Source organism: Phodopus roborovskii, unplaced genomic scaffold (genome assembly GCF_943737965.1).
Source record: "Phodopus roborovskii unplaced genomic scaffold, PHOROB, whole genome shotgun sequence".
NCBI classification, from domain to species: Eukaryota; Metazoa; Chordata; class Mammalia; order Rodentia; family Cricetidae; genus Phodopus; species Phodopus roborovskii.
This window is the reverse complement of record NW_026126540.1, coordinates 30,109,017-30,253,195: the sequence shown is the minus strand read 5'-3', so window position 1 is coordinate 30,253,195 and position 144,179 is coordinate 30,109,017. Positions and strand designations below refer to the sequence as shown.

At 41.2% G+C, this 144,179-nt stretch overlaps 1 protein-coding gene across 2 annotated transcripts; it reads right to left on the bottom strand.

Moving 5' to 3' along the window:
- Positions 1–38,504: 38,504 nt before the first annotated feature.
- On the bottom strand, positions 38,505–137,152 carry Tbx15 (T-box transcription factor 15). Of its 2 annotated transcripts, none has more exons than XM_051199019.1 (8): positions 136,703–137,152; positions 78,686–78,899; positions 74,892–74,993; positions 73,195–73,366; positions 72,041–72,208; positions 63,022–63,086; positions 50,982–51,079; positions 38,505–39,335 (listed from the first exon to the last, which is right to left on the bottom strand). In XM_051199019.1, the coding sequence occupies exons 1-8, from the start codon at positions 136,905–136,907 to the stop codon at positions 38,551–38,553; spliced, it is 1,809 nt and encodes a 602-aa protein (XP_051054976.1). In that variant the 5' UTR covers positions 136,908–137,152; the 3' UTR covers positions 38,505–38,550. The 2 variants fall into 2 exon arrangements, with proteins under 2 accessions (XP_051054976.1, XP_051054978.1); XM_051199021.1 differs by lacking the exon at positions 136,703–137,152 and adding an exon at positions 93,445–93,543.
- Positions 137,153–144,179: the final 7,027 nt, after the last annotated feature.

Here is a 144,179-nt window from a genome sequence, read left to right as displayed (position 1 = left end):
ACAGTGGGGCTGCTTCATCTTCTGGTGGGTTTTGGTTCAAGGTTCTATCCTCTCCCCTCTCTCTATTAGCGGGTAGAGGGGCAAGACTAGAATGGTGGATGTTTTGTTCTGCCTCCAGGTCCCTTTGCGAGTTTGGTGCCAAGAAGCGTCTGGCCACCACAGGTTAGGGGACTCAAAGAGGGCAAGGTGGGCTCAAGGAGCCCCATTACTCACCTCTCTACTGGAGGGTGGAGGGGCAAGACAAGGATGGTCGCAGATGGCAGATGCTTTATGTCATATCCATTATTGTATCCTCCCCATTACATGCCTCAGGTAAACCTTCAAATCCATATATATATATATATATATATATATATATATATATATTCCCTCACTGAGCTCTTATATTCATAGGTGTGTGACCATAGATCGGATTGTGGTTGAGCTGCTAGAGGCCACAAACTTTAAAGAAAACTGACTCCTTCTCCCAGAAATTGTCAACTGTCCATAGTGCCTCAGTTTGGTGTAGAGGGTCATGAATCCCTTTCCACTCCATTCTAAAATATAAACTGGCCAAGTTTGTGACAAGTTTGTGTTCTAGTGTCTTTGGTACAGGAAGGTACTCTGAATGCTATTAACAGAAAAATATAAACACCAAGCTAGCCACAAACTCTTTGATCAACAATGGTGTCTTACCTGCAAGATATGCTGGTAGAACAAAGATTGTAGGAATAACCAACCAATATCTGATAAGGCCCACTCCATGAGATGGAACCAAAATCAAATAGTTGATAGCCCAGGGACCTAGTTTATAACCAAACGCTACTGTTCTAAATGAAAAGAAGTAGCAATAAAATGACTCCTATTGAAAATCAATCAATCAATAATAAAATGTTGGCTGGCTTGATTTTGTGCAGGCCTTATGAGGACAATCATATCTACTGTGAGTTCATGCTTGCAGTTGTCCTGACATACCTACAAGATGCTGTTTCACTCTAGTCCTCTCCAATCTCTGACTTTTGAGTAAATCTTTCTACCCTGCCTTCTACAATGGTTCCTAAGTCTTGTAGGAAGGGAATATGGATGTTCCATTTGTGACTGAGCATTCCACAGTCAGTCATTCCCTGAACTTTGACCAGTTGTGAGTTTCTACATTAACTACCATCTCTTTGATGAAGACTAAGAACTAAACTAATCTATCAGTATAGAGATATTAATTTAGAAGGCAGCTTCATTCTGTGAATATGGGGGGGGGGGAATGAGCAGTACATTTACATCTGGAGCCTATGAGCTCCACTCTTGGCCAGATTTAGAAGTGTTAACCATGTTTTCTCCAAAGTGAATCTTAAATCCAATCAGAAAGTATTTGTTTACCCCTTTATCATTTTTGACACTATTACACCTATGGACATATCCCAGTAGTTTATGTAGCTCACAAAATTCACAGCTGTATGATACTATTGATGACCTGGGCTCCTATTTCTACTTTTACAAGAGAAGGCAAGGCAATGGCCTGCACCAAATCCTTTGATTAGACAGGTCTTTAAGCTTTTCTTACATGTAGCCAGTAGTCAATACTGAATAATACATGTCTAGTCAATAGAATTAGAGGTCATTCACTAAGTTACATACCTTTAAGCTATAATAATTTCTAGCAATTGGAAAAAGTGAATAATATATATATTTAAATATTTTAGTAAAAATCTAATCAGAATAATAGTTAAAAGGCCATAATGAAACTCATAACTTTGCATTCTAATTTTAAAAATTACTAATTTAAAACTCCAGAAGTGTATGCCGGGCACATGCCTTTAATCCCAACACTTGGGAGGCAGAAGCAGGTGGATCTCTGTGAGTTTGAGGCCAACCTGGTCTACAAAGATACACAGAGAAACCCTGTCTCAACCACCTCCCCTCAAAAAATAAGAAAATGTCCGTATTTTCATATTTACTATATAAATAATTATAATAAGTAATTCCAGAAAGATGGATCTCAGAATGAGCTACATCAAAGGAAATCTTTGGGTGGTTTTGTTTTAGAAAGAAGCTTTATAGATTCATAGGAGGGAACTTGGCTGGAGGGCATGAGCATTAAGACTCCTGTATAGCAGGAAGGATCTCATAAAACAGGGTGGCATCAAGCTCTCAGTCTGTGAGCTTTCTAAAGGTCACATAGCAGGAACTAGAAGAAGCATGTGAGGGATGAGAAAGAAGGTTGGTCCAGTTGGCCCCATCATGTATCCAGGTACCTCCTCTCAGTTATTGCCATATAGAGTTTCTGGACAGATGCTCATTTAGGAGAGTAACAAAACAGGATACAGAACTCTCCTCTGGCATCCATGGTCTCCAGCAAGAACCTTCTCAGAACGGCCCATTGAGCTCTCTGCCTTACCCAGAAGGATTATTTATATAGCTATTACTATATGAACTATAATCCTAGCCTTCAAAAGTTAGTGCGTGATAAAGTACCAGGTAAATAAGCAATGTGGGGGTTGGTGGGTCCTCTGGTAAAAAGCTTGCCATCAAGCCTGCTAATCTGAGTTTGATCTCTAGGGCCACACATGGTAATAAAAGGAGAAATGACTCCCTCAGGTTGTTCTCTGACCTCCACATGTATGCCATGATACCTGTATGCCCACACACACAGGCAAACACATGAAAATAAAATAAACATAATAAAGATGTAGATTATTAGGAAGGAAAAGTGACTTTAGCCTAACTGCAAATCATTCTTCATGAATCATCTATGTAAGAGATACTCGCTGGGCCAAAACTTTGAGAAAGGCATTCCTCCGGGGTTCATGTGTCATAGGCCTCCAGATTTATTACAAATGCTTTTATATTCCTTATCTGAAATGATTCTGAGAATTATCCTATGACTTAGATGAAGGACTCATTAATATTTTTATTCTCACGAGAATCCTAAATATCCAGGGCCAAGGGTCCAAAATATCCTTCTCCATTTTGCATACCTGGGGAGCAGTAGCTCCCATGCAGGGGTTAAGGTCACAGGGGCTGGTATACAGTGTGGTTCAAGCTCAGGCTCTGATGTGTGACCTTAGGTAAGTGACACCACTCTGCTTTCCTCACTGGCAATGGGGAAAATTATAATCCTTACCTCATGGGATTTTGTAGAGGTTAAACAAACCAGTGTAGACACAGAGAACAGTGTCTGGCAGCCAGTGTTCAATAAACCTTCACCATTCTTGTCTTCTGGGGCCAAAGCCCCTGCCTGCTACATTTGCCAGTAACTTCTATCTGATTGTATTTAGCTCAGGGCTTTCCCTTTCTCCCATCAGAAGTATTTATATCTCAAAATCTCAAATTCTGACCAACCTAATCAGAACTACAATGATAAAGCCTTAAGACTGGTGGCTGTGAACCAATACAAACAGGTTGGCACTTTGCACAGGAAAAGCAGTTATGTTTTCCAAGCCCGTCCACCACCCCACCTCATCAAAATTAAACCACCTGAGACTCTGGCAAGCATGCTACACTTAGCTTGAAGCACTAAGTTTTTCTCTGGGTGTAATAGAAGTAAATGTGTCTCAAGTAACTGAGATGTGCTTTATTATATATTCAGACAGGGATCTCTTGAGAATGTTACCAAAAAAAATCTAATTCATTCTAGTTAAAGAAAAATCCTGTGGCTCTTGTTTTCCACCCTGGCCCCTAAGCCAGCAGGGAGTCAATACCCATTTGTTGAGCACTCACCCTGTACAGCAAACACTGTAGATTGGGGTAAATGAGAGAACGTTCCTGACACCACAGCCAGAAAGAAACCAGAGAAGCAGCTGCCCTCCAAATGGGGATGTCCTTGTCCCTGGGGTTACTTATTTGGAGAAAACTGATTTGGAGGGTGTGTTTAAAAACTGTCCTGGACTCACATCATCTGGTGCTTTTAGCAAGTCCAATCCAAGCCAATCCAATCAACTCCTGGGATTCAAGGACCATACCAACTCTAGAGATGCAAGAACCACAACAACTCCAGAGATGCAAGGATCACACCAACTCCAGGGATGCAAGGACCACACCAACTCCAGAGATGCAAGGACCACACCAACTCCAGAGATGCAAGGACCACACCAACTCCAGGGATGCAAGGACCACACCAACACCAGAGATTCAAGGACCACACCAACACCAGAGATTCAAGGACCACACCAACTCCAGAGATTCAAGGACCACACCAACTCCAGAGATTCAAGGATCATACCAACTCCAGAGATTCAAGGATCATACCAACTCCAGAGATACAAGGACCACACCAACTCCAGAGATACAAGGACCACACCAACTCCAGAGATGCAAGGACCACTGAGGGAAACACAAAAAACCTGCATCTATATCTATTTGATCCATAAAGTCACAGAACTTGGGAGAATCCTGGCAATGTTTAGTCCAGAATATAGATGCTTTTCTAAGTGTGGAGCCTGTGATGCTGGCAGGATGCCTGACAAGAGAGCTCATGGCACAGCTCAGAAACCTTGCTGGCAAAATAGTCAACCTCCTGCTTTAGAGTAAATAGGCTTAGAAGTCTTATGTGAATGGTCCTAAAGACTGGTTGGCTACCCCAATATTTATAAAAGGTTATAATAAGTGTGAAAGACTCAGAAACAATTGGCTTAAATTGCCCACACAGTATTCAGTTTAGTAGTTACTTAAATTACACACACACACACACACACACACACACACACACACACACACACACACGAGATTAAAAACCTAAAAGGGAAACCAAATTTGGCCATTGTCCAAGGCAGAACTCAGAAGGGTTCACACTGTTCTGCCAAGTACTCAGCTCTGCCAGGTCCTTTACTTTCTAAAGCTATGTATCCTTAAGTAAAGTTAGATTGTGTACTCCCATATGAATCTTAAAGAACACAATGGGTACCCTTACCACGTGAAACACGAAGAACACACTGGTACCCTTACCATGCATGCTGCTTCCCCTGCATATGTCCTAGGCACCACTGCCAAGAGATGCAAGATGCACCACTTCTTCCAAAGCTGCAGGTGCCTATGAGCTTACTCTCACAAGCCTCTGCCAAGGAAGCTTCATGCTACTGAAATAAACCTATCAACACCCTCAAGGCCCACTTCCAATGTCAACTCCTATGAAAATATGTTCCTTGACCCCTCTTCAATCACATCCACACCACATCTAACAACTGCACTTTTAGTTCCATGGTTCGACAGCTAACACCAAAGGAAATCAAAACTTTCCACCAACCGAGGAACGGGCAAAGTGTAAGGAGCTCCTCTGAGAACTAAGTCTGCACTCCCTTACCACACAAGTGCAGGGGACATCCTGTAGTCTGTGGGAATGACACCCTTCCCAGCAAAGCACAGTGCACATGACCATGCTTCCTGGGGTCCTGCTTCACTGGTTCAGGGTTCTGTCTCCCCACAGGTACAAACACTGAAACAGAAAGGAAATTGGATCCTGTGACTACCAGGGGAGAAACCTTTGTCATAGATTTGACACAGGCCAAGAAGTATATCTTGTGGCAAGTGTGGGGTAGACATATGACTCTCAGCTTAAATTGATTCAGGACTTCTCTATTCTGTAATTTCTTAACAAATGTAATATGCTTGTCTGCATTATAATCTCTAAAGGGCAGGTAACAAGAAAATAATCAGTTGCCATAGACCTGAGTTCATCTCTCCCCATAGCTACCTTCAAAAAGCATCACAGTGACATTCTGAGAAACAGTTAAGACAAGAAAAAAGATATTTTCCTGGATTTATCCAACCAAATGGAAGTGTTCACTTCTACCTGACTGCCTCATTTCTAGCCCATGGTGTTTCTTTCTACCAGTTGATCCTTGTGTGGGTTCAGGAAGTTTGTGAATATCTTTATAGTGATGCAAAATCCAAGCCTCTGTTTATTTTCAAAGAGAAGCTTTCAGGTATGGGACAAACTCAAGACTTCAAACAAAGGCAAATTCTCAATCAGATGCCTTTAAAACCTTAGTGTAACATCGAGGAAGGAAAAGGGATGTCTTCTTGTACCAGGTAAGTGAGAATACAGAAGCAAATTCAAAAACACAATGTTTGCCTTAATACTACCTTCCACTAGTTCTTGCCAAGGCATTTGAAGTTAATTTAGACTCCAGCCTTTTCTAAGCAGGGTGTAGAATTCTCATTTTGAAAGGTCTGATTTAGCATTGAGCTTCATGATGACAATTCTGATTTCCAAGGCCCTTGCCCTCCACCATCCACTGACAGGCTGGCTGGCAAGGGTATAAGTAGCAAATCCAACGGAGGGGCTCAGATGCCTTCAGGCACCACAGAAATGGGTCTTGTGGTACAGGAAAGAGATCCGAGATAAAACAAGGGAGTTCAAAAGATCAGGATGCCTTTTCATTGATCTTGGACTTATAAGAGCTACACCATCAATCACAGCCGTTCAAAAATTCCCATTAATGGCCCCAAGTGCTGGGGTTCCCATATGGTTTGTCTTTGTAACATTTGGTCTTGGCATCTCTTTGGAAGCAACATGAGAATCTGTCAGTGTCAGTTCCAGACCTTTATTGACTGCCTCACTCCCTGTAAGAGAAAGAGGAATGTGTGCCTAAGCACATGGTTCAGTAGATGGACATCCAAAGTCACCTAATAAGCCCTACAAGAAAGCTAAAGAAAGTTGGTCACGGAAATCTGAAAGATAATTCTTTCCCATTCTTATCTATCTCATGTGGTGGTGATGGTGGGGTCCTTGGTAGAGAAGTAATGAGAATATATAAGGTATTGTGCTTACCACAAGTCAATAGGCATGTAGAGAGAACAACAGAGTATAGCTATAGATGTTGGAAGGGTCTTGCTCTCTCTTCTGAAATCACTGAAGCCATGAAGGTATGTCAATAACACATAGCAACAAGGAACTCCAGTGTGATATTATGGAAGCCACTAGTCATGTGTGACAGATATTTAAGAATATGAAATGATGAAGCGATTCAGGAGGTATTGTGCGTATAAGTACACGTTAGAGAGTGAGATCAACAACTAACTTATCCATGGAGCCTTCAACTAATGCCTGATGGAAACAGGAGCAAACACCCATACATAAACACTGAGTCGAAGTACACATTGGATTTAAAAACTAGCCACAAAAATTTATTATGGAGTGTAGTATTATTGTGTTTACATGAGTTCCATGTTAAAATGATGATATTTCATGATGGGTAAAATTAAGTATATTGTTGATATCTTGTGTAATAGAGCTACTAAAATATTCAAAAGCACATTGTATTTCTGTTGGAGAGTGCTGTTGCAAAGTATGACTGTGTCAACTGGGGTGGGGTTGCTGTACTAAAAATTAGTGTTAGCTTAAATCAATAGGGATTTATTTGTTTTCTCAAGTTTCATAAACCCAATGTCCAAATCAAGGTGTCAGGAAGGTCAGTTGCTTCCAAAACCTCTGGAGAAGAGTGTGTTCTGTGCAGTGTTCACAGATGTTGCTGCTTGTTGTCAGACCATGGAGTTTCATGTCTTGTAGATATGTCACTTCAGTTTCTGTTGCTAATCATACAGCATTTTCCGTGTGTGCCTCTTTAAGGGAAGAAACCCAGATTTATTCTCTCTCTCTCTCTCTCTCTCTCTCTCTCTCTCTCTCTCTCTCTCTCTGTCTGTCTGTGTGTGTGTGTGCATGTGCGCATGCACACGTGCATGTGAGTGTGCATGTGAGTGTGTGCAAGTGGCCAGAGAAGGCAGAGGCATTGGATCCCCTAGATCTTGAGTTACAGGTAATTGTGAACTGCCAGATGCGCAGGTCTTTGGAACCAAACTTGAGCAGCAAACACTCTTAGCTCTTGTGCCATATTTCTAGCACCATCTCTTCTCTTTTCCTGAGGGAGCAGTCCTGTTGGTTTAGAGCCTGATGCTCTAGGTGTCATCATCTTAGCTAACTTAGTGAAGACCTTATGTCCAAAGTCACACTTTTGAGGTTCCAGAAAGGGCATGACTTTGGAGACACTATTATGCCCAATATAATGGCCCATTTTGTCCTTTTAAGGAAAAAGGAGAGAGACTTCCATTCATGGAGACAACACACTGTCTCAGCTTTAAGTGGTAAGGGATGTCCACCATGCTTCCTCCCAGATGTGCTGCCTATGCCTTGAACCTCCAAAATGCTGCTGCCTGCTGAGGAGCTTGTTAAGAAACATGCAGACTGGAATGAAAATGAGAAGAGTTGTGTTCAAGCTATGACTCTATCAATAACATCTCAGAAGCTATCAGAAGAAATGACAGAGTACTCTGAACCTGGGAACTTCCATGCTTTTGCAGTAGAAATAAAAGTCTTGGATTTTCAAACTCAGAAAATCGCTTTGGGTAATAATGTAAGTGATTTTAAGAATACAAATGTGCTGGGCATTGGTGGCTCACTCCTTTAATCCCAGCACTCAAGAGGCAGAGACAGGCCGATCTCTGTGAGTTCGAGGCCAGCCAGTTCCAGGACAGGCTCCAAAGCAATAGAGAAACCCTGTCTCAAAAAACCAAGTGTGTGTGTGTGTGTGTGTGTGTGTGTGTGTGTGTGTGTGTGTGTGTGTGTGTGTAAGTCACCATGAAGGGATGCTGCAGCCTGGTCCTCCATCTGTGATAGGAGTTACTGTCCCAGAATTCTGCAGTCTGGCCCTTCCTCTATCATTTTGAGAGAAATACAATAGCTGGTTGCTGGAGGATCTAGGATCACTCTTGCATAGACACACAGAGATTTGTGGGAAATGCCCCCTGTAGAATCCAGTGGCCTCTGTGGTTGTTTACAGTCTAACCTCCTCATTTACCCAAAGCACTATTTGTAAGTGTAGAAAACTTCTATTCGTGTTAGTCAACCTCTACTTAAAAGCTTTCACAAAACACAGTTATATCTAAATAATGAATTAACGAATGGCACAGAGTTTGGTTGCAATGATCTTCAGCCTGGCTTCTTCTATTAAAATCCTGGGTTGAGAGTCAGGGAAAGCAGATTATACTTCAGAAATTTGTGTAACTGAGTGATGCCACACTTGGGATGATTTTAAATGTCCCTGTCATGATTAAATATATCAGAAACTTGACTTTCAGTATGGCAGTGATGAGTGGAAGCTGTAAGAGGTAGAAACTAAAGTGAAGTTCTTATTTTTTCTTTTTCTTCGTTTAATGCTTTCTTTATTATTATTTTTTGCATTGATGTTTTGCCTGTGTATATGTCTGCATGAGGGTGTCAAATTCCCTGGAACTAGAATTATAGACAGTTATGGGCCACCATGTAGGTGCTCAGAATTGAGCCTGGGTCCTCTGGAGGAGAAGCCAGGGCTCATCACTCCAACCCCTTAGGTAAAGTACTTAAGGTAATTGCAGTAACTCAAAAGTTACTGTGGACCCCAGTATCTGTGGCTTCCTGTTTCAGAGCTTGCTCTATCCCATGAGGTCTCTGAGTCCTGCCCACCAACACCAGCATTTACCAAAACTGGTATTATTGGGATGTTCAGACTTCTTAACTGTGCTTTAAATGACCCTCTTTTCTTTATAAAGTCAGCCACCCTGTGATATTTACATGCAGTACTAAATACAGAGGAAATATACCAAATATGTATGTGCTATGCTGAGGAGGAAATGGACAAAGTACCATATAGACTGCAAGCAGCCATTCAGATAAAGCCCAAAACATCTAAATTAACTGTAATACAGATGCAATTGGCTTGGCACAAGACAGCAACTTCATCAAAACTAAGCTGAATGATCTATTAGAGAAATGATACTCATAGTAGTCTGGATTTAAAACACTTGTTCTTCTCATTAGACTCAAGAAAGATCCCCCACCCATGGCCATACAGGATGTTTTATTTGGAAACTGTAAAGGGAAATATTATCCTCTTTCTTCAGCTGGTTTGTTTTTGAGCTGGGCCATTTCACAAGTAAGTACTGACCCTCACACTGAGCCCTCATGCCCTAGTGAACATCCTCACACCCAGTCCTCATGCCTTGGTAAATACCCTCAAACTGAGCCCGCATGGTGAACACCAAACCCTTTTGTCCTGGTGAACAATTTTCTCACTGACTTAGAGAGCTCCAGTGAGGTTCTCTGAGTGACACAAAAGCCCAGCCTGAGGCTGATAGTGCTAACAGTGGCTGTCTATCGATCTGCCAGTGAGCTCCCAGAGTTCTCCTCACTCTCTGGACACAGATTTGCCATCAATTGCAAACTTGATAGTGGTGCCTTCTGTGTCACAGAAAATATGATCAGTGTCTCTCTGTCTTCCTCAAGGCCCTGGAACTTCAAAAGTCTCCTGCCCAGCCTGTCCCTGAAGAAACGAGGCTGTGTCCTCTGAGCAGAATGAGCAGGTGCCTCGTTTCATCTGAAGCAATCATTCTTTACCTTATATAGGATGATACACCATTTCCACTACACTACTTTCCTAGTGAGTCCTTTCAATGATGGGACCCAAAGACACCAGAAGCAGGATGCCTCCTTGGGTATTATCTTTGAAAATATCACATTTTTGTTTTAGAAAATCAAAACAAAATTTTGGCAAATAAAGGACCCTGAGAAGTCCTTTATGAAGGTGTCTGCTTAGTTTCACTTAACACTGCATCATCCCAAGATAAGCCGTAGTCTTTTGTTGTTGTTTTGCTTTGCTTTGCTTTAATTTTTAAGATTATAATTTTGTTTTCTGTTTTGTTGTGTTAGACAGGGTCTCACTATGCAGCTATGGCTTTCCTAGAACTTGCTCTGTAGATCAGACTGACCTCAAACTCACAGAAATCCACCTGCCTCTGCCTCCTAAATACTGAGAATAATTGCATGTGCCACCATACCCAGCTTAGATTATAATTTGACTATAACATTTCTCCCTTTCTTTTACTCCTTCCAAACCCTCCCAAATACATCTTCCTGCTCTCCTACAAATTCATTGCCTCTTTTTTTTAAACTGTTATTGAATCCAAAAATGTATATATGTATGAATACATATAATGCTAAACATATCCTGTTCATTCCACATAATGCTACCTGTATGTGTGTCTTCAGGGTTGACCATCTTTTAACATATATATATATGTGTGTGTGTGTGTGTGTGTGTGTGTGTGTGTGTGTGTGTGTGTGTGTTCATGGGTTCTCAGAAATAGCTCACAAATGCTTCCCTGTGGTGTAAGACCCAGAGTACCACTTTCTCAGATCCCAGGTTTCAGAGCCTCACTCAATAAGGTGTGAATGATCATTCCTTGGCCGAGAACCCATCTTGAATTAATTGTGTTGGTCACAACTAGGTTTTTCTTTAAAAAAAAATGGAAAATGGGTCAGTGAGATGGCTCAGCAGGTAAAGGCATTTGCTACCAAACCTGACAAGGCGAGTTCAAACCCCAAGATCTACATGATCGAAGGAGAGAACCTAGTCCTGTAAGTTGTCCTCCAACCTCCATGGAGTGCAATGAGGCATTTCCATAGACATACACATATACACACACAATTAGATATATATGATTTTAAATGTTAAAAATGAGCATTTTTAAAGCAAATGATGTGGTTATATATATTGTCTGACATGGTCTAAAGCTGAGATGGGGTGTTTTAAGTCAGGGTGGACATAAGGAAACTCCAGTCCCCTCTATACTTTCCTGTTTCCATTCTCTCTAGTGACTGACCTAACAACAGATTTTCAGTCCCTCAACAGAGACTTGGAGGCTTGAGCAAGTCAGCTAACTACTGATGTTTCTTAGAAGCATTTTAAAGAAAGTTCATTGGCTCAGCATATAATATATACATGTCCAGAAGCTTAAAAATAAAAGAAGCAGAAGCCATTTAGATAGCAAGTTCATCACAGGCACAAGCTAGACAAGGACCCTCAGGGATGGTTAAATGATTGCCACAAAACTAATAAGTGTAAAACATTACAGCACCACTTAGAACTGAGAACAAATGAGGAAGTGGCAAGAGACAGGAATGGTGCTAGAATGCCTGAAGGCATATGAGTAGACAACCGAGGCCTTACTACTTAATAACTTCAAGATTCATGACCATTTTCCTCCAGGTTGTCACTAGCTTTCATGCCATGAAATGATAGAGCGTCTCTTAGTCCCCATGTCAAAAGCTCAAAGTGGAGGGTCAAACCCGAGCAGGCATGAGGACAATGCTGATGAATTTCCCTGCCCCATCTAAGAGGATCCGTATGCTCCCTGGAAAGTAGCTGCACCCGGGGGCAAGAGAGTATGTATGTACCTCACACAGCCTTGCTTGAGACTCACAAAGACAAACGGATATTTGATCCAACTCGCAGTAGCCCCACCCCTAAGAGGAACCATACTGGTCACTAGCTCAGTTTAATGTGTGTTGACCATGCCGCATCCAAACAGCCTTTATGAGTCTAACATGGATTAGAAGCCTGCAAAGAATCACGGCGTCACCTGATTAAACAAAATGGGTGTCAGTTTGTGGCTTTCTGCTGGGCCAAAATAAGTGTGTCTCCAAGCTAAAAGACAGAAGGCTGAGAGCAAGCTGCCTGAAAACTAACAACTAATGCTTGAAGGCAGCAGGGAGGCGTGCCGCCAACAGCTAACACGCTGAGCTGAAACCCCAGATGTTGTCATAAACATAGGAACTGGTGAGAAACTGGTGTAGGCACATCCTAGTCCTAGCTGCACGCATGTGCAAAGCTTCTGTGGCACCAAGTCTCTCAGATACAGGAATTTCTTTCCTGTATTATTACCTGAATAATCTTTTTGTATTGTTTACTCTTCCAGAAAAGCTCTTCCATGTTCAATTTGATTGCCCTTGTACCAGTAATTCTGCTGTTACCAAGACTGGCTTCATGAGTCATATACTTAGGTGACCTTATATTTGGTTTGATCCTCGGCTGCTATCGTCTTGAAATTTTTAAAAATTTGGGCAAGGGTCCCTTCATTTTCTTTGTTCACTGGTCTTGATGATACATCCTGGCCCTTTCTTCAACTACCATAATCTCTGGCTTTGGAGGAGCATTCTTACATTCTCAATGGGACTTCACATTTATTTTCTCACTTGATATTCATGATGAAGCATTCAGAAATGGAGAGAGGTACAAGAGAAAACACAAAACACAAAACCTTGAAGTTAGGAGGGACCTGCTTCCAAACCAGGCTCTGCAGAAGTTATGTAACCTTGAACTAATTATATAATTTCATTAATTTCTCACACCAAGGCAGGTATGAATACACCTCTGTACCCACCTTTCTGTCTTCTGGTTTATTAAGTATAAAATTTAAAGCCAAAAGGTTCAGAAAGTCTTTGCAGTGTTCTATTTTGGGTCCGGTGAAAATCAAAGTCAAGCTTGGATTAGATATGCAATGGTTTATTAGAGGAAAAGCCTATACAAGCTAAAGGAGTATGTGTCATCAACCCAGGAAGTTTGAGGGAGAAACAGAAAGTTGAGCAGAAGTGTCCTGAGTACTGTTCCATCTAAGGAAGATCTGGAAGGGCCACTGGGGCTTCCTGAACCAGCCAGGCATCTCCAGAATGTTCTTGCCTTAGTCCCTCAGCAGCATAATTATTAGCAGCTCACTGGAGGTATGAATTTTGTACAAAGTTGCGTTTTCAAAAGTTGGTACCTAACTACTTGCTCTATTCTGCCTGAGTTTTCTGGTCTGTGGTATACATATCCACATCTAACTTCAGGTTGAGTTGGTGATAAAAAGAAAAAGAAAGAAAAAAAAAAAAAAAAAACAGATCCACCCCATCCACTCTTACTTTCAAGGATTTCATTTAATCCAACATCATCCTATAATGTAAAGAAAATCTCTGCTGAGTGATTGCTTTGTTCAACAGCAGAGGGGTATTTGTTAAAAGTGGCAATTCTACCTGGCCTGGTATATAGATAGTCTGTCTGCTGAACAGCCATTTGCTCTGTCTCTCTGATGAAGTAATAAAAAAAGTTGAAAACCATACTCTTTACAGAAACTGTTGCTGTCCTTGCTCAGCTCCAGGAGCCAGGACAACATCCCACATCCCTTTAAAAACTAAACTGTGAAAAAAAAGTAAAGATGGTCCAAATGAAACTATGAAAAAAGTTAAGTCTCCATTGCTTATCATGGTCCATGAAATATTTCAAAGGAAACAATAGGAAATGAGATTATAACGGAGGAGAGACTGAGGAAGAAAGGCACTTTTTGCCAGCAAAGAACTTCCCCATATAGTACAATGCTGATAATGTGGAGATGAGGTAGCTGATGCTATTGCTCCCTTTCCTTAGAAGGTGGAAACTGAAACAGAAAGCTTGACCCACTTGACCACACTTTCTCAGTTGCAAGAAGCGCACAACTGAAACTGCAGCCTTCGCCCCAACAAACCTGGGTTCCCAGAGCATCAACAAATTCCTCGATCAAGTCACTGAAAATGTTAGGGAACTATTCTGTCATGTGGAGGCCCTTTACCTGCTCCCAACACTTCTTCCTAAGCGTTTTCAGGGTCTCTAGAGCCCAGGTTACATCAGCTCTGCCAGCATTCATGGGATGGAGGAAGAGGTCACAAGAAACCACAAAGTTTATTAATCAAGAGTAAGCAGATATGTGCAAAAAAGGAGGGAATAAGATAACTGACCCTATGTAGAATGACTCCAAATAAAAGAATTTTTAAATAAATTCATTTCGTTGTTAACATCCAAATTATAGTGTACATTTTGGGAACAGAAATTACTTGTAATATTCATTTCTCAGTAACCCAAATTTCCCTATTTCTTATTAGGAGCCCTAAAACTTGACTTTCATTTTTAACATTTAACTAAGGAAGATGGATTAGACCAATTAGTAGAATAATAATAATAATAAATGTGGGGGAATTTATACTATCCCATTTGAATGAAAAACAAAAGCCATTTACACAAATTACAAGCATAGATCTATTTGCAGAAAAAAAAAAAAAAGAAATGCACTATACACAGTAGGTCAGGCTTACACATTAAAAAAATAGACCTGAAAAGAAAGTAAGCTTAATCTGGTTGAAAACAGTAAAAATAAAATCAAATTTCTTTATTTAACACATTGCTATATTCATTTTTAAGAGCTAGTCCAGGCCAGATTACTTTTTACTCTCTTTTTATTTATTTAAGAATATATTTTTCATTTTACACTCCAACACTAGTTCCCCCTTCCTCCCCTTCTCCTGCCCACCTAACTCCCCCCCCCCATATGCATTGCTCAGAACTGGTAAGCAGGCCAGATATTTTATATTCTACTTCCTCTCTACCACCACCTCCACAAATTCACACTTACACACCCTGCCCTGTTTAGACATTTTATTGTGTTTGCATGGTAAATTTGTCAAAGCCTATTTCCATGCATGATGCCAAGTGAAAAACTGAATGCCAATGACAAAAAGTTTTAAAGGCACAATACCTTTTTTTTATCTCCCATCAGAGAACCAAAGCTTCTATCCAGATTGCATCCCCTCAGCAATTAAAAAAAAAAAAAAAAAAAAAAGTTAGTCAAAGAGCTCTCTGCAGTAGCTCCAACTTTCAGAAAAGTCAAACTTTTCAACAAGGTCAAAGGGTAGCATGTATCCATCATATACTTAAGAGTTCATACACAATTCTATTGAAGACTCTATAAAGGTTCCATTTCATATACAAAGCCACATGGCATTTATAAAGAACCCCTCTTTTTGAAACATATAACTTGCTATTATTGTTTTTAAGTGTAACACACAAATTTGGACTGTGCCTACATGAAACTGTTTTCCATTTCGACAGGGATGAGTTGTATTTTCTACCATGTAGACATGCATGAGACATTAAAAGAAATAATTGGGATTGTGAGTTCTTCCAACATATTTGCTTCATCCATCCTCTTGAACATGCAACTGGAGTGGATATAGATTCTTGTCCTTTGGAAATGTGATCTGAGCAAGTATGACACATGCCATTCTAGGATTTATTCTCCTTTTCCCAAAAGCTTCTTAGGTGGGACCCACCCTCTCTTTCTCCATCAGCCTGCTCAACAGAAACATCTCCAAGGACCCAGAGGGAAGAATCACAAAATAAAAAACTTGTGTTTTTGTATGGCTGCCTCTTTCACCTCCACCAGTCCCTGATCTATAGTGTGTGTAAGACAGGCAATGGTAATAGATTTGGATGCTGCCATAGATGTGTGTTTTTGGTTGATATAAAAAACACAGTGTCAAGCATAAAGGTGTCTATCAGCGATCAAAGCCACTAACAGTGACCCACCTCTGCTGCCATGCTGGATTCCATCCAGCAAACTAATCTGAACTGATCTAGTTATTTCCAGATAGAACCAAACCCACTGTTTCAGGACACACAAGTAACTGGATTATTTCATTTTTGACATTAAATTGCTTGAGTTCTTTACATATTCTTAATATCAAACCCTAGTCCAGTGAATAGTCTGAAAATAATTTCCTTTGTTCTGAAAGTTATCTCTTCACTCTGTTGGTTGTTGCCTAGCATTAGAACTCATCTGTAGAAAACCATGCCAAGGGCAGTGTTCGCAGAATTTCTTCCATGTTCTTTTCCTAGCAGTTTCACACTTATATGAAAGTGGTTGGTCCATCCCAATTGATATTTGTAACTTGGAAAAGACAGAGATCTAGATGCATTTTGCTGTGAGTAGGTGAGTTTTCCCAGCATCATTCATTACAGAAATGGTCCTTGCCACACTATGTGTTCAGGGTGTCCTTTTAAAAAATAATCTTTTGGCTATGGATATCTGTTGCTTCTAGGCTCTCTGTTCTGATTCACTGGTCTATGGATCTGTTTTTATGACAGTACCATGCTGTCTTGATTGCTATAACTTTATGTGCATTTTGAAATCAATATACATGATATGGCTACCTCTGTTCTTTTCATTCAAGGTCACATTGGCTACTTGAAATCATTTATGATTCCAAGTGAACTTAAATATTATTTTTCCTGTGTCTGAAAGGTATGGTGCCTTTAGCAAAAGGATCTTAACTTCAAGCTTTGGGAGACAACCAAGGGAAATAGACCATTTGCTTTAGGAAACTTTTATATTCCCCTGGCCAATAATTAAAGGAGAACTTTCTCATGTCTGTCACTGGATTTTGTCAAATAGTGTGACTGCCCACATACATTCAAACACATTTTTAAATAATGTCAATAAGGGGAATATTTTTCTGTGAACTTTTCAAACATCCTTGGTGTTATTATCTCTCTTTACTCTTTTTCTTCCTCCTTCCTACTCTTCCACATCCCTCCACAGTTAAAGTCCCCTCCCCATTTTTATTATCCCCTTCATAGCACCTACCTCCACTATCACCTTATCTAAAGCCTCTTCTCCTCCAGCTCCCTACCCCTTCTCTTTGCTGGCTTCTCCTGTTCCTTCAGGTTTCATATTTAAGTCTAAGTATCTGGAACTAGAATATGCAAATAGGAGAGAACATGTGGCAGTTGTCTTTCTTGGTCTTGGTTACCTCACTCACTATAATATTTTGGGGTTCTTCCCATTTACCTGATTTCATAATTTCAATTTTCTTTATAGCTGAATAGAGTTCTAGTGTACATTCCCACAGCTGAAACTGACCTGGAAGCCTCCTCTCTGGAGACTGGCTTCATAGTATGGGAAGTTGCTAACATTAAAAGGCAGAAGCAATTGGTAGTCCTACCCAGATACAAAGCCTACAATCCACAGCAATGACTTGACTGGCCAGACATCAGTAATGATGCAACAGTGGTATTTTCATCTGAGTACTAACCAATAGCTGTCTAATTGGATTTGAGGCCCACTCAATAGGAAGAAATTTGTGCCTAGCACTGTAAACTTAACTACCTGTGGCTAGAGAGGTCATAGACTCTAAAGTAGAACCTACTACTTTCATTTTCATAACCTAATGTAATTTCTAATTGTATTCCAAATATTAATTGGTAATATTACCAGGGCATCACGCAACAAGACTGCAATACCAATGGGTCAGTAAACGGTGAAGAGTTAAACATCTCTGATAAACAGCTCTAGCAGCTGTTTCTGGAAGCAGTGTCTGCTTTATTGCACATAAACAAATACTTATAGTATGGACTGTGGTTAGTACCTGAGTACTCATACCACCAGGATCTCTGTGTGGGAGAAGCACATAAGAGGAGATGTAGAGAGTGCAGGCTCATCATCAGACCAACTACTAGTTGCTCACACTACCTCAGAATTCAATGTTCTGATTTCTGGGATACTCAAGAGTGTGGTATGCCATGCTTCCTATTTAGGAGCACAGTGTGCCAGGTGGGCTGTCCTCCAGGTAATACCCACATTTTCCCTTACAATTCAACCTTATACTCAGAAGAAAGTGTAGCTCTGCCCCCTCGTTGAATACGTTTCTTTTTGTAATAGTTGGAGACTATTGTAAAGACCCACAACTGAACAAAAGGCAGAGACTAAGGGATTGTTGATTGTTCAACTTCATTTGATACATCTACAAAGCAACTTGTACACTTAAGACTTAGGAATAATCACAGAAGAAGGAGCAGAGAATTTGTAAGCCATAGAAACAAGTAACCTACTGCTTAATAACATGTCCAAGACTTGGAAGAAAAATGCATCCTTGAAATTTAAACACTACATTGCCTAAATGAAGGAGACCATAACAAGAACACTGTTAACATATCAGAGTGGATGGAGTAAATTCCACAAAGTTTCACCTCTAGAGCTACAATTGATCAATGGCTGATGAGAAAGGAAGAGCCAGTCTCTTCTCTTAGATGGACTCAATGGGGGAGTGAGGGAGGATGGACACAGAGTAGTTAAAGAAAAGGGTAAGAGTAATGTAAATGCTGTGCTCACAAATGAAGTTTTCAAAATATTTTTCACAGATTATTCTTCTAATTTGGTGAAGAACAATGTGAATTTTTGATGGCTCAGGACTTCTTTTAATGTCTATAAATAATGAATCTTACTACCCATGGAAATAGGCTGCCTTTCCATTTATTTGTATCATCTCTAATTTATTTCATCCAAGAATTCTAGTATTTGTTGCAAAGATATTGTACTTCCCTTGTTGATATTGTTCTTATGATTTTTAATTTTATAACGATTGTATATGAGATGGTTCTATTGATTTTTCCATAGTTCACTCGTTATTTACATGGAGAAAATTTGCTGAGTTTTCTATTCTTCTACTTTACTAAGTTTTGTTATTTGTTACAATGGATTTTGTGGGTCATCTATGGTTTTCTGTTTATAAGTCATTACATTTGCAAACAAACACAGTTTTACATTTTTCCTTCTAATTTGGGAGTTCTTTCTATTTTATTCTTTGCCTAATTTCTGTGACTAGGACTACCAGGGCTAAAATCAATAAAAGTGGTGAAAGGGAACATCCTTCTCTTTTTCTGGATTTTAGAGAAAAACTTTCAATACTTTACCATTCAGTATATTGGCTGTAGGTACGTCATAGATGGCCTTTAGTGTAGTGTCCCTTGGTGATTTAGGTTGTGTTATGGAGCCTGTATTTGGATCTTGAAAGCTTTAATTGTATCGTCATTCAACCATGTGTGTTATGTGACTTTTCCTGCAGAGATAAGAACAAATCTCTCATTACCATAGATAAAAGTGCCAATGAAAGACCAAAAAAAAAAAATATCCCTACTAAGTCTAAGTTAGAAAAACTGTGAGTTTATTGAAGTTATTTTTAGCAGCGTTGGTGAGGGATTTTTGTAGGATCATGGGAGACCCAAAGTCCTGCTTCATCAAAAATTCTACCTAAGCACAGCTGATGTTTTACAAAGTCTGCTTCTTTGGAGTTCACTGTAGAAATTTCAGGTATATTTTGGCTGATCAGAAAGCTTCATTCCTCAGTAATGTATACTGTTTTACTAATTTTAGCGAGAGAACTTATGAATCCTGTAACTTTCTGAAGTTCCTGATCCTTGTATTGGCTTATAAGTTTCCCTGAGCCCTGAAGGTGGAGGAATGTTTTGGTTTGCAGGAGATTACTATAGAACAGCATGTCTCACTAACTTGTCCACAAAATTATTTGAGGTGCTGTGTTGTGTAATTAGTCAAGTCACAGAATTCTTCTATTCAATTATAATTTAGTAATACTTTAAGAGAGATCTTTAATACATTGCCCAGAATGTTTTCAACCTTGCTGTGTAGCCAAGGCTGGTCTCTAACTTTCAGTTACTTTGCTTTCAGCTCCCAAATGCTAGGATTACAGACATGTGGTACCACATCTGTACATCTATGATAGTTTTTGACCAAAAAAAGGTAGTTTCCTGAAGTAAGTTTTCCTGAACAATTCTTGATTAACTCCTTGATAATTATCTCTGTATTCTTAAAAATACTCTCAACTACTGTTCATTAGTGTATTCCAGAACATTCCTGGGATTTGATAAGTCTGCATTCTTTCTCTCAATTTCTATTTTGAAACAATGACATCTATCTACCCTGATTTTTCTAGGACCTCTCCACAGCTATTGTTTCCCACTACTAACAGTTAAATAACAGATGTATTTAAATAACGAATAATATTTCTTAAATTTAAAGTCTAGGGAGATGACTCAGAGGTTAGGAGCACATACTTCTCTTATAAAGGGTCTAAGATTGGCTCCCAGCATCCACACTGGGTGGTTCATGACCTGTAAATCCAATTTCAGAGTGTTTGGACATGTATTCTGGTCTCTATGAATATCTGCATCCACACACACAAACTCCCACACAAACACACACATTAGACACATATATGGAAAAACAAAAGACCCAGGATAGCCAAAACAACCCTATACAATAAAGGAATTTCAGGAGGCATCACCATCCCCAACTTCAAGCTCTATTATAGACCTGAAAACAGCTTTGTATTGGCACAAAAATAGAAAGGTAGACCAAGAGAATCAAATCGAAAATTCTGATATTAACACACACACCTAAAAATACCTGACTCTTTACAAAACAGCTGAAAGTATACAATCAAAGGAGGACAGCATCTTCAACAAATGGTGCTGGCACAACTGGATGAGGGTGTGCAGAAAACTGCAGATAGACCCATGTCTATTGTCATGCACAAAACTTAAGTCCAACTGGATCAAAGGCCTCAACATATATCCAGCCACACTGAACCTCTTAAAAGAGAAAGTGGGAGGTACCTTTGAACAATTGGTACAGGAGACCGATTCCTGAACATAAAACCAGTAGCACAGAGACTGAGATCGACAATTAATAAATAGGACCTCCTGGAACTTAGAAGCTTCTGTAAGGCAAAGGACAGCGTCTATAAGACCAAATGGCAGCCCACAGAATGGGCAAAGATATTCACCAACCCCACATCTGACAGAGGGCTGATCTCCAAAATATACAAAGAACTCAATAAACCATCAAAACACCAAATAAGCCTACTAAAAAGTAGGGTACAAAACTGAATAGAAAATTCTCAATAGAGGAATCCAAAATGGCTGAAAGACACTTAAGAAAGTGCTCAACATCCTTAGCCATCAGAGAAATGCAAATCAAAGCAACTCTGAGATACCATCTTACTCCTGTCAGAATGGCTAAAATTAGAAACCAATGGCGGTTTACATTGGAGAGGATGTGGAGAAAAAGGAACACTCCTTCATTGCTTGCACAGTCATTTTGGAGATCAGTATGGCAGTTCCTCAGGAAAACGGGAATCAGTCTAACACAGGACCCAGCAATCCCACTCTTAGGCATATACCCAAATGATCCACATCCATACAACAAAGACATCTGTTCAACTATGTTCATAGCAGCATTATTTGTAATAGCAAGAACCTGGAAGCAACCTAGATGCTCCTAAACTGAAGAATGGATAAAGAAGATGTGGCACATTTATACAATGGAGTACTACTAAGCAAAAAAAAAAAATGGAATTGTTCACAGGCAAGTAGATGGAACTTGAAGAAACCATCCTAAGTGAGGTAACCCAGTAAAAAAAAAAAAAAAAAAAAAAAAAAAAGAGGAACATGATGTATACTCACTCATATATGGATTTTAGACATAGAACACAGGATCGCCAACCTATAATTCACACTAGGATACAAGAAGGAACCTAAGAGTTTCATACAAGAAGGGGAAGGGAACAAGATCTCCTGAGCATAATGGGAGTGGGGTGTCATAAGTGGAGAGGGAACTAGGAGATAGAGAATGGGAAGAGAGGAAAGCATATAGGACTAGGAAGATTTGAGTTGGGGGACAAATAGACCAAAGCAAGGAGAGAGAGAGAGAGAGAGAGAGAGAGACAGAGAGAGAGAGAGAATAATAGAGGGAGCCATTATATGTTTGAAGAGAAAACTGACTCTAGAGAAATGTTCAGAGACCTAAAAGGATGACCCAAATTAACAATCTGAGCAACAGTGGAAAGGCTACCTTAAATGTCTTTCCCTGATAATGAGATTGATAACTAACTTATATGCCATCATAGAACCCTCATCTAGTAGCTGATGGAAATAGAAGCAGACACCACAGCTAAACACTGAGCCAAACTCCAGAAATCCAGTTGCAGAGAGGGGGGAATGATAAGAAAATAAAGTCAAGACCAGGCTACAGAAATCCACAGATACAGCTAACCTGAACAAGGAGGAGTTCATGAACCCCCCAGACTAATAGCTGGAAAACCAGCATTGGACCAACTCAGACTCCCTAAATGTGGGTGTCAGAAGGCCTGGGAAGTCTAAGGGACCTCTGACAATGAAACCAGGATGTATCCCTGGTGCACAAAAGGACTTTGGGAGCACATTCCCCATGGAGGGATACTCCCTTAGCCTAGAGGCAGGAGGGAGGGCCTAGTCCCTACTCCAAATGACTTTGACTAGACAGATTTTGATGATTCCTCCTGGAAGACATCACCCTCCCTGTGGAATGGGGGGAAGGAGAGGGGATGGGATAGAAAAGAGGGAGAGGGAACTAGGATTGATATGTAAAATAAGAATAAATAATAAATATATATATGAAAAATCAAAATAAAAATATTTGAATTGAATTAAATCCGAAACACCTTCTATTTAACACATGCACCACTTGCAGCTACCAACAACTATAACCATGAATACCAATAATTTTAATAACAGATTATGAAAGTTTATTATGAAACACACAAGCCAACCTAGCTATGAACTAAAAGCCTGCTATGTCCAAATACTTAATAATAGATATAAACCATTTAATTCTAATCAAATTCCTGCCAAAAAAATAAGATGCAGAAAACAAAACTGATCAGACCTACACAGATAATCAGGAGGAAGCAAATGTCAATTAGGTCTTCCTAACCCTAAAATGTAGATTCTTCTGTCTGAGTTGCACCTACCACACAAAGTCACCCCTCCTGGATCTTGATTTTGTTTTAAATTATGTCTGTGCTAAGATTTTTTCAGTATTAAGATACTCCTTGGAATGAGTCAAACACTGAGGTGCTTTCTACACCTCCATACCTGTCTGACTTTGTGAATATTCCTTCAGGTAGCCAGTTTGTTCCAGCAAAAGATTTCTCATTTCTCACTAGCTGCAAGATCTCATATGTCTTCACTGAAACTTCACCCCATCCACACTCTTTAGCCCACTGGTCATGCTGAGGGCATCAGTTCTATTGGATGCTCAGGGCCACACCCTGTACTTCATCTGAAGGGCATCTTTCTTCTGTCCACATTATTCTTTTAATTTATTTTAATATATAATACTTTCACATTTTGAAATTATACTTTAATGACAACACTTCACCTTCCCTTTCCTCCCTCCAACTGTATGTCGCGAGATATAGTGAAAAGAGCACCTACAGCCAAATACTGACTTTACCACTAAAGTCCTTAGCAAACTAGAGTGGTTTGCTAAGCTTTCCTCTCTGGGCCTGAGTGTATTAATAATCTGTATGGTGGCAATTCCAATCCTCTAGGAAAAATGTTGGAATTAGAATTTTTGTTGTTTGTTAAGTGAAGAAGATGCTGAAGGTTGCCACAAAATGCACACTCTGTGGTTGCCTCTTCTGTTCAGCAGCAAGTAGAGACAGGGTTTCTGAGTTGTCAGTAATATCACATCTAAACCGGGGGTTATAAACTCACACATCAGTGACACAGACCAGATGAAGCCTGTCCAACTGGAAAGCTCTCAGGAGAGAAGACCCACTTGGCTTCTTATAAAGTTTTGACTGTGTCGAATTTGATTTGATATAAGAGACACTAGAAATTCAAACTCTTTGGGAAAAAGAAACTCTCTATTTCTGACCAGTTATTTCCAAGTGTGTCATGTTGTATGTGTTTGTTAACATTGTACCATTAGTCTGTCCCTTCTGTCTGGAAACCTGAAGGCTGAAGCTCTGCTCTCTAGTCATAGGACAGACTTGTGCCCTAAGCATGCAGTGACCATGGCTACAGATAATCTGAGATAGGTCAGGAAATGTTATCTTATTTATGGAGCAACTCTAGGCTCGGAAAACTGTGTGTCTACTCAGCTATGTGCTATGGTCACCACTTTCTGCCACAGATGTTGATTTACCACAAGACTACTCTCGTCAGATCCCGCAGAATCTACAGGTCAAATTCCTGGCCCATCCCAAGATTCCAGCCACTCACCGGTGTTCTTAGCTATGGTGTCAATTACTAATGGTTCTGAGATTAAGAACTGGATGGAACAGATGGCAGGAAAGCTGCTGCTAAAATTGTCTATGTATGGTAAGAGAAGGAAAGAAGCTTTCCCCTGCCCTGTGTGTCTGTAGAAGATAAAGGGGGGGTTATTGGTGGCAGCATTTACCCAATCTGTTCATGGCCAAGTTTGCTAAAGTTTACATGACTACCTCTTTGTGGAAGGTGGAGCTGGTAGCAGCTGTTGGGTAAGACTCAGTCATTTTAAGATTATGAGAAGGCTGGAGAAGCCTTGATAAGTTGCTAAGAACCGTGTCTATCTATAGAACCCAAATGAAGTTCTAGCAGCTTTCATCTATAAAGAGCCAGAGCTAAGGCAAAGTATGTTTACAGAATAGTTAAATATATATTTAAAAGTTTTAGCTTGAGAAATATGGCACATGCCTATAATCCCAGCACTTCGAAGGTAGAGGTAGGGTGATCATGAGTTCAAGGCTATCTTGTGCTATATACTGAGTTCTAAGAAAGCCTGATTTATATAGCAAGATACTCCAAAATAATCATTTTTATGGGGCTGGAGAAATTTCTCAGAGGTTAGGAGCACTTGCTGCTCTTACATGGGTCTCAGGTTTGATTCCCAGCAGCCAGATGCTGGTCGAACACCTTATTCTTGTCTCTGAGGGTACCAGGTACACATGTGTGGTGCAAATGATGCATGCATACAAGCAAAATGCTCACACGCAGAAAAGAAAAATTTTTTAAAAAATAATTTTATATTGGAAAGTTTGAATTAAATAAACAAAAATAAATTAAGTACTTTTCTTCAGAGAAATACATAAAATTGTGATATATCTGCTAAAGCATGGCGGCTCACACCTGAAGGAGAATCACTGTGATTTTTGAGGTTGGCCTAGGCTGTAGAATAAGACTCTGTCTCAAAAGATTCCCCCAAAATTATGGTGTAGACAATGTGCAATTATCTGTGAAATAAATAAAGTTAATTTTAAAGGCTACTCATAGAATAACATGCATCCCTGTGGTAGTAGTGCTCACCTTTAATCCCAGCACTCAAGAGGCAGAGGCTGGTAGGTCTCTGAATTAGAAACCAGTATAGTCTACAGAGTTTCAGAACAGCCAGGGACACAGAGAAACTCTATCTCAAGAAACAAGCAAACAAATAAACAAATAAATAAATAACCAGAACCATATGCATTCTAAATTTCCTTTTAAACAAAGAATGGGTGGAAAGAAATGAAACCCTTATAAATGCATGATATCAGGTCTCCATGCTTGTATGGCAATCACTTCACCTGCTGATCCCTCTTCTAACCTCCATACCTCTTTTGAATCAATGCCTGCTGTTGCTGTCATGCTGTTATCTGCAACATAAAAATGAACAAAGGATGGAAGAATGATGGACAGACACAAGTAGAGGTTTCTCTTGTGTCACCTCGCGGAGTTGAGGACTTTTGTTGCATGTGAACGTTATCCTTAACAATTTGAGGGACAGATTATAATCCCTTCTTTGTTGTTGATAAATGATTAAACCAAACACTCAAAGTCAGACCTTTCAAAAATTGTTGCAGGGATTTTTTTGCTTTGTATTGCATTCCCTGATGTGTAAGAAAAAGCACTGGATTTTGTCCAAAGACTGTAGCTTTTTTTTGAAAGAAAACATGCTAATAAAACCCTGGCTTCCAGGGAGAAGTTGATAGAAATCAAGGAAGAGTGCATTTCATTCTGTCATCTCCTGATCTGTAAAACTGAGACGACTAAACGCCTTGAGAGCCACTGCCCCAGGCCTTACAGCAATCTATTCATTCCTCATTGTTCCATGTCTCTAAATCTGGTTGTTGGGCTTGATTCCTTGACTCTAGTCACAGCAGCACTCCACCCCACGTTTGGACAGCCTGTGGAAACAGCACACCTCTTTTGGGGCAAATGGAAAACCTCAGACTTAAAAATTCCGCAAGCTTTATGTTTTGGATTTCTGGCAGAGGGTATTTAGGAGTGCTGAAGCAAATAATAGATGTCCATTTCTGGCTGGAGAAATGGCTGAGTGATTAACAAAATGCACTATTCCTTGGGACCCAAGTTCAATTCCCAGCATCCACATGGGATAGCTCACAACCCCTTGTAAATCTATCTCCAGAGGATGCGATACCTCTTGCCTCTGAAGACATTTGTACTGATATGTATAGACACATACATACACATAATTTTAAAAATAATGAATAAACTGTTGTTAAAAATAGATGCTCATTTAAGCCTAGGGGTTGTTCTGCTAACTTCCTCTATTAATTTTTAATTAACTTCTTTTAATTTTTAAATTTTGGGTTAGTTGGGATTAACTCAGTCTTGAGCATGCTACACTAGTCCACTACAACCATGGTACCTTACAGACCTCTTCCGAGGGATAGAGGAAGATATGATCTGTTAAGTTGCCCAAGCTGACTTTGTCCTCCCTCTGTAATTCAGATAAGTCTTTGAACTTGTGGATCTGCTGCCTCAGCTTCTGTAGTAGCTGGGATGATGGGAATTTCATCACCAGACCTAGCCCCCATCTCCTTCTTAATATCACCTACTTCAGAACAGGGTCTTGGTGTGGTGAAAGAAGAGACACAGTTGAAAAAGAGGTCCTTTTCAAACTGCACACCTGTTGTATGACTTGTCTCATAGCAAGATTGTCCAAGAGATAACAGCTTTGATGCATCCATCCCCTAATACTTCTTTAGTTATTACTCCAAACAGAAAAGATTATGTCATTGGAAGCATAAAATTCACCTTAAAAATATTCTACAACTTAGCTAATATAATCAAGGTGTGACATCCCAAAGAACAGCCAAGTCACAAAAGAGCTAGTCATACTGAAAGCCAAGTTAAATAACTCATAACTTTGGATCGTTGAGTCCCTCTAACAGCCTCAAGAGCAGGCCTGTGAAATGCCTAATATCCCCTATAGAATCTTGCTTGACTTGGCCCTCACAGGGGTACCTAGCTCTTCTGTGATTTGCCTTTCCCTGTGGATCTCACACCTTTGCACAAGTGACCTTTGCACTCTGCTTGGATTGTTATATCAAAGGTTAAGTGTCTGTACACATTCACATTACCAGTCTCCCTATGTAAAGATGACCTGTTCATACATGAAATTTGTCTTAAGATAAAAAAGTGAGATCCAATTTCTCCTCAGGAGCCTGATAAAATTATGGCTCTGAGAATATGGCCAGAAGCTGATGGTACTTCTTACAGCCTCTCGAGTTGCACAGCATTGTTTGTTGAGCTAAACCTATACCTATCTTACAGGGCCTAGTTGCTCAGACTACTAACTTTAGACCATTGTTGTCATTCCCTAAACTTTAGGAGCTGTTTTGTTGGATGTCAAACTCCTCAGTTCTGAAATACATACATCATAGGGCAACAGTGGCCTGCAACAAGTTTTTGGAGCATGACCACAGATTACCCTATGTGTAGCCATTGGCTACCAGTTTATTCTATGTCAATATGAAGCAGTCTGGTTTCAACTACTCAGTGTCATTTCCAGGTAGGCTTACCTGACCTCTGAATTGACCCACGTGTATCTTTATTGCCCACATTTGTTTTTATGGTATCATTCCTCACCACAATAATATGAAGTTTCCTGTGGCTACACTATGTGATCTTCAGACTTTTATGAACTAGCTCCCACTTATATCTATATTACCATCGTTCAGTAATTAGGTCCTGTGTAAAAAATAGATGTTTGGTCCATGTCGATGAACTATTGTTGAAGGTTTGGTTGAATGGGTTAAAGTAAAAATTATTTCCAGGCCTGTGAATTGATTCTATCGAAGAAACTCTCAGTTGTATTTCTTGACATGAAATAGTAAGTATATCTAGTGTTGACACTTAGATAGGACATACTCCCACACAGAATTGTAGCTGTAGGAAGTTTGATTAATTTGTTCCTCCTAAGACAGTTTTATATAATATTTCATGGGGAAAGAGAAACTGACACCTGATGGGAGATGTCCTTCTGTATATATGTTTCTCTTATTGGTTGATGAATAAAACACTGTTTGACCAATAGAGGCAAGAAGATAGGTGGAACTTTAAGACCTGGAGAATTATGGAAAAGGTAGGCAGGGAGGGACTGAGAAGAGACAGACACCATGTAGCCTTCAAAGGAGAAACAGGTCCAGAATTCTCTGGTAAGCCAAGACCATGTGGAAATACACAGAATTATAGAAATGGGTTAATAATTAAGACAGAGCTAGCCAATAAGAATTACTAGCCATCAGCCACCAGTTTAGTAATTAATATAGCATCTCTGTATGATCCTTTGGGACTGAAGAGGTGAGAGAGACCAGGCAAGACAAGAAAACTTCTATCAATAGACACTAACGCACATGTGTTTACCTTGTTGTAAGTAAGAATTCAGCATCTACTAGGTTGACCTTCAGTTTGGTCTATAGCTCTGTATGTTCTAGAACATCTTCCTTAGACCCACACAGATGACTGTGCTGGTCTTCATGGACATTATAAAAAAAACAACTTCCTGGTATGAGAGATGGACCACTCAACACTACACCCCAAATTTCTAGTCACACTTCCTGTGGTTGTTTGAATAAGATTGGCTATCATAGGTCAGACATTTGAGTGTTTGGATTCCAGTTCGTGGAACTGTTTGGGAAGGACTTGGAGGTGTGGGCTTGTTGGAGAAGGTGTGTTGCCAGGGATGTGCTTTGAGTTTCCAAAAGTGTACACCATTCTCTGTTATCTCTCTCTCCAACTTTTGCTTTTGGAATAGATGGGCACTCATGATGTACTCCAGCAACATGCCAGTCTGCCTGCCACCATGCTCCTTGCTATGATGGTCATAAACTCTTTAGAAATAACTGGGAGCCTCATATGAAACACTTTCTTTTGTAAGTTTCCTTGGTCATGGTGTATCATTGTGGCAATAGAAAAGTAACAAAGAGACTGAATCTCTGTCCTCCAAGCATTAGCCTGTCATAGATGTAGACAGAGCTCCAGAGATCATCTTTGACAGTCTAGAATTGGCATGTCATATGTGACAGCTCTGTTCAGTCACACAACCCAGGATGTCCCTGAGAAGGGTCCCAGGAGAATACTGAATCCTTGTGGTTTCAGAAACTAGACCCTCTGCCCTTTCCCATGATTGTTTTACCAGAGCCTTAGTCTTCAGCAGTACCAAATGGTGAAGGAAGCCATTCTTACATCATGAATAAGGAGAATTAGCCATCCACTGGTAAGGTTGGGGGAACTTCTTTCATGAGAAGATATATATAAGGCAATGTCACCAAGATACAGAACCAGCATTTAAGAAAGGGAACAGCTGATGAGAAATGAAACTATCCCATTTCAAGAAAGAGAGAGAGAGGGAGAGAGAGAAATGAAACTCTCCTCATTGGTATGGGTATGGAAAATGGACTGTGGTTTAGTTTATCTACCTGCTTCTGGGATCCATTCTGAGGGAAAAGATGACACGTTTCCCCTGGAAGTCTAATTAACTAATTGGTGAGATGATGTGAAACTATAGTTTATAGTTAGGTTTCTGACTCTTTGTGTTCCTGAGAGACACCTAAGGTCAAAGGCTAGAACAATATCACAGGATTTGAGAAAACCCAATTCCAGCAACTCATTTCAGAAGTCATTTAGGAATGTGACTGCCAAATAGATTGGATTTTGGGGCAATGGAGAGTACCCTATATGTCCATCTTTCCACACTTACTGCTTTGGGATATCAAATATCATCTAAAACCAGCTGAAATGACACACTGTAGAGAGGGTAATCCTGACACTCCAGAGTTGACATGCACATGAATTTCATGATTAGGCTGTTTCTGGGAAAAATCGAATGAGAGGTGATTCCAGTTACACTCAAACTCATGTAAGATTGACTGAGGGTCTCCTAAAGCCTCCCCAGTGTCTAACAGATATGGTTCTCTTTGGCTAGACATTCACCTAAGCTATTTTTCTTCTTACCCTTTCAGTTGAGAGTGGTCATTAGGGTCCCAAACATTGGAAGAGAAAACAGGTCATCTACCCAGTTCTAGATCTGGCTTATAAATATAGCCCAGGCATGAGCTTCCATTCATTCTCCATCTGTTAGGTGAAATGGAGAATTACCATTGTGTGGAAGATAGTGAAGCTATAAAGTGCAAGGTGCCTGGTTTCCAGAATCAATCTTCTATCCAGGAACCATGATGGAGTGTCAGAATGAGAAATCAGCACGCACAAGGTAAAATTTGAAGGTTTATCCTTTCAGCCAGTTTAAGACAGTGGAAGAGGGTTAACTCCATTCATTTTTTGTCATGGAGTACCACACTACCCCTAGAATGAGAACCACTCAAGGTTGCCATGGCAATCCTTTTCCAGCCCCATATCCACTCTGATTTCACAGGGCAAAAATAATACAGAAAAGCATTCAGCCTCCTTTGGTTTTCTGTGCCTAGGCGGGGCTTGCAGGGAAGTCTAATAAAAGCGAATGTGTGAGAAGGAACCATCTGAAGTGGGAAATGCTGCTAGGCTCCCCCATAAAAGATGAGTGCTGTGGGTAGTAAAGTGAGCTCAGAAGGAAAACATGATGAATATTTTCTTGGCTTGACGAAGCAAAGTCCCCTTTCACCATCCCACGTGGCTGGAGAGAGCAAGAGGCCCTATGGAGAGCCTGACTCAGGGAATGTGGAGGCTGACCTCTCCCTGGAGCCCTGGCAAGGGGCATGGGTGGAGGTGTTAGAGACATAGCTTGACTCCTCCATCACCTCCCAGATACCACAAGTCTTTCTGAGGTTGAGGTTTCCACTCAGACATGGAATGAAATCCTGCACTTCCCAAGTTTCACAGCTGATACCTCCCACAGGAAAAGGGAATTCACAGTCACACAGCAGCATTGAGGGCTTAATGAAATTTGACCTGTGAAGGTGGACATTTTCTCCCTCATCCAGGGCTCATCCATCTCAGAAGTATGTGTCTTCTCTGTGTTGTCCACCACCAGAAATATCGCTTTTATCTGCAAGTTTGACATTCCCATAAAATTTTGCAAAGTAAAATTAAAGATATCTTTCTCATAAACATCTCTCTCTTTATTTTATTATTTAAATTTGAAATAAGCTTGTTTTACATGTCAATACAAGTTCCCACACCCTCCAGTTCTCCTCTGTTCCCATCCCCCGCCCACCAACCCCCATCGCATCCCTTTCCTGCTCCCCAGGGAGGGTGGGGCTTCCACGGGGAGTCTTCAAAGTCTGTCGTATCATTTGGAGCAGGACCCAGGCCCTCCCCCATGTGCCTAGGCTGAAGCAGTACCCTTCTATGTGGAATGGGTTCCCAAAGTCCATTCATATACTAGGGATAAATACTGATCCACTACCAGAGGCCCCATAGACTGCCCAGTCCTCCCAACTAACACTCATGTTCAGGGAATCTGGGTTGGTCCTATTTTATTTTCTATAACTTTTAGTTTGGGCCAGGGTTGGAATTCTGTCTTTGTTATTTGCCAGTTCTGTCATTTTGATTGAGTTTCAATCCCCCCCCCACCCCTTCTATAAAATAGAGACTGCAATACAAATCCTACAGGGTGGTTACAAGGGTTATAGGATATTGCCTCGCATAAGGTATAACATGTAATAAACACTCAATAAAAATTAGTTTCCTCCTGAAAGCATGTATGCTCTTTACCATCAGTTTAACACGTGTCTTGTTCACCCTTCCATATGTTGTCTTAACTTCTCTGACAAACTGAACTCAGCTAAGGTAGAAGTTTTCTGTGTCTGAAGATTACATAGAATAGTTCTGAGCATTATTGAATATCAAACCATCTTCCTATAACTGTTTGTACTAATCTGAACAAAGAGAAAAGATGATTCATTCTCTACCACTGAAGTCATGAAAATATAGCTTAATAGAGGCCTTGAAGGTTATAGATACAGATTTGAAAAGTCTTGAAGGCTTTTTCAAGTAAGAAGGCTAGAAAGGAAGTACAGGAACAAAAATGTCTGGCCTCCACTGAACACATCTTCTAGTGAAGATGTCATTGCCCCCAGCAGGAATACAAGAAAACATATGCATGATACCTGCATTTGTGCCACTGTCACCTGCTTAGAGAGTCCTTCTGCCAAGTTCCATGTCCATGAGCAGCATCCTTTTTCTTTAGTCACTCCCTAATGTTCTGCAACATTTATCTCCCTCAGAGCCATTATCTGAATCTAACATTATACTATTCAACAAGGCACTGATGCAGTCAATGCCCATCTCACTTCAGGTCCTGGTTTCCTTAAAGACAGGAAGGTATCTGGTGGTTCACTACCACATTGTCCTGCCTAAAGCAGCATTTGAAAGAATAGTCATGGAATAAACCCTTCCTGGGTTGATTGAGATGAATGAGTTGAGCTGGGCATGGGTGTGGAAACAAGTTCTCCAATAAGTAACGATCATAGGCAAGAGAAGTTTGGGGGAAAGTACCTGTGGCTGGGCTTCCTTGAAGAGATCATCACCTGAAGCTTAGTGAAGGCAACTCGGTACAATGGAGCATCTCTGGAGTCATCAGAACTAGAACTAATAAACCACTCAAACACTGGCATCAGTTTAGATGTGCTCTCGTTTGTCAGCCCTCTACACTCCCACTAATGAGAAAACTGTTCATGGAGGAAGATGTTGATCTCTAATATCCAGGACCCTGCGGAGCTGAGGCTGTACCTCAGTGGCAGATTGTTTGCCTGGAATGAATGAGTCTTTGCATTTGATGCTCTATAAAAAGAAAAGGGATGAGAGGAAGGGAAGAGAGGAGAGGGGAAAGTAGGGAAGGAAAAGTAAAAAAGAAGTTTCTTACTATCTCTGCCTCGATTAAATAGCTCATATCTAGTTGAAACAATACATTTGTGATTCAAGGGATATTTTCTTGCCTATTAAGATTAATATTTCATTCTTAAAGTCACTATTTCTTTACATGTGCAAAAACTCTTACCATTCTCCTAAGTTCACCTAAGTTAAGTCCAATTTCTTTAATGAAAGAATACTGGCCTAACCCTCTTATCCTAGGCATTTTCAGTATTTTCTTTTTTTTTTTTATGGCATCTGACACACATAAATGATTGACTAAAATGGGAGCCTTTTCAAGAGAGAAATCATGGGGTTTAGAGAAGTGACTCAGTGGATAAAATCTACAGCTATATCATATTCGAGCACTCACACAGCAAGCCAGTTATGGTCCCTTGCTGACTTCAGCCCAGTCAAAAAACAAGAGGTCTAAATACAGGGAGGTATTCTGGCTCAAAAGAATAAGACATATGATTCCACCCTCTGGTCTCCATAGATACATATTGTGTCTACACCTATAAACAGATGTGCACATACATACTAAATAAATAAGTCATGGCACATGTTTGGCTTTTATGCTTCATTATATACAATGTTGCTAGTTATCTACAACAAAATACTCTGAGAACAGCATCTCTTTACTAGTTTAACTCCCCTTATTGTGAATTCAGCCAATGCAATCATTCTGCACTATCCCTGAAGAAACACCTTTAGTTGACAAATATGGCACTGAAAATGTTTATGTACTGAGCATCTATGATAGCCCAGGATCTGTCCTACAGATTGAGAATTTACAAAAAAAAAAAAAAACAAAAACAAAATGGGCTTTCCTTATGGAAAAATAACTGAGAGTAAATCATTTCAGCCTATAAAAGAATAATCCTTTTAAGAAACACCCTTTTGTATATAACCAGAGTATAAAATATAATAATGCTTTATGATTTTATTAAAAACTATAAGAATATATTTTTTTATTTTCAAGATGATTTTGTTGTAACATTTATCCCTTTCCTCCCTTCAAATCCTCCCATATGCCCCACCCTTTTCTCCTTCAAATTCATTGCCTCCTTGGTCACTGTTATTGCATGTATATGTAGACATACATACATATAGAGTCCTAAGTATAGCCTGTTCAAGTTGGCTAACGTTATTTGTATGTTTTCAGGGATGACCATTTGTCACTGGACAACAAATCCGTGTGCTCTTCCCTGGAGAAGACCACCTCTCCAGTTCCCAAGTTTCTTCATTTGCCGACAGTTCTTTGTGTAGGGTTGAGGTCTCATGGGCTTTTCTCTAACTAGTTTGGCATTAGAAAATAATCTTGACAAATTCTTTTTAATTATATTTTTATCCCTTTTATGTTTGTTTTGCCAAGGTTTAAGTATGTGTGTCACATTTATGTATGGTGCAGACAGATGTCAGAAGAGGGTATAAGATCCCCTATTGACTAGAGATTCCAGATGGTTGTGGTCTAACATGTGGGTGCTTTGAATCAAACCTGGACCTGTAGTTGCTTCTTGTTCCACCAATAGACTTGAAGAAATGGCCTTAGGTTATGGCTTCAGTGCTCAGACATGACCCTTTTTTAAAGAAGAGGAGGGCCTCACTTGGGCTCTCTCTTGGGTTGTGGTCTCAGTATCCTAGATTGCTGACCCTGTGCCTACAGGGGCAGAAGACCGCAGCAGTTATTTACCATCGTGTGAGTGCTCCCTAAATAAATATCTGTCATTCTTTATTCGGGTGTTTGTGGACTTCCTTTAACCTGCCTTCACTTTCTGCCCAACATAGGCCATGAACCCAGGACCCTGAGATTAAGTGTCTCATGCTCTACAGACTGAGCTAGCCAGGCCATGATGGTGAAAGCACCAAATCCTAGCCAGTAGCCACTAAGGATACACACAAGCTCTGACTCAAAAACATAAGAATTCTGCTCTTAGTTGTATCCCTCAGAAAATTCTGAGGGAAAGAATATGCCATGAGATATGCAAAGCAGAATTTCGTGAACTATCTTCATGAAAAAGATCTGCCATTATAAAATAAATGGTGAACTCTGAACTTCACCGCATACAATATATCTCAGAAAGGTAACATGTAGGGACTCTCTGCAAGAGCAACAAGTGCTCATACCTGCTCTCCAGCCCCATCTTTAAAATTCTACCAAGTGTGTGTTGTCTTTCTGTTACATCCTCTTGTGTAGAGAAAACCCATGCCATAGTGTGGACATAAGTGGTTTAGGTTATTTTAATAGAGCCAAAATTATAAAAAATATTTCTTATTTAGTGCTCTAAAATTTAGAGTAGGAAAGATTGCTCAGTTTATTCTTTCCAAATAAAAGCATGTGCCAAGCTTGTTGCATGCTATATTGTGTTTATTACCCATGATTTCAGAGGGCACTAAACCAGTGAACAGTGCTTAGTCTACTAATAACTCAGAAAGAAATAACCAAGTGTTTCACATGTAGCTAGTTTTGTTCCACCATTCTGCAAAGAAGTACCCAATAAGAGAGTCTTTCATGTTTTGAGACAGATCATGCACAAACAGCCCAAAATTGTGGAGATCTTGAGTTGGCCATTGTCTCATCTAATTTGGCAACAATGAGACAACTAATGGGACTAACTGACTTGCCACTTACTGAGTTATTTGTATGATCAAAGCAATTATTAACATTTTGTTTCCTTGAACCCAGCTCCAATTCCAGCAAATGAGTGCAAGGACCAGCACCCCAAGCTGCCCACATTTAAGACCAGTAATATGCTCCCATGGGTAACCAGGCTATCCAATAGAACAGAGTGCAGTGTGGAGATGAGAGCAGATTTTTATGCTCCTGCTCTGCTGTTTTCTAATCACATCAGTAAAGCAGGTCACGGGATTCACAATCTCATTTCTCATTTACAAAATTGACTTTCTCCCCTATTCACCCTTTATGGATATTGTGACACCTGCCTGATATAGTATGTGAAAGTGCTTGGAAATGGCATGGCCCTCAACCCTTCATTGGTGTTTATAAGTTGCATTTATGCATGGCAGATCAAAACCACTACTCCCATGCTTCAGGGATGCACTCAAAAGGGAATATAAATTTATTATCAAACACATGAAGCAAAATGCAGCCTCAGAAGCATTCTTGTCTCGGTCTTGTTTCTGATCTCCAAATGGCACAGTGCTCTGGCATAATGACATAGTGCTAATCACACAGACAGTAGATTAGCCTAGCAGTTCTATCCTTGCTAGCTAAGACCTTAGCCACATATTTGACTATATGTGGCTATAAAACTGATTTCAAATCTACAAATATTTGAATAAAATCACATCTATCTCACAGAACTGTTGGAGGATGAGTCATTATAAAAGAAATAATAGGATACCTGGCACACAGTTGTTGTGAAACCATATTTATGCAGCTAATATGCAAGTGAACATGCTGTTAAATAAACATGAAAATCCAGCTCAAGGTCTTAGTTCCTTCTCTGATGGCTTGTGTGATCCTGAATAATTCACCTAGCTTTTGTGTAGCTCAGCTACTAACCACAAAATAAGGATAATATTGACTTATGATGTCTACATAAAACTCACAGATAGCATGTGGAAGTGTAAGACAGAACACAAATTCACATGGCTCTTATTTAATTTTTCTATATAAACAAGCACACAGAAAACAATTGCAAAGATTTTATTTAGCGGCTTTCTGTGCTTGGCACTCAGAAACAGTTCCGTGCTTAAGGGCAAACTTTTATACACCTTTTCTTCATACATATTTTACATACCCTTTTATTGCCCCTTTTTTAATATTCATAACATTGAATACCCCACTAGGCATATAAATACATTTATCTACAACACCTCAAAACCAAAAAAAAATCTTAATAATATCTGTATTATCTTACTTGTTATCATTTGCGTTTCCACATCATTTAAAAATTTTAGCTTGCAGCAAGCTTCACTTGTTTTCTTATCATTAAAGGATTTGAAAGAAAAAGGAAAGGAAAAAACAATCCCCAAACTTCAGAATGCAATGAACCAGTTGATAAAAGTGGAGAGCTACAGGCAGGTAGAAAGGGAGTAAGAAGACCCATCTGCAGTTCTCTCCGGTGTCTCAGGTTTCTCTCACATAGGACCAGGGGCACATTGTCCAGGTCAGTGCTTCGGGTTTGAGGCCAAACCTGTCTTCCACGATTGTTTTTGATTTCACGTGGGAGATAAAAAAAACCATTCTTCATTCTCCAGATCCGTTTCTCTCACCCTGCCAGGCTGCATGCCATGAGCAGCACTACTCTGTCCTGGGCCCTTACATCAGAGCTGTGGAATCAAGCACTTCTTGTCCTAGCCCTTTTCATTGGTACCCTTGACTTTAGGCTGGGTCCCAAAGAGGCTCACTCTCCAATAACACCATCATTCTTTCTGTAACTTTAGGGGCTCCTCATTTGTTCACATCTTCTCGGTCTTGCTGTCCACTCTCTCCTGCTCTCGATTCTCTTTCTCTCTCCCAGCTTTTCTCACCCTGTCCTTCCATAGGCACTAATAGAACATCAATGATGACATGCTGAATGAAGAGAGGCGAAAGTTTAAAAGCAATCTTTCTCAGGAAGCCAAGTCCAGTTGTACCACTGATGTCTTTCCTCCTCAGTGATGCAGAGAAGTTGTAAGGTACAATAGAATGGTTCATTCCAGAAACATGGTAAGCTGCAAGGGAGAAAGGCTAATGGCTAATGATGACCCAATCCATCTAGGGTTGTATACAGACAGATATTTGGTGAAAGCACCCACTCTGGGCCTCCCTTCATAGAGTTCACCCAGTTCAGAGTCAATGTATCGAATGTTTGTGTTTGTATTACTTTGTGTATGCATATGTGATGTGTGTGCATGAATAGGTGTGTGTCTGTGTCTGTGTGTCTGTCTGTATGTATGTATGTGTAATTATTCTTGGCTGCTAAATGCTAACATCTCCTTCAACATTATTATAAAATGATTGTTCAGTCTCTTCAAGGCCACTCTGTCATATACAATGTTTTTATAAAACTACGAGTTTGGAAGGCAGAAGAATGACCACTGAGTTATGGATGATGCACTCCAAAAGGATCCTTCAGTGGTATTTATTGCTGTTCTCTGTTTTCCTTATTCAGAATAAACAAAAACAAAAACAAAAACAAACGCACAATTCCTATTTTCCCAAGGCACGGGGTTCCCAGAGAGGAAGGCCCCCCCCAAAGAGATTCTGGAGTCTTGACTACCATCACCTCCATGGAGTTTGGATTGATCTTTAAACCATGTGTACTGACATCTGGGAGGAGGAGCCTGGGACCGCCCCATACTGCCGGCCATCACAGGTGTTGGTAGCCTGCTGATTATTAGCTGAAGGACTGATCATATGCATACCGTGCTCCATCCCTGTGGGCAGGTACTGCCTCTCTCCAAAGGCCCCATTGGAGGGAGAAGAACAGAGTAAAGTGCTTTGAGATGCGCTCAGTTTTTCTGGGCTTGCAGCTAGCCTGGGGGAGGTGGGGAAATTGTATCCATACAGATTGTAGGGATTGTGAAGGGAGAAGGCATTGTAGGAGCTCTGCTGCATGTGGCTGCCACCAAACATGTGTGGTGATGAGGAGCTGGAGGCCGCATTGCCTGCCTGCATAACATACTGAAACTGAGAAGTGGGGAAGGACCCCAGCTGGCCGCCATAGGCTTCCATCTTGCTGTTGCTAGGCAACGAGGGAGGCGTTGGTATTCCTGAGATCAGAGATGGAGTCCTCTGAGGCATGAAGGTTTCAGAGGGCTGAGTGGCTGAAGCCGTGCCACTCTGGAGCCTGTTGTAGCCACTGTCACTCAGCCCTGGATAGCTCTGTAAGGCAGCCATGTTGCTTCGGGCACATGGTGGATAATCAGAGAGGTTTAGATTACACAGCTGGCTTTCTCGACAGCCCACGTTGAAAGTATTGGGGGCCAAATGAAAAGTTGGAGGAGAACAGGATGGAGATAAGAGATGAGAAGAAGCCGAAGGGGACGGTGTCCCGGTGCTGGAGGTGGTTGGGGAAGTACCTGTACTGCCCCCTGAAAAACAAAACATAAATTCCATTAATTAAGATGTCTAGGCCAAAAATCCTACATTCTTACAGATCAATTGCTTCCTTTTACATCAGAAGATGATGTCACATGTTTGAGAACACATTACAAAGGAGAGGACAAAGGATGACACAAGACCACTAGTCTTTGCATTTCTTCCTATAATGGTCTTAGTCATGCTTTAAAATTTTAGAACAAACCTCCAGTGTTCATTTTTTTTTTTTTATTTTCTGACCATTGAAATCACTTTCTAATAAGACTTTCAGTGATCAGCAATAGAAACCACTAGTTCATCTCTTCCCATGCTCAGGACAATTGTGTAAGGTGTGTATTTTATCCTGCAACTCTTTCCTATCTTGCAATCTTCAGTAGGATGGAGGATGGAGCAGGATGCCAAATGGGACTTAAACCTGAGAAACCATGGCAAAGGGGCTTAGGTGGTAGAACCTGAGACATTGAATTGGAGGTCTGGCATATTATATCAAAGACACATACACATAAGATATAGGCTAAAGTGAGTCAGGACTAACTTGAAACAAAATCACAGTCCTGAGGATCTACTGATCTTCGTTGACAGAAGCCTGCCAATTCTGAGAGACTGGACGAAGAGTTGTATGTGGAATACCTGAGTGTGGATGTGTTTTAAGCTAAACCAGCCATAAACTAATCCAAATGTCAGACGAATGGATTCTACTCTTGGCTCTGCACACTAACCCAACTGCCTCATTACCACCATAGCTTTCAGTTTCTTCATCATAGATAAGGAATCAGTAAGATCAGTGGTCCTGAAAAGTCCTGCCATTTGAAAATGCTGCTATGCCAGGATTCAAACTCAAACCAACTAATGGAGAGTTTCTAAGCATGAGAATTCCATGTTAGCATATTTCAAAGCTCCTCTAATGTGCAACCAGTGTTGAAAGGTGACAATATAATATGAGTTCCTACTTTACAGTATGCAGATCAGTGATTCTAAAACTTCAGTGTGCAAATGAGTCAGCTGGAGGGCCGATGAAAACAAGTTGCTGACTCCATCTGGCTTCTGAATCTGGGTATATGGGGAGGTACGTTTCAGATCCAGATGTTGCACTTTGCTATGGAAGACCTTCAAAATCCTATTTTCAAATAATCTTGAATCTGTCTTGCAAAAAGCTGATCATCAGCCATGTAGATGACAGGCTGTATGAATGGTTGAGGTTCCAACGGATGAAGAAACAGTTCAAGTCAACCCTCGTCGAAGATGTTCTCCAAATAAGAAAGCCAAAGGAGACCTGTGCAAGGCTTATCTTGCTCAGGGGTAGGAAGCATCCACTCTCTACCTCTTTCAGTGGACCTCAAGGGCAGTAATTGCTTGGGGTAGCTGAACCTTCACTGAATCCTAGAATATTCAGCTCTTTTGTCCTCTCTAGAATCCTTTTTGATGAATTTCCTTTCATGCACTAATATGGTGCTTCTCCTAATTGTTGAGAACCATGGTTCTTCAAAGGACAACATGTCTTAAGTTACTGATAATTCTTATTGAGGCTCCAAGAAACTAACCATCACGAGGAGGTAAGGAATGAGTTTTGTTTCATTTTGATCGATGAAGAAAACCAGGAACATTCCAGACGTAATGGAAAAATATCTATAGTATTCTAGGAAGGGGAGAAGCTGGTAAAGGGAACAAATAGCCTCAGCCCAGATCCTGAGGCAAAGTGGAAGTACTGGTGGTAGAAGGAAAAATTTGGCTTTGCTAGTATTTTGTTCAGAGTTAAATTTTTATAGATCAGTTAACATCATCACAGTCAAAGGAATTTCCCTCAGTGAACTTTCAGATCCAATTGAAATTTGAAGACAACCCAATCAGTTCTAATTTTAGAGTCATATCAGAAAAATCTCCTTTCATAACAAATTCCCATAAAAAAAAGAACTAAAATGATTTTTGTTTGGCAGTCTATTATAAGGCTGGCATTGTCAAAAACTACAAGCAGCTGGTCATGGTGAGAGGAGCTTCTCTTCAGTTTATAGTCACACACTATGACATATACCTCCTGAGTTCACCACAGCTGTGCAACAAAGGGCTTGAGCCAGTGAGCCCCACTTTCCCTCCTTGTCATGCTGTAGCTGCATCTAAGGATTAAAGGAAGTATAGATAGTCAACTCCAAGTGCTTTCCAAGAAACCACTTTAGTATAATGAGGGTGTCCTGGAAGGGGAAGATTCTGGAAGCAGAAGCTGACCATGCTTCCTGCTGCTGAGTAGCTGGATGGCCTCCTCTCCCTCAATATCCTACAGAAAGCTCATAGGGTTATGTATTCCTCCTTGAGGCATCCTATACACATTTTCTGCTTCTCTACCCTAAATGCCATGAACTTTACTGCAGTAAATGCTGTGGCACAAATGGAGAAACTTGACTCCAGCTGTAAAGAGATTTGTGTTTTATGAGATAGGAATACAGTCTCCTGTCTTTGAAAACTACTCCTGCTTTCCCTGGTATGGTGTTTATGTGGCCCCCAAGGAGGCCACCTGCTCAGCACACTGTCCTATCCTGTTGTAGGTGAGCTCTATCAGGCCCCAGCCTCAGCCCTGCAGCCGGAAGTACACGATGGAGCAGATGACGTTCTACAACTCTAAATGGCTTTCTCAGATGGCCCAAGATGGAACGAATGGTACTGATTTAAGGCCTCAATTGGTTTCACTACAAAAAAAAGAAGGAGAAGAAGAAGAAGGGAACTATTAACAAGTTACAGGGGTTTCTGCTGAGCAGATGAGAGGCACATGTTAAAAAGTTTGTAGTCAGCTTGCTTTGGCTTTTAAATGACATTCGCTGGAAATGAGACTTGGTGGCCTGCTGAGCTTCAGGGGGTTGGCAGCCTCCACATGAGCTAGGGTTTGAAGGAGAGAGTAAGCCTGTCCAAAAGAGGGTCACATTGCTTTCATCCGCTTTGAAGAAACATTGTTATGCACTTAAAGTACTCAATACAGATAATAACTAGTTCTCAAAGTCCACATAGAGAGAGGACTGTGGTACTCATTTTGTAGAAAAGCGAACTGAGATACTGAGTCTTTATTCTCTTATGATGTAATGGCTTGTCAAATGTTAAACAAGATTGGGAGTGCCAGCCAAGTGCTAAATAAGCTTAAGGAGGCAGCCCCCCCCCAATGCATTTCAACACTTAGCTAAGCAGAGACCTCTCATCACAAAAAAAAAGCCAGGGCAATGTGGGAAGCCAGGTTGGGCTGATCAGGGCTGACTTTCAGAGTAACGCTTGTCTCCCTGACCACTGTAGTGCCCCTTTGTTCACCCCATCTCCTCTGTCCCTGCAAGGTCGTGGGTTCTCTGAGCATCTTGATATAAATTTGCTTAAAAGACAAATGTGGACTGTAGATGTGAATGAACCTGATTCTGATCCCTGCTATCTTACAATGGAGTCTTGGTTAATCAGCCTCTGGGAACTTTGAGTTATATAAGTGGGTTATCTAATAATTACCTTTCTGGAGATATTTTGAGCATATTTTGACATATAAACATTAAACATGCTCTTTCACGGGAGAAGGAGTAAAGAATGTTCACTCTGATGGAGATGGCCTCTGTTCAGGGAGAGCTGGGCATCTTGGTCTCTATACCCACTAATGAGCATGATGTCACAAGATGTATGCGTCATATTATTTCAGGCTAAAAGAACCTCTATGGTGTGGATGATGGAAGGCATCACTAATTGACAGCTCTGGGCCCACCTGAGCCATGTTCCCAAAGGTACTCTAGTTCCTATTTGAACCGTCTGTCCTTCCTCCTTACTCCATGAGCCCATGAAGGAAATGAGCTGTTCCCTGGCTCCATTTCTTCTCAGATCAAGCAAAGCAGAACTGATTGGATATAAGGAAGTACACTGGTGGCTTTCCCTATTGTCCTCAGAGATCCTTGCCCACTTCTGAAAGGGGATTAAAACATAATGCTTTTAATAACTTCATATTCTTAGGTAATCCAGAATTAATCTCCACCATTCCAGCCCCTTACCCCCTATTTTACTCAGGGACCAAAGTGAGGAGGCACACATTAAATTGCATATCCAACATTAGCTCGTGCCAATATTCAAGGCTAAGAGCCAAAGCAACCAAGAATGCATATTTAGTGGTGAGCCCATATGAGGACAATAACCTAGAATACACTTGTGTACCATGAAGACAAGTTAAATGTGTCCGTGAAAATCCTGAATACCAAACCTGCTGACTTTTGCATCTTTAAATTGATAGCTTCCAGATTGTAACATGGGGGTTTTCACATGCAGCTTCCTTTTGAGTTTATTTTGTTATGCTACACACACACACACACACACACACACACACACACACACACACACAGAGAGACACCAACAAGATAAAACCCCATCTGGATGAATAAAGAATAAATTTCCATGTAACTACTTGTTCTACTGGCTAGGCTCTTCCCTCCTTATAACTTGATGGTGTCTGTCCCTTCAGAGCGCTGGTCCCTGATGTATTCAGACATGTAAGAGCTAAAACATCAGCAGCCCATGACCTGATCCCAGTGAAGAAGCCCATAGGCCACAAAGTTTAATGAGCATGGCAACTGAGAAATTATCCTCAGCTGAAATGAGAAGTTTATTCATGATGCAAATATGAGCACTGTGGTCCTAATGGGAATCTTCTGGTTTCGTAGAAAGATAGAAACCTCCTTCATCCCTTTCCATCAAATGTAAAGCCCTGCATAGCTCCAAATTTATTCTCCTTCAAATATCCTCTCCCAATCACCCTGCTCTGTACCTTGCCCTATTTTGCTGCATTCCCTGGGTATGCCAACCCCAGTTTCTTAGCCTCCCTCACTTGCTTTCCATGCTCAGCCTTCCTTTTTGTCACATGCAACTGTTTCATTCAATCAGCTTCGATTGGGGAACGATGCTTCCCTCCCTCCCTTCTCTCTCTCTCTCTCTCTCTCTCTCTCTCTCTCTCTCTCTCTCTCTCTCTCTCTCTCTCTCTCTCTTCCTCGGAGCCCAGTTTTCTTTCACCATCACACTTAACCTCCAATAAAGGCATATGGACCGTACCTGGAAAGCAAAGCATGATATTTCTCACACCACTACAGTAATTGATTCTGAGGGGACCCAATTAGAATCGGTGAGATTTTGCTAAAAGCCCTTTGATCAGAGGCACATGTCCTTTCCTCTTAGAGATAAAGCAAAAATACCTGGGTGGAGGATACTTTCTAAGCTCTCTCAGGGGACAACTGAGAATGAAGTCACCATGGAGGAAAGCAGAATGCAAAGAAACAGGGAACATTCTGGCCAAGGTGATCTTGCTTAGGCACCTAACTTAGATTTTCCCCAAAGAAGTGTTTTAACTTTTCCTGTTTTACAAGCCAGAGAGTTGCTTTTTTTAATTTTCTATTTTTTTCTGTTTACATAAAAGTTCTAGTTGATATATGTCTCTGATTCTGAGTTTTTGTTTTGGTGTTTTTTTTGTTTGTTTTGTATTGTTTTGTTTTGTTTTGACTGTGAATCTGAAGGTCTGAGAATATTAGGATAAATATGGATAAGAAGGACACGGACATGAGAGTGGAGGAATGGTCTATAGACCCTTTGTCAGGTAGAAGCTGTGAATGGAGCCCTTGAACAGCAGTAACAAGGGATTTGAACTGTTTGAGTGCCTGGCAGATGCCTGGCTCTGCTAAAAAAGCAAAAAAGAAGAAAGGATAAGCTATCTGCCTTAGTTTCAAAATACACAATCTCTTAAATGGTGACACAAATTAGAGGAGTCTCTGCTCTTACCTGGTTCTCCTTAATAAAATCAAATTAAACAACTGGGAAACAGGTGGTTTTCAAAAGGATGACTTTTCATATATGTACACGTATACCAAATAAGGAAAGCAATGTAGAGAATAGAAAAACAGCCACTGTTCACTGTTTAAATAAAAATGTCTGAGAGTTGGCAAGCTGGTTCAGCAGGTGAAGGGACTTGACACCAAGCCCTGATGACCTTGACCTGATTTGGTTTACCAGGGCTCAAATGATGGAGAGAGAGGACAATTACAAAAGTTGTCTTCTGACCCTTATGTGCATAATGTGGCATTTGCACACACTCACAAGGTAAAATTAACAAATGAATTTTAAAAATGTTTCTAATCCCATGGGAAAGATACATGTATATGCATCAATGATTACAACAGGAAAGTGATTCTGAAAACCAAATGCAAACTCACAAAATGATATGAAAGTAAAAGAAGAGAAAATTACAATATCAAGATGCTATATTCTGTTGGGTTTCTGAACTATGGCCAAACAGCTGAAAGATGCAAAGAAATATTTCAAAAGAAATAAACAATGGCAGAGCCTTGACAGGATGGCATTGGAAAGCCCAGGATAAAGTGAAGTTTGCAGATTCCCAAGATGGTGGTGGCCATCTTTTCCTTCTGGACCAATCTCCTGTAGACAAATATGATAAGCTCACTTTCCCATTCTTTATGTTCACCAATATGAACATTATGTCATGACACATGTATGTATTATTTAATTTTTAAATCATACTTAAGACATATTTCCTCAAACATTCATTTTGTTTTCGGGAGGGTGTCTTGTTGGTTTTTGTTTGCTTGTTTTGATTTTCTTTGTCTTTTGAGGCTTTGTGGGAGGTTGGGGTTGTTTCTTTTTTTTAGAGAGAGAGAGAAAGAACATGAACTTGGGTAGGAAATGAGATAGGAAGAATCTGGGAGGATTTGGAGAGGGGAAAAGATATGATTAAAATATATAAACTTTTAAAATAAGAGCTAATTTTTTAAAAATTAATAATCCTTCTGCTTAGTATTTAGTTATAATAGTACAGTAACATCATCTGTAGTCTCCCCACACCAACTAATTGTTACTTGTTATTATTTCTGTTTTTCACTGATCTCCCTTGCCCTTAAATCTGAGCATAAAGTTGTTGAATCCTTGGCAAGCACATTAACAATCTCCCTCTACAATGGCACCTAAGAGAGTTTGTGAACTCATTCTAGCCCTATGTGAGTTTCAAATGTGAATTGGATATCATGCCTGGACCCAGGAATTTAATCATTAGGGAGAAAGTACTGAGAAAAACATCAGTGAAAGATATTAAATGAAGAATGAAACAAGTAGGGGGTGACCCTGCAAGACTTTCACTTACTGCAAACAGCAGAGAAAATTCCCCATGGAAATGCTACTTGAGCTAAGATTTCAAACAGGGATAGCACTAAGGAATCAAGTGAGTAAAAATGACCCTTCTAGGCAGGGAAACAGCATGTGACAGGAAGGAGCACAGCATGTCTGAAAAATGAAAACAGAAACAATGACTCAGGAGTAGAGGGGAGGTGGGACAGGCTAAAGGATATAAGGAACATCCTTGAGTGTTTAGTAAAGCCTGGGTGCTTGTGAAAATAGTTTATCTTAAGGTACCAATTTATCTAATACTCATTGTTACCATCTCTACTTTAGAGGTCTAGTAATCAATGTTAAGGAAACAAAAATAAATTGTGGCTGCTGAAGAATTTTAAGCAAATTAGGGTATAGAGTTGCTATGAGCAGATGTCTTGTTCTGAAACACTGACCAGATCATGATGTGCAGAATGTCCTGGAGCAGATTATAGATGACCATAATCAGCCAGATAAGAGATGATGACACATCAAAAGCAGGTAGTGGCAAGGGAGATTAGAGATGTGAACAGATGCAAGAACATTAACAATAGGCTACGAGAATGGGGCAAGGAGAAATACCCTTGATGACAAGTCAGTGTGGGATTCTTCTCTCAAGAGAGGGTCTTAGGTCAGTTTTGAACCCATTAAACTAAAGTTTAGGACAGTGGTTCTCAACCTGTGAATTGCCACCCCTTTGGGGGCCAAATGACCCATTCACAGGGGCTGCATATCAGATACTTACATTATGATTCATAATAGGGGTAGAATTACAGTTATGAAGTAACAATGAAAATAACTTGTTGGGGTTCACCACTACATGAGGAACTGTGTTAAAGGGTTTCATTCAGCATTAGGAAGGCTGAGAACCACTGCTTTAGGGAGTAAAAGTACAATGTGTTATCAATTACAGGTTAAGTATCTTTGATCTGAAATTCTTTAGGCCAGAAGTCTTCTGAATTTGAAGATTTTCAATTTTTCAGAATATTTATGTATAGACTTCTGAGACATTCCAGGAATAAAACCTAACCTCAAAAGACAAAATTCATGTTTTGTTCCACATATATCAATACACATAACCTAAAGGTAAATGTATATAGCATTTTTAAATGATTTAGTGCAAAAGGGTCTGCATTATATTCTTCTGTATAAATTAGCCATCTTTGCACCATAGCATGACTTCACAATTCAAAAATTAATGTCCATTAAACTATTTTCTCAATTTTTAAAAATATTTTATCTTTAACTATGTGTCTATGTTGGGTACGGTATACTCATTTGAGGGCAAGTGCTCTTGAAATCAGAGACAGATCTCATGGAGCTGGAGTTATAGACAGTTGTGGGTCCTATAACATGATGTTGGGAACCAAGCTCGGGTCCTCTGCAAGAGCAGTATGTGTTCTTAGCTGATGAACCTTCTCTTCAGCCCCTCAATATTTAACTAATATAATTTGTCTTCCACTAGCCAGCTTCTAACTATTTCCAAACCAATCACCAACAGTAACCCTCCATAATTCTAGTGCTTTAATTATCCAATCAATACCAAACATCCAGTGGTGTTGAAATCTACAGTGATGCCTGCTAGCCCTTGAGCAGAAGGGGGGCTTCTGAAGTGCTAGGTCTCCATGTTTCCATAGAGAGAGATAAAGTACTAACTGTGTTACAACCATAATCATTCCTTTCAGCACAACAACTGTCAAATCATTTGGACCACCACTCATAAAAGTTCAGTTTTAATCATATGGATATCTCTGCTGCATATATGGAGAAACCAAGGCATAAATTATATTTAAACTATCCATCAGAGACCAATAGGATCACATTATATTTGGCTATAAAAAAAAAAAAACCCTAAAAAAACCTAAAAAAAAAAAAACCTGGATTCTTAGTTTTCTGTCTATATTGCCTCTGTCAACTTCTCCAAGTGTGATAGTCAATCCTGGCTGTCAAATTGACTAAACTGAAACACACCCAATGGTACACATTTCCAGTGTCTGTGAATTTGTTTTCAGGAACAATTACGTCATGCAGTTCGAGACCAAGTCAGTTATTTAATCAGTGGATGGATTCAAAATCTGAATGGACAATTAGGACATGGTAGAGCCATGGAAGAATGAAAAGGAAATGCTGGTTTGCTTGCTCTAACAGAGCCCCGTCAAGTTATTGCCTAATCATATTTCAAATCATCAGAAAAAGAAGTTTCCATTCGCCTTCATGTCAGACACCCTTGTATAAAGGCGGTGAGAAATAAGGATAACAATGATGCATCATGGCATCTATTTATGTGTACTGTGAGTTTACTAGGATTTTAAATACTTTGTCTCATTTGATATTTACAAAAATATATTATGTTCTTCAATAACATTCAGAAAGAAAAACCAAGGAGCAAAAATGCTGAGAAACCCAAAGAAGTTCCAAACATTAGGAAGAAGTAATTATATGAACTTGCTTCAAATTGTCTAATTTGAGTCATGTTTGTTGTTAGGCAGGATTAGGAATTGAAACTGAGTCCTCAAGCACCCTATACAAATGCCCCCCAACTTAATTAAGTCCCCAGACCCCTTTTTACTTATGTGTGTGAGGTGAGGGTGCTGATTAATTTTTGCCATCTTGACACAAACTCAAGTCACCTGGGAAGAGAGAACCTCAACTGAGATTGGCCTGTGAACATCTTGTGGGGCATTTTCTTGTTTAATGACTGATGTGGGCAATGTCAGCCCTGGCCAGGTGGTCCTGAGTTATATGTATAAGAAGGAAAACTAAGCATGATCATCTTTGTGAGCCAGTAAGTCATGTTGATGGTCTCTACCTCAGTTTCTGCTTCCATGTTCATGCCTTGAGTTGCCTTCTGCCATGGCTTTTCTCCATGGTGGGCTATAACCTGTCAGCAAATATGCCCTTTCCTCCCCGTGGTCTTTTTAGTTGGTGTTTTATCACAGCAACAACAGCAAAATGGGACAGACAGGGTCTCACTGAGTTGTACAAGCTGGCCTTGAACTTGTTCTATAACACAGCTTTATGTTTGTAATCCTCCTGCCCCAGCCATGCAAGCAGCTGCATCAGGAGGCTATGTGAGTCTATACTTTAATTATATCCATCTTTAAAACTCAAAATATTTCAGCAATGTTGGTCACAAACCAATACCAGTGTGCAAAGTATTAGCTGCTTTCCTGAGAAGGCCATGTGGTATCAGATATTATAGAGTTCTGAAGTGGCCTCCCAATAAATTATAAATTAAAAAATTAGGCTACTGTCAATGATAAGAGTTTCTTGTAACATTATGCCCAGTGGAAGGGGAAGACAAGAGAATAAAACATAAACCATCCTATACTCTGGGAGATTTTGACTTAAGAACCCTGGTGGATGGGCCTCAGAATACGGATGGACTGACAGAAAGAGCCAAAATCCTCTGAGCCTCCTGGACACCTCACCAAAGGTTTCCAACCTCAGCTACAAGAGAAGGGATATTATGGATTTTATTAAAACATCACAAACAAGTGGGGCAAAGTCCACATAACCCACCAATGTGATAGGGCTGTTGTTTCAAACAAAAAAGATAGCTTAAGTGTAGCAAAGTTCTGATGAGCTCTGAAGCAGCCCCATCCCATGTGAGACCTCATTTCATTCACTAAAAAGTTAGATTAAGGAAACTGATAAGGTTTCCATGTGGAGTAAATGAAGATACTATGATGGGTTTCTTCAGATAGCAAGGCCTATGTGAATGCTTAGCAGTAGTCACAATGATTCATTTACAATCATTATCATAAATAACCATTGGGCAACGGATGTATTTATAGCAGAGCACTTGCTTAGCATGCACAAGACCCTAGGTTAGATTCCTAGTACCACAGAGAAGGGAGGAAGAGAGGGGAAAAGGGAGGGAGGGAGGGAGGAAAGAAGAATTGTGGTGTTTTAAATGAGAAATATTTCCCGTAGCCTCATGTGTTTGCACAGATGGTTGCCAGTTTGTGACATACTTTGGAGAGGTTGTGGAACCTTCAGGAGGTACAGCCTTGGTAGAAGACATACATCACTGGAATCAGGCTTTGAGGTTTAGAGCCTTGTCCCTCAGTCTGACCTGTACCTCTGCTTCCTGTGTGTGGTTGAGACCTGATCTCTCATTCCTTGATCTCACCCACAGGCCAGGCCTTCTCTGCTATTATGGACTCCAGCCCCTGAAACCATAAGCCAAAACAAACTCTATTCTTCCTGAAGTTACATTACATTTGATCATGGTATGTTATCAACAGCAAAGAAAAGGAAATATCACAGAAATCTATGGTTTTAGGGGGAAAATCTGAATGCAAATGATATGCTGACTCTGTCTCTTTTGTAGGTCCGGTGGTGCTTTTGTTATTTGTGGAGCTGTAAGTTTTCTTTATTTCCAGAGAGTCTGTGTAACCCCTGTATTGGTTTAGGACCAGCTGTGCCATGATCATTTCAGCTCTCCCCATACCCTGTCATCTGCGGAGCAGAGACCTCACCCAAAGCTTTACCTTGCTGCTTTTGCATGGTGGTGAAGTCTTCAAAAGTCAGTGTGCGTACAGGAGGTCTCCAGAATGCGTATGTCTCCATGATGGCTTCAAGTCCAGTTCTGGAATGAGAATAGCCAGGAAATCAACTTGTAAGTAATCCCAAACATGCATTGAAAATGCAAGGTGAGTTGTCTGGAAAGTGGCATACTACAGCCACTGAGAGACACACTACTGGGCTAAATCAGTCTGGGAAAGGTCCCCATGCTGCTACATTGCTGGAGGAAGAACAAAGGAAACTAATTCAGGTCATTCACAAAAAGTCCTTAAACACGATGAAATTTAGCTCCAATTTTCCTTGCAAAGAGGCTCAATGGGCACAATAACAAAGTGCATTTGAGGTCAATGCTATCATTACAGTTGAGCAAAGAGTAGCACTGACTGCTTCTCATGCCGCCACCATTACCTCATCATGGCTGACACATCCTGCCCCAGAGCCAACTGCACCTCCAGAGTGTGTGAAGGCTCAATGAAGCTGTCAAGCTGATGTGACTTCAAAAGGTTTCCTAAGTCAACAGAGGAGAGTGGGGCAACAGAAATAGGAGGAGAGTAAACAAGTGCACTCAAGTTTTTATTGTAGTGAGAAATATCCACCCAAAGGAAAAGAGAAAATATACAACAGGCAAAAGAAACAGTCCATGTCTCCAAATGTCTGTCTTTGTTTGTAACCTAATAATTAAATGGCCATTGAGAACCATATACTGTCAGATTTTAGACAATAACTAGTATTTTTAAATTACATTTATTTACAGCTTCTGGTTTGCTCCTCCCATACAATCTGTAAGTTGGACTGTATGTACACTATCTCTTTACCATTCAACTCTGTCCCTATATAAAGTACTGAAATAGCCACCCAGGGGACTTCCATCATATTGCTGATGACATGCAGCATCCTCAAAACAGAATTTTCTTTGGAGCTCTGCTAAAAGCTTTGAGTGGAGGAGCTTCTGAGTAGGTACTACTTTAAAACTATTTTCTTTGTATCAGAAAGCAGAAGCTCAGGGACTATGGGGAGAAAGTAGGAGAATGGGGAAAGGCAATGGCAAATGTCACTCCATTGTGATGGCATCACAAAGCGCACATGGTGTGCCTCAGCAAACAGCTCCTCCCTATTGGAAAAAAAAAAAAAGCATGCTCTCTGACCTTCTACCTAAGCAATCCGCTTGTTTGGCTGAGTAGTAGGCTAAGAATAAAGTCAGAGGTTTTATTTTAAGTGAGAACAAATACCTTCTCACTTTAACTGATGCTAATCCCCCTAGCATTCTTCTCAGATGAGCCACTGGTACACTGACTGTCTCTTTGTGTTGGAAAATTTGCTTTCTGAATAGGCTTTACTTCTATATTTCTCTTTCTAAAGGCTTCCCTGGATCTTGGAGGCTTTAAATACACTAATGTTGGCAAACCAAACTCTGTATTTTAAGAAGAGGTTCACGGGAGAGAGCAGTACATGGTGTTTATTAGCTGTTAATCTGTGAGAAGCAGGAATAGACGAAATCTCTACCATCAGTCTACATTGGTCCGGAATACAGTTCATGGAACTATTTGTGGATAGAAAGAGCTCAGGCAATTAAGAGAATTCAGAATAATAAGGGGATAGGCAGATAAAGCCATGCTGAGCCTGGGTGGATAGAAGAAATAGATAGGCCCAGCTTAGATCTGACTGCTTTGTCCTGGAATGTTGGCAGCCCACCAGAACAGCCTAGGATTCCCTTTAATGGCACAGGAGACTCACTGCAGATGGCAAGGGTTTATTATTCCACCTTCCAGTCCATCTTTTCCAGGGACAAGTGTACAGCATGAGGACAGAAGCTAGTACAAGGACAAAGAACAATCCCTTCTCGTTTCATAATAAAGTGCTAGGAAACTGAAGTTTCAATAATACCACAGTATAATGCCAGCATTGTATCTTTTCATACATAGAAATGGATTTGGTTTCTTTTTCATAATACTGTTTCAAAACACTATGGCATGAATTAATTTTTTATGCTATACTATGATGACTATGTGTCAGCAATCAAATTTAACTTAAAAATAGTAATGGAATCATATATTTAAAACATAGGGTGATTCATAGATGATGTGTATTCTGTCTCTTCTGGCATTTTCTTTGATAATTATCCAGCCTCTGTTGATGTATTTCCTTGGGAAGATATTTTGAGTTTTTGTTAGATCTGTTATTAAGCTGCTTCTGACATATCTGATGTAAATTTTGTCCTCTGGGGAAGTGTTAAGAGTCTCCTACATCGCTGACAAGTTCCTGTACGTCACGGACAAGTTTCTGTCTTCCACATCCTACTCAAGGAAACCTTCCTTGGCCTAAGAATACAGCATGTCATGTACACCCTTGGCCATACTTAGATATATTAAACCTGAATATTAAATGATACTCTCAGCAATCTTCTACTCAGAAGAGGAGGTAGCTTTTGCAGCAGAGTCAACAATATGTAAAAAAAAACTTAGCAGTGAGGAAGGGAAGGTATGTTCTGGGCACTTAACAAACATCCATAGGGTTACTGAAGCTCTGTGTCTACAATGGGTGTGTATACAGTGGACATCCAGTCCAGATCTAATTACCTTATCTCAATCTCCTTAATCTATCCTTGCTCCCTTGAGGAAAGGCCAAACCTTCCACACTGCCCCCTCTTTTCACTACTTTGTGGATCAGCTCCAACCTCCAGTTACTTAATACATTTTCTGTTTGGATGCTCTAAAGAACCTCAAATCAGAAGCCTATAATTTGTTTAAGGACAAACCCATCATGTGAAATTTAGGTTCTTAGGGTATAACAATTCTATGTACACAGTGAAGAAGCTGTCATCAATAAGCCTTCATTCACAGGTTTTAGAAGAATGAGTAATCAATGGAAATGTGTCTGGATTTGAATTAAAACTGCTCATCACCTGGTGGTCCCCAAATGTTCCTCCCCCACTATCCTTCTTAGAATTTGCATAAGTTGTAATTGCAATTACTGGGAATTTTCAGTGTCTCAAGAGTAATAAAATTTTGTAACAATACTAAACAGGCTTATTAAAACATTAAGTTCCTTTGCATTTGACTGGGATAGTCTAGCTCTGATATTATGAATGTCACATAAGGGACAGTTGAACATTCTAGTCAATAGCATAGACTCTAAATATAGTTTTTCAGGCTTCTAATTAAGGCACCTTTGGCCAAAGTATGTAACTCCTTCATGCTTAACTCTCTCTAGTTTTAAGGTAGAGAAATCTGTTTTATCATATAATAATTATGACTTCATAAACAGAGCTTGATTGATAACAAAGCTTATCAAGGCAAGTGCTCCAGTTCAAGCAAAAGGAAGCCAGTCATTCTGCTCTATTGAAGCTTGTTCTTCAATATATATAGTTCTGCTTCCCTGGAAATCACAGCTCTGTCAGTCCTCTGGCTCCAGATAAAAATGTAGAAGGATCTCCATGTTACCTATTCCATTTCTCATTTTCTCATCAGAAAACCAAAAGCGTGTCCTTTAAGCCCCTGTAGGCTTCATTATCTTGCAGATATTTCAGAGTCTAATATACTAGCCATTAAAAAGACATCACTGTGTTCAATGACACCATCCTTGAGCAGGAGCCATAGATAATAAAACAATTGCCAACATTCCCTGGCAAATCCATATGGCCAAGATGACAATGGTGGAAATAGTTCATGACAATAGAAGAGGAACAAATAATAAGGCAGAGAAAAGTATTAAGTCCAGGCTAATAGACTACGCCTTGGGACGTGACACACAGTTAAGGCTGTGGTGAATAGGAGGAATACAACTGCCAATAGGAGGATGCTGCTGCCAAAATCTAGTACAGGGCCAGTTACCTTGAATGACAAATGCAAGAGTCCCTGAGAAGTCCAACACTGATTGCTTCCATAGACCTGCTGAATGGCAGAAGTCACCCATGCCAGGGATAACAAGAAAGTATGCAGAAATCTACAGGGGCTTGTAAGCCTGCCAGGAAAGAGCAGGATGAGGTTGGCTGGGAAACTGCAGCCAATGGCCCTTGAGGGGACAAATGAAAACACAGCAATTGAGCATGAGAGGGACACTTGGGATATACTGACAGTTGAGAAAAGGCAAGTGGTCAGCTCATTGGCTCTAAACTTGCTACTTGAGACTCAGGAACAACAGGGAGCCAGAAGTGGTTTAAGGCATGGTTTCTGCTGCCTGGCCAGCTGTGCCTGCAGAGGACAGTGAAATCATTCTCTGCATGCTGTGACAGGCTGGATCTGCAAATTCTGAAGCCAGTAGCTCAAAATTCAGTTTGCCGTCAGTGTAAAGGAAAGCACGGCGAGGGTACCTCAACTCTGAGGTAAAAATGGAAGGTGTGAATCTCAGTCCATATATGAAATAATTACTACTGTTATTTGAGACTTGCAATTTGGTTAGCTAGAAATAACTATAAGATTGAGTTAATGTGAAGTCACTATTGGTTTATCTTTAACCTAGAAAACAGTCATTTCTTCTCTTCAGCTAAATAAATGGAGAAAGGTGCAATTGGGATTTGTTAGTTGTCTCTGACAGAGCACTCCGTTACCAGATGTCAGCTGGAGTACATCAACTGGTCCCTTCCTCCTAACTCTCCAGGGAAAGTCATTTTAGATCAGCAAAGATGAGCCAGGCTGGGAATTTATGCATAGCTGACTTTTCTAAGTCTCTCCATTCAGTTAACACGGGAATTCCTCACTTCACACTCCTCTCTCCACTGAGCATTATGGACCTGTAACAAGGGAGGGGTCCTGTGGGAAACTGGGGAAAGTCATTCTTCACTCCATAGGCATGGCCTTGGGACAGCAGCTGCTGAGAGTGGGTTTGGGGGGAAAATTTACTATTGAACATTTTTCTCTACCACAACTTGAGTAATCCCTTAGGTGAAGTAATGACTTCACTGAACATCCTTTTCAACATGCAAGTCTATCTATCCATTCTCATGCTACAATGCCCGTCATACCCTGAAATACCTATATGGGAACAAAATTACAAAAGACTTCCACCAGCCACATTCATAGCAAACATATTGCTGTCTCAGAACATTCAGAGAGCAGGCACAGATCCAGAATTCCTCTTGCACCTCATGTCTTTCTGCAGGTCATACGAGGGACAGTCTGCTAAAGAAACGAATGTGTGAATCAGCCTCCATGACACATGACTCCTCTCAGACTACTCCTGAGTTTGGAATTAATGTGCCCTGACTCAGGCTTCCAATGGTGGACTCCACAAAGAAGAACACACCCTCCTAAAATACTGCACAACTTCAAGGGCTATTGGAAGATTCAGCCTACCTAGGACCTGAAATGGGATGACCAGCAGTAGCTTCTAAAGTACATGTCAGCTAGACATAGATGGAGGAAATCATGAGGTTTGCGGGTGCCACAGATACAATGGATTTTGCAGTAAAGATCCAATCCAACCTCAAAAGAAGAATGAAGGGTTCTGTGGAGACAATCCAGTCTGTCACTATGTAGTACTTTTAAGAAAACGTCATAGAAGAATCTCTCACTCCCCAGACAGATCCTAATTTTAATCCTCTTTTTTACGGATGTGTTTGTTTCTGAGGAAGTCTCTGGGAATTCCACAGAATGCCTCAAGCAGACTTTTGTCTTTTGCAAAGTCTTGGCAGACACCTCTAAGAGACAAGGGTTTCACATCAGAAGGGGCTCAGAGACCCACAGAGTTCTCTTTTCCTCCATTTCCTTGGCTCCTCCTAACAGACAGCATCTGTATAGTTGTATAGAGCCCTCTAGCTGCGCTGTGAGGGCTCTTGAGGGCAGATGTGTCTCCCGAGGCTACTTCTGGATAGTGAGGCTCTGCCAAGGTGCCCCTTCTCTTCAGCTTCATAACCCTTTCCTTGCCCTTGGTTCATGCTTCCCAGTAGTGTAGTCATTGCCCAAGGCATAATTCCACTTCTCAGTTCACTACTAGGTGAACTTCATTCTGCTTTAACTCTGACTCTGGGAACTCTTCCTTACCTAAGACTTACAAACACTGAAATTTTGTGGTGCCCTTCTCCATGGATCTAGAAAACACAGGCATGCCTGAGTTCTGAGGCAAATCATATGGTCTCTGGATGTGTGCGTCAAAGCAACGATTTGGTCAAATAGTAGTCTAACTGAAGTAAACAAACTCAGATATGCATCTGAATTGCTCTTAGTTTTTCTAATTAGTCACATATTCTTTATTCCTGCTCCTTGTGCATCGGAACCTAGCCCATGGCATCTGGTCTCCTTGATTCGCCACTGGTTGGAAATGAGGCCTTCTTAAGCTCCCCTTTTAACTTATTTCCCACTCATCAATACTGCTTTGTAACCAGTGAACAATTTTCATTTCATTCTGTACACTTGGAGGGAAGGGATGTCTCAGAGAATAAACTTGAAAAAGCACAGTTCTGGATTCTTGACTCAATTAAGAGAAAGACATAGGATTCTAACACAGTGGAAACCAAAATACCAGTTTCATGGCTGATGAAACTGTCTGGGGATTATGACACACGTGTAGGGCTGAGTGAGGGGTCAGGACTCCCCTGGAAGGTGCTGACTCCCAACTCTACAGGCTTCTCCTGCTAGGTTTACCACCCACCAAGAAGCCTAATATCTGTACTGTGTGTGCAAGTAGGTCCTGGGGGTAGGGGTCCCTCCTTGCTAACCCAGCCATTAGATCAGCCACTGATTCTCATGAGAAGCTGAAGAAAAATACAGTTCTAGGAGTCAGGAGCTCTTCTTTCTAGGCATCTTTAAAAAAAAAAAAAAAGACAAAGGACAGCAGCTAGAGTGTCCACCCATTGCTTTGTACTCTTCTGTATCTTTCAAAAGAAGCCTGTCACCTGGGCCACATTCTGATGGAACTCAGTGTGAGAGCCTCACAGGCTGACAGACACTGCCAGAGGCATCAGTGGAGAGTGCAGTGGGTGGTTACATCCTCCCCATCTTTCCTCTCCTCCCTTCTCCAGCCTCTGGACTATGCTGGGATGGATTGAGATCGACAAACCTGAACGTGTTTTGGTTTGAGGTTTGGCAAACTCTATAACTCCAAAGTATTCCACAAATGTTTTGTGTTCTGCAAAACCAAAAAACATTGGCCAAGCACTTTCCCCTCTAATTTTTAAGCCCATGTGTTTTTAAAGGAAATGTAATCCGTATGTTTTAGTAACATTTATATGCAACTCATCAAGCCATGCTCCTCCGCATGAGTCATTTGATGTCTAAAATGCATGGGGAGAAGCAGGGGTTGAAAGGAACTGTGTTAGCATGAGAAAGGCCACAGTGAGACACTGGACAGAAGGTGGTACACTGGTCCTGATGCTAGATCAGAACCACCAGATCCCAGATTTGCAAATGATTCTCCATATCCTTACCCACCCATCTTTTCCATCTACATAATGGCATTAAAAGTCCTTGCCTACATCAGTTCCTGCCGCCAGCTAGTGTGAATTAAATTACTAAGCAGCTAATGATATAACTAAGTAATTTGAATTTTTGAAAGAGGAAAAACACTTAAAACTTTTATAATTGCCTTAAACAAGTCCATTGTAAGGTATTTTCCCAGAGTGCTGGAGGAAGAAGCCATACATCCTTGTCCCATTGTAAGACATCAAGAGTGCTTCCATGCTTTATCTGCTAGAATGTTTCAGCTTGGTTTTCTGTCCCCAGATAGGAGATCCTTGTTTAGAGCATAAAAAATAGATGGCGAAGCTATAATCAATAGTCTATAAATGCAGGCTGAGTATACAGAAGGCTTATTTGAGACTGAAATAGTTGTGGGTGTTTGAATAGAGTTTTTAGAAGGCAGATCCTGTTCTCAGTATCTGTTGAAGGTGGATCACGCTGAGGATAAGGTGTTAACATGACAGCATGGGATGCTCAGCTCTAGAGTCAGGCAGACACCATTCTACAACAACACCAGCTTTGCTCTGGGATGATGAGAAAGCCACTTAACTCCTGAACACCTCAACCCTTTTTAAGATGCAGGTTGTTTAAATTAGGGGAAAAAAGAAGGATGAGCCCCCAAAATGGGAAGTGTTCATTTGCAATAACTGAGACTGTTACCAATGGGCCTCAGAGTACCCTGTGGGGTGGGGAGGGGAGCTACATTTTTTTTAATTGACCCAGAGTATAGTATACAGCTGTTTATGTGTTGCAGTATGATAACTCAGCATGTATGCACAACATATAATAGTCAAGTCAGGTCAACATTCCCTTATCCTTAAACACTTCATTTCATTGGATCAGGAAGTTTTAAACTCTTCTAGATCTTTAACTGTGGACTTCAGTCATCCTAAAACTTTGTAGCATATTAGAACTTATTCTCTTGTGTAACTATATTTTGATATCCACCATCCTGCTTTCTCCTGTCCTCCTTACTCCCTCTCCCTTTAACTTCCAATAGCAACTTTTCTACTTCTCTGTTCTACAAAAATCAACCATTTTAAGTTCTGGATATGTTGTGTGCCACTTGGCTCTTTGTGGTGATGTGTTTCACTTAACTGTCTTTTATTCCTGCTGATTCACAAATGAGAGGACTCAAATTTTCACATTCTAAAAAATAAATGAAGCGCTGAAATGTGTTTATGTCTGACTTTGGAGTTGTACTGCACTGTTGTGCTAGCCATTTGTCTTGTTTTCCCATAATTCCACTTTCTAGGAGTCTTACAGAGATGAGGAACCCACCAAGCAGGACAGAAAAATAAGCATCTTCCCAAAGCAGCACAATATTTGCTAGCCTCCCAGGTGTCTCCCCTCAGGACTTCAGCTAAGAGGTCCTCAAAACATTCTGGCCAGTGGAAAGTCTTTGGCATTCCTCTTCTTAAGGTGAAAGTGGACTTCAGTTCCTGGAGCATAGAGTCAATGTTGGTTGACACAAGCTAATTTTATCATATCTAGGTACCTCCCATACCATGCTGCTAAGACCCAGTCACAAACAGAGCCTGACTCTGTAGCCACAGGGCCTCCACAATATTCAAACATAGCAAACACGTATTTGTCTTTACATCTGCTTTCTGCAACCCTCCTCCCCACACACACCTGACTCATTGCATTTATCATTAACACTAACCCCAACCACCCTACAGAAAGAGTTCCGACTCCCACTCGACCTCTTGATTGCATTTTCTTACCAAAAATTAACGTACTTTTCTTGCTTTTTATTCCTAATGGGTTTGAACATTCTATATGGTAATTTCCAAGGGTGTATATATACCTTTTACTGTAGCTTCCAAGAGTAGGGTGCCTATGAACAGGAAGCACTAACTGACGAATTAAAGTAAACTTTAGAAAAGTAACTTAACCAAATATTTCAGATTGTAAAGGCTCCAATGCAAGACAAAAGAAGGAAAATGAGAGAATTATGCTAAGCATCCATAAGAAAATAGACAGAGACCACTCCTCAAAAAGGAAGGATAGCTGAATAAATAACTTCGACATGTTTGGCCAAGGAGACATATATTTGGGTATAAAACAGAAATTTTTTACTTTGGGAGATAAGACCTATCTAAAAGTATAAAGAACACTGTGGGCTTATTTTTTAAAAATACATCTGCTCATGTGGATGGAAAAGAATGGGGGCAAAATTATATATTATGATCTCAAAAACATACTTACATAGAAGAGCCCACAGAACCCTGAAAAGGCATCCATTGACTCCAAGCTACAGGTTTCAAATACCCGTACCATACATGACCTATCTATCATGAGTGTCCCATGACTTTTTAATACCTTATCACTAATTAGGTCTTCAATAAGCTCAGAGTACAGAATCTTAGAAATGAAGAAAGGAAAGTGCTTTTGTGACCTGGACTATGAGCTAATGGTAGGGAACATCTGAGATAGAAAGATGTGTGTTTGTTCTTTACTGGATAGGCTTTGAAAATGAAGGTTTTTGTGGAACAGAAAAATCACTTGTCCAAGAGTCACTCTCTCACTGAGTTCTAGGATGCTTTCCCATCAACTGTCACCTAGAACACATTGCTTAATGATGTTATCTAAAATGGGAGATTGACTGAATTTTCTGTTACTCAATTGATGTGACCTTATGGATTTTGAGACAAACAAATTTAGGAAAATAAATGTATGTTGAATATAAAGCAAGAGTTTAGTTTTTTTAAGTGCTTTTATAAAGCATTTTGCTAAAGAAAAGATCACCATAGGTGGTTTGAAACATATGTGTATGGTATAGTGAGGTGAAGGCATAATCTAAAGAATGTCATTGTGCAGCTTAGTCATTGTATAGACATTATAGAATGTCCCTGCAGAAATCTAGAACTAGGCCCACTACACACCTTTGCGGTAAGGTAGATGACATCACACATGTGGTTTGTCCTTGCTGATGAAACACTGGTCTGTGATGCTTGATTAGATAATGCACCACATATTTCATGGAATAGTTCTAAATATAAATTGTTGGTTTATCCAGAAACTGCTGCAGAGAGAATACCACAGATAATTCCTGGAAATCTGCTGTCCAGATGTAAAACCATCCTTGCAGATTATTAAAGAAGTCCATCGCATTGCAATGGCTGTGCTACACCAGACAGACACATCACACTCACTCAGCCTGTAGTGTCTGTATCTGATGAATTTGCCTAATTGAAGACTGTGGATATGTCTGGTTCCAATGGCCATCTCAGGTGTCTCCTAACTTTCCATAGATAACAGATTTCCATTTTATGTAGAAAATCATTTAGGGAGAAGGAAGCATTATCAGCCAGAAAACCAGCACAGTCTTCTAAAGCTTTTGACAACAGGACGAAATGATTCTGTGAACACCTGTAACACCTGGAACTGATGATACAGGTCATAAAGAAAGGTGGCATTCCCCTTCATCGCTGAAACTTATCTTTGCTGTAACAGATGGAGACTACTGCAGAACACCACAACTGACCAAAAGCCAGAGTTGAGAAGCAAAGTCCCAGTTGGTACATCTACAACACAACTCCCACACCCAAGGCTCAGGGATCAGTTTGGAAAAGGGTGTGGAAAGGGTCTAAGAGCTACAATAAAAGGCAATTTTCTGTGAGAGTGTATCTCCCAGAGATATCAGAGAAGCTACACACATGAAATCTCACCAACATAGCTACCTAAACATGACCTGAACAAGGGTAATGTGACAGGCAGGCTTATGTGGAAAAAGGAAAGCTCACAGCCCTAAATCAAGAACTGCAGCCACTACGGAGTGCTGAGAGAGGGAGATACAGTCTGCCTGCAGAGAAGAGAGCCCCAGTTGGTTCTCCAATACCAAATGGCCAGCCCTGAAAACATCCACACACATAACATTATATAGATCGAGACGGTTGTATTTGTGTGTTTAGGAATACAACACACAGGCATGAGCACAACAGCAATTAAAGAAAAGGGGCCATGAATTATAAAGAGAGCAAGGAGAGAGCACATGGGAGGATTTGGAGGATGGAAAAGAATGGGGGCAAGATTATATATTATAATCTCAAAAACTATAGCACTTGTTTTTACAAAAGGGGAAAAGAAAGGTGGCATTCTAGAAACACCCCCTTTCATAAAGTCAAAAGTGTACACAACTTGGGGGAGTATTTCCTAGGAATAGAATGGTTGCATTTGTCTTTACAAAGTTCAACTCATAGAGGTAGTAATTTTCTGAAGTCTCATTTTTCAGACATGTGAAGTATATGAGACACCAGTGCAGCCAATGCAGACACCTTCAGACACCAGAAAAACACACCAATCCATCAATAAGAATGAGTGGCCATGTGGCTTGCTTTATGTGGACTGAATCACACAGCATCATGTAGGGGGTAAGACAGCATGAAGCATTTGTTATGGTAATTTAAGTTGTGTAAGAAAGAATTTGGAAGATGTGCCTTTAGTGGGAGGGGACTCGGATAAGCCAATTTCTCTTTTCCGTGAGTCAATGTGGTTGTGGAGTACGCAAATATTCTCTAGGAATCAGGAGTCAAGGGCCACCAGTGAGATATGGGAAAAGTAATCTCCAAAAGAAAAGAAGCCAGTGAGTGTCTCACCCCAGGGTCCTTACCTGTTTCTTCCAGAATCTCTGAATCCTTTAGCAAATGGGTTTCGGTCAATTTTCAATCTGGTGATCTGGAAGTAAACAAATAAATATCAATTGTTTTCATATTAGCCAATTTCCTTTTGTGTTAGTCCTACAAAATTAACAAAAACTCACTCTATTAGTAACATCTGTTGTTTTTATTTCGTTTCCTTTTCGTTGGAGATTTAAATTTCAGTTTGACATAGGGCTTGGGCCTGGCACCCAGATGTGTGACTCACTTTTTTCTGACGACCAAGATTTGCCCTGTGTGTGACTTTGCTCTTACTTCTGCTCCCAGTCCTTGACCCAAACTAATGATAAACTTGGTGTATAGATGGACGCAGAAAAAGGAAATTGGATGGTGACACAGAGGAGGCACTTCAGGACTGCTTGTTGAGTGAATGAGTGATGGATAGCTGGTTACATTCATTGATTCCACCCAGTAAACTACCAACAGACAATCAGCTTCAGCCTGAGGGAAGCAAATAATTGGCTGCATTTCCCATGTAACATAATATGTGCCTTTCCTGCCACCAGAAATCGCTCATTTAATGACCTGAAATGTTTGTAGAAATGACACAAAAAGCAGCTCAGTTTTTACCCAAAGTGGGGAGGTTCCTCACATATGAAACCGAATGGGGCCACATGAAATGCTTCTCGTGTGGTCTGTGAGACTCCTCAGCAAATGAGAAGGAGTAAAGAGGAGGCTGTGAAGGCTGGCCAAAGCCAACACATACACTTGTGCTGCCCTCTTGGTCAGGTCCTCAGAGGTCATCCACTTTTTACCTCCTCTTTTACCTCTCCAGTTTTTCCTGTCTTCGTCCTAGTAAACCCTGACACAGTTGGATATAGATCACCCTAATGCTTCCAGACTAGAAAAAGCCTGAACAACATATTCCATATGAGCACGAGTGTTGTTGCTTCCAGGCTTGGTCATGGGAGGCATTTTGATACCTTTGTGTCTGAACCAGATGTAAATGACATGCTCTGTGCAAGATACAGACACTCAGGCTTCCAGAAGCCAGAAAGCCTTATAGCCCATTTTTAAAAATGAAATTATACACATCCTTCAAGATCTGTCTCTCCTACTATCTTAAGGAAAAGGCGCAGAGCCTTTCAACTGGCTGATTTCTCTGAGTTTTCGGGCTAATTTTAAATTTTGAAATTTCAGGCTGATTTGAAAATGCTTTATGAAATTATTTTTTCCCATATCTCATTGGGGCTCCTTGGCTCCTGACTCCCAGAGAGTGGACAGCCCCATATTCTGATTCCATATTCTGCAATCATGTTGATCCATAGAAAGAGAACTGGGTAATTTAGTTAAGAGTCCTCAAGTCCCCCTTCCACAAAAGGCACACCTTCAAATTCTGTATTACACAAATTGAAGGTCAGGGAGCTCAAAAGAATGAAAGGGACTCTAAAAAGTCAACCTGGAAATATGGAAATCTTGTTGTTTAAGGGCAGACTGAGATCGCTGCTAACTGCAAAATGTATTCTCACTAAGACAATAAAAGTTGGCTCCTCTGCTGCTGCTCTTTCCCAGTCCTTCTTCCTCCTCACCTCCTCAGAGTGGAATTTGCCAAAGCCACAGACTTTAAAATGTCTTTAAAATGCAATGTGATAGTCTCACAAACAGACTCTGGCTTGAAAGCACCATACTGGCTTCAAGGTTATTTTGCTCCCTAAACATTCCTTGCCTCTAGAATGGTGCACTAATAATGTAGCAAAGGCAATTTTGCATCTATTTTATAGACCAGAGCAGGAGCCTAAAGGTTTGGCTTTCTGAAGTCTAGTGTCTGCCATGTGAATACAGTATTGAATTTAAAGAGCGCCACTGTTTCTCTGTGTTTGACTTAAAATCAGTTCTTTCTTCCCCCATAACCCACCTCAATAAACCACACGCCATATTTTCTTTTCAAGTTGGGGTTATAATATTTTATTTTCTCTTTCAAGTTAGCTTATCCTGTCCAACTCATTTATGATAGTGGTTTCTGATATACAATTGCACTGCCGTATTTGGGGCACCTCCACAGACCCCTGTAAATATAACGACATTCTAGTTCGTGGCCTGGGAGAAACAGTTGAAAATCTGATTCCCACAGCTGAGTGTAGCCCAGGCCAAGGGGTCTGTATGGAAATTTAATAAGAAGGGCCCAAGGATGTTGGAGAAAATAGCACTCCTGTACTTGTTCCAACAATTTTAATGAGAGGGTTAGAAAGATTTATGAAGAGTGTGGTTTTGATGGTTGTTATTTATCAAATATCTTTTGTGTGCTAAAGGTGACAGGTGACACTGGTGACAGTTTGCTGAGTAGACAGCGTGTGGTTGTGTCTCCTCCTTTATAAGCTTTGAGAAGCTTATAATCTAGAAGAACAAAGAGCAGACATGCACAGTAGTAACAACACAAAACAGATCAGAATTAGACCTACAACAAAAGCACACAAGCCTGAAAATTCTGAGGAATCAGCAAGTTGAAAGACTCCAAGTCTTCACCTTAGAGGTAGCAGAAGAGCCAGGCCTTGAAGAACATGTATAATTTCATTTTTTAAATTGCCACGAGGCTCGCTGTCCTCTGGAGGACAAGGATGATTAAAAGGAGAATGCTCTTGGAGTAGAAGTTGAGAATTCTTTCTCCTTCCCCAATGGAGACAAAGGGTAAGTAAACAATTGGATTGTCTGTGTCTGTTTTCACATTCAGATTAATACCTAGAGGGTGCGGTAGGGAGACTAGGAAAGGCTGACACCAGATGTATGTGTGTGGTGGTGGCTAACAATGACACAGACATGCTATAAACACAGAAGCTAATCAGGGCATTTGGATGACTCCTGGTAGAAAGCTGGACAAGAAGGAGACCCAGATGCAAGAAAATAATGTTTCACTTCAGCATTTTTATCATAGCGTGTCAGCACCAGGGACCCTGAAACAGACCCAGGGACCCAGAAGCTGTTCACAGCAGTACAGTGAGCCCAGAGACCATATAGGAACTCACAAGCAGCCATGAGGACATGTAAACCTCTCACTTTCACCCCATGTGTATACCATGCAACCAGAGGCCAGAAGTCTACTGTAGAAAGAGGAAACTAACCTGGGCATCCAAATCAAATCAAGTTATGCTAAAAGACATAAACTTAAAATAGAAATGTAGAAATGAAAAAGTATGCATTCCCCTACCCTACTCAATTACAGGTGAGGACCCTTTTGGGAAAACAGATACACAAAAGTGTGTGTGTGTGTGTAATATGCAGAGAGGAATGAGAGAATATTTCAGTGATTCCAACTCTGTGTCATATTATGTTTTACCGGTAAGATTTGAGTATGCCTTCTCATCTCCCTGCCACAGGCCTGCTTTATTCTTAACCAAACTACTCTAAATGGTCTTAGAACTGATCTTCTTTCTTCTACTTCCTATCCAGTCTAAACAGCAGCCTGACTGGTCTGCATTTGCCCATTCCCACAGTGTGCTGGTTTTTTCCAATGACTACCCCTGTACAGAATTCATCCTCCTTGACCAGACTTGCAGGGCCAGCAGGCTCTGGCTCCAGCCCAGGCTCCAACACTAGCACATTCCTCTACCCTTTGTCTACTGGCCCCAGCCAAACTGAACTGCAGTCCAGTGCTGCAATGTTCCAAGCCCTTCCCTGAAAAGCCTTTCACAGTGCTGTACTCCTTACTCTACCTTACACAGAGCTTACTTTATGCTAAATCTAACACTCTGGGCTCAGAAGACAACTCCCCTGACCACCTCCGCTGGTCTCTTCTACTGCGCTATCTTCGGTGCATTTTTCTTCTTAATCCAACTGTTTTCATTAACCACATGTTTGTTGTCTATTTGCATGTTTACTGTCTCTTTCCCTATATAACAAATAAGGTCCATACCTATTTTAAGTACTGTCTTATTAAGTAGAGCCTTGAATGACATGCATTTGGCACCCAATGGATTTTTGTTAACGAAGGATGAATGCATGGGTGGTTATATGGAATGCTTCATCAAACCCAAAGCAAGGTCAAGATTGAGAGATTCTTCACCAAACCCTCCCTCAACTCCCAGGTCTGTTTCACTTCTGCATCACAGACTAAGATCATAAGTGTCTTTCCGACTAGCGTAACGTCTATTAGTAGTGTCCCAGGAAATTGTGTTCCAAAAAATCTGCATTAGTCTATTTGCAAAGTAGAGGAAAACTGGCTGGGCAGCATAGGACATAAGAAGTGGCTCAGAATCCGGGTGGATTTGCTCCCACAAACCTGGCAGTGGTTTCTGACATCCTCTCTGATTCATGTAGCCAATTCTCACCAAGAATAAGACTGTTACCTAGGGAGAGCATGGCTATGTCTTTTTGGAATCTAGTTTCCTGCTTGGAAAAAAAGATAAAAGTTCAGCAGTCTTTTTCCTCAGAAAAGACAAAGACCACAGTGGAAATTTCTTGATAATTCTAAAGGACGTGCTGACATCAGTATCTTCCAAGAAAATGGATAAAATATTGCATCACCTTTATTCCCAGTCTACCGACCTACTCTCCATGATGAGATTCTGGGAATAGTGTACCATTCTCTTTCACAGACCTGTCAAGCTGGAATTCTGAGAGCAAATAACTTCAGTGTGTTAGGAACTCTGAGAGTCTATAGGTTGTAAGACAAGTATGAAGAAGGAATGGATAGGGGAAAGAAAGTGTAAAATATTCTACAAAAATAAAAGTGTTTAATTCACATTTCACAGCCAAAGAAACAATGCTGTGGGTATACAAGGGAACCAATATCAAAGGCATGATGGCTAATTCTCTCGGGGATGTGATTACTTGTAAAATGCATGTCCAATGCCATACCACCAAAAAGATGTAAATATTTTAAAATTATGGAAGCATGCTTCATCTTAACTCATGGCTTCTTGACTTTAGAATTTCATAAGCTGGTCTAATCCCTTCCCCAACATTTGAGGAATCAACATTTGTATCCCAATTTTTATTCTATCAACAGAAAAAAAAATAGTGCCTAGTCTACAGGTATCACTATTTCATAAAATAAGTAACATATTGCATCAAAAAGTAGACAGGCCAAAATAAAAGAAAGTAGGTGTTTGTAATTGTATTTTTCAGTGAACTACAAAATGCTTCTCCACAGACACTGACACTGATTCAGACTCAGCTATCAATTTGCAAAGTAGAGCATGGCAGAACAGTGATTTACCAAAGCAGTGTGTTCCACCGGCAGCAGGGTCCAGAACTCCAAACTGACATTATCTATCATATCACAGGACAATCAATGTTTATTGTCCTCCAAAAAAACAGCACCCTCAAGTTGGAGAAAGGTTAGATAGTTAGACTATGTCTCTAACATAATGAATGTCATGAAAGAAGGGCAGTGCCCCAAGACTATGAAGGCTGAGCTCATTTGCAACCAGGAAAGAAGGTTATAGGAAGAGGTTAGTATTTTCACCCAACTGGAAAGGTAGAAGGGACACAGACTGAAAAGGTGGAAGGAGAGGGACAATACTGGGGAACTACCTGTAATGGCAAGAACAGTGCAAGTTCAACAACAAAACTTCAGCTAGATCCCTGCACTCTTGCAAGTATGCCATGGGAATAATAGGAAATGAACCTAGAAATGAAGCCAGTGATTAGAGATAAAGGGTTTTAATGGTGAGACTGGAGATCCCGGGCTTTGTTCCTCAGGCCCTGAGGCATCATTGCCAACTTGTTACAAATAAATGGTAGACATATAACTGTGCTTTGTCAAGATCCTTCTAGAGATGATGTGAGACAGTTGGGAAGACGTTTGAATTGAGATCTAAGAAACGCACTAAGAAGCTATCTTTCAGAGCTAAAGGGCAAGGAGAACAGAGCTGTGAGATTAGAAAAAAGAAAACACATCAATAGATGAAACAGAGTCAAAAGGAAGATTTGTGAGGAAATTTTGATGTCAAGCTTGAGAGGCTGGAAACAAGTCACCAAGGACTTAAGTGAATTGAAGAACATAGAGGAGTTTTGTTTTGTTTTTTGACAACAGCAAAATGCAATGTTCCCACCTCTCAAGAATGGACCTGCTAAAATTATCTAGAATATTACATGAATCTTTTAAAATGTTATAAACATGAGAATGTTAGGCTGCCTTAGGTTGATGGCAGGACTTTGCTCTCAATACTCATTGGGGTAGAATGGGGGGAGGAAAAATTATAAATACCCATCTATCAGTGATCCTTCAAATCATAAGATGACCCATTTTCTAGAAGAAACTGAAGTCCAGGAAGATAAAATAACTTTCTTGGAGTGACGTAGTTGCTCATGGAGTTGTAGGACTCTGACCCAGCCCACCAAAGTTCTAGTCTATTGCTGTCTGTGTGACAGGGAAGAGCTCTTCATTAGAAAGACCTGCTGATACTTAAGCTGAGTTCCATTCCTTCTGCTGAGCCTTCTTTACTGTGTTCCTGCAGACATCTTCCTAAGCACACTGTACACCTACCACTGGCTGTTACCCTACACAAGCCTCCTAACCATTTCCTTTAAAAAAGGTAGACAATAAACTTCACCAGAAAATACTGATTGTTCTCATTCTGAAACATAGAGGCTAATAAGAACACAGCAATGAGAAAATATAGCTTTCAAACAACAATTTCTGCTCCCCAGACTTCAGGAAATGTCTGAAAGTCACTGCTATGTAGCAAGTCCTCGTCTGTAGGATACAAACTTCATGATGCCCAATGGGAAAGACCTGAGGTTGCTGTGTTTTATTAGAAGGCACTGTATTATATTAAATCACATCTACACAGCCAAAGGGAGTATTAAACATTCATGCTGGTTGATTTATGCAGTGACTGGGGACTTGTTAAATAGGCAAAAGCTGTTGCCTTGATCTCAAAACAAGCAGAACTGAATATGACCCATCTATTTTGAACATCATCACATCATGAATTCATCAACTTTTCATGAAGACAGAGATCAAAGTAGTAACCTGTTCACCATAATCCCTTCATGAGCCAATGCACCTTGTCCAATTCCCAACCATCTACTTTTCCCTAATGAACAATTTATTCTTTAAACTTGCCTCTATCCCCTGCTTTTTTCCATGTCTTTCTATCCCAGACATATGGCAGTGTTGGCTGATTCATATACATCCTTTATCTACCCCCACATAATTCCAGGGGGTAGGCATATTTGTGGATACAGGAGGTACAAACTGGAAGGAGTTAAGAAACCTATTCAAGGTCACACAATTTGCAGTGTTTCAGTCAGACTCAAACTTGCTATGGAACCTCGGACTTTTAACTTGTCCCACCCCAAACCATCCTCAGACAAAATACATATCTGAGTGTGATGTACTCTGATAGTGGACATGTCTATGAGAGAAAATTAAGTAATGAAAGAGATATCAGGTACCTGTGTTGAATCCCCCTTCATTGTCAAAGTAAACTAAAGCTCTGGCTTCCAGGTGTGTTATAATAATGACTCTTGTAGTCTGTAAAATTAACCTAGATGAAACAGTACTGTGTTCATTTTGTGTTTTTCTACCATGCATGTCCTGAATTTCAATGCTTATTACCACAGCACTGATTTAAAAAAAAAAAAACTACTAATTAAAACAGTAGCTGGCCTCCTACTCCCTCTGTTCTCAGAGAACCTCAGGCTCCAGTTGTTCAAAGGCCATGTGCTTATAGTTGCTATATCTTGCATCAAAATTTGAAAACTTTGCTGAAGATTTCTGTCCAGCCCCACTCAGACCTCTGCAACCTTCCTATGAAGAAGCGTGGGAAGACTTAGTAATTCAAACAGCACCCAAAACATATTCATGTTTTCTTTTACCTTAAAAAAAGCATGGCATCCATAAAGAAAATCTGAATTTAGGAGCACTTTATACAGAAACAGTCTTTCCATGTGAAATATAAAAACCTACCACAATCACCTAGCTAGTACAGAGAAAGTGCTTGATGAGTACCAAATGCTTCCTTCAATTGCTTTGAGCACAGAATGGGGCATCTGATTCAAAAGGCATCAAATGTAGTAATATTGTAAGTTCATTTTGCTTCCAATCGATCCCAAATGAGAGGATGCTAATGTATGGGCTTAGTGAACTGAAATTTCCTTGTTCTGGCAAAGGATTCATTCACTGCAAATGTTCTACTAATTAGACAATTTGACAAATAGAATATAGGATATAAAATGGGTTTGATTGCATATTTTAGGGAACTTTAAAAAGTAAGATTACTTATAAAACCATCTATCTACCCTCTTCACAAAAACTGATTAATGTTCAGACCATGACAGTAATGACCTGTCACTGCCCTTCTCCTATCCACATGTCTTCTACGTTGACTCTGGCTGGTTTCAATTCATGTGACTATCTCAGGAAATGAAACAGTATTTCCAGGAAAATATCCATATTCAACAAATAGAAATTATCTATCTCCATTGTTGTTGAATTACTCCACTGTGTGCATTTACATGTATTCACTTAACTAAACTCTCAATAAGGATAACAGTTGTCCTAATTACTTCACTAACCAGCTCTATTACTCTACAAAGACTAGAACCTAGTAACTTCCTAATACCCACTTAATAAATGAACGAACGTGTATGCCAGAAACAAAATGCTACAGATCCCCAGTATGGTTGTTGATCACTTGCAAATGCACAGAGTCTGGAAATGAAGCAGTGAATCTTAAAGTTTAGAGGCCTGATGGCTTTGAGGTCACATGGAAAAGAAATACACAAAGAAATCTTCAGAGACTCAATCTTGCACAGTGAAAACTGCCAGGAACACAGGGGGACATGAAGACAACATAGGAACTTGGTGCTCTTAATGAAGGAGCTGTGTCTGAGCTACATGTAGACCATGCCAGATGTCACTGGGCATGACCACACTGGCCTCACTAATGTTTCATGTATGTCTCGAGACTTGTGTCTCTGATTGAACTTTTCTGTGTCATTGAGAAGAACTAAGCATTCCTCATCAATAGCAAGACAAAGGTTCTTTGAAAGCTGAGAGGCAGTAGGCTCTCCACTGTGGGCTCTTACCTGCTGGTTCTGATAGGCTGTAACTGTGGTGAACACAGTCTCAGGAAAGTTGAATGTTTTCACCCCATCCCCTATGGGCACAGGTTTGGTGGGTGAAAGATCGCTGCTGAAGTCTTTGCGGATCACATGGACTCGAGGCTGGTATTTATGCATAGAGTGCAGAATGATCTGAAGCGGGAAGAGAAAACTTTATGCTAGGTGTGACTTTGAGATTCCTGCACCTTTTCAAACTCGCATGCAAAATAAATAAGAAGATGGAAGCATTGTGGGAGAAGGGACAGATGAAGGGAGGCCCACGGGCCTAGAAATCAGTGCATTCACTCACACCAAAAACTAAGCCGCTGGGTAGCATTGCCTGGTCTACTCTTCATGGATGGTAGTTATGGTTCATTTGTTTGACTGGGAAAATGCTGGCCACCCATTCTTGTGCTAAGACAACATGCTACTAACACTTCTCAGCCTCTGCTATGTGTCATAGTTTGCCCTCCACCTTCAATTTTTCATCAGGTGTTCACGTTGCCTTTAAATTCTAGACATAGCTATTTGTATTCATTGAATTTGTGGGCTTTATTTGATGTCACAGACGTGTAAATGGCATAACTGTGACCTTTCCACCTCAGAAAATTGCTATTTCCTTGAAGAAAATGGCCATAACCATCAAGATGGATACTGGCACTGACAGAAAATGCAGCGCATCTTTTCTTGCCAGGGATAAATTAATAACATTAATTGTTCTGATTATACCAGCAAAGCTTAAGAATTCTTGTGTAAATTCACAGTTTTCTTTGACAATCAGCCAAAATGGCCATTCATCTGTTTCTCTTGGGTATTTATTGTCTTGTGAACATTATGGCTTCTTTTGCCAGTGTTTAAGCTGTCCTTTGTTTCTGTCTTGCCTCCTTGACTAGATTGTGAGTCCCTGGAGCAAAAAGGGCTTTGTCTGATAAATACAAGCTGATACAGAGCAGATGTTTGCTAAATGTTAGATTTGTTTAAAGAAAATGAAATTTAAATGAAGAAAAAAAAGTTCATTCTTGGTTACTTAAAATGGCACACAAATTCTTATTTTACTCCCTTCAAAGGGCCTGGGGCTAATCAGCTCTAAAGAAAAAGGGGAAAGAGGGGGAGGGAGTCAATGGAGTTCTTTAACTCACGTGTCCTTGATCATCCAGTTCATTGTTGGTCAGCTTGAGTTTGTCAAAACTAACCACCTGTCTCATCCAGGTGTCTCCAGAAGCTAGGGAATCCGGGTGTATATAAACCCTTGGAGGCACAGGGGAGTCAGCATTACCAGCCACCATCCACTTGGAGCTATGATACACATATCTGAGACACAGAAGGAGAGGGGAGAATTTAGAGACAGATGCAGGGAAGAATGGAGGCCCAAGAAACAAATAAAGAAAGGAACAAGAAAAGTTGAAGAGATGACAAGAATGAAAAAAATAATGGGAATGGCATGATGATCATAAATAAGACGACACGATACTCATTTGTGACTATCAACGGGACATTCATAAATGAAAAAAAAACAGAAAAGTGAAATTGAGATGAAAATGGACAATAGGATGGGATAGGGGATGACAGAGAACTATCGTGGTTAATGATCAAAGCCACGGCTCTCTGGAGGAAAACATTCTCCGAGTCCCTTTTCTTTCTCCTCCCTCTCTGTGCCATGCACCCCTCTGTGCACACAGACATCCTGAATCCATGTGTCTAGCTAAAGAGAAGGTATTTTACTGCAACCTTTCACCTTCCAAATGCAAACCATATAATCTTTAGCCACTTGTTCAGGATTTTGTTCCTTATTAAAAACATCTTCCATATTGTCGTATAAAAAGCAGCCATGTGCAGAGACCCTCCAAGCTCCTGCATATTAACCACTTCCTTGCTAACCATCTGAATTCTGCAAGGCATATCTGCAAGAATATACAGCTTCTTGAATTAGTGTTTGCTTTCATGAATTTGTTTGGAAATTTTTCATTGTTCACATCATTTTTCCATGTGGCCCCAGAACCCCAGCAAACAGAAGCACTCCACCTGAATTAAAGCTTCCAAGATTCTCTTTAACTTACTGAAAGAATTTTCTCTTCTAATACCTGCAATAAAGACCATGCCTCTCTTGGCCTTCTCTCTCTTCATATTATTATGATCCTGGCTTCCCCATCCATATCTCAGCTCCAAGTTCAGAAGCTTAGAACCAAGTTCTCATACATTGGACATTTTAAAAATGCACCACTGATTTTACTGTAATCTCAAAACACTAAGGAAGCCATGATGTATTTTATAATAACAATATATATGCCATCAAAGAGATTTGGAGACTACATTGAGATAAATCCAAGATAAAGTTATTTATCAAACAAACACGCACCCATATTAAGGACGGTTATTCCCCTAATAAGGCTCTCTTCTTACATTCTTTTAAATTCTTCAATTTGTTCTTTTCCATCCTTTCAAGTGTTGCATATTAGATGTGAAATTAAATATATTGCACTTCTCTACTTCCCTCTCAAAAAAAAAAAAAACCTAAATTCCAACTCATGTATGATCTCACAAGACAGATCATTCAACATTACCTCAGTTAATTTCAGATTCAAGAAATAACCACTTAATTTTTGCTCCTGTAGGTGATGCTATAAAATCCTAGTCTGTCCAGTGTCCAGAGACATGGGGAGTATTTGAAAGCACACTTAGAAAGCCCAGGTTTCCTATCTTTAGTTATTGTTTCCTGCCTGAACTCCACCACACAGACTGCTGGCATATCCTCTACCCTTATCTATCTACCAAGTTTAAAGAACTGCCTTGGGATACTGATGATGGCTACAACTCCAAATTCTACCAGAATCCTTACCTGTATCTTTTATTATCCACTGGCACAATGTCCATTGCTATGTAATATTGCTGGTGTGGATCCAGGCCAGTGATTTTCACTCTCATGGCAGGAAACATCCTCCTGTGAAGATGAACAAGGTTGTAAGCTCAGGAAAGGAGAAAGATAAACTGGAGTACAAGCTTAGAGTGTCTTCTCATTGGGTATTTTAAGCACATCAAAGTCCAATATTCACTACTGACTTAGCTAATTATTAATGATCACTACAAATGATAAAGAAGACAAATATTTCTGAAATTGCATCTCTTTTTTAGCTTAAATTTAACCTAGTTACTGATTCCTACATTCAGCCTTACCTTATATTTTAATTAATCTTTCAGTAGTATATATTTTACTTAGTTTTTTTAAAAATTAATTTCCCAAGAAAAATAACAAAACAAAATGAATTGCCGCTAGTCTCCAAACAAAGGGCCACTAAAGTGTTTTTTTTCTTTTCAGTGCATAAAATTGAACACAACTTTCTGCAATTTCTCAGGCTGTCAAAGTGTGTGTCAGAGGAAGGACCCTGTGGAATAAAGAGCAAATGCCAAATGAAGTCTAGTGGCCTCTGGGCAATACCTTGCTTCCACCACAATGGCTTGTTAAACTTGCCAAAACAAGTGAGGCCGGGATGTGGCACTTTACAGCTTCTCCCATAACTGAAGAGAAGAGAGGGCATAGCTCAAAAGACATATTGGATTTCAATAAGTCTAGAATAAAGTTTGCCATTCTCCTCAAAAACTCCAAGAAAAAAGGAAAGATACCAAGCTAATTTGTATCAAACCAGACATTAAAAAGTGCTCAGCTCAAATATTTAGATTGCCCTGAGTGTGCTCTAGGGTACTTGTACACAAAATACTACATTAAGCTTAGCCATCTGGGGCTAGTTAATCGAGCTGAGCCGACCTGAGCCGACCACGGTGCTAATGAGGTCAAGGTCACAAGCTTGATCCACATATGGCCTAATTGGCTTTGCTCCATTTCACGGCCATAGACCATGCCTTGACCTCAGACAGCCATCTTGCAAATATGTGCATGGTTTTATATACAAGTCTCACATTCAATCCTCATCCAGGAAAAGTAAACAATAAAGCAAATGTCTTTATGGAAGCAAGTCTGTGCTATGAGAATCATATTTGAGGGGGACAAGATCTTTGATAAGGATGGTGGTGAATCCTGAAATACTTGCACCAAATGCATTCTTCCTTCACAGTTGATTATTCTCCAGTCATTTTATATTTTTTTCTTCCCATTCTCACAAATTTAATGAGAAGGCCTTGGATTTTAGCCTTACCAATAAAATGTGGTGAGTGGCTACACTCAATAACACTCACTATGAGTTACACACTTTGATCTACACTATTTCTTTCAAACACCTGAGCACCTTGGTCTATACTTTTAAAGACAAACCAGTAATTGCCTTCTTAACAGCAAGAATTACTATTCTCCTCTATGTTTTAATTACTAGGAGGCATCTGGTGAGAAACAGAGAAAAAGCTTATTAATGGAGGCTAGAAGATGTGTCTCCTTTTGGCCACCTATAAAGGCTGTGCTACACTGAAAGAAACAGATTTAATTTTGACTTAATAATTTCAAAGAAAGAAGCCTAGATATTTTTAGTTTGATATTTCTTTGGAACAGTTATATAATCCTAAGTACTCAAATTATAAAATTGATTTGGATAAATCATTCCATTGCTGCCATCTATAAGACAAAGCAAAAGCAGTAGATTAGCAGTAGACTGCCTACCTGCTTTAAAATTCTACATGGACTTTCTGAACTCCACAGATACTGCCTGTTCTCTGTGTTAGTATTTTAATGCTTTTTTACAAAGATCATAACACAATGAAAAAAGAAATTATCTTTGATATCTCATAAGGTGAGTTGTGCTTGGTATTAATGTTATAGTTATATTTAGGCCAATTCTCTGTCTTCTAAATCCAGTAATCCCATCAAGCACCTCTGTCCATGGTGCTGATTACACAGCAACCCAAATTGAGGGAGCTGTACAAGAAATCATTACAAATCAGCAGGACAATATGTTCTGTAGGAAGATATGAATGACAAGTGATATTTCCCTAGTTGTAATAAGATGTATAATCCTACCTACCTACCTACATACCTAAGAAAAACAGAACTTGAATATGACTAAGGAAGAAACTGCTAGGGAGTACATTGGTGTTGACAACAGTCAAGAGGACTATGTGAAAACTTATGTGCAGAAGGCCTGAAATTAAACAGAAGGGTTGGAGGTGCACCATTGAACTGAGTTCTAAAGTATGTAGAGCGAGGGGTGACTTAGACAAGACTGTATGGCGAGCATAGACCCAACAACAACAAATATAAAATCCAAACCAAAACAAAAAACAAAAATTCTAGACAAAAAATAGTTGTAATATTTTGCCTCTCTATGTTCAACCTCCCTACTAAAAGAAAATTCCTTTAATTTCTTTCTTTTCCTCCAATTTTCAACACCATAAAAAGTAGAAGACAACACTAAAATCTAAGTAATGGAGTGAGGCTGAAGATAATTCTCCTTCAAAGTTGATCTACATAATAAGCCTTTCATTAATACTAAAAGTTATTATGCAATAAGGGTACCAGGAGGAAACAAAACAATCAGGAGTGCAGGTTCATTTAATTCATGGTTGTCAGACTTTTTATTGAATTTTTGGTTTCTCTACAACCATGGAGATGAACTTAACATAATGAGTACTTTCAGGAACAATGAGGTAGATAGAGCCTTTTCACTGAGATATATATATATACATATATATATATGTATATATATATGCTTTGAAATAGCATATAGTATGCTTAATGAATTTTAGTATGTCATGAGTAATTTCAGTAGCTATTTTTATATACTTAAAGGCTTAATCCAAATTTAGTTTTATCTAAATCATTTTCATTTTGGGTCAGGCAAGAACTACAACTATAAATGAGAATGATTAATAAATAATTATGATCATTACTTTTTATCCACCCAGATGAATGAATTTTGAAACTATCACTCAATAGCCCTTGCCTTCACTCAGCTGATTAGCCTCTTTCAGTCTTCCTTTCTCTTTGTCCACATGGAAAAATCATATCTTCCTTTGTAGAGTTCTTGTGAAGTTGAAGTGTTATGTATTTGTTCAGTTTCCAGCATAAAAATAGATAGCTGTGGAAAACTGCAGGACACTAGTAAAGACATGGTTTAACTAAAGGTATGTTTTTTTGTTTTTGTTTTTGTTTTTAAGAGAAATGGTGGTTTGCCAAACTTTTTATTATCTTGGGTAGCTAGTTTCACAAGAAACTCTCCTAATCATCATGAAGTTCATATAATAATTTCAAGCCAACAACAAAATACTATGAATCAATAAGCTTGGCTCAACAGGTACACCAAACCCCATTCTTACAAAGACATATGATGACTTTAGTCTTCAAAGATATAAACTGTTTTAGGAAAGATTTCTTGAAAATATTGCATGGGGGAGTAAGTACTTGCTTTGGACCTAACTTTTTCTCTATTATGTATCAAAATTAAATGAAGAAGTATGTTTGAAGATGGGAAATGTTGTTTTGAGAGTAGAGATGATGCTAGATTTGAATTCTTGGGGGAAAAGAGCAAATTAATAGCAGACACAGCAAGACCACATTAGCAAATCCAAGTGCAGAAAAGAAAGTGCAAGATGTTTGAGCTTTGCTGATTCTGCCAGTTATGTGGGGATGGAAATAACAGGGCCCACTTCTGTAGTGACTTTGAGTTTGGTCACTCAATGGAACATCCTTACCTGCCTGCTTTGGTAATGATCATCTCCGTTCCAATATCATGGAACCTCTTCCAGAGATCAGCACATTGTAACTCCACCTGAATCTCCTCCATGGTAGACATGGCAGCAGGCACTGGGCCTGCAGCACTGGAAGCCAGGTCAGTGTGAGTGCTGAAGGAGCAGGAGGTCCGCTCAGTGAGCACCTCGGAGTCCGACCCAGTGCTCTGCTCAGAATCTGAAAAGTGAACAGTCAAGGCCGAGATGAGAAGCTAATCTACTGTCGCCATGCCTGGCTGTAAAAAAAAGGGGGTTGCGTTTGGGAGAGGAGTGAACAAAAGGAGACTTGAAGCTGGGAAGCTCCAGAGCACAGCACTCGGAGAATTTTATTATTTATTTTATGGTTTGTTTTTGAGATTTATGACCTTCTTTTAGGTTTCAGATTTCCAACATGACATCTGGCATTTTAGTAAGTTTTAGAAACAGCTGAAGAAAACTGGTCTGCAACAGGCAAAACAAGGAGTACCAATGTCACCATGTTGAAGGGAATGAGGCCAAACTAGAGTGACCTCTAGCCACATAAAATGAAAATCATCAAAACAGAATCCATCTCTAGGTTTCGACTGGACTTTTCACTTGTCACTCCCAGCATCGTGTCCTCTCACTCGGCATCACTCGGTTATTTTTAAACATAGAAATATTCCCTCTACCCCCTCTATTCCCTGATCACCAACGTAATGAAAAGAAGTGGTTTTGGCATCTTTAGACACATTATGTCACACATCTGAGTAAACAAGTTTTCCTAAGACTCAAATCAAACCATTTTTGATAGACAAAAAAAAAAAAAATGAAACCCTCTTTAGTGAGACAAAGATATAACCATATGGAATAAGTTATTAGAGAAAGCAGTTGAAACAAAGAGAATTAATGTGGTCAGGAGACACCTTGATTGGTTTCTGAAGTATGGGTGAGGGGATAAGTGATGCAAACAGGAGGTGGTATTCTAACCAATAAAATAAAAGCTGAATCTAATGTTCTAGACCACATGGGGTTATCTTGTGCCTTCTGTCCTCAGGAAGAGGAGGTGGGCAAAAGGACAAGGAGGTACTAAGTGGGAAGGGAAATCTAACATCAGAATTTAGTCTTTCTTTCTTTCTTTAGAAAGAAATGTTTAAGCTTTTCTTTCAGGAGCCTGAGATCAAAGCTTCTAAATCTTGTGTTTGTACACATTCAAGTCATCTTAATATAATCTTCTTAGGCCAAATGAAATGAAGCCTCAGAGTCCTGTTTATCTAATCCACTCCTTAATACTAAAGATTCTGATTATTTTCCCCTAGAAATAAATACATAAGTAGAGGTTATAGCAACAACATGATGCTTCAATAAATAACATTTTTATTTTTCTTCCAAGAAGACCATTTATTTATTATAGGTCTTTCAACACAATGTTTCTCAGTATAACAGCCCTAGCTATCCTAGAACTCATGCTATAAACCAGGCTGGCTTTGAACTCATAGAGATCCATCTGCTTCTGCCTTCTGAGTGCTGGGATTAAAGGTGTGCACCACTACTGCTCAGCTATAGACCACATATTTTGAGTATATGAATGCCCTCATATCTTCTCATTTCTCTGCCTCTCCCTTTCTTGTCCTATTCCTTCTCAATTCTCGTGTGTGTGTGTGTGTGTGTGTGTGTGTGTGTGTGTACATATAAATCCATATATAAGATCCACAAATGAGAGAAATACGCAAGACTTGGCTTAATATGATGACTATCTTCAATTGTATTGATTTTCCAGCAGACAAAATGACTTCACTCTTCATTGTGACTGATTAAATTCCATTGTGTATAAAGGCTACATATTCTTTATTTACTCATTTGTTGATAATTGGTGCTGCAATAAGCATGGACAAGCAAGTGTGGTGTTTTTGCTTACAACCCTTTGGGTATATCCCCAAAGGAGATATATCTATGTCATATGGTAGTCCATTTTTGGATTTTTGGAGGAACCTCCATACTGATTTCCATAGTGAGTGAGCTAATTCCCATTCCTACCAGCAATATCTAAATGCTGTTTTTCTCCCACATCCTTATCAGAATGTGTTCTCATTTTTTTCTTTTCTTACTTAATTAAAATGTAGTTATATCATTTCTCCCCTTCCATTCGTCTCCCATACATCCCATGTCTCCAACTCCCTCTCCAATTCATGACCTCTTTTTTTCCTATTGTTGATACATATTGATCTATATGTGCAAATAAATATATAAATACTGGCTTTGGAGTACAATTAGTGATATATATATGCATGCATATATATTTTTAGGGATGATCACTTGGTATTCAATAACACTTAGGGGGCTTATCCCTGGGGAAGACTAGTTATCTCTCCCTCTGTAGTTGCTAATTACCAATAGCTCTTCATCTAGGGGCAGGACTCTGTGAGGTGTCCCCCATCTATGCTGACATGTCAACTGGTATCATTGTTTAGGTCTTGCTCTGCCTATCACATTGCTGAGATTTCATGGGTGTAGCTTCTCTGTCATGTCTATAAGACACAGTCTTGCAACAGACTTCCTAGTCATGATAGCCATTTTGACTCAGGTGAGATGGAATTATTTCACATGCATTTCCCTGATGGTCAAGTATGTTGAACATTTTTCCATGTTTATTGGCCATTTGTACTTCATCTTTTAAGAACTTTCTGCTTGTTTCATTAGCCCATTGATTATTTGGGTTTTTGGAGAGTGTTTTGAATGGGTGGCACTTTATTTTCAGAGTTCTTTACATATTATGTATATTAATCCTCTATCAGATCTATAGTTAGCAAAAATTTACTCCATCATGTAAGATGTCTCTCCACTCAATTAGTGTTTCCTTTGCTATGTAGAAGCTTTTCGTTTTCATACAATCCCATTTGTTATTTCTTTTTATCATTTCTAGAGTTGTTGGAGTCCATTTCACAAAGCCCTTGCCTCTGCCTGTATGTTTAAATATCTTTCCTATCTTTGCCTGTAATAATTTCAGAATTTTGTGTCTTTGATACACTTTAAATTGGTTTTGTACAAAATGAAGGATAGCAATCTAGTTTAATTGCTCTATATGTGTATATCCACTTTCTCAGCACATTTTGTTAGGGAGACTGACTTTACACCAATATATTTTTTGGCATCTTTGTTAAAAATCAAGTCATGCTAGCAGTGTGGGTTAACTCTGGGTCCTCTAGTCTGTTTACCTGTTTTTGTTTTTGTTACTGTGGCTCTGTAGTGCAATTTTAACACAGTGTTATGACATATCCTGCATTGTTCTTTTGGCTCACGATCACTTTGACTATCCAGGTTCTTCTATGCTCCCATAATAATTTTAGGATTGTTTTTCTATTTCTGTGAAGAATGTCATTGGTATTCCTACATGGGTTACAGTAAATCTATAGATTTTCTTTGGTAATATAGCAATTTTCACAGTATTAACTCTTGTCAATACATGAGCATAGCACAATGTTTTGATATGCTTACAAATTGCATAGTGTTTAAATCAGGTTAAACATGTCCGTGGGCATCTGTCATTTCTTTGTGGTGAAAAATTTCAAATTCCTTTGTACACCTTATGTAAGAGTGTGTGTGTGTGTGTGTGTGTGTGTGTGTGTGTGTGTGTTACATTTTTATCTCTAGTCACCCTGCTATATATTAGAACACCAGCACTGGGGCTGAAGAGGTGACTCAGATGTTAAGAGTACTTCCTGTTCTTTCAGAGGACCTGAAAGAAACCATGTTAGACAGTTAACAATCACCTGTAACTCCAACTCCAGGGAATCCATTGGCATCTTCTGGCCTCTGAGGAAAGTGCACACACATGGCATACAATCATATGCATGCATGTGCATGTGTATACACACACACACTAAAAATATTTTTAAAATCTAGAACACCAGAACTTATTGTGCCTATCTCAGTGTAGTAGCCATTCATGGAGTGTCCCATCCTTACCTCTGCTCTTAGGAGCTCAGGATAACCGCCATTCTACATTAAGTTTCTAAGACACCTATGTTCTTTAGATCCCACATAAAAATGAGATTATGCAGTGCTTGTCTTTCTGTGTTTGGAATCTTTTAGCAAAACTAATGATCTCCATATCTACTTGTGTTGCTACAAATGGCAGGATTTCATTCTTCACATGGTGATATAGTATTTCATTGTGTAAATGTACCACATGCTCTCATTTGTCAGATGATGGGCAGTTAGGTTGTTTCCATTTCTTGACTATTGTGACTAAGTGTAGATACCTCTTTGACATGCTGACTTAATTTCTTTGGATCTATACCTAATAGTTACTAGATCATATAGTAATTCCACTATTAAAAATTTAAGGCCTTCCATATCATTCTTCAAGGCTATACTAATTTACATCTTTACTACATGTTTGCAAGTTTCCTTTTCTCTGTGTCTTGGCTAGCACTTATTATCTCTTGTGTATTTTAGAACAATCATTCTTGCTGGAATAGATATGTCACCATAGTTTTGATCTCTGATTAATAGTTATATTGAGTCTTTTTTCACATACTTTCTGGTCAATTTTGCCTCTTTTGAGGATGTCTGTTTATGTGTGTTGACAAATCACTTTACAGTGCTGTTGTGGGTCAGATCTTGCTACTAATAAAATGGGAGAAGGATGAGTCAGAAAGCCAGACCATGTTGCTACCATCCACAGTTGCCTAAAGCTGATTTCTAGATATATGAACAACACATCCTATTCTCTCCATCCCATATTTGTCTTCTTGCAAACCCAAACATCATCTCTAGCAACAACCACAGCTTTGTCATTATCCATAGGGAAAATATGTCCACAAGAATCAAATCTATCCAATCTCCCCAAGTCCTCATCCATCAATTCTGAAAAGAATCAAGTGCTGCAGGACCAACCTACTTCTTACATATAAGTTGTTTCTGACAAAAAAAAAATTGATGGTTTACCTTTAATCTTTAGTCCAGTAACTATCCTCATCAAAAATCATTTAAAAGTTTTATAGATAGACTCTACATGTCTGAGTGTAGTTTTATGTCTTGGGCTCATCACAGCTGTTTTTTATCCCTCCAGCACAGGTCCAAGATGTGAACAGCTGCTGAGTGACAAACGTCCATCCTGGCTTGATTGAAATGTCATTCAGAAACAGAGCCATTGTAATATTAAACACTCAGCCACAGACAGAGGTGTGTTTCCAAACTCTATTTGTCTCTGTGATACCAAAAGCTCCTTATTTATCATGAATAGTGTAACATGTTTAAAAAAACTTCTCAAAACAAGATTTTTCAAATAGCTTTAACTTACATATGATCAAAGTGTTAAAATATTTTCACCATTTAATGATATAAAATAAAATTTGAAATAGACACTGAAGGTGGGGTTCAGCAGAAGTTTTAAATGTGTGGTTTCATTACTGAATGTTCAGTAAGGGGACAGGGGAGGGGGAGAAGCGCCACTGTACTAAGTTGGAACAATTGTCAAAGGTAATGGGTTGAAATGAGGGCCATGGCTGGGAACTGCTAAATAAGAGACTCTCCCCTTATCACACTGTCAGAAACAAGACAAGGACTCAAAATGTGATACTAAATGGATTAACACAAATCAATAGCCAAGTCACTTGACCACAAAGGATCTGTTTTCTCATCATGGCCTCTGAAAGGGCAAAACTGGAAACTTTCAGAATCTTTTCCAACTCTGATGACATTGAGAATGTAAGAGTCCTCCCCAATACCAGGATACCCGGGAAGGCTCAATTAAAAAAAAAAAAGTATAAAAGTGACTTGAACAAGCCAGATTAAATGAAGAAAAAGAATGAAGACCAATATTTGCACTGCAGAAATTAAAAGATTGACTAGGGATTCAGTGAGTAGCTACAGTTTCAACCAGGCTAATCAATTAGTACCTATGAGCATGTGGCTCCAGATTATACACCATGTATATAATTAGAAACAGAATGCAGACCATGAGAGTTTTCCAATTAGTATTGATGTACTGTGGGTTCATGGAGTGATTGTTGTGTGCCTAACACTGTGCTAGATTTTGAAAAGTACCAAGGAGAAAGAAAGACTGTCTCCAATGTATTACAAAGCAGTTAGACATTGGAAGAATTCAGAAATATTCAGAGACCAGCACAGGTAACCCCAACACTGTTTTCCACTGCATTATACATAGAATCTCACATGTCTTGTGAAAATCTGGTAGACAAAGAGATTTGAGAGGGTTGCAAGAGAATGTGAGAACCCATTGCTACTAAAAAAAGGGGGGGTCAAGTTTATAGTAGGATAAGCAGTGTTTATATACGAAGAGAATTTTCAGAAGCAGCTATTTGTATTACTAGAAATATTCTAAATTCCCAGAGTTCCATGTTCACACCAAAAAGAGACCATGAGCTTTTTACAGATTGTAGGCTCAAGCCTATGAGTGAAATCACTTGAATGCACTCTTTAATGTTCAGTTCTCAGTTATTTTGTAGCTATTGTAATTTGAAAATAAAATTGGCCCAGTATGTTCAACAGTTTAAAAAATATATATATAGAGTAAAAGCCACCTGTGAGATCAGCTACCATACAAGAACCTTACAATAGCAATCTCAAACTCGAGATCAAGATCAACAGTCTGTAATAAAGTTTAATCCTTTGTAAAAATACATTTCTAGATGCACTAGATGCAGAGGGCCTAAGTCAGTCTCATGCCAGCTCCTGGTCTGTCAGTCCAGAGTTCATGAATTCCCACAAGCTCAGGACAGCTGTGTCTGTGGGTTTCTCTGCCATGCTCTTGACACCCCTTGTTCATATTCCTCTCTTGTACTGGACTCCCAAAGGCCCTCTGCATCTGGGTGACAGTTGTGTAGCTTGGTCTGTTTATGGGGCTCCTAGCAGTGGGACCAGGACCTGTCCCTGATGTATGAGCTGGATCTTTGGAATGTACTTCCATGGTGGCAAAACACATAAAATAAAGGATAAAATTTAATGATTAAACCCTTAAAAATTAAAAATGTCTCTGGTTGTTTCATTTTGGCAGCTTTTGGCCTTCTCTCTTCAATGAATACAAAAATAAACATTAAAAACTAATTTAAATGATCCCAAAAATTTCTTCTTGTGAATAATATTTCAACAAATGGTATTTCAGTAAACCAGGAACACAAATGATAAATTTATACACAGGAATGGTAAAGAAGAAAACTTGAGGAACCTGATTTGTGTTGATTACATTGTATGGCTCATAGGGCAAAACCAAAATACGTAGGTAACTAACTGTTCCTATCCAAAATGGCTACTTCAAAAGAGGGCATCTAGCCACAGCTCATAGTGTCACCCATTTTCCGCATCTAACCAGTTTTGCTTTATTAACATGAATACCATCATATTAAATTCCCACAGGAAATTTAGTTTAGTTTATGAATCATAGCAATAAACATGAAGTATATATGCTTCTAGAATATATACAATGGTGTGTGGGTGTGGGTGTGGTAAAGCACATATATAGTCTCCATTTTGTGGACTAACAAATTAAAACCAAGAGAAATTTAAATCCAACAAAGCAGAACGCAGATCTTCTGCCCCCTCGTTCAGTGACCTGCTCTCCCAAGATCATACTAAGTTTATCCCTGACCAAAGCAGCTGACATCTGTGTAATGTTTCTTAACTATCTTAACTATGCGTGACTGAAATGACTTCAACCAGTTGATCTTGGCTAAGACACATAGCCGCTCTGGTGCTCAGTTTCCTTAATCTCCATAGCACAGCACATGCATTAGAGGAGCTATGAAGTCCCTTCTAACACTGATATCTAATGGACAGATTTGGAGTGCAACTAAGAGAGCACCAAGACTAAAGACAGAAAAATTCCACAATAAGTTGATTTGGATACCATAGATACAAACTGCCTCAACTACATACAGTTAGCCTTTAATGGCACTCAATATCAAAATTAAGCATTATTAAAATATTTTATAGTGAGATGATTTTCTTGTACTCTAAACTTACTAAAGAAACACACACACACACACACACACACACACTTTTTTTGAAGCAAGCCCTTAGCAAAACCCAGTAAACAGCTTCATTTGGCCTTGAACTCACAGCAATCCTCTTCCCTCACCTTCCCAAGTACTGAGATCATAGACATGAGCCACCACATCCAATATTAGTCAGTAATTTTCTTGACTCATTCATTGTACAGTGAAGAAAGCAAATTTACTTCTGTGGCTCCCCCATTCCCCAGCTGTGGGATCATCAAAAGTCTCTTTTGGTTAACTGGGTCTCAGTTACCTTAGCTTTATGATTAGAAGCTAAGGTTTTAAAACATAGTACTATATTTAAAATCATATTTGTGTCCTGATGATAAAACAATATATTGATTCTGTTGATAGCAATTCAGTCTTTAATTTGGGGCACTGAGGTGAACATGGGGTCATGAGCACTATCCCAAAGCATTCAGGTTTAACACCATTTGACCTCTCTCTTTGTGCCAAATGTTAAAGACTGACTGCTAGGGCCTCCAACATACATAAAGAGAAAGTTTTAGGAACATTGATCCAAAGATAAAGCAAATGGATATCACAAGACTCCAGGAAATGACATTTAATTGCGACAAATGTAAAACATAGCTTCAATAGCATCAAACAAATTATACTATTTTTAGGTAGTAAAAATAGCAGGAATAAGGATTTGGGTGTTTTCAGAACCCATATAATGGCCAGACTTTAGAGTACATAAGGGTAGTCTGAAGAACATAAGAGATGAAGGTGGAAAGTCAAGTTCAACTAAACTAAACAGCTGTTAACTGAGCATTTATTATGTGCTGAACATACTTCTAAACTCTTGGGTTGAGATAAGCAAAACATGTGATCATGTGGAGCTTAGAAATTGTAAAGACTCTGGATATCAGAATGTAGACCACAGCCTTCATTCTCTACAAACTAAAATGTGATTTTATGTGAGTATGACTGTTTTCTTTTACTTCCAGACTATAAGCCAAGTTGAATTCTTTGTCCTGTGTAAATGAAGGGTATATGATAGTCTAGCTTCAGCATGGAAGACTTGTGACAGAAGACAGCCACAGAAGTAGAAGTTTCAGATTAAATGCAAAATATCACTTCCTTGGGACCACAGATGAGTTGTCATATTTCCCCTAAAGAAATCAAGTTTCAAATGACTTCAAGAGAAAGATGCAACTCAGACATTAATAAGCACTTACTGACCTTTTTCCTACCAATTACTAATTCATGACCACACTGAGAATATTTCCCACCTAGTGTTCACAAAGCAGCCACTCCTTGTTCTTTTTCCTAAGTTCCAAACCTTCTAAAAATCAAGAACCCTTGGCTGACTGGGGAGTCTCATTCCTGCCAGAACAGATACCAGAATTTTATAACCCAAGTGGTGCCCTCTGCATCAGGCACAAGAAAACTGTCCCAGAGTCCCTCTGGGCTGAAGTGGAGGCTGGTCCTGGGCTGCCAAATTTCAACGTAGCTTAGAGAGAAAGCTGGTGATGAAATTTTTCATAGAGTAATTCTAAATATGGAAAAAGCACAGTATTTGGCATTAACCTGAGTACGGACTGAGCCCAAATTTGATACTCCATCCTGAGCTTCAAGAGACTGACCTGCAACCCAGGTTGGATTAGACTAAAATCATGCTGATAGCAAACACTCAAATGAGCCTATTAGATGGCTTCGGTAATGGAATGGAGTCCCAGAGCTCTCCATGCCCTCCAAGTTCTATTTGGGAGAAAGGGGAAGGTAACCTGAAGCATGCAATTCCTGTGCCAATAAGCCAATTAAGGAGACTAAGAGCTCTTACCTCTTTAGCTGCCCAAAGCATTCTCCACCTAATAAGCAAAAGCTCACCCTGTGACACATAGGACCACATTAAGGCACAGTTACCCCTATGGTGCAAGACTTGTGAAGGAGCTTCACACAGCAGCCGCAGCAGTCACTATTTTTTTGATCTATTTCTTGTTGAGCAGGCAAAGACTCAATGCCATGGGAGGTTCAGCATTTCAACCCTCTGGGTGCTTCAAAGTAGAGGGGGAAATGCAAGATGCGAACTTACGTTATTTCATCAATTCACAGGAACTCTATGAACTAGGGTTTTGGGTTTTTATTTATTATTTGCTAAGATGTTTTGCAAGCAGAAATTAAGACTTGTTTGTGAATAAAGGCCTCTCTTATATAGTATAACTGGTGTTAGAATGGGACTTGAATTACTCTGTCATTTGACTTGGTGTTCTTTCCACCCCACACTGTTGCTGGTGTGAAGATCTGGAAACTTCTAAGCTGTTCAGTTACAAGACAGTTCCCTGGGAACAAAACTGTTGCCAATTCTTCCAGGAGAGGAGAAAAACCAACCAAAAGCACATGGGAATTTTCCTCCTCCACAACCAAGATAGCCATAATCAGCAATATTTAGCATCCCCACTTCTATTTAAATATTATTTTATCAGGAAGCATAAGTGTAAACAGTCTCTTGTTGTATTTCACTTCCTATCTCCAGTCCTACTGGGTGAAAAATCAAAATAAGACAGACAGCAAAGGTCACTGTCAGTATCAGATGTCCTTTTGCTGATAAGCAAAATAACAGAAGGCATGGTGGTTGGAAAGTGTTTTTGGGCTTGGGGGAAAAAAATCAATGACAACATTGAAAAACATGTCAAGGAAATGGAAACAGTTCTCATTTATGCAAATTCTGATTTATTTAGATTTAATTCAGATCACATTTCAGGACTTAGAAGTCTCCCAGTATCCTAAGTAGATAACTGTGCTTAAAGAGAATTTAGCTGGTGATAACAACTGTGAAAGTACTTCATAAAAAGATGTGTCAAGAGAGTTCACCAATGCCAGAAAATGGAGAGAAGATAAGAGATATACATGGGTCTTGGATTTTTGTTTGTTTGTTTTTCAATATAGCCTGGCTACTCAGCTCTGTAGAACAGGCTGCCCTCAAACTCACAGACATCCACCTGCCTCTGCCTCCTGAGTACTGGCATTAAGGGTATGGGCCACCAAGCACAGCTGGGTCTTGAATTTTCTAAAATAATCCTAATTTTAGATTTGTTTTACTCTTCCTACAAAATTAAGTTTTGAGAGATTGATTTTTAGTTCAGATAATATTTGTGAAGTATAATGCACAAATAAAATCATCAAAAATGGTCCTTAAGCCACGTGACAACACCTGTGCTAAATACCTTGCACCAAAAGTCCTTCACAAGTTGATTCTAACCAACTGAGTTGTCTTTCAAAACCTACCAGTGAATTTTAGAGTAGCTGCTGTCAACACGGGCCTCTTTCTGGGGCTCTTGGCATTTGTCCTAGCTAAAGTGACACATCAGTCCTTACCTAAGCCAGTGCATTTTTGTTCTTTGCAGCCATGACTTCCATCTATTCATCAACACCCCCAATGGCAGTCACTGCTATTGTATCACTTGCATCAGCCATCGTGATGCTTTACTTCCTGTAAACTGGAAAAAAAAAAAGTGCTTTCCTCAAAAGACCCCAGAAGAGTCTGCTTTACAACTTCTTAGAATGTTCCCACTAGGTACCAATTAACATACAAACATACCATTGTGCTAAACACCCAATTCTAAGCAGCAAGTGTAATTTAACTGTGACTTCTGAGGACGGTGTCCTTAGTGGTGCTAATTTCCAACACATCAAGAGGATAGACATTTGAGCACACCCAGAAATACACAGAGCCCTGCAAGTGACACTCAGGAGACCTCCATCTACACAGTTATAACTCCACAACCTCATCACATAAACACAATAACCTCTTCAGTACTCTAAATCCATCCATTCATTCAATCACATATTTGTCTAGCAAATAATTACTGATTATATGGTCTGCATCAATGATATGTAGAAGGCACTGAGTTGGATTTTTAGAAAGTCATTCAGAGAGGGAAGGTAGATTAATGGATAATCTAAAAAAAGTAGAGTACCCCAAATCCAGCATGGCAATTACGGCTTGGGATCTAAAGGACAACATTCTAGAATTCACCTTATCTCTTTCCAACTGTTTGCCTTAAGGAAGGACTTCATCTCAATTATTTTCATCATCTATAGAATGCTATATCATTGGTGACTACTTTGTAAAACTTTTACCAACTACTGGCAATATGTGTGTACATGTGCATTTCCATAATTACATTATCAGTACTTTTTAAAGATCTGGATACAATACTACTTTTCACATACTCTCAACTGAAGAGGGAAAAAAAATCACCAAAATTCCATGGGAATGTAGAGGCAAGAGCAACCTTTTAATCCAAGACATATTTTCTAAGCAAAGACATAGTGACAAAAGAGAAGGAAGATCTTCCAGTGTACGGGATTTAAAAGCAAGTGTGGCAGTAAAACCCACCAGAAATGTATGAAGAACAACATTGCCTGTGTCAGCCAGATCACACCTGTGTTAGTCCCTGGAACATTATCTGGCACCTGCTACATTCTCAGGGACATATTACTTATTTGCTACTGAATGGGTGGATGAATGAAATGCTACATTTTAACAGAGCAAGATAAAACATCTAGGTAGAAGAGATGGTCAAAACTGATCTGATACCAAATTAAAAAGTCTTAATGTTATTCTTCTGATCTTCTTCCAGAAGACAAATATATCCCTAGTGGTAAGGTGCCTTAATTGCATACTCCCAGGAAAATCTCCTTTAAATCCTAAGGTTGCCTGTCTCCTGACTATACAGACTGAACGTTGCCTGTGAGATGTGTTAAACAGATTGGCAAGTTCTGACTTAAAATATTTCAGGGGCTTCAAATGGAGGCAGTGAGTCCAGCTGCTTCTGTGAAGTAGCAACCATTGTCATGCACCTAAAAAGCACTCAGATACTGTCTCTCTCCCTGAAAGAACCTGACAAGAAAACATCCCTTCAGTCATGCAGATAAAATGGATGGAGAATCAAGTCCAACAAATACTAGACATAGTGGGACTGACAGTGAAATATTCAAAGGCAGAGATAGCACCCTCCTGCGGGGAAGGAATGGCTCCTACACAGACTGCAGCTGAGCCCCTGGGTTGCTGTGTAACATTATGTCTGCTGCCTGCAGCAAGATGCAGCTGTGAGGTAAAGGAAGGAGCACCAGCCACGAATAGAGTTGCACAAATTCAAATAGATGGCTGTGCAAGAGGCATACCTTTTCTGAGCAACATTTCTTTAAGTGGAGATAATCTAGAGATACTAGTGACTCTCAGTACAGCCTCTGGCACAGAGTAGGACCATGTTTTATTCTTCACATCATTTGGAAAGGTCTATGAGCTCTTTGAGTCATTTCCCTGACCATATCTGTAAGAGAGAAAGTCTGTGTTCTTACAAATAAAGAAAACTATAGGCCAACAAAACGTATAAAATACAGAGCAGAAAAGGATCACTGGTGAAGAAAACAGGTCAGGACTAACATTTAAAAAGGATGATATTAGGATACATGGTAACTAGGCAGGAGCTAAAGTGAAGATGCAATGCAACTGTTGACTAAAAAAGATCATTTCTGTAGGATCAACTTAAGTGCTACTTCCCCAGCCACATCTGGATCTGAAAGAAGAGAGAAGGAAGACTACCAAGAGCCAACTCCCAAGGGCTGTTTATAAAAAAGTGGAAGGGATGCAGGGGTAGGGGGTGGGGTGTCCAGGAAAACAAACTCTAGCCTTGAGCAGCAAAGAAAGTGACCTTTGCTGAAAAGGCAGGTAAGGCTTCATCCAAAGAAACACAGAGAGAAATAAAAAGGATGTGGGAGACAGGAGGGAGCCCTGACTCCAGCTTGACAACCATGTCAAGAGTGCTCACACTCATCCCCTGATCCAAGATGAGGAAAACACACACTATGGGGGGGGGAGGAAGATCAGTGTGTCATTGAAATTCCTGTTGGAAGAGGGGGTAGGGTAAAAGTAGACATTCTAGATCTGCGAAAGATGGACAAAGTAACATGCCTGGGCCTCAGAGGTATTAAAGAGAAAAGAGTCTATGAGGTTCTTAATAAAAATATTAACTCATCTACCATCCCATGTGTAAACACCAGGAAGTCCGCCAGGCATAGTAGTAGTGTGTACCTGTGACCCCAACACAGAGGAGTTGGGGCAGGAAGTCACAAGTTCTAGACAAAGCTGAGATGGGATAAATGACAAGACACAGACAGACAGACAGACACAAAGAAAAGAGAAGTAGAAAAGAAAGAATAAAAGCAGGAGTGAGGGAAGGAGGAAGACAGAAGAAGGAATAAAAGGAGAGGGAGAGAAGGAAAGGGGAAAGGAGAAAGAGAGGGAGCTAAGATCAAATGCTGTGATATCAGGAAAAAAGTTCCCTTTGTGGACACAAGGCAAACTCTGGAGGCAAGAGAAATGCCCTGGATTCACACACAGTTTGTCTTTGTCTTTATAACTTGCTGACTGAGCTTAAGACACTTGCAAATCCCAAATTCTACCCTCAGACCTCATGTACCAGAGCCTCCAGGGCAATCTCAGCCTCTTGAGTCTTCTCTACCTTTCTTTTCCCTATTCCCAAAAGAGAATGCATCATCAAAGATCCCTAACCCCAGGGTGGACATTAGGTGATGGCCAAGAAGCAGCAGGTGGGGTCAGTTAGGAAATGCTGATCTGTCCTCTGTGCAGAAGACTGATTTGGGAGTCACAGAGTCAATATGTTGTTCCTAACCCTATCTCAGACTCCTTGAGTGATCTATACAAGGTCACCGTGACTCCACCTGCTTCTCACCCAACAACTTGGCTGCAGCCCCTCAGTGTTTTCCCAGACCTACCTACTTGAAGGGTCAGAATGACCTTTGAAGAGACAGTGTCCTCCAAGTATGCCAGCAATTCAGGAGCTGACAGCTTCTAAAATAGCTGGTGTGTTTGTGGGTGTCTGTTGCTCTCTGAAGGAGTGGCAGTGTGGCTGGCTGCTGTAGGATTTCCATGCCAAAGTCACTCCTTCCCTTCTCCCCATAAGGCTCCACCCTGCCTCTTGCCTCCTGGCCTAGGAAGACTTGGAGCCCAGAGGCCATGGCATTTAAACACTGTCAGAGTTCCCACTTCAATTCCCGTAATGGTGCCAATTCAGCAACTGTCATGATGACCCAGCCTGAACTGTATTTAGAAGCTTCAGACATGGCACCATGTTCCAACCCATCTCAGAATGACAAGAGATTTCCTGAGCACCTGGACTTGTGATTAAGTGCCCCTCCTCCAGGAGAGTGGGGGTCAAAATGACTTTCTGCTGATGATCTGTTTTCTCTTCAGGAAGGGAAGAACCCCTCGTTGGAGTCTTGTCTCAGAGTTACTTTCTGTGGATGTTATTGTATAATATTATTTAGAAGATCCATATTTTCTAAAGTTTGTGACAGATGTCAAAAGAGAGAAGAGTGAGAAAATCATTCAGCAAATGAGTTCAGTGCTACACTCATGAACAACTAGTACAAAGATAAATGTCCCTGTAACTAGAGTGCTCAGGATCCAGATAAGGACACAAGCTGTGCTTGGACTTTATGGGGCAGTGGTAATAACTCAATTCATCTTGTTCGCAGCTTCCAACACTTTCTAAAAGTATCCTAGTAGAGTCCCATAATAATTGCAAGAAAATTCCTTTTAGTGATAAGGGAAAGTCTTACACACTTACACTTTAATGTAGTGTCTTACACACTTGTACTTAGTTGTACACACACTTTAATGCAGAGTCTTACACACTTATACTTTAATTCAGTGTCTACCCAAAGAAGCAGGCCGATTACTCATACCTCTAACTGGGTGGGCTGTGAGCTTGGGGGATTGCTGCACACAGAGTGGCTCTAGGCTCTTACTGCTGATAGATTACAAGAGAAAGGAAGATTGACCCCCAACTCTCCACCCACTGTCTTTGACCAGAGTCCCTTAGAGATACCCTGTCATTTAAAAGGTAATAGTGTTTGGCCTTTTCCCATTTCTGGGCAAGGAACCAACACTCAGAGAATGTGGTTTAGGATCCTGGCATCTAATCCATTGGAGGATTATTCCCCCCCCCCAGTACCATTCAGATGGGTGTTAGTCATCACCTCCCTTTGTTCTATAATAAATTCAACCCTGGCTAATTCCAAGCCTCTATGCATCACTGGAGTTTAAAGATGGCATTTTGACAGGTCAGCTATTTAGAACCAATGGACCACCAACCACTCAAAAATTTTAAGACATTTTAGGAACACGTGGAAATAATTTTCCCCAAGAATTCACAAGTCTGGAGGATGAGATCTTATTGATGGCATATGAGCAGTTGTGTATGTTAAAATTTTATTGTATGTACTATATTCTATGTATAATCTAAGTTGACTTAACAATGAAGGTAGGTTTTCCTTATTATATGAAGTATTATACAAGTGTTATCAAGTACAAATGTAGTTATGTAGAGCATGTTTACAAAAGCAAATAAGACTATAAATAAATGTACATTGAGAACCTATTTAAAAATTAAAATGTCATAGGTAAGGTTATTTCACAGAGATCAGATATCCAACTATATTTTTTGTGTGTGTGAGATAGTATTTCATGTAGCCCAGGCTAACCTTAAATTCCTTATCTTCCTGATTCAATCTCCCAAAGAAACACAGGTAGCCCCTCTACCTGTATCTTCCTTTGCCCTCCTTCTTTGTGTTCATGCATGTTGCATACAAGTCAGGTCCTCCAGGAGAGGCAGCAAGATGCCCTCTGTATATGGGGGCTTTTCCCTCCAGACAATGCAACTACTCACACTTTCTTATTCTTTTTCCCCATGTCTCAGAAAAACATTAGTGACACTGGAGTCCCATGCTCACTAGTTTGTTGCTGTTGTTGCTGTTCTCATTTCCCAAAACTGCATCAAGCTTGCTGCTGTGAGGTGAACAGTCCAGTTCCCTGGCTAGGGACATGTTCTCTGTCATTGGCCTTAAGACCTTAGAAGAAGCCTCTACACTGTATTCCCTGGTGGGGTATGTGTGTGTGTGTGTGTGTGTGAGAGAGAGAGAGAGAGAGAGAGAGAGAGAGAGAGACAGAGAGTCAGAGAGACAGAGTGTGTGTGTGTGTGTGTGTGTGTGTGTGTGTGTGTGTGTGTGTGTGTGTGATTGGCACTAAGGAGCTGCAGCTCCCTGGGAAAAGCTGGGCACAGCGGGTGGTGAAGCTGCCCCTGCCAAGGCTTTCCTAAAGGCTGTAGTGGCTGAGTCTGCCAGAGCAAAGAACACTGTGGTGAGCTCTGTTTGTTTGCTGCCGAGAACCTCCTTGCTCCAGAGGCTCAAGGTCTATTTTTACCACCCAGTGACACTGAAGACGCTTTGCTGTCATCAAAGTGAATGATAAATAGAATAAATCAACTCTGAATTATTCATCATTTTATTGTAAAAAAAAAAAAAAAGGGGGGGGACCTTGGATTTTGAATCTGAAATGTGAGCCTTCATTCTTTCTCTTCAGCTAGATGTCACCTGAAAGACGCCACCTTCCCTTGCCAGTGCTCTGCTGACCCAGCTGTGAGATGTAGACAAGGAATCCTACCACATATGAACCAGAAGAGTATGATAATGCACACGAAAGCATTCTGTAAACTATAAAGGACTTACAATATACATCTTCATCACTGTAGCTAATCTTTTCACACACAGCAGTCTCTTGATGTACTTCAAACATTGCTAAATCCAAGTACCATGCCCATTAGACATGAGAAAACATGAGACTTAGGAGCAATGTGGTTTGGGGAGAAGCCAGTATTCTGGATCCTGTCTCCTCACTCATCCTCAATGCCACTCATTCTCCCTCGTCTCCACACCTCCGCGTTGGGGGGTGCTTCATTTTCTGTTGCTAGACACCATTGCCAGGGTGTTTGTGATGATGATGATAACCACTTGCTTCTGTGAGGCAAAAATCTAGACAAAATTGTCTTCCCAGTGTCTTATTCCACAGCCTGTGATTTCTTAAGGTATAAACCCATCACAGGTTATCTTGAGGTACACCAGAGACAAGAGACCAAGCCTGTGGGGCAATGGACTTAGTCACGTTTGTTTCATTAGCTTCTGAACCATCTCCCCAGTGATGACCCATTGAAGAAAACATGGTGCAAAAGACTCTATTCTATCTTGAGTGCATTTTGCTTTAATCTGACTTTCTATTTGTCCACATATAAAGCAGCCATTCTCTGATAAGAAAAGTAACCTACTACTCAATGGGAACAACCTGGCATCTCCTTTAAATAGGGGGACAAGTGTCTCCCAAAACACAAGTCATCTGATCATTGATGGTGGCAGTTGTGAGCTCAGAATTAAGACCCAAGAAGCCAAATTTCAGAGGAGAGAGTGCCAGATTGAATAGTGATGTCAAAACAGTAGCATTTGTGCCCGGTATTCACTATGACAGTCTTCCTAAGGTTCTATAGAAGGCCTACCTAAGTTATCACAATGTCTCCTTTACCTGATCTCAGAGAATAAAGTATATGATGTCACTGTCCATATTGTATGTTGCTCTTTCCATGTGGTCCAGGTTCTCCAGGGACCTTGAAGAGGCCACTAATCTTTCTCCTCTGGTGATAAGGTCATCATGTTAACAAACTTCTACTCTGACACAGTTGTGGTTTTAATGGAGAACTAATGTCTTCATCAGTATCTATGCTATTTCACACTTCATTTCCTCCCCAACTCTTGGATGAAAACCATCCAGTCCTGATGATTTACTTTGTGGGAGCTTCTTTCAAGTAAGTTTCCTTCTCTGGGGATGCCACGCAAGCACTCCCAGGGCTCCAGCTGGGGAGAACCCAGCCTTTAAACATCAGTTTGTGTTCAAGTCATTCAAGAAAGCCAAAGACCTTAGCAGCCAACTGGCTGTGAGTCCCTTAGTCCAGGCCTTCAAGCGTGAGGCTAACAGAAGCAACTTCTATGCCTTATGCCCCTTTGTCAGAGTTGGATTAGTAGTTCAAGGTGATACAGAGGGCCAGGGCTAAAATGTAGGAGGATGTGGAAAGAAAACAGATGTTCTGAAATTGTGATCCATAATTCAGTCTCTACATCTCTCCATGAGTTTCAAATTCTCAAAATTTCAAAGAGGCAAGAATGGTCTTACATATCTTTCATTTGACACACAACCTACCATCCAGCTCAGCTTCCCCAAGAACATTTTGATATCTATTTATCTGTGTTCAGGATGCAGCTGCACTCCAAGTTATCTACTAACAACTTGCTTGAAATACCAGACCCTATAGTGAGTGCTCAAGAAATATTTTGGTTTTCACTTAATAAATTTCTAAGTGCTGGCACTTAGAGGACTGGTTTGGGAGAAATGAACAGAAAGCACTACAACTCTGTCTGGTACAGTTAGCACTGGACTTCTATTTGAGGACAAAAGATACATGGTCTAAGCATGCTGGTTTGTGAAGGGGAGATTCTTCCAATGACTTGAGACCTATGACTTCATTAGTGAAAGCTCTCTACTGGGAAGGGGCAGAGTAAAGATTAGGAGGAAGGACTGAAGATGACACAAGCTATTGCACATCCAAGTCTCATAGGTATGAGGATGACTCATTCTCCAGGCAGCACGAAACCAGAAGTTCTAAGAATATGGTCTCAATTCTGGTCTTCAACAAAGTAAATTGAGGACAAGAGATATGTTGGACCTCTGAAGTACTTGCCAAGAACATCAAAAACTAATTTATAAGAACCTTGTTACAGTGCAAGCTATAGATGTAAGCCCCAAGGGCAGCTTTCCCACAGAAGCCTATGTGAAGGTGCTGGTTTATGAGGTCGTTTTGTTGTTGTTGTTGTTGTTGTCATTGTAGTTGCTTTAAACGAGTATCTGAAATCCATTTCTTCATAAGAATGGACCTGTCTTCATTCCTCATAACAATAGATATAATTCAAGGACTTCTAAAGAAAAAAAGAGCCAAGCAAGGTGGTGCCTACGACCCCAGTTCAGGAGGCTGGGACGAAAAGACTGAGTAAGTTCTGGGTCAGCCTGGGCAATATAATGAGACTCTGTCTCAAAAAAAGAAGAAGCTGGAGATGTAGCTCAATTATATAGAATGACACTTAGTGACACACCAGCATACCACACACAAAGCCCTGGGCTCAATGTCCAGCACCACATAAACTGGAAATGGCAATGCACCCTTATAATTCTAGCACTGCAGAAGACAGGAAGATAGGGAGTTCAGAGTCATCCTCAGCTACAAAGAGAGTCAGAGGACAACCTTCAATTCATGAGATAGTCTCAAAAGAGGAAAAATCTACAAGGTTGTGGTATAGCTCAGTAGCACAGCACTTGCCTAGAATTCGTAAGATCCTGAGTTTGAACCACAGCATTGCAAGAATGAAGAAATGAAAGAAGTGCAGGAGAGAATGAGCTGTTTTCTCCAAACTTGTTGGTACCCCATCATCATACCTCAATATGTTTCCTATTTCTCACGAGAAGAGCAGCTGGGTCAGTCAATGTGTGATCTTGGTTCCTTGCCAATGAGACAGTGAGAACAGAAAATGCCAGAAGATCACAACGGCACCCTGAAAAGCACTGGTACCAGTTACCCACCCACAACACAACATGTGGCAACTTTCATACTGCAATAAATTTAAACTTGTTGGAACCGATAGGAACATGACTTAATTCAGGGGCCAAGTGGTTGCAAGCAATGACAATAGCATACTCCCGAAAACAAATAACCAGAAATTACAAACTGATTACATCTGCAATGCCATAAGACACCTGGTTTGAAAGAAATTGTCTCAGCAGGGAAGAAATATAAATAGTTTCATGACCCAGTAACTTGAAATCAAACCCCAACTGTCAGAATAGCAAAATAATGAGAAAAACATTTATCTCTTTGACAATATGAGATTCCTCCTCCAGTTGGCTAAATTCTTAAACTAGTCCTACATTCACTTCTGTAGAGTTCCATGCAAACACCAACTACTTGTGGGTGCCCTCAACAGGAAGCAGGGACAGCCCTCTGCTGAGGAGTAGCAGTGACTTGCCTGTCCAACTTTCTCCCAGCTGGAGAAAGGCCACTGAGGCATTTGGGTAACAATAATAACAGCTGTTGGCTCCCAGCCCAGGGTAGATCTGTGGAATCCTGGGCCTTCGCCCTCCCCCGCCCCCGCTGGCAGTTTCTGTACTCCCTTTGGCAGCCATTAAAGTTCACCTGCTCCAGCCGCAGGTGCTATTTTCTGCCTTGCCTCATGGCCTGGTTTGTGTCACACTATGGTTCCTAAGGACAGGTAGGAAAACACACAAAGGTTATCATGACCTTGGGCTGAGACTGTGTTCTCACCCTTGACAAACCACACTGTCTAGTGAGCAAGGTTGCCTGCTCTGCAGGTCAGTGCCCTAGTCCCTAGAAGGACCTCACTCTTCCTCCAGACTCGCAGCCTTGACTAGGTTTTGACTCTTATTTCATCCAGCCACACTGTGCTACAAGCATGAAAGGGCCCAAGTCTCTACCAGTGTTACATATCTAAGTGAAGGACTTCAGTGGGAAGTGATACAAGTATACTACAAGGCTACAATAAAAAATACTGATTCTCGGTACACAAAAACCAACCATGCCTTTAAGCTGAAATCAAGACTCAATTCTCAAATCTTTGGGGTGCAAGTTTTCACCTTACCAAGACCAACAGTCTCCCCCTACTCTTTTTTTCTTTTTTAATTTAAATTAGAAACAATCTTGTTTTACATGTCAATCCCAGTTCCCTCTCCCTCCCATCTTCCCATGACCCCTACTGACCTCCCCCCCCCATCCTCTTTCTGTTCCTCAGGAAGGGTGAGGGCTTCCATGGGGCATGTTCAGAGTCTGACATATCATTTGGAGCAGGGCCTAGGCTCTGTGTCTAAACTGAGAGAGTATTCTTATGTGGAATGAGCTCTCAAAGTCCATTTGTGTACTAGGGATAAATACCAGAAGCCCCATAGACTGTCCAGGCCTTTTAACTAACACCCACGTTGTTTAAGGATCTGGACTGGTCCTATGCTAGTTTCCCAGCTATCGGTCCATGAGCTCCCCCTTGTTTAGGTCAGCAGTTTCTGTGGGTTTCTCCAGCCTGGTCTTGACCCCTTTCCACCTACTCTTTCTATAGGGCCTTTTACAAGCCTTAGCACCAGGTGCCTCTGCCCTCTTTCTACTGAGCCATCTTCCCCTCCCACACTCCTGAGCATACAGACACCACACCCTCATGCAGAATGGCTGACCTTCCCTGGGCAGGCTTAGCCATAGGAATTTCAACACATAGGAGCTCAACGGCACCTCTTTTTTGCTGTTGAGCTCCTATGCAAGGAGCTGTTTCCTTTTTCTAGGACCCACAAAAGATAGAAATCAGGTGGTTGGTTGTTGTAGTTGCTGTTTTACTTGAAATTCTATCCTCTGAGAGAAGGAGGTGCATAAAACCACAAGGAAAAACAGTGGTGAACCAGAGGCCTCCAGCACTTGAAAAGCCTGTGTTTCCATATTTAGATCCTCCTTCAGCTCAGGACTCTTATTGGAGTGTATAAATAGGAAAAGTAGCATGAACATGAGCTGGAAGAAATGGAGATATTGCATTATTTGTTTTTAATAAATAACTCAGTACTGGCATTTTTCCATGGTGCCAGGGACTGGTTTCTAGGGAAAACCTATGGCTAAGGGACTTTCCATTGAAATTTGATTCTATCACTAAGGTCATTGAGGGCATTGATATCTTTTCCGGGTTAGCAAATGGTAACCTTACTGTCATTAGAGAATTGCTGGTTTAACTCATTCTAAACGTTCCCCTTTGTCTTAACCCCCTGGTTCAGTCACCCAGCCAAACAGAAGATGTGAGTGTGATGTAAGTGTGGGACAGAGTACAGAGGCAAGGAGGTGAAGACCTGGGCTTGTAGCCTTACTAGTGAGAGCACTGGTCTAGTGTGTGAGAGGCTCTTTCTGTCCACTGGACCGCAGGTAAACAAACAAGATGGAAAAGAGATACAAAACAGAGTGTGAGTAAACGCTAACTCCTACATAGCTCCGACTGAAATACAATGTCTTCCCTCTTCTCACTGACACCCTCACTCAGAGACATGAACCCTCAGCACCTCACTCCTCCTAGAAAGAAAGATAAGGAGGGAAGCTCAAAATTCTACTTAATATATTTTTAAATAAAGTCTCATTATTTTATAGTACACACAAGATTTCAAATGAGACTGGAAGATACTGGAGAAAAGGCCATGAATTTTGAAGGATTCAACACCTTCTTATTAGGTCTGTGAGCGCACAAATGTGCATCATCATACATGCAGGTAAAACACTTATACACATAAAATAATCATTTTTAAATTTATTTATTATCGTGTATATGAGTGTTTCACCAATGGGTTTGTATCTGTGCACCACCTGCATGCGTTGCCTATGGAAACCAGTAGAGGGCATCAGATCCCCTGGGACTGGAGTTACAGATGGTTATAAGCCACCATATTGGTGCTGTGCATTGAACCTGGGTTCTCTAGAACAGCCATTGCACAGCCACCAAAGTAAACTTTTCTTTTTTAGATTAAGGCTATGTACATATAACAAATGTGATATCACACATAGGGGAATTATCTTAAGCCCATCTCTTCCTAACCTAGAGCTCACATTTTATACACAGGATTTGTTTCTAAATTGTTTTAGGTCAATTGACATGACTGACATGAGCACTGCAAGCCTTTGCCCACCCTTTAAAGTTCGCATAATCTGAAACACCAAACAAGGACTAGATCCTAACTCAAAAATTGTCACCGACCATGAGGTCACTACTATGCATATGAACACCTGGAAAAACTTCAGCCTGATCAAACACCTTGCAGAGGGTTTTGTAAGCCCTAAACTGATATCACGTCAAATGGTAATGAGAAGACTAAATATCACAAAGCAACAAAGTCAGATTAACTCTGGAGAGCAAGAAACACTAAAGGAGTTCCCTTACTTGGCTTGCCAAAGCAAGGATCAAGGGAAGCTTGAAGTAGGTGGAATATCACAGTCCTGGAACAGAGGTCAGGTATTTGACCTTTTCCTGGCTTCCAATGATATCGAATACAACAGATAAATTAAGACCAAGACACAAGGCAGTTCTAAAAGCACCAGCTTGTCCCCAGGAGATCCCAAGGATGGAGCAATCATGCACCAAGAGCCACATTGTATCCTCATTGGGAAGATTGCCTGCTAACATGGTCACATAGGGGTATAGTACACACACAAGTGCCTTTTCAAAAAGCCCCAGAGTATGATCACAGAATAGAACAAACTCTTTAAGAGCATTCTCTTGACCTAGTAAGACGTTCTAATGCAGGCAGGACAAGGTCAATGGAATTCGCTGTGCCCTAGTTCTTCATTAAGCATGTGCACGGAGACAGTGATTACCTAAAAGAGCAAGAGAGCTCATGTGCTTAAAGGAAAGTCTAACCCTTTCACTTAAGGTAAGCATGCCTACCAACAAATCTCAAAGATAGAAAACATTCTGGAATTAATAACTCAAGCTAATATTCATTTCACCTCAGGGGAGTGCCCTCATCCAACTGTTGGTTTCCACAGTTGAATGACAGGAAGACCTCAGCTTAGTGTTTCTGCAACATTTGATAGCTCTCTGCACAGCACAGATCTCAAGTTGTTTCAGAACCTGCCCTCACCACAGTGAGGGAAGGTCCCAGCATCTCAAGATTTTGTGCTACCGGCTTCATGGGGCCCAAGAGTAGGAACCAACAAAAGAAACAGGGTATGTAAGGTATCTTTCCAGAGTGTGTTTCCATAAGACATAGACACCATTGGAGTCACTTATGCGTTGTCATTTCAGGATTATGAGAAGGAACTTCCTTGCCCTTCCTTTGCCCATGAAAAACATCTGGACCACAGCTTTATTTGCATATAATATGAATTGTTGTTTTGTTTTGTTTTGTTTTTTTGAGATAAGGTTCCTTTCTGTAGCCCTAGCTGTCATGGATTTCAGTAAACCAAGCTGGCCTCAACCTCTGAGATAGGTCTACCAAGTGCTGGGATAAAAGGTATGTGCCACAACTATCCAGCTTGAACTTCATACCGTACAGAGCCTCTTCCTTTTAAAGGGAGCTTCAGCCTTTTAAATAGAATGTTGCTTTTTAAAAAGAGAGGGAGAGATGTTGATGAAAAGAGAACTCACTCTTCAAAGGAAACTTCGGACCAATCCCAAAGAGTGTAAGTTAACATAACAAAGACTACAATTTCAGGAGTCAACAAATCTCATTCATTCCAAAGCAATTGGAGCTGCTCCAGAGAAGCAATCAGTGACTGAATATATCCAAATTGGAATGCTAATAAGTATAATTCAGGTATTTGCCCCCAAGTTAATTACAATATAGTGTAGACAGTGTGAAAATATAAGACTATTAGGCCAGAAAACAAAACTGATGTATCTTCTGCTGTCAGACAAAATAAGAGCCCCTGCTCTACAGCCATCAGGAAAAAAAAAAAAAGTAGAGAATTATGTAATCTTAGCCATTTCTGACTTAATTGTTTATTGGACCCTACCCTAGTCTCTAAGGAAATTTTGTGGCAATTTAGTGGACTCAGTTCTTATCCATAGCAACATATACTTCTCTAAGTATGCCCTATGGAGATCTACAGTATAGATTTAAAAACATCATTTATAAAATAGTCTATGTTTCCAGGCAAGGTTAATGTGCACAGATTTCCATTAAAAAATAAATCTAAGATCATCAACAAATCAACAAGCAGATGAACCAACAGAAGTATGTTGAATGAGCAGGAAGGTCTACTTCAATTCTTAACAAACATATCTAAATACATAAATTAAGTCAAAACGATAACCTAGTACAGCTGGGTAAATCCCATCTAGACTTCTTATGCAATACAGAAGATCCAAAAAGAGCTTTCTAGGGCAAATATGGATACCATCTCATAGCAAATTGCATGGTGCAGTGAGCATGCCAAGTGGTCTTAACCTATCAGCTTTCCACATGGAATTCAAGATCCATCTCCAATTAGAATCCAAAAAAAAGCAACAAATAAATCAATTTAAAATCCTACTGCTCTTGGAACAGCCTGATGAACCACAAGGGACAAAATTGATCAAAGAATGGATGGTGTTACAAATGAACACACAGTAGCAACTTTGGAAGGATTCCCCCAGACCAAATCAAGACAATGTATGCCAAAATACATATATACATGTACATATAACACACACAACATCATACACACACACACAGAGGGGGGGGGAATGAAATGAAATAGGTAGCATTCACCCCACAGTAAGTAAACAAATAAAGGAAAAGTACTCCTTATAGCTAGTTAAATTTGAAGTGGAGACAAAAATAACCGGAAAATGTGATTAGGAACAATTAAAATGACTCCCCAGATCTGCTTACCCGTTTCCAGTGTAGCAAACTACTTTTGCACAGAGGAGAGACCCGGCTGATACCAGCTAGTCAAGTGATCAGAGTTAACATCTCCAAAACTGGGATAAACCAACTTCACCAGCTTTTTATAGAGAGCACTTCAGACATTTCACCTTTACAATATTCCTATAACACAAGCCCTAGCCAATGGGCAGTCTGAAAAGCAGCTCATCCATGCACTTCATAAGTTAACAAGGTCAATAAAGAAGGCTGAGTACGAGTGACAGATTAAAGGAACTTTCCACTGCAGGACCCTGCTAGAACCCAAATGGTAACAAGAGAGCAGGCCCACATCTGATCCTGAGCTTATTGCTGCCTTGATATGAGACTTCCCAGCCTACAGAACTATGAGAAATACATCTCTGTCCATAAGCCTCTCTTCATGGCATCTTAGTTGGAAACTGAAGAAAATAAAACAGTGATCCTGGATTAGGAATTGGATTAGGAAAAATAACACTAGTAAGGAATATTTGGACCAAGAGTGACAGAGTATGGTGAGATAAGCTGGGACAATGCATGAGATCTGTATTTTACCAGCAGATCTGCAGAATGCTTTAGGGTGAACATGTGGACACACACTTACACAGAGTAGCAAATGGAGGAGGCTGGAACTGACGAAGCAAAGCACAGGAAGAGGAAGTTCAGAGAAAGTTTCCAAACTTCTGTAAATTTGAAATCACATCAAAATAATCACTTTGAAAAAAAATAGCTACATCAGAGAACTCAGGGACATTTGTACTCTCTAAATATGCCGACAGCCCAATGTTTCAGAACTTACACCAAAAATTCACCTAACAAAGCTGAAGATTTAGAATGAGTTCTCTGGTTCCTAGATTATCCCATTCATAGGAGAAATCTGAAGAACCAGATTTGGTTACAGATTACTATTTTTGATTAATTATGTCAGTGTTAGGAAAAACTCAAAACTACTTACAGAAAAACAGTGGTTTAAAAACACAATCATACACACAAAGATAACCAAGGAAGGAAAACAGAGTAAAATATATAATCATTGTTGCGCCAATCCAATGAGTGGGCAGACCTCATGCCTCTAACTCAGAGTAATGTCTTAGCTGCCACATCCCAAGCTTATATTTTTCCATAGAAGGAAGTCTAGCAGGTGGTGAGTAAGATCCTGGATAGAATGTAACATTCAATATTTGAGATAAATAATATTTCAATACAACACTCTTTAAAAAGTCAAAATTAATAAAAGCTTATAAACAAAGTCATCAAATATCAAATAAGATAAAAGACTATATGAAGATAGTCTTCTCCCCCCAAACAATGAATAGGGTTAGATGAAATTACAAGGATGGAGCCCTACTCTGATTGAATTAGTACCCTTACATAGACACATACCAGAGAGCTTGTGTTTTCTCTTTTTACCAAAGAAGAACACAGGAAGAAGGTATATATTTAAATTTCAGGAAGAGAAGAAATCTCCATGATTACACTTTAATGGTTTAAGTAAGAGGAATCTGTGCTCTCAGTGTGGAATGCTGAGTCCCAGGCCAATGTGTAGTATGGCTGGTGTCTGGTGAGAATTATTTCTGGCTTTACGTGTCCACTTTCTTCCTCTGTCTTCAGAGTGTAAAGAGAGAACACAACCTCTCTGATGTATTTTTATGTAAAGGCATTAACCCCCTCCCAGCCAGTACCCCATAATTTACTAATATTTTTGACTTGTTAAGCTTTGTTGAGGTGCCAACCAAGTCCCCAACAACTCTACCTGGCTTTCCTATCCTGGGAAAAGAAAACATGGCAGTTGGAATAGTAATCAAAAGGAAAGATTGTCAAAGCCTTGGTGGTACACCATGTGTTCCAATGTTATAAATATTAGTAGAAACTATAATTTCAAGTGTCAGTCATTTATCAAATGGCTTAATAACTTTCATTAGATGTATAATAGGTAGGTAGTAGATAGGTAGGTAGGTATGTAGGTAGGTAAGTAGGTAATAGAGAAATTAAATACAACTTCTGGTCAATTTCCTTGTAGGAGAGGGAGAATTTCATAAGAGAAAGGAAGGAAAGGAGCTAAGGACTCCTCTGTGTCAAGATCTGTGCTAGCTGCTTCCTATCCTACCGTATCATCCCACTCCAGGAGCTGGGCTGTGCAGGATGTCTGCTCGTATGCCAGAAAGCGTTCAGACAAATAAGGTCTGTATTTAGATATCTGCAGGAGACCATGCACTCTCCCTCAGAAGGCAGAAAGCTGATTCTGCAGGTGTCCAGGGCTTCTGCAGCTAAATGTGAAATATACAAGCTGTCTCAGGCTGGTGCTGGAGAGATGATGTTCCTTGATGTTTCTAGTCCCTGCCCTCTGTCAACACTGTTTGGGCTCCAGACCTTGGATATGGAAAAAAAAAAAGCACGCCATCCTTTGCCAATCTGGGTTGACTCCTGCCTGGAGTTACTCGTGGGCAGCATCTGGTTCAGTACAATTGCTCTTACCTGCCTCCGAGAATCCCCTTAGCACTCAGAATACCAGCAAAGCGCACAGCTTTGTTTTCCAGAACAATGTCAGTTCTACTCTAGACCCATAATTCACCATTATCAAGTAGTGAACAAATTTAGCATTCAGCACAATGAGAGCTATGTATAGAGTGAATGAGAAATTGATAGAATCTGAAGGAAAGGCCAAAAGAAGTACACATATCTGCAACAAAGTCAACACATCTAAAAAAACACTCTGAACCTGGAGACAGGAACCAGTCTCTCCCACTTGTACAGACACCTGAAAGATGTTGCCTCAGAGTTCAATAAAGAGGCATGTTTCCTGCAACTTCCCCAGAGTAGCCCTTAGTGGAGGCCAGCTTCTCTCACTGTCTTCTGTACTCCCAGAGAAGGCCCGGCAGCTTGGAGATTGGTAGGATAATGATAACCCTGTATGATGGCTGAGGATTCCCTGGAGAGAAAGAAACAGAGAAAGAGGGAAGGCAGAGCAAGGGAAAACATCTGGCAGGAGCAGTGATCTGAGAGGGGTAGGACAGGGGACCCCCCAGCTACTTCTGCCTCTGCATTTGGCAGCCTCTCCATCTTGTGTTTATGGCCCCAACGTGACTTTCTGCCCAAGTACACCCACTAGGCTTGCACTGAGAAAAAACTTGCCACCTTCCACTCAGTTCAAGTTTCATCTGATTCACACCCATCAAGCTCTGCTTTCCAGAGCTCTGTGCATTTTTGCAGCTGAATGGAAACAACTAGATGCAGAGCACATGTAAAGAACAACTGCAGTATTTCAACATTGACACGAGTGTGTGTGTGTGTGTGTGTGTGTGTGTGTGTGTGTGTGTGTGTTTTGTATGTGTGCATGTGGAATGGTGGAATGCACCTGTGCATGCACAAAGGTAGAGACCACAAGTCAGTATTGGATGTCTCCCTCTGTTCCTCTCTACACATTCTCTCATTGAACCTGGAACTCACTGGATGGTCAGACTGGCTAGCCAGCAAGCCCCGGAGAGCCTCCTCTCTCCACATCCCAGCAATGGAATTACAGACATTCAGACCACACAGAGATGCTTCTGTGAATGCTCAGGGTATGTAGGCAGGTCATTATGCTTTCACAGAAAACAATTTACCCTGTGAGCCAACTCCCCAAACTCCCCATCTCCTTTCTTTTAAAGTGACTGACTGAGTGACCAGACTTGGTGACCCACTTTCTCCAGGTTTTAATGTCCACAACTTCCAGCTACCTAGGTTGCTAGAAAGGGAAACTAATCCCAAAAAGTTTCAAAGTTTTCCCACCATGGTATGGTGACCAGGGGACCATTGTGGATAAAGAAGGGAAGGGCTTCCGAGAAGGCATACCAAGCACAGAGCACAGGTTGTAATTTATAGGAGATGACACAGCCTCCTGAGCAGGCTATTGAGTGAGCTGTATACTCTGAAGCTGAAAGGGTGTGAGGGAGCAAGGACAAGTGGTCATTGGCTCAGTCATCCCAAATGCTACTTGTTGCTTTGAAGGGAGAAGAGATGGCAGAATCTGAGGTCTGGTCAACACAGCAATGACTCAAAGTGCAATTTAATCATCCTGGACTTGACCCAGCCCATCCTGTTGGTGTGAGAGACGAGCAACGTGTTACTTCTGCTGTCGTCAGTGCTGAGAAGCCACATCCAGACATCTGCAAGCAGCAGTATCAGAAATAGTTGGAGAGAATAAAAGTGGGGATGGCCATTCCTCTGGGATGAAGGGACACCAGGAGAGTGGTGACCTCCTGGGTCCCCCTTCATTATCACAAGCCAGACTGTAGGAAACCAAGTAGGAATCAGGGGATGAAAAATACTTTGTCTTGCCTTTCCTAAACCAGGCCATTTTAGCTTCTGTCCACAACCTGCCAGAATATTCATCAGCCTGCATGTCATTTATAAGATTATGTTACCTCCTTAAGACAGGAATTGCACTTTTTCTCAACCTTACCCCTCCCAGCATCTAGTACTCTGTCTGTTGAATGGGCAATGGAAACACCACTATGGTGAAAGTGTGATTTTCTTTCTCCAGTGGAATGGAAAGGCATGTCAGGGCTACAGATCAATCTCCCTGTCTACACAGCACTCGTTAGTTAAGAGAAAATGTCTGTCTTCTTTAGGGCAAAAGTTCTCTGTTTCAAGTGTATGGATAAAGCAAGGTACCATAATAAATCCCCATTGCATCTTTAAAAACCAGGTTCTTAGCTCTCCTGATAGCAGTGGTGGAGCTCTGAGAGAAGCATGCAAGGACAGGGATGTATGTCTAGTCAAAGTGGCCAGAAGCGAGCACCAGTCTTCCTATGTATTCAAACTGCAATGGTTCGTTGTTCCAAGGGCCTTGAAGTCATCTATATGGGCAGGAGAACTGATGAGATTCTATGTCGAGTATGAAATAGAGGTTTATCATACCAAGGGACTCTCATAAAGAACAATGCTAAGTGCTAAACTACAGTCTTCATAGTCCCATAAAATATACCTTCTGAGTTTGTAAGGCCCTTCCCTTTGTGTCTCTGCATAGTGGTGGCACAGTATTCATTGTTACATCAAAGCAAATCCGTAAGATTAGTGCCAGGGATGATCTTTAGGGAGCCATAAATATGTGTGTGCTTTCTTTGCAAATTTAAGAATGGTTATTACACAGTTAGGAGGAAAGACCTCAGAAGCAGAGCTAGTTTTCATCAGTCCTTTGGTTCCATTAGGATGAAAATGTTCCAGAAAGTAGATAAGAGGTTACTTTTCAGCAAGATGAGCCTAGTTAGTATGCAGTTAAGGAAGTCTGAGCTAGGAGCGTAGAGAAATCACATGGAGAGCAGTAGGCACCACCCAACATTGAGATGAAAGACATATATCTGCTGTTACTATGTCTCAGTCATTCTTTGGAGGAATCCAGAGGAAGCTTGTGATATCTTGGAACACAGGGGAAGAATCCTGCCTCATCCTGGATGCCTGGACCACAGAATTATGAGCAGACAGCATGAGTATTTTGAGCTGCTGGATGTTTTGAATCAGTAAGCACTAAAATTGGTAACTAGAACAATGAGCAGTAAATAAGGAGTCACATTTTATCATTGCTAAGAGGCCTAACTGTGACCTCCCCATCTCTTATCTGTCCCCAACCTCATTCCATGCTTCCGCATCTTATTCACTAGTGTTGGATGAAGTTTTCTTAAGGAATAGTGACCTCATGGTATCAGTGATTTTTATATCACTGGCTATGCTGACTTAATGTAATTTTTTTCTTGTTTTTTGTTTGTTGGTTGGTTAGTTGATTGGTTTTTTGTTTGGTTGGTTGGGTTTTTTCCTTGAGACAAGGTCTCTCTACATAGCTCTGGCTATCTTGAGACTCTCTGTGTAGACTCACAACAATCTGCATCCTCCTACCTCTGCTTCCCAGATGCTGGGATTAAAAGGTGTGTATCACCATGCCTATTGACTTCCTAGAATTGTTAGAATGAATAAGGACATTGAACTTAGGAGAAGTTTAAAAAAATCAAAAGAAAATAAACCTGCCCAGATTTTGAGAACTTATAAGGGACAGAGTCACAGTTCAAATCCACCCTACGTTCTTAGCACTATCATCAGAAACTTTTAGTAGCTCCAAACAACTACTGAACCGACTTGACATCTACTTTTCAGTCTTTAAAGGAGACTACTGCTTGCTTACTCAGTTACATGCAGTAAATGTCCAGAAAATACTTGTTGACTTTAACTGAATGGACTGCTTGTCTCAGGACTCTTATAAAATGAGTGGATGCATGTGTGCATGGGTCAAAGGAAGCTTAAGCACTGGGTCAAACACAGCATGGCTCATAACTTCTCACAGCCATTCTTTAGAGTGGGGTGGCAGGACTCAGTTGCAGCCATTGTCTGGGTCCCCCTCAGGCTTTCCAACAGTTCCAATTCTTTCCTACTACAGGAAGGGATAAACACCCTTCATGTATTTCCTCTCACTCCCAACTGCAAGGGAAGCAGTAACACTAATTAGTTGTAACAGGGTGTTCATTTCACACAGTTCTCAGCAGGTCGCCCTGCAGTTCTTTGAAATGGTCTGGAAACAGCCTTGATTTTAAACATCTGAAGATAATTGAACCAAAGTTGCACTCACTCAGGAACTCTGAGTGACATGCCTTTTATTCTCTCCATTGCTAATAAGAAATGGTTGGTGCCATTTCTTATTTACTCAACACCTTGACAGCCTCTGGCAATGTAGACTTGAACCCCAGGATCCTAAAAGAATATGTTAAAGTCATAATCGGTAATAAATAGAGGAGCAGGGAAGCCTGAGAAACATTAAACAGTTAAAGGGAATAAGGAATTGCCCTGGATATCTATAAACTTAAACTTCATACCTAGAGAAACATGAAAAACTAGTGGAAGAATTGAAGGTTTGTTACTTTTTAAAATATATATAATTTTCAAGCACTTTTGAAAAGCAAGAGCGTCACCTAGCTCTTTAATTTTTATTATTTTAATATTTATTGAGCACTTATTACAAGCCAAATGTGATATGAAGACTAGAGATACACAGATGAAAAGGGAAAAAAAAGACTACTGATGTGTAGGAAAGACAAGGCTTAGAGAACGATCTAGACATTTTTAATACAATGTCAGTGGAGGAGGAAGATGGATAGCCATACACAATGGGCAGAAGTGTCGATTGACATGTCCTTTGGAGGGTAATCTAGAATATCCATCAAAATGTTAAATGTCATAACTTCAACCACACAATTCATCTTCTAGAATTTATACTATGAATGCCAACACAAGAGTACCCAAAGGTAACCATGGAGCTTTATTTAAAATAAGTTTGAGATGAGATATGGTAGATCCACAGGGCATAATGCCTTTGTGACTTAAATTACAAGAAAAAAGGGACCTGCAGGTGTGGCTCTTAACAATCTTCAATACAAGAGCTCAAAAGTAGAGCCATGAAACCCAAACCACCACCACATGTCTCACAGCACAATCTTGTTTTGTGGGACTTGTGAATACAGAGGTGTGTACATGATCACACACATGAGTCATGATATGCAAATACTTCCAAAATGAAGAAAATTAAACTGGTAGTAGCTATTCTGAGACAATAAGCTGGGAATTTGGAGATGGCAGTTGGGTCTGTTGGACTCTCTCTCCCCATCTCTGTGTGTGTGTGTGTGTGTGTGTGTGTGTGTGTGTGTGTGTGTGTGTGTGTGAGGTCTTTCATTGCTCATCATTGTATATGCTCCATAACCAGTCCTTGAGCTTACAGGCATCCACAACTCCAATTACTATTCTGCACCAGGAGCACTTGGGATTATAGTTATATGCTACTCTATTCTGGTTTATTCGGGTTTTGAGTATCTGACCTCAGTCTTCATGTATGTATGAAGCACTTTACCAACTTACCAATCTCCTTGGACATAGTTTTTAATATGTATGCATATAATCTAAATTGTTAAGTTTCTAATTAAAGCAGAGATAAGCAGCAATTATTCACAGCCTGGTAGAAAGCAGAAACTTAGAGGACACAGAAACAGCAGTAAATCATTCAGAGAAAGAGAAGAGAGGCCATCATATGATTCGAGGCTTTTGACTCTATCTTTCAGGGACATTCTGTGAGTACTTTGCTACTCAGAAATTGGTACAACGGATGTGAAGGTCAGCAGATGCCCATCCCCAGGAGATATCTAAAGACCATTGTCACCTCTCAAGGATTTGGTAAAGGGTAAAATGCAGAACATATGCTCCTCAAATTATTGGCAACAGCAAGAGAAACACAGGTAAACACCCCAGGCTCAGACACACAGGCTCCTTGAAAAGACTGGGGATGAAAGTGCTCCCCTACAACAGTACCACACACAACAGATCTGGCCTTGAATCAGAGCCCATATAACTGAGAGAAACCCACTGAGCATTCAGATGGTCTCAGAATAGAAAACAGTATTCTATCTGCTGGAGCATATCTGTTAACCTCCCTCCCCCACTATCCAGGGAAAACAAAGAAGATTGGCAGCCTTAGCAGAAAAGCAAAGTGTATGTGTCAGCCCATCCACCTGATGATGACCTTGAACAAATTGTCCCTATTCGTTTTCACACACCTAAGATAAGATGACTTCATTTTTTATGGCTTTAAATGTAATTTTTAACGTGATTTTTTTTTCATTCTTGGACAGAGAGTACTTTGAGAAAACAAACTGCTACACAAACATGAAATATTAGCAGTATTACACAAGTGATCTCTTTGGTAGAAAACCAACAATTTGTCTTAACCTTCCAGGCAGTTGGATCAATCAGAGTAGTTGCTATGATAACCCAGTACAAACAAAACTCAAAGTATGATGGATTCATTTATTACCACACATATTTATTGAGCACTTATTACAAGCCAAATGTGATATGAAGACTAGAGATACACAGATGAAAAGGGAAAAAAAAGACTACTGATGTGTAGGAAAGACAAGGCTTAGAGAACGATCTAGACATAAATCGTCATGTTCTAATACTGTCACTGTGGTATTCTATTAGCAATATAGACAAAGAGTCACCACGGGAAGGAGAGTTGACCCTGTGATGCTTGCGGTTCTAACTTCACATCCAAACACACCAAATATCAAGGTACAAGGACTCAACATGCTGCACACTTCATTTTTGAGGTATCTGCAAACTATTAGTATTAATTTTTATAACCGGATGCTAATCAACGTGTTTATTGGCACTGTTTTGAGTTAATCAAGCATCTAATTGAATAACTGCAAAACTAGAAGACTAAAATAACTCAGTTAATTGGTGGTTATTTCAGATTTCACAGTGGTAGGAACACTGTGTAAAAATTATAGATGTGGCTTGCAAGTAGCAACATTATTAGATAATATTTCTGTGGAGATGACTTTTTAAAATGTGTTCTCCATCATCTGGCTCAGATTCTGTTTTCTGTGTGCCTGGTCAATGGAACTCTAGTCTATCAAAACAATTAGCTGGTCTATCCACTCAGTGAGTCAAACCCATCAGTCAAAAGCCATGTCACAACAGTGAATGCCATGGAGACGAAAGAAGAGATGAATCAAATATTGCTCTCTGTAATTAGAGTGTGTTCTACTTGGTGCCTAATTCAGACCTGAACAGCCTGAGAGTTCCAGATACTGGGAAGAGCTTCCCAAGTTAACCTACATAAAATTGAATTTAATTTTAATATAATTTCCAGCATGGCATTCCGTTGTTGATGTTATAACCCTGAAGGAGTTTCCTTTTCTGTGACCATTGTAAAATAACAAGATGCGTTTGCCACCAGCAGAAAAGCATTGTGTGCTTCATTTGCCAAGGGATCCTGTAATCAGATAGTGTTGACTAGCCTATGTTAGTTCAATAACCGCAAGTCATTCCTATGAAAGCGGAAAGTAATTTTCTGACTTTGCCACAAGAATGCCTGTTCTCAACTATGACATTTATTTGGGTTGCTGGGAGAACTTCTGTCATGGTCCTAGAATTTCAGATTCCAGAGTACTCTGACCAGGCATGCACTTTCCAGCCTCTTTTCTCACTGGCATTCTTAAGAACTAGTTAGTGGCTTTCAAGGCCAGATTCCAACAAATTGAGCTTCCCAACAAATTACCTAGGGACTGTCCAAAAATGCAGATTGTAGCCATTGCACTGCATTTGAACACCCTGAAAAGTGTATTGGTGGGTGGAGTAGCATACCCTTCAGGCACATTAAGTAATGAACATCACACAGACCCTTGCTGAGTGTAGTGACTTGCTTCAATGAAACCGTGTAGACTGGTCAGAGAAGAACTGTGAGTGAGAGCTTTGAGTTTCTGAATAAATCAGGGATATCTGACCATAAACTAATTAAAATGATATCTAGAAATTAATATAAATTGATCACATGTGATGATGGTATTGTGTTTTGGTCAGGAAATTACTTTTTAAAGGACTACTTGAGTAAAGTTTTTAGTAGTAAAATGGCCCAATACCTCGGGTTTATTTTCTAATGCTCCAAGAAATAAGAAGGAAGACAATAAGTATATGTGGCATTGAAGGTGAATGGTGAGTTCTGAAGAGTCTGCGGTAATCTCATGGTTAGAGCTTCATGACAGCTTTTTTGGCTATACGAAAGAAGGCAATAAAAACTACAGCCTATTAATATCATGTAAGGCCATTTGTTTTGTTGTTGTTGTATGTGTTGGCTTTTTGTTTGGTTGGTTTTGGGTTTTCGAGACAGGTGTTTCCCTGTGAAGTACTGGCTGTCCTGGAACTCACTAGTAGTATAGGATGGCCTTGAACTCAGAGATCCACCTTCGTCTATGCTACCTGCCCCTAGTGATGGGATAGAAGGCATGTGCCATCACCACCTGGCCAAGTCATTTATTTTTGACTCCTCTGAAAGATAGCTCATCATCATCATGCTGCATTCTCCTCATTAACAGGGACAAATGATGGCTAGGATAAGGGAAGTGATTCATCTATGTTGGCAGCTTTCTGCTCCCAGTAGACATCTAACACTTTTCTTCATGAAGTCCCTTTAATATTCTCTGAAAACAGAGTTGGAGTTTTTCCTTAGACATGATTTATGGACTGCTGTAGATGACTTCAATAAACTATTTTAATTTTTTAAAAGAAATCTCCTGACTTTAATCCCAGAACTTGGGATTAAAGGCAGAGGCAGAGGCAGGTGGATCTCTGAGTTTGAGGCCAGTCTCATCTACAATGCGAGTTCCGGAACAGCCAGGGCTACACAGAGAAATCTTTTCTCGAACAAAAAAGAAAAAGAGAAAAAAGATGAAAGAGACAGAAAAATTTCCTGAAGCTGACAGTGATGGTGTCTGCCTTTAATCCAAGCACTTGGGAGGCAGAGGCAGGTGGAGCTCTAAGTTTCAGACCAGCCTTATTTACTGAGCAACTTCCAGGACAGCCAAGAATACTCAGAGAAACCCTGTCCCAACAAAACAAAACAAAAAGAATGGAAGAAAGAAAGAGAAAGAGAGAAAAAAGACAGAGAGAAAGAGAGAGACAGAGAGAGAGAGACAGAGAGAGAGAGTTTCCTGAAATGAGGTATTTGTAAATTTCAAGTAGAAATACACAGAATCTGAGGGCTAAACAAAAGGGGAGGTAAAAGTTAAATCAAGTGTTCCTGAAATGAGGTATTTGTAAGTTTCAAGTAGAAATACACAGAATCTGAGGGCTAAACAAAAGGGGAGGTAAAAGTTAAATCAAGTGTTCCTGAAATGAGGTATTTGTAAATTTCAAGTAGAAATACACAGAATCTGAGGGCTAAACAAAAGGGGAGGTAAAAGTTAAATCAAGTGTGCATGGTTTTCCAGCCAGAACTAAAACTAGAACTCATTGTAGGAAGATGCAACTTGTAATAAATTTGACATATGAGAGTCCAGGTATGTATTTGTCCTGCCTTCATCAATGAAAATGTCAATCTGTCCTCATGTCTCCCTGGTACACCACACCTAAAAACAAGAAATGTTCCTTTTTCAAAGAAAATTAACTCATAACCCCTGAAAATTATTAATATGCATTTGATGAAAACTTCAATATTGAGTTCTGATATTATGTAACTATAAATCCCATCACTGAAAATAAAATACAGATATTTTCATGAAGACTGCTCAGAATATCTGAAGGATGGTGTAAATATGTTTTGCACTTTGCACTTATAATTTTAAAAAGCTGAATTGCTGAATGAAGGACAAACTTGAATGCTCTCTGCATAGGAACTAGTTTGAGGTCTGATTTGAGTTTTCAATCCCCGTTGTTAGTGCCATGTACACACTATGTGGATGTAGGATTCTAGCCTATGCTGACCACAACCACAGATCCAGGCAGAGGGAGTTTGTCCCTTTACCCAAACTCCTTTCTGACAGCAAACTCTACTTTAAGCTTTGTTTGAAAGTCATAAATGTTATTGGGACTGAGAAGTCAGTCTTCAGGTTTCCTAGGATAGAGTGGTTATGATGTGCTGTCAGGTACTGACATAGGTTAAAGAGGCGCCCTCCAGAAAGCTACAAAAGGCAACTGACATAGCAACCAGAGAATTTCTCCTGTATACATATTCCAACAAATTACTCATTTCCTATAGTTCATGCAGCTTAAGGAATAAGACTTCCCCTAAGTCCTATGGCTGTGAGTTGTCCCATCTTCCTTACCCAGTAGACAGCACAGTCTGTGTGCTGACCTCAAGACATGAGGCTTCTGGAGTTACACTCTGTGGATATTTAACCTCACCTTCTGGCCTCTGAATACCTGAAGAAAAACCTATACTTCCAAATAGTTATGGATAATGTGTACTCCTCATAAGGAGCCTTGCCACCTGTACTGCTTCACTAGACACTCGCAAACGGAATCTTGATTATTTAAAACTAGATCTTAGAGCGCTATCATGTGCCTCCCTCCTATGAGGGCCACAGTCACTCTCTAAAGAGGATAATGAAAAGCACTGTGTTCACAGTGTATGCTCTCCGCTCTCCACTCTCCCAAACTACTATCCATGGAGTCTGCAGGGTATTAATCATGAGTGGCCCACAAATGCATCTTGAAGAAGTATCATCATGATTCAGGATTAAAGACACTCAACTAGAGAAAGATTGAGAGAGAGAGAGAGAGAGAGAGAGAGAGAGAGAGAGAGAGAGAGAGAGAGAGAGAAGACAAGAGCAAGGATTTGGCTACCCTACTTGTTGTAGGAACTGTACATAGAATTCCTGAGCTCAAGTCAAGAGCTGCCCCCAGCTCTGTGTGGATGGCTTGGAAGTTTCGCATTCAGGCTACTACCCACTGTTCCCACTCTTCACTGTTTCAAATATATGGCAATGGCCAAAAGTCACCATTTATGTAGAATCTGCTGTAGTGAGCCCTAGCAATGCACCATCCATGTGGGCATAGTAGCAGAGTCCAAATAGAGCATGGAAGTCTTTTCGTAGAGGAAGCCCCAGTGACAAACAATAGGAAGGATGGTTAGAAGACACACAGGACAAAAGGAAGTAGCAAAGTGATGCTGTTTGCCTCCTTGTTATATAAGTCAGGCCCAGGTCAGTCCTAGTGTGTGTGTGTGTGTGTGTGTGTGTGTGCACATACATGTATACATACATACATATATACATACACACACCAAAAATAACCTGGCACGTGTGTATCTCCATCCCTGATTGTTTAAGACAGATAACTGAACTGTGTTGTGAAACCTCTGCCTTGTATTGCTCACCTCTCAGCTCTCCAGCTTGCTCAGAGATTTATGCTTCTGGACAGTTCCCATCTCCTCTGCTAACCACCTGCCTTCTCCCCATCATGAAGCTGGGACCTCCTGTCAGTTCACTTGCATATCCCCACAATTCAAGGGAAGGGAAAACCAGAAAAATTTCTGTTGCTCTGCTTGAGCTCAACCCATTCCAATTTTTCTCAAGCATACGTCATCTGTTGTTCATTGGCAGATACGTTTTTTGCACTTCTGCACAAAGCAGAGAACTTTTGTTTCCTTTTATTCCATGTGCTGTGATTAAAGGCATGTGCCACCAATGCCTGGCTATTCCATTTCTTTATCTCCTCTGGTGGACAGAAACATAGAGTGCTGTGGACACAAAGCCTGAAACCTATAAAGAATAGTAGGTCAAAAGAACTCCCTCGAGCTAATCCTGCCTCTAAATATTAGTATCTATCTCTTCAGGCAAAACAAAGTCCATAGCAAATTTCTCCAGGCAACAGGAACACAGCAGTTTGGGGCTACAGAAATGCCTTGTTGATAGTACAGTTAAATACTTTTTTCTCCTTACTCAAATCCAGTGTTCTCATCCCCATTAGAGATGGAGACTCCAGAGTACAGAAAAACGCATTGAGTTGTCTCAAGCCAAATCTATAAGTGACTGGTAGATACCTCATGCTATGCCATCTTGAAGTCAAGCCATGCTTACAATGGCTGTATTGGTTACAAAACACATCAACAAAGTGGAATAAATGCCAATTCTATTTTGGAAATTTTGTTTATAAGAATCAAAAATTGCATAAGGCGGTGTTCTCCAGTTAAAGTGGGCTTGCAAAATACTAATTTTGATATTTTTGTGGGAGTGTTTACTTGTTTTATTAATTTGTTGATTTTTGTTTTTTGGTAAAAAGAGTTCTCACTATATAATCTAGACTGACTTTGAACTCATAATCCTCCTGCTTCAATCTCCTACTTTACTTGTTCTCCTATATGACCAGTTTAATGTTGTGAGTTCATGTGTGCTCAAAAATATAGGGCAGAGAGGCCCCAAAAACCATCTCCTTGGGTACATACATCAATTTCTCAAGAATCTAAGAGGGCAAAAGAATACTGTGTGTGGTGTGTGTGTGTGTGTGTGTGTGTGTGTGTGTATGTGTGTGTGTGTGTGTTGGCAGTGTGCAGCCTGAAATAGTCTGTGGTCTGTGAAGACAAGTGTAAGACAGGAGCTTGCTCAAAAATGGTTTCTTCAAATTACTGGATGAAGATCTCCAGGAAGAGCAGCTTTCTGACAGGGATAGCCAAAAGCAGGCAGCCACCTTTGTATGGTCTTAGTTACCCCTGGGAGAGCTACAGATGATTTTGCTGGGGTCTCTTGTCACTGGCGTCAGACTGAGAGAGAATCATCAAATATCCCTAAAAGAGATACTTTCTATAGCAGGACCAACTAAAGATAAATTGGTGGCATCCATCCAAGTACTCCTCTCTCTTAGGTAAGGCCCACAAGCATGATCTCTGCACTGGCCTATGTAATTTTTGAGTCTATCACAGGTCTGAGTTGATGGACAAGCATGTCCACTAACATCTATCACCAGTTGCCCTTTTCCAACTTGAGATATTCCTGCATCTTGGGAGTTTAAGATGACATGGGAGTAGGATGAACCCCCTTCAGAAAGAACTTAGAATAAAAAGGAACTCCAGATGGAAATAAGAGCACTAACATGAACAGAGAGAAACAGCCTATGAGGGAGGAAGGACTGTGGAGAGTACAAAGGGGATGGGAAGGGAGTTTGGAGCCTCCAGTGCCCAACCCAACATGCTCTAAACACTTTCTCAAAAAAAGAAAAATGAAGACTTTCCAAGTTTTCTCCCCTTCACCAAAAGTAAAATTTGGAGCAAGACATGATTTATTTTAACACTTTATGTGTACTAGGCACTATACCAAGCTCTTGAAATCTATCTCATTTAATTATCATACCAGACTTACAGCTTGCAGCAGGTAAGAATTACTATTTTCATTTTACATTCATGTGACTGAGGCAGAGTAACAAGTCACCTACTCAAGGCCACAGAGACAGAATTGGGTTCAAGTCGGAACCATCTCACCCCCAAATCCCCATTTTTATGATGCACAGTGCTATCTGCTTACCTTCTGTGTGGGTCACTATGACAAAAGGACTGAGAAAATTAACTTAAAGAACCATAGCTTCAAAAGTCTCAGGGCTGTGCCACTGTTTCTGAGCCCATACTGAAAAAGATCATCACCCAAGGGAGGGCAGGACGTGATATACCAAAGATGCTTACCTCATGACCACCAGGAAGCAGGGAGACAGAAAGGAATCGAGTCCATCTAAAACCGTGTTGCCAAGGACCCAACTTCCTCCAATTAGGTCTTACCTATTGTGTTCTACCTCTCAAGCATCACAAGCCAGCACCCAAGCCTTTACCATATGGCTTCTAGACCAAACTTATAATAGACTTCATGTTATATATTGGTTTCCCACACCATCCAGTGTCTTCTGCTCTTCTGCTCATAGAGCATGAAACCTTGTTTGCTTTCCAGAATATTCCATACCATCTCCCAAAGTTATCTACAAAAAAAGTCCTCAAAATCCAGAAAAGAATCTAGGTGAAAACTCAAACTTCTGTAACCATACATGTCCCCCAAACTTACCCATGTAATAAAGTACAACTTTCACTCTCAATACTCAATAGCAGGGTTGGAGATTTGGCTTCATGGTAGAGCGCTTGCCTAAGCAAGCACAAGGCCATGAGTTTGGGCCTCACCCAATGCCATGGAAAACAAATCTCAATATTCACTAGCAATGAGCCACACAGTTGTGGAGGCCTAACAATGAGGGCAGGAAAACAGACAGGCAAAGAAAAAGAAGAATGTAGTCAAGCCCCAAGGAAAAAATTTTAACATCCGGAACCAATTCACTCACACAGGCTAAGGAGCATTACACCCAGATCTCCATAACACCCCTCACCCCTCATCACTCCAGTCCTACACACACACACACACACACACACACACACACACACACACACACACACAAAACTTCATGTACTGTCTTCTTAGATTGGCCTTGAATATACAAGGAAACCTTTCAGCAGTACCTACCACCCAGTCAGAATATCACAGAGCCTTAAATCTCGGTGATGTCACAGTCTAATCTGGGTAACGGATAGATGTACCAGATGGCATCTAATGTTCCCTGGATTTAAAGCAGTTCTACAACTAGTGCTCTGAATGCTGGAGAAGAGATGAAAAGTTGAAATGGCCAAGGCCAGGCTAGTGACATATCTTGCAGAATTTCTATTTCTGCTTACACAGACTTCAAGAATGAGATCCAGAAAAGCAGCAAGATTGCAGTATTCACCTCATCATTCCAACCTCGAGAATGTATGCATTCCTTGAGAAAGGAAATAGACCTGGAACTTCGTATGTTTCTGCTGCCGAACAAATGCATGGAATCCCATCAGTTAGTTGCCTGACTGGAGTAGGGCTGGCAGTGACAGAAAGCAAAGCTGCAAAACAAAGACGGACTTCACGCAGTACCCATTTCTGCCACTTTTCTGTCCTTAGGCACTGCAGGCAGGAATATAACAGACTGTACAATTAAAAGGCCAAGAAATGCATTAATGGTAAAAATCTATACATGGAAATCAGAGAGGTAAGTGGGTGTAGATTTTCTCCAAATCCCTGTTGGAGACATCTGACTCTTTAAGAGAGGAAGGTTACATAGAGTGGGTGGGAAAGTGACAGAAAGACAGTGAACAGGTGGACCCCAAAAGGGGGGGGTGGAAAAAGGAAAGAAACTCCCTGATAAGTTCTTTGCTGGCACCCCATCCAGTTACTGCAGGAAAGGAGAAACAGATCGTGAATGTGTTTATCAGGATGACAGATCCCTGTGAGTAACAGACCTCGGAGCAAACAAGGCTGCTCCAAATAGAGCTGTTATGAACAAATGAATCAGAGCAGTCACTGAGAGGTTAAAGTTAAAGCCATTGCTGGAAGAGTGGGTGTACTTGCAGTGGGTCCTCAAGGCAGCTTCCTAATCCTCTGGCTTTAAAATGAAGCCACTGTGGAAATCAGAGTCTCTTCCTTTGTAAATTCAATCCATGGCAAAGGGATTTCAGCTGTGATTGCTGAGTTTGAGAAAATCAACAGTACTTAGGATCGCGGGAATTGCCTGTCGCTGCAACCGATACCTTCCTAAGCTGTTCCATTTTGAATCAATTACCAATAAGACTCCATCCACCCTGTTGTGAGTGGAAAGGGAGAATGGGGTAAAACAGAGCAGTCAGTTGTCCCTGAATCTCACTGCAGGAGGGGATTTAGGATGAAGAGGCTTTAGGTCGAATTCAGTATGTAGCTACTGCCCTTCAGACTTGAAATTTCAGTTCCTTATGGGGGGAGGGGACCAAAACCAAAAACCACAGTGGGAAGGCTGACCATGTCCCATTCCAAAGATCATAGCTTAGAAACTCCACTGACGATGCTGTCACTGTAGCCCTCTACAGTGGGTACTATTGTAGCCACCTGAAGACAGTACAGACTAACAGCTCAACAGAGACCTAAAAATTCAAAAAGCTCTTACTCTAATTAATGATCTGTTTGCAGCTCAGCAGGCAGCAAGTTCAGGATGCTCTCCCTAAGGCAGTTAAGAATCATCTACAGATTTCTCTTCAAACCTATAATGGCTCCCTCTATTATGGTATCTCTGTTTTTGCTCTTCTCCATTCCTCCCCTGCCTCAATCTTCCTGGTCTCTCATGTTCTCCTCTCCTCCCCTTCTCTTTCTCCTAATTTGCCCTCCACTCACTGCCCCCCCTCCAGCTCCCAATATGCTGAGGAGATCTTGTCTCTTTCCCCTTCTGTGGAGGATCTTGTATGACTCTCTTGGAGTCCTCCTTGTATCTTGGCTTCTCTAGCAGTATAAATTGTAGGCTGGTGATCCTTTCCTCTATGTCTAAAATCCATATATGAGTTAGTACATACCAGGTTCATCTTTTTGTGACCGGGTTACCTCACTCAGGATGGTTTCTTCTAGTTCCATCCATTTGCCTGCGAATTTCAAGATTCCATTGTTTATTTCCTCTGAGTAGTAGTCCATTGTGTAAATGTACCGCATTTTCTTTATCCATCTAGGCATCTAGGTTGTTTTCAGGTTCTTGCTATTACAAATAATGCTGCTATGAACATAGTTGAACAGATGTCTTTGTTGTTGCATGAATGTGTACCTTTTAGGTATATACCTAAGAGTGGAATTTCTGGATCTTGTGCTAGACTGATTCCCATTTACTGATCTCCAAAATGGCTGTACAAGTTTGCACTCCCAGGAGCCGTGGAGGAGTGTTTGAAGAGAAAACAGGCACTAGGGAAATGTCCAAACACCTACGAGGATGGCCCCAACTAACAATCTGAGCAGTAGTGGAGAGGCTACCTTAAATGCCCTTCCCTGATAATGAGATTGATAAGTACCTTATATGTCATCCTAGAGCCTTCATCTAGTAGCTGATGGAAACAAAAGCAGACACCCACAGCTAGCTAAACACTGAGCCAAACTCCTAGAATCCATTTGAAGAGAGGGAGAAGTCATGAGCAAAGGAGTCAAGACCAGGCTGCAGAAACCCACAGAGACAGCTGACATGAACAAGGGGGAGCTCATGGACCCCAGACTGCTAGCTGGGAAACCAGCATAGGACCAATTCAGACCCCCTGAATTTGGGTCTCAGTTAGAAGGCCTGGGCAATGGACCTCTGATAGTGGAACCAAGTTGTATCCCTGGTGCACAAAAGAACTTCGGGAGCACATTCCCCATGGAGGGATACTCCCTTAGCCTAAAGACACAAGTTGACAGATTTTGATGATCCCTCCTGGAAGGCCTTACCCTCCCTGGGGAGTCAGTGGGGAATGGAACATAGGGGAAGGTGGGAAGGGAGGACATGAGAGGATGGGGGAGGGGGGACTGGGATCGATATGTAAAATAATAATAATAATAAAATTGTTTCAAAAATAAAGAGTAGTGGGCAGCAGGTACAGCTAGGTTCAGAATCTAGCCAGACAGGTTAGGGTAAACTGCAGTTGTATGATTGTAGGTATGATGTTTAATTTTTTTGAGCCTTAATATCCTCGTCTGCACAATGGAGAAAAAATTATTTTTCTCTGAGGACTAGCTGGTAAGTGTAAAGATAGAGTGATTAGGACATGGATAGGTGGCTGAGAGGTTAGGAGCACTTGATGCTCTTGCAGAGGACCTGAGTTCCATTCACATCACTCATGTGGGTCCACTCCCAACCCCTTATAACTCAGCTCCAGGGGAATCTGACCCTGTCTTCCAGCCTCTGAGGGCACCTGCACACACACACACACACACACACACACACACACACACTCACACACACACACACACACACACGCATGCAACGCACACAACGCATGCGCACACACACATACCACATAATTTTCAAACATCTAAAGAGGTGGCAGGGGAAGGGAGAGGAGAAAACGAACAAAACTACCTGACTTGAAAAGGCTTTCAAAGACCTGACTTGCTACAGGAACAGGGCTTGAGAGCTTGTCATGAAAGGTCCCGGACAGCATGAAAGAGGCTCAGAAAGACTTCATGTCTCTGTCCCTCTTTCTCAGAGGAGCTACCTTCTCCCACCACTGGTGGGGAATGACAGGAAGATGGTTTAGAATCAGCACCATTTAAAACAAAAAGAGCAAAATGAACAAGCAAATAGTGCAGTCAGATGTGAGTTCGAGTCCAGTCTGGGCCCCCACTGCTTCTCTTATAAATGATTCCCAAGTTCTTTACCCCTCACCTGCAGGTTTTCCTTTAAGCTAATCTCTTGGTGCTGGAGAGGTGGCTCACAGAGGTTTAGGGCTCGAATCCCAGTGCCCACAAGGTGGTTCACAACTGTCCAGAAGATCCAGTGATCTCTTCTGGCCTCCACTGGCATTGTACACATGTGGTGCACAGATATACATGCATGCAAAACACACACAGACATAAAATACAAATAAGTTAATCTTTAAGTTATCCCTTTAAATTACCCCTAATTCCTTCCCCACCACCTCTTCCTTCTTCTGCCTCTCCTCTCCTCTACTCTCTCTGTCTCTCCCTCCCTCTCCCACTCCCTCTCAGGTTTTCAAGACAAGGTTTCTCTGTGTAATAGCATTGGCTGTACTGGAACTTGTTCTGTAGAGCAGGCTGGCCTTGAACTGACAGAGATCCACTTGCATCTGCCTGAGTAGTGGGGTCAAAGGCGTGCACCACCACCACCCCACTGCACTCTCTCTTTTATCTGATCTATCTGTCTTTCATTCTTACTCTCACTCTCCCTGTCTCTTCTCCCCTCCCCACTTGTTCTAGCTCTAATTTCTTAACTCAATCAAATAGCACAGCATCCCAAATTACTGTACTCTCAAGTAATTATTTCAATCCTGAAGTTCCATCAGAATCTGTTTTTACAAGAAAAAAGCCAATCTTCCTATTTGCTATCAGGCAAGAGCGAACCTTCCAAAGACTCTGGGCTGGGGGTAGACACGACCCAGAGAACTCTGGTATTGGTCTACCTCCCTGCCTCTGGACACCCTGCTCTGCCTCCTGGAGCTGAGTTCTTAGGGGAGTTGGTGAATTTGAATGGCTCAGCCATACCTTCCACCTTCCCAACATTCCCTCCTACTGCATGGCAGCCATGGATCTCTGTCCTTGAATACCTTCTCTTTCTCCCTTTAAACTCATCAGGTTCTGGCTTTTTGTCTCAGTGGAATACTAGGCAACTCGGTTCTACTTAAGTTTATTTACCATACATACTCGGACTCTGTACTGCTTCTAATCATAGACAATAAATGGGGTGAAGAACCAATTCTTACAGAAAAATGGAGAAATTTACTGCTTATAGATTACAACTTTCAGCCATTGCTTATTATGCTAATCACTAAGGTCCAATCATGTTGACTCATGTGGAAATAATGACAGACATTGAGCTACATCTTTTCTTCCTGTATGTGTACTATCTCAGCTGATCCTAGCAACAACCATTGGATGAACACATTTATTGCTGCTATTCCATAGATGTAGACACATGTGCTTAAGGACATAAAGGTGTCCAAGGTCATACAATTGTGAAAGGTTATGACCAGAGCTCTAAAGCAAGCAATGTGACCCCAAGAATCTGAGCTTAGAATCAGGATCCTGTGTAACTAATGCATTCATTGCACCAAATAGAAACAATAACGTAGATCTGGAGAGATAGCTCAATGGTTAAGAGCACTGGGTGCTCTTCCAGAGGTCCTGAGTTCAACTTCCAGCAACCATATGGTGGATCACAACCATCTACAATGACAGCTGATGCCCTCTCTGGTATGCAGGTGTACAAGCAACAGGATACTCATACACATAAGTAAATATGTCTCTTTAAAAAAGAAAAAATGAATAACACAATAAGAGTAATTGTTTTAATATATGTACTTTCTGTGTGTAAATAGAAAGTGTGTCTTCAAATCAACACAATGGCTGACACAGTTAAACATCCAATAAATGTTGCTATTTGTTATCATTTGTATTGGGCTACAAATATCCTTGATTTTTTTTTCCTTAGTGCTAAACTCCCAAGAAACAAAAGCAATGAAAGCAAGGTCCTTCTCCCTCAGCAATTTCTATAGTAGTAATGGGTCAAGGAGAACTAATAATACGTGCAGGATTTTAAGAGTTCAAATAGGGTCTGTTCAAAATGAGGTCATAGATGATGGCGGGAAGGCAGCCCGAGGTGCAGACATCTGTAAGGAAGCAGGATCTCACAAGATAGAAACACTGTTAGGTGTGTGCTGGGCCCAGTTCTTGCCTCTGACCCTGCTCTCAAGTTCAGCAGCTATGAATAGAGGTCTTGAATGCTAAGCTGATCTATCTTGTTGACAAGCCTTTTGCCTGTTACTAAGTCACCCTTTTAGCATTCTCATATCCCTGCCAGATCAAGACTTCAGCTTAGCAGGCTAGACATGGAAAATAGTTCCTAGTGCTTTCCATCAGGCTCAAGCAGGGATAGAGGGCAAGCAGTTTTTGCCCCGATTCAGTTCGCCAGTGATATACTACTTTTCTCAATTTTATTTTTCAGATAGTTTTTCTGATTGTTTCTGGGAAGTGAGTGGAGCACAGTCAAAGTATGAGTAGTTTGCATTTCCTTTCAATTCACGATGCCCTAGAGCCCTTGTTGGCTTTTTTCATTTAGGCATCAAACACGTACAACTGGAAATCACCGATCTCTGATTTCTGAACATGTGATATTAATATAATATAATTTCAAAAGCTCTATGAAAGCACCTAATTTTAGCTCTAAATTTTTTTTGACCCTAGGTTGGTACTATTGCAGCGTTCCACAAGTGCAGTAAAATTTCCTTCATTCCGATGGTGTAAAGGGTGGGTCAAGTATTGGCCAAGGTACATTAGGAGGAAGTGTTAATATTTTTGAAACAAAAGCTAACAGGGGCAGTGGAATCTTGTTGCTAAACGGGCTTCATGTTTCATTTGAAACTGGCTCTCTCCTCGCCCAAGCCAGAAATCAAGGCCTCACTAGCCACTATGAAACAATTTTAAAACTTTCTTTCAACATTAATATGCCTGCTTTTATATCCTTATTTCAACATTAATACCACAGCCAGCACTGAAATTTAAGCCTCCTGCTTTAAGTGAGTCCCACCCTCTTCCCACCATAATACCAGGAGGCATAGATCAGAATATGCAGACATGTGTAGGGCTTTGTTGGAAAGCCTTTGAGAAGAATCACAGACAACTCCTTCCTTTGGTTGCTGAACTCTCTGGCCCTTTTGTCTTGGAGCCATATTACTCTGCCATCTTCTCTATACATCTAAATTTCAAATTAATCTCTCTCTCTCTCTCTCTCTCTCTCTCTCTCTCTCTCTCTCTCTCTCTTTCTGTTCTATAGATACAGCCCTTCTGGACTGTGCTATTAAGAACAGGAACAACAACCCATCAAACGACTGATGAAGGTTCTGAGTTGAAAAATATTGAATTCGGGAAAAGCATTGCTGTGTACACAGTCATCGGCTCAAAATGCTTTGCCCCTTCTCACTGAGAAGACCAGTTATGTTTTTAGGACACACCCAAGCTACCTAACTCCAGGCTTATGTCCAGGCCATGTGGGTCTAGCTGATCTTGTGCTGGGGTTTGCCTAGGGCTGACTTCTCTTTACCCACTAAGGCTGAGTTCACCAGAGAGCCCTCCCTGCTGATTTGATTTCTAGTGGTCCCTTCCCAGGCTGCTTTGTAAAGTTGAGTGGGTTCTCTTTTACGAAAGTCACTACTTCTGTGTGCACTGTCTTCCCAGGAACAGCTGAAGGATGGTCATTTTGGGCCCCTCTGTCTGCAGGGGGCAATGCAAGGGTTCTGAAAGGACTCTACCCTAGGCAACATAACCAACAGTATGAATTTCTTCTTTTAACAGGCTGGCTACAATATTTACTGACCCTAGAATCACCCATTTGGAAATGGTTAAGGATTAGAAGTTCTTCAGGCCGAGGGACTCTTGGTTTCTAATTGCTAATGTTTGAAGTCAGTTTGATTCCTCGGAAATTTGTTCAGCTTGATGAAAGCAAAACTCAAACTCCCCTCAGGGCTCGAGGTGTAAGATCTTTGGGTTGTTTTTCTTTCGTTGTTTGGGGGGAGTCTGATTGTTTTGAGGGATGGCTTCTCCCAGTCCTTCCCGGTTACTCAAGAGCCCTTGCATTTCTCCCGTGTGTAATTAGAGAGATAACACCCAAGCCCCATCACTCGGGATTCTGGACTCCACCGTTTCAGGGACTCAAAGCTGTTCCCCTTTACCCCACCTTCTCCTCCCCACCCCAGGCGTCTGCAGGCCAGGATGGGAGCTCAGCAGAGATGGTCACACCGCAGGAGAATGCACGCGCGATCTCCACTCTCTGCACCTCCGAGGCATGTTCGACTGGCACAGTATGACCTATGCAGCCATTGCACACTTGTAAAGGTCACCCTAACTGCCTCAGATATGGATTCATAGGGAATGATCCAATCCAGTTCCTTTCCTGGTGAAATGTCAGCTGAAATTTCTTGAGGCTGAAAAAACCGCGGTTTCCCCTTTGATAGGGAGGCTGAAGTGACGATGCGAGGAACCAAGAAGCAGAGATCCTCTAGGTGAGGCCTTTTCCTTTTGCTAGAGGGACAAGGCACAGCGGAGAAAGCCACAGCTATGCAGCTACGCAGTTACGGGAAATTTGTTCCTCTAACGAGAAATACACAGACGATCCCAGCCTCCCACTAGTATAGGGATCTTTGAGGATAAAGACCTGGGAGGGGGGAGTTTATTTTCAGGTTTTTGTTTCTTTGTTTTGTTTTGTTGAGACCACGTCTTACTAGGAAGCCCTGGTAGGCCGGGAACTAACACAGATCCGACTGCCTCTGCCTGCTCATTACTGGGATGAAAGACGAATATCCCGGTGCTTATATATCCAGTAATTTGTTGCTTGTCTTCTTAAGGTCTCATACTATAAAGTATACGGCAGTTTTCTGCACCCACCTCATCTAATCCTTGACTACTAAGTGGGAATAAAAAGAAATCAAGGAAGAAAAGGGAGGGGGGAAAGAGGGAGAGAGAAAATGAGAGAAGAAATAGAAATAGAAGACAATTAGGGGATACATTTCTACATGTGTTTCATATGTTCCTAAAGCAATTTCCCCAATTTGCAATGCTTATCTCAACTCTGTAAAGTATAATTATTATCCAGACTTCTCCTATTCCACTTGCTTCCTACTTGGAGGGAGGGGTGGAATTACTCTTTAGAATTGAAAGTAACATTCTGTCCATTCAAACAAGGAATGACATTACTTCCAAAATTAAATGACTGAGGGAGAAAACTTGCTGCTGGTGCCTGGTGTTGTTTTTAATCACATTTATACAATTTAATTTTCTGATATTTCTCTTGGAAGATGTTCAAAATTGTTGCATGGGGACTAAGAAATAAATGAAAACCGTATCTAGAAGTTTCAAATCTCAAATCCTCTAGAATTTAAAGTATAGATAAAATCGATAGACCCTTTCTTTCCCAATCTGTCAAACTGCCCAACACACACACACACATACAGAGAGAGAGAGAGAGAGAGAGAGAGAGAGAGAGAGAGAGAGAGGAGAGAGAGGGAGGGAGGGAGAAGAAGCATCTTCCCCTGACATATTATCTATATCCCACCATCCAGGGATTATTCTGAGGTTTGCTGTGGTGTTCACATGCATAAATGTGTCCTTTTTGTTTACACCATTATAAAGAGCAAAGTGGATAGTAGTTTGTTTATTTATTTTAAATACAGAATCCATGTAGAGATCGCCTGTTTTCACTTCTGATATCAAAAACTCCTTAGCAGTTTGTACTCAACAAAACACCCAGCCTCTAAGTGAGGCCATTAATGGTACTGAATAAACGTTGATTAGTCCTCTCCAGTTGCTTAAATCCCACACCTCTTCCATTTCACAGCAGGTCCTCCCCACTAAGTCTCATTTTCCACACGGATGCTTGGAGCAAGGGCCTCACTTAAATTAACTAATGATTATCTTTCCCCAAAGAAGTGTAAACAGACCTGATTTATAAATTTGCTAATTGCTTTTCCCAGTGCAAACCCAGGGAGTATCTCAATCATGTGCATTTAAAATTCCAGGCTTACTAGAAACCAAAAAAGACTGAGTCAAAATAAAGCATGTGCATGAGAGAGGGCAAAGAGATTCCATGGTCAACAGTTGCCTGTTTTGCCCTTCTTTTGCAAAAAGTAAAAATATACGCCTTAGATGGGTGGGTGATTCAATAATATCTATTGAACTAGCTCCACATGTGAAAGTAAGAAAGAACCGGCAACACTTCCAGGGTACCCTCTGCATCTCCAAGATGGAGGAACGAAAGTGACATACTTAGAGACTCATTTTAAGTCCATTTGTTCAAAGTACACGAACTGAGTTCTACTGGGATCCATGATTAAAATCGCCAAAGAATTTGTCTCTCTTATTAGTGTGTTAATTTTTTGCTAATAGTCTTGTGGTGATGGATCTGGAATAGTCCGTGTTTTAATGAAAGCAATGGATGTCATAGGGTGGGGTGTACGTTAGGTTTGTGGCCACATGCAAAGAAACTGTACAGAGAGGGAATGGGCCTCTCTAACATTCTGAGTTTGTTGGGTTGGTCCTCACATTGGACATTTCACACCATTCTTCACTCATTCCACACAGGCTGTATTTATTAAAGAGATTTTACATCGACAACTTTCTTTCGTTTTAAAAAATTTTACAGCATTGGGTGTTGTTGATGATGCATGAGGTGTAAGAAAAAACGTCGTGGTGTCTATGTCAGTTCAATTCCTGCCTGAAATTTCCACTCCCAGAAATTTAATTCCTCCTCCTTGTACACACGTCACCCTATTGGCTATTCTTTCTGGTAATTTCATCTACAAAATCAATAAACCCAAAGTAGCTAGCTCCAAAGCATTATTCAACAAGAAATGTAAGAAACCTGGCGTTGGAGAATCCAGAGAAAAGTGAAATCAGAATTTCAAGGCTCCTAGGTTGTTTGCATATTTGTATAGGAAAGGAAGTCTTAGACCGTGGTTAGGTTTGCTATCTGAGACACCGGGTGGACAGGGGGCTAGAGGCGTTTGATTAACTCCTCGGATCCTCAAGTCGGCCTGGTGAATATGTGTGCAGCCTAGTGGCTGACTAGCTTGAGAAAGGGGATAACTACTAAGGAATTAACCACAGCAAGGTCTACTTGGCTGCCAATGACAGGAAACTCTGGCTATCTAAGTTTCCCCATTCCCTGGCCTCACAGCTGCCTAGCAGTTAACTATTGTTTTCTGCTTTGAGATGTACTGTTAGGATTACTCTCTTCTTCCCGATGGCTTCTCCCACCACTGGGATTTTACAGAGTGTCTCCATAACCAATTCCTATTGCATAGGAGCGAATCACCATCGAGCGCATTCTCTCAGCCCCTCGCATTGTCCGAAGACGCTGGCTGGCCTTAGTCACCGTCTGACCCGCTTTGGAAAAGCACTCTTGGCCCTCATTCTCCAGTGAACAACCATCCTTTCCAACCAAAGACAAATTCGGTCCTTACCTCCTCCTTTGCTTCTTCACAAAAGATCACTTACCAAAAGGGTAGGTAGCCTCTGAGGAAGGCCGTTTTGAGGGCAAGCTTCCAAGGCCCACTTAATTCCTTGCCGCTCCCTGGATGCCCGCTTTTGTGTTCCAGCAGCGAACGCAGCTCAGAACTGAGGACTTACAGTCCCATACCCAGGCCTCTACCCCAGGCAGACCCTCAGCAGCTGCTTGGGGTTCTGCATACTTTCTAAACTTGGGTTTAGACTTGGGTCTTTGCTGGTTCTTGACATTAATATTCTCTCCGCTGACATCCAACTCATCCCTCTGTATCCGTTTCTTAAACGGCAGTGCAGAAGTCACTTCCTCCCTTTCACCCCATAGGGAAACAGGGTGGGTAACGTCAGAATTGAAATCTCAGTTTTACTCTGAGCAAACAAATAATACACCGGGAGATTAATTAATATGACCAGTTGGTGCCGGTGGTAACTCGGAGGTAACTAGGAACAAAATCTTCTAGGGCGGAGGAGGTTTCTGCTTTCCCCCTGTCTCGTTTCACAAGGGTTTGCGCGCGTGGAAGCAAACGAAAATGTTTAGAAATTCTGCTTATTCACCCAGGGAGTGTCTATCCGCCCCAGTGTGCCTGAGTGGGCCTGCCTGTACCTGCCCACCCGCCAGAGATGCCACCTCCCTAGGCCGGTATAACCCCGTCTAGCCGAAAGACCTTCGGCCAGTAGGCCGGAAAGGGAGAAATTCCTTCCCAGAAGGTTTATATTATTTCGCTCCACAGGAGACCAGGACTTGGCCGCACTCCGTTGAAGATTCAGGCGGGAAATGTCCGAGCCAGACTTGCGGGGGAAGGAAGGGCAGTGGAGCGTCGGACCGGTGGGAGCGCAGAGGGCGCCGCCGCGCGCCCGAAGTACATTTTCAAGGCCGCAGCCACTGCAGCTGTTCAGCCGATCCTGGGTGAAGTTTCCTCACTTGAGCTTAGTCAGAGGCCAGGGCCTTGAGACTCGCAGCAGTTGGTGGCCTCTAAGCCCTAGCAGCATCTCCAAAAGACAGGGAGTGCGTGCGGGAGAGCGTGTGGGAGCTAGTGTGAACAGGAGAGTAAGACAGGCGTCTGTACAGTACTGAAGCCCCGCAGGCCTAGGCTTTTGGGAGGCTACAAGGCTTCATTGGAAGGTTTTGAAATAAATATTGTGTCCTCTGTCTCACCAGTGAATACCCTGCAGGGAGGAGGCCTTAGTTGACTGTTCCCCCAAGGCTTCAGGTTGGTGCCCCAAATTTCGGGTGCTCAGGCGCCAACTAAAGCCAACTTTGTCCAGACCCGGAAAGAAAATCAGGTTGTGAAAAAGCAAACAGCCAGCGAGTATCTGAATTAAAGTTTGCTTTACAGTTCGACTTTACCAGTTCAACTTGAGCCCTGGGCTGTCTGGGAGTCCTGCTGATTTCAGGATCCGGTAGGGTTGACCAAAAATAGTTGAATCCATCAGAGAGAAGATGGTGAAAGCCACAAACACAGCAACTTTGGTCTGATGAGCTTTTTAACAGACCAGAGGCAGTTTTGGTTTTATTTTGTATTTATTTCCTCCCTTTGCCTAAGATTAGCAACCAACACACTAACCTCTCCCGCTCTAATAGAGAAAAGATAAATTGTGAAACCCAATAGGAGAAAAACAGAGTAGGCTGCCTAAACAATTTCTCTGTGTGTGTGTCTCTGGTCAGAGTACTATACTAAAGAAGGAAAACCGGGGCCTAGAAGGCCCCCATTTCTGCCCACACTTTTTACAGTTGGATTCAGAGTGGGCAGCTACGACACGGAGCTCAGCAGTCCCACGCCAAAGGGCCCTTTTTACTAAAGGACGATTTCTCGTTCCTAGACGTTCCAAGTAAAAGAAAGCCTTTAACCCATTCCGAGATCTCAGAGCTGAGGGCCCGTCTGCCCAAGGCTATGCTGGGTTACCTAGTGCTCTCAGTTTTGAATTCCTGCTCCTGGAACCTTGCCCATAGATGCAGTTCATTGTTTCCTAACCCAAATGTAACCTTTTGCCTTTTTAAAATAAGTGATAAAATAATGAAACAGACAAACTGAACTGTGTTGCCGAGGTTAGCTCTATATCACATCTTCCAACGAATCTTTGTCAGGCAGGGACGACTAAACAAAATTCTGGAGACTGGCCCTCCTTGTTCACGTGTCTGTGTCTGGAATATTCTCTTTCTGATCCCCTCCCTTTGCTCCCCTCATGTCCGGCTAAGAAGGATGACTGAAGGGGAAAGCCGTGAACTATGTCCACGGGTTTTTTTTGTTTTGTTTTGTTTTGTTTTTTTGACCCCACATGTTGGCCCTTTTGAACATAAGACCCTAGACACACTGCCAGCAACCTAGATTCTCCCCAGAGAAAAGTTCCCTTGACATCAGTCTTGCTAAGTCGGATAATTTCTCCCTTTTCCACTGTGAGGGAAATTATATAAAAGTGACTCCCAAATCGAAAGTTGTCAGAAAGCCTGCAAGACATTCTAATAACTGTATGGATGCCTTAGCATAATTCTCAAGACAGATCAATTCAGAGAGGAAACTGGCTGGGGGGGGGGAACGTCCATTAGCCATGTGCCCCATCCTGTATAGCCCACGAAGCAGTCCGAGTGGACCTGCCCTCTTTCCCAATGAGATAAAGTCGTGGATGGACGAAATAAATCTCCTTTTAATTTTCTTTTCATCGACTAATAAAAATAATTCCCCAGCACTAAACCGAAATTCCGTAACGCGCCACAAGAACACGGAGAATTCATAAAACTCTGTCTCCGCGGGTCTCTGGCTAATCGCGTTATTATTAGCCTCTGGAGCGTGGAAACTGAACTGTCAGTGCCGAAAGAGAAAATGTAAGCGACAGCTGTCCCTCTTCGGGCTTTGGCCAGCTTTTAGGCCAGGATCCCCAAGCTCTACAGCTTACTGGCTGTCCCCATCCCAGTGTGGGCGGCTGCCAGACTCTACCCCCTCCCCCAAGCCTCAGGACCTGGGGTCTACTCCCGGATCCTTGCTGTTGTTTCGCTGGGCCACCTCCTGCACTGCTTTAGAAGTCTGTACTGAAAATACAATTTGCCTAAACTACTCCCAGGCCGCTGAAACAAGTTGTAAGTGTTGTGTTTGTGTGCCTGCCTACAGGATTTTGACAACAGCTGTTCCCTCGGGCTGTTTTTGCTCTGTTGAAATCTTGGCACTTAATGCAAAATGTGAGGCTGTTTTCCCTCTCCTAGGGTTCTGTTAAAATACACACACTGACATCCGCCCTGAGTTTAAAGTGTTATGTGCATATTATATGTGTATAATGTGGACAGTCCTAAGACCAATTAACTGAAAACCCACCTACCCAAATACAGATTTGTGGGCACTGGATAAAGATCTAAGTCTCATCTCAAGAAACAGGGTCTAATATGTCTCCAGCAAGGCAGAAATACAGTTATACTCCACCATACTTGGGAGGAAAACTACATGAAAAACACGGAGCATTTCCCATGACTGCAGTACAAACTTCACCGGTCAATGCTCGGGAGCCCTCATAAGCAAGTCTCAGATCCACTGTGCCCTTTCTCCAGTGTCTTTGACTGGACTCTTCCGAACCCAGGGAAAGCCCTTCAGAGTGGGCACCTCAAAATGCTGCTTGCTCTCTGCTACAAGAGAAGGGATGAACGCAAGTAGGCCTGCTTGAAATTGGCGATTAAAATCCAAGGCTCTGGCCAGCCCCCCAAATTGGTTCCGGCGAATTTAGGGAGGCTCAAGGTATTTATGCCAAGAAAAAGAAACCCACGTCGGAGCGAGGCTTGGAGTCAGCAGGCAGGGTCTCCCTCCACACACCGGGATACCATTGGGTTCCTTCTCCACCCGCCTCCCGTAGTCCGATCCCACACACTCACCCGGGTGGGGCTCCAGGCCGTGTGTCGCCGGGTCGTCTGTGTCTCCGAGTGGGCCTGCGGGACTCAGTGCCTCCATGGACAGGTCCAGCCCCTTCTCCTCCCAGTCTCGCAGCTTCCGCTTTTTATTTGAGCCGATCAAAGCTTCAACCGAGAAGGCATGTGCTCGGGAGCTCAGGGCGACTGCAGATCTTCTCCTTTCACTCATTTTAGCCGCCCGCACCCGGGTCCCCTCTCGCCCGCGCTACTGAGCTGGCAGCCCCGAGGCCGCACGCTCGGAGCGCCTGCCGGGCCCGGCCCAGTAGAGGCGGCGGCGCCGCAGCCGAAGCAGGGGCGGCGGCTCCGCGGGTGATCTGAGCCCTCCCTCCGTGTCCTCCCCCGCCCTGGACCGCCGGATCCGACTGGTGCCCCCAGCTGCCCCAGCCTCTAGGAACGAGCGCCCGGAACGCTGCCCGCTCGCTGCATGAGCGCTAAGAGTCCAGTTTCCCACCCACCCGGGCAGGCGCTCACAAGCCTTGCAGACAGGACTTCATCTTTCTTTCTTTCTTTTTTTTTCTTTCTTTCTCTCTTTTCTTTCTTTCTTTCTTTTTTTTTAAATTATCTCCCCCTCTCTCCTCCCTCTTCCTTTTTTTTCTCCTCCCTCTCCCCCCTTCCCCTGTCGGTCTTCCCGTCCTTCCCTGATCCAAATTTCTGGGAAACTTTTTCCCCCCTGAATTCCTCCCTTCCCGAGGAACAGGGGGTAGGCAGTGAGCTCCTGTCCGAGGGGTGAGGGAGAAGGGAGGGGGGAGGAAGAAAAAAGACGGAGGGGAGGGAAAGCCAGCCCCCAACCAATGGCAAGAGGGGAACAAGAGAAACCTCGAGAGCTCTGGCCAATGAGAAGAAGGGAGAGACTGAGGCTCGGGCCAAGGCTGAGCCTGGCCATCCCTGGGTTGCTTCCCTGCCAACTTTAACCCCTGGCTTCCCGATGCCCAACTCGTTTCCCAGGGTGAGGAGGGCAGTCGGAACAACCGAAAATCAAGCCCTGATCTTTTGCCTTTATAGACTAGACCAAAATACAAATCCAGATTACAAATCCGTATGATTACCTTCCAAATTCTCTGCGTCTGATTGACCTAACTACCCATTATCAATTAAGATGCAAATCCGGAAAGTTGGTGCTGTGACAATTTGCTAATATCCCCCCACCCAACACCAAGGCAGAGTAGGTTTCTGATCACGTCACACTAGCCCCCCAGGGGTTTTGAGATCTGCCCAAGTTTTTCCGCATAGGTTCCTGCTCTATTCCAGATTAATGTTCTCTAAGCTGGTCTGGTTAAGACAAAACGAAACAAACAAAAAAGCCCAGTTGTCATCCTAAGTGAACCTTTCGAGATTTTACCCTCCTTCCTGCTCTACCTGATGAAGGGAGAAGGGCCATTGAGACCTGAGAGACCAGCCTGAGGCGCCGAGTTTACCACGGGTTCTGCAAGCTCCCTGCTGGACCAGCCCACCTACGCAGAGTTGCGCTTCGCCTATTCGGGGAACTTATTCCAGAGAACCCACAGCGGGTGCCAGAAGAGAGCAGCTAAGAATTTTGATGGCTGAGAAGAAGCCCCCCCCCCATCCCCAAATCTTTCAAGACAGTTCCTTCACCACTGATAGCCGATAGCCAAGGAACTTAAAATCCAACATTCCCTCACCATCCTTCCTGTCCACGGGTTCACAAGTTATTTACCCTGACTATGAATGGCATAACCCACACCCTCCAGCACAGACTTATATCAAGCAAGCACCGAGTCCACCAGTCAAATAAATAAATAAACAAGAGTCTCATATCTTGAAGGCAGAGGCCTAAAAGCCTCATTTCCCCATTGCAAAGTCCTGGTCAAAATAAGTCTATCCTGGGGCTATGAAACTGGAAAAGGCTGAAAGCTTACCACAGAGTGGGAGGCCCAGCAAAAAGAGTCCAGCCAGGCACTGAGCTTAGATGAAGGGGTGCAGGGGATGTGAGTAGCTCCAAAGAACCAGTTATCAGCAGTAAGAAGCGAAGGAAGGCTGGCCACCTCTAAAAGGCCGCACTCCCCTGCCTATTCCCAGGACCAAGGAATGTACTTCCTGCCATTCTCATTGAGAGCCTCTGCTGCTGGAGGCAACAACCAACCATCTGGCCACTGGACATTGGCCTTCTGAGAGCTAAGCTTAAAGTTCCTTTTTAAAATTTCTCTCCAGTTGTGTTCCAGCCTGGACAAGAGCAAGCTGGTGGGACAGCATATGGAGAAGGCCCTCATGGGTGTGTTTCCATAGGGCCTGGACCCCAGGACCTCCCTGGAGTCTTCTTGTATGGCTTGGAAAGCCCCAGGCAGCAAGGAGAAGATTTTGTCTGGAATGGAAAGCCAGGCGCTCCAGAGATTGCCCCTGTAGATTATGAGAAGCAAGTGTCAAGGTGCCCTTCCCAACCAGCACTTCTAGCCCGCACCGTGACTGAAAGTGACCACAGACAAGGCAAGCCCAGAGCCCTGCAAATCCCTTTCCCACTAGTTTATGTCTTACTCTGGGCTTCTGGTCTCATAGGGCCTCTCACAACCCCTCATGGTTCCTCTTCCAACCCTATGGCTAGGAGCCAGCCTATATGAGGCTTAATGAGAAAGCCTGTGTCACCCTCTAGAATGTCCCAGATCTTTCCTCCATTCCATTGTCTCCCATCTCTCTCTGAAGTCCCCTTTATATTCTTTGAAAGGCCTGGTTTGAACAGAGAAATGGATATGCCATGTAGGGTAAACACCCTCTGTGAACCCATTTAGTCCTGCCCTTGCCCCCTCCCACTATCTTGGACCAACAAGATGCCTTGGACCGGTGAGCTGGCTCAGTCATTAGGGTCGCCATTAGCCCCAGCAACCTGAGATGAAGGGAGAGTGCCAAATTCTGCAAAGTTGTCCTCTGACCTCTGTATGGGCACTATGGCATGTGCATGTATGAGTACACCTGTGTGCACACACATATACAAAGCCCACATTAAAAAAATTAAAGAGGCATGAGCCCATCCATATGGCAGGCCACAGACAAAATGTCCCACAAGAAAGAAGTGCCTTCAAGGTAGTCATCTACATCCCACTCCATAGCTTATGTTTAGCAGCATCCTCTATGAGTTACTGTGCCTCTTCTTCAAGCCGCAACAACTTTATCCCATATCCACTCATATTCTAGTCACAATTAAAGCCACAAAAACTAATCCCATTCTGTGTTCCCATTGGAGTTAATCTAATCCACCCACCTAGGGGCACGTACTCAGTAGTGTAAAAATCTATGTTGATGGGGAAGTGTGGTGGAGGGAGTTAAACAAGGTGGTTTGGGTACATACTATACAGTCAACTGGGGTGGAGAGGGGATTGTAGGGGTTAACTAATTTGGACATGGGGTAGTGTTTTTCTTCTATTGATTGCTCAAAGGGCTTCAAAAGACTTCTTCTGTTTCCTTAATTCCTTTTTTAACTTTTAGGGAAAAGAATGGGGCCCCCAGTTTTGAGGCTGACATCTAGGCATTCTCCAGGAATCCCAGCTGCAAGCTCCACCTTGTGACCTGAGTAGATTCCACAGACTATAATTCCACCTCAGGTCTATTTCAGGCCCAAGACCAAGTCACAGGGTCTAGCTCAGCTTCTGCTTGACAGCAAGAAAGAAGAACGTGTGTTAAACCATGAAAAACCCGAGGAGATTCCCCAGGAGTCACGGAACACCAGGAGGGACATGTGTGGAAATGAGGTCTAGGCCTAACCTTGACAAAGGACAGAGATACCAGAAAGGGCAGCATAACACAGAGACTGCCCTCCTCAAACCGGCCCAGCCAGGTCACCAAAATTTCAAAGGTAAAAACAGAGTTCGGCAGCAACAGGACAAGAATCATAAAGAAAAACAGGCATTCCGAGAACTGGAGCCCCCACCCACATTCTCCGTGTACATTTCTCTTCCTCCAGTTACAGTCCCCTAAATACCGCCTTAAATCGCTTTCTACTAATGCTTCGGAGCTGAGGTGACCCACCAGCCGGCTTTGATTTTGGGGAATTTCGAGTGAGTAATTGAAAACAAAGTTAAGAACAACTGGCCAGCAGGACAAGTTAGGCTTCCCCTAAACACGTGGGAAGGACATTCTGTGCGGGCAGGGGGGACTGCAATGAACTTGGCCATCGGGGAGGTGTAAAATATTATGAGGCGACTATGGGGTGGGAAAAGATCATGGAGACTGTAAGGTGAGGTTTGCATGCTGATCAGGCCTGCTTCAACCCCAAACTCTGTGACCTTGGGCAAGTCGATTAACCGGCTAGGACCTCAGTTTCCATTCTCCAGAGACAGAGATCGAAATGATTTGCAGCTAAGAATAAGCAACTATATCCATAGGGGGCGGAAGGTCGACAAACCTAAGGCTTTATTACGGCTGAGATCAAATCTTATGTTCACCTCTTTTCACTTCTGCTTTTCAAACGGGCACCCCCCGAAGCTATAGAAGAGTGTGTGTGTGTGTGTGTGTGTGTGTGTGTGTGTGTGTGTGTGTGTGTGTGTGTGTGTGTGTGTGTGTGTGCGCAGAATGGAACAGAGTGAGTGGCCTGGAGTCCTCGGGTGAAGCGGGAGAGAGAAGAGTAAATTTTGAGAAGCCCTGCCCAAGGCAGCATGGGCTTTCTCCTGTAGCGCACACCTCAAGTTGCCTGGGCTGGCTTTCGTCCACAGCTAAGACATTGCCTTGAGTTCTTGGCTATCCTGAGAACAGCCCCTCCCCTCGCGCCCCCCATAACACACAGTTTTTAAAAATAAAAGTCCATGGGGGCAAAGGGTCTTTAATGATGTTTTTTTGTTTGCGCGAAATAAAAATCGTCTATTTTTATTTTAACCCAGCAGCATGCCCACCTCTCGGTCCTTCCAGATGTTTGCAATAAAATCGCAGGTTTTGCCTTTGGGACTTGAAATAAAATTTAACGGCCTTCACCCCGTAATTATTCTCTTAGCTCGCCCTTCATAAATTTATCTGCTTTCTATCGGCGTTAGGGCAAGAGGCGAGCGAAAGGGGGGAAAGCCCCGATTTTATATTTGTGACTATAAAAAAGCGCCACCCGGTTTCCTCGCCTTCGGCCACCGCCGCAGTGTGGCCGGGCAAGCCGGGCAGGCAGGCCGCAACATTGCACTATTGTTCCTGACTTAGGTCTGCTCAGGAGCTCACAAAGGGGGCCTTGTGTGGCCCTGCCCGCTGTGGCCGCGCCCAAGAGGTGAGGAAATCCTCAGGCTCAGCTCCTCTTTCCCGCCTCGGTTTAAGCTACCCTGCAGCCTGGTTTGCGCCTTCCTTGGACTTCGCAGGAAGCGAAACTTCCATTTTGTGCAAAGCTGTTGACTGAGAGGCAGGAACCTGCTTGAGGATTCCCAAGCAGGCTAGGTAAGGTTGCTTGTTTATAGGAGAACACAGCCAAAGTCAAAATGGAGGGGAGCACTGAGGTCCAAAATTTAGGACAATGGACAGTGTGCACCCCAAATAAATGTGTACACACCAGGAACTACCATATGCTGGTATGTGAAGCTGGTGACTGTCTCACCACACAACCCGTGTTTACACCCTATACATCTCTGTCCACCCACGTGCCTTTCTAGCCTTTCACATAGGCACAGATGACACTTTGCAAAAGTACTTCATCACCCACCGCAGACTGGAAAGCCTCCTGATACTCCTCTGCTCCCTGAGTCTACTGAGGCCAATCTGACTTTGGTATCTCTTTACCCAAACCTCAGCCACAAGCTCTCCTTGATCTAAAGCTTAATCCACGAGTTGTCTCTTAACCCCTTCTCCTTCACCTATGTGGGATACCTTCCTGCTCAAAGGCCAGAGCCAGCTGGCGAAAGGAACAAATGAACCCAGCATCCTACCTCCAGGGGCTCACTCACATGGGAGTCTCCCATTGCCTAGGGAAGACTCTAGCTTTTGGCAAAGTTCCAAGAACCCCACCAAGGGCTGGGAAGCTGAAGTAGGAGAAGCTTGAGCTGTAACTGAGGGCAGCAAAGCTTTGCTTGCTTTCAATCACATGCTGTGGGTTTCTGGCTTGAGCCAGCAGGCCTGAAGCCAGAAAAGCCAAATCCAGGAGCCACACACTGCTATAGAAGGTTCTTTGGGGAGGGGTTGTTATTCTGGTCCCAGGACTCCTAGATCTTCTAGCTTTACCTCCTAAATGTAACTTCATCTCCTTCCTGGTAGTTTTGCAGGTGCTTCGTCAAACAGCTCCCCTTTGATTTTCTGTTTGTTTTTGTTTTCTTGTTTGTTTGTTTATGCGGAGAGTCATCTAAAAGCTTATTGGATGAAGAGTTAAAGAAATATCAGGCTCTGCAGCCTAATTCCATACAGCAAATTTGAGACATAAAGATGGTGCCCCAGGTTCCTTGGGTAAGCGTGAAATGGTCAGAAATGAAGCAGACCAGAGGCACAGCTATTTCTAGTATTGAACCCTGCTGGATGGAGATCATGGATCAGCAGCTACATGTATTCAAACACTTTGAGGTATTAACATATTGATGGCTCCCCCAACACCTGCCAGAAGCAGTCAGATTTCATTTGCCATCAATAAAATGGCCACAAAGAGCAAAATGTCCTCAGTGGAAATGTTGGAAATGTGGAAGTCTACCCCCAGAGACTATCACCCACAGAGGCTAGCTGGTAGATTTTTAACATGCTTGATCACCTTTTCCCTTCCCCTGACAGTGGAGAATCAGCTATCACTCAGGAGCAGACAAGAATCCTCCATAGTGGACAATTGTACAGCTGCTGAAGAGGGGCTGGGTGATTAGATTGCCTTGGCTATCAAGATCAATGAGGCCAACACTACCAGACTTTCATTTGTATTGCTTTTGGAATCAGGTAGACCTGCAGGAGCTACTTAGGATAAAACTAAGTCATGGAGAGTTTTGATTTTGTCTCAAATTCATGTGCTACTTTGTGGCCTCAAGACCAAATCAAAGAAGATGGGAAGAAACCCAGCATCCTTGTATGATAGCCATAGATACCTGATAATGCAGAAAGTGGCTAGATTACTAGTGTCAGAAGTCTGGATGTCCACCCAGAAAAAAAAAATGAGCCTTCAAAATGGTTCAGATTTTTTTTTTTATACCCGGGCCAGCCTTTCAAAGTAGAGACACAGAGACACACATGTGGGTATCTGTGGAGAGGCACCATTGCCACTGAGGGTCTGCTCATCGGGACAGGCTAAACCATTCCATCACTGAGAACACGCCATGAGGTTTTGCTGCTTGGCCCACAGCCAAATAAATGCCCATGACATCAGGAAAGAGGAGGGTAGTCTACCTCTAACCAGGTACTTTTCATTTAGTTCACATTCTTCCCAAGGACTTCATAGAGACAGCCAACTGACCCAGACAGATGAAAACCTTCTCCAAAGGGAACATGAATGAATTCCCCTGGATTCTTCACTATTGCAAAGTTCTGACACAACCCAGGAAACAAAAAAGGCAATCCCATG

Bases quoted from the DNA above. Each gene is read 5' to 3' on its own strand.
- Tbx15 (XM_051199019.1), bottom strand. From the start codon at position 136,907: ATGAGTGAAAGGAGAAGATCTGCAGTCGCCCTGAGCTCCCGAGCACAT. The intron at 63,087-72,040 runs GTAAGAGCCCAC...GTTTACTTCCAG, and splicing joins CAGCCTATCAGAACCAGCAG to ATCACCAGATTGAAAATTGA. The intron at 51,080-63,021 runs GTAAGGACCCTG...TTCTCATTCCAG, and splicing joins AGAGATTCTGGAAGAAACAG to AACTGGACTTGAAGCCATCA.